Below are 144,179 nucleotides of genomic sequence, written 5' to 3'. Positions count from 1 at the left end.
GTCTAGGCCCATATTTTTAGCTACCTTTGACATATCTACCTGGATGTTGCAAACAGGCACCTCAAACCAAACACGACTGAAAGATAAAGCAGACAGTGCTTATTTTTGCTACAAGAAAACCCCATCTCCAATTCCCTTCTGAAATCATTTTTCTGTATTCTTCAATTTGGTTGAGATAATCATCTACCAAGTCACATAAGCTAGAAATTTTTAAAAATAATCTTTACTCCTCCCTCTCTTACACCTCCCCAGGAGTGAGTCTTACTCACACATTTTTAAATCAGTCCTTTGCATTTCCAGTATCCTCATTCAGATACTTACCCTGCTTGCGCGATCACCAAAAAACTCCTAACTTATTTGTTCATGCTCCAATTCATCCACCAATCTGCCACTTTAATTTTGTTTTGAAAACCCAGATCTGACTGTTTCAATCCTTTGCTTTCAGGGACTGCCCAACTGCATAAAAATGGCACTGAAAATCTTTAACAATATGGTCCAACTTCCCCATCTGGACTTCTCTGCTCTTTGCCACATTTTCATTCCACTGTGCTTTTCATCAGATATGATTCTGAAATGTGCCTCCTCCTCCACCTGAAAACTCCTGCTTAGCTTTCAGAGCCCCATTTATATGACTTTTCTTCATGAAACCTTCCCAGACCGCTCCAGATAAAAATAGTCTCTCTCTTTTACACTTGACCTCCCATACCATGTTGCACATGCATTTATCACACTGAATAGACCGAGTGGTGAAATAGAAGAGAGCTGAGTCAGAAGATCTGAGTCTGACTTAAAAATCTCATTCATTGCTTGCTGTGTTATGCAAAGCAAATGACATAACTTCTCTGAGCCTCAATGATTTTATCTGTGAAATGGTAATAACAACTAGAATAATATCCTACTTCATAGGACTCTTGTGATCAAATCATCATAAATGTGAACACGATTTGCAGTAATCAGATAATAGATATTAAAATTACAAAGCTGTATCTTCTCATGGGTTTTGTACTTCTTGAGTACCAAACCAACATCTGGTCATCCACCTGACACAGTGCATGGCCTTCTCGTTGCCTAGATTGGTTTATGATAATTTATCTTTTTTGGGAGGATCATATTCTCTCAATTAACTATCAATTCTACTTTCTACAGTGTTTCTTCCAAAGCCAATCAGGACATCCTTATTTCTTTCTATAATTGTTCATTGCTTTTTCAATTAAATAAAAGCTCATTAAAAGGTCTTTAAGGAAATGAAATAAATATTGTATCCACGATTAATGTTAAATGCCTTCATTTATTTAACAGAAACTTTTAAGAGCCATTATGTGCCCAACCCTGTTCTAAGCCCTTGTTATAGATGGAAAATAAGAAACTTCGCAGAACTTACATTATAGTGGGGACAATAAGCACAAACCAACAAGTAAGATGTTAATCTATACAGTTAAAGGTGCCACAAATAGAAGAGCATTGAGGGTGCAGCTGATGTAACTGGAATGGTCAGAGAAGGCCTCTCTGAGAAAGTGGTGTAGAGTATCAGTGATGACAAGGAGGCAGCCATACAAAAAGAAGGGGAAATAGCCTTCCAGGTGAAGGAAAGAGCACAGACAGAGGCCCTGAGGCGGGAGCAAAGTAGATGAAAGGATAAAAGGCGGCCTGTGTGGAGTAGAGGAAGTGAGGGGCAGTGGTAGGAGGCTAAGTCAAAGAAGCAGACGGGCCAGATCATTGTAGGCCTTGGAAGGTCAGGTAAAGAGTTAAATTTTTATTCTAATTGTGATAGGAAACCACTGAAGGGTTGTAAGTAGGAGTGTGATGTGATGTGATTTAGTTTTTAAAAGGTAACCCTAACTGTGAATGGAGAATACATTCTGGGGGTGGTAGGAGAGCAGATTAGAGGGTAGACAAATTGTTTTAGTCCAGAGCAGAGCTGTTGGTGGTCTGGATTAGGGTGGTAGTGCTAAGGATGGTAAAGAGTAGTAAGTTTGGGAGTATGTTTGGCAGTAGGACTGACAAGTCTTACTGATGGATTTAATGACACCAATTGGGGGAAAAACATTAAAGATGGTTCAGGAGTATAATCTAAGCCAAGCCATTAGGTGGATGAAAGCTCAGTTTACTGAGTCCACAGGGCACCTGTGGAGACTCCGTGCTAGGCTCTGAGAATACAAAGCTCAGTGAATAAGACAAAGTCCTTGGCCTCAAAAAGCTCACAGTCTAGTGGAGAGGACTGCCTCCCACCCCAGGAGGACGTCTGTAGGAGGTTTTAAGCACAATTACAGAGCCATGGAGAGGTTATGAAAGCATCAAGAAGGACTGCCCTAGCCCAGTCTAGCCAAGTGAGCCAGGAGTCCTGTCTTCTTGGGAAAATTACCAGGGGACTTTCTCAACACTTGTGAATATGTGCAGTAATCCTCACTCCAGTTTAGCTGAGCTTTTTATGAATGAAGTATAATAGCTGTCCACAGCATCTTCCAGGATCTCTGATTTGTTACTTCTTTTAAGAGGAGAGGAAAGAGATACAGAAAAAGAGTAAGGATGCTAAAGATTGGGCCGAGAGGCAAGATGTTTAGCTAACAAGTATGAGAGTCCATACGGTCTAGGCTTCTGCTGTGCAGCCCCCTACTCAAATCTACCAACAGTATGCCCTTGGTTGAGGATAGATTCAGGATGTTTTGTTTGGTTTTGTTTTAATTGCAACTGCAGCTTTTATGAAATGACCGTATGACTCCCGAATGACTTTTCTCAAGCTTGTTTTCATTTTGGTATTTAGTTAATAACTTCTGTTTGACCAACTGACACATTCACATTTCAAAAATCCAAAGAAGAAGGTATGTAATGAATAGTCTTCTCTTTTCCTGCGTGCCCCCAGTTCACTACCCCCACCCACCCTGGTAGGTACAGATGACTATCCTGATTTTTCTACGTATCCTTCTAGTGTTTCTTCATGCAGATACAAGCAATTCTTACATTTCTTCTCTTCCTGCTTCTTACACAAGAGGTGGCCTACTTTAGCCTCTGATCTGGATCTTGTTTTTCCCTCTAACAATGTATCTTGGAGATCGTTCCTATCAGTACTAGGAGAGCTTCCTCATTCCTTTAAACAGCTGCATGGCATTACACTGCAAGATCTGTCATAGTTGATTTAACTATTCCCCTATTGATGAATCCTTGGGCTGTGCCCAATCTTTGCTATATATTACAAACAGTGCTATAATGGATAACCCGGCACACATGTCTACAGGTATAGCCTTAGGATAAATCCTCAGGAGTCTTACAAATACTTTAATAAAATGTTCTAAAAGAATGTTCTGAGATAGTGTGACTGGGTTGCCAAATTAGAACCTCAGCTTTCCAGGCATTAATTCTCACATTCCATCAAGAGTAGTTCCTCATTCTTCAGCCTGTAAATTGTATCTTTGTATTTTTCCCAATAAGGAATTTAAAAAATATGTAATCGGCCTCTCCTACAACCAACAATAGTTGGCATGATATTTTAAAAAAGAAGAAAAAAGACTAAAATTTGGTTGGATTGTGCTCCAGTTAGTGAATTGCAAGCTCTAGAAAATGCTTGAGTTTTCTTAAATTTTTAATGTTTATTTTTGAGACAGAGAGTGCAAGCAAGGGAGGGGCAGAGAGAAAGATGGAGACCCAGAATCCAAAGCAGGCTCCAGACTCTAGGCTGTCAGCACAGAGCCCCATGTGGGGTTCGAACACACAAACTGTGAGATCATGACTTGAGCTGAAGTCAGATGCTTAACTGACTGGGCCACCCAGGTGAATTTTCTTAATTCAATACACAGAAGCATCTGTAGAATGAGGTCTCAGATGGGGATGATAGGTTTGGAGTTGAGAACTTGCAAGATGTACCCTGCTTCAACCAGCTCTTAGTGCTATCCCAGCTTTAGGGCCAAATACTCCTTGGCCATTTTTTTTTTTTCAACGTTTATTTATTTTTGGGACAGAGAGAGACAGAGCATGAACGGGGGAGGGGCAGAGAGAGAGGGAGACACAGAATCGGAAACAGGCTCCAGGCCCCGAGCCATCAGCCCAGAGCCTGACGCGGGGCTCGAACTCATGGACCACGAGATCGTGACCTGGCTGAAGTCAGACGCTTAACCGACTGCGCCACCCAGGCGCCCCTCCTTGGCCATTTTTTATTGGCATCTTTTTCTTTTCTTTTCTTTTTAAATTAATCTTTATTTTTGTGCAGAGAGAGAGAGAGAGAGAGAGAGAGAGAGAGAGAGTGAGCAGGGAGGGGCAGAAAGAGAGGGAGACAGAATCTGAAGCAGACTCCAGGGTCTGAGCTGAAAGCACAGATCCTGATACAGGCTCGAACTCATGAACCATGAGATCATGACCTGAGCTGATGTTGGACGCTTAACTGACTGAGCCACCCAGGCTCCCCTACCATCTCTTTTCATTTCTCTTAGTAATTCTTCATTTTTCCATAGTTGCTTTTAGAAAATAGGTTTAAGGTCTTGGTGAAACATATAGGCTTTGGTAAATGTGCTTTATAACTAGGCCATCTAAAGTAAGTATGCTATTTTTATAATACCCCCCCCCAAGACTTTTTTCTTATTTATCATATTCCAGGTATATGGGACCAGGATGGAAAAATCCTAGGGCACTTAATCTACCTGAAATCTTTGGGAGAACATATATAGATGCAGAAATATGCACAAGTGATGTGGGCCTTAAAAAAAACAACAACCCATATATATATCTGAAGAAATTAGACTACCGTATTACTATCATTATTAGAAAATAAAATTATCTTTCCACGTAGTGCTTCTCTTTAGTTTGGTTCCATGTATGTGGAGGTGTTTTGTTTTTGTATAATATAGCATGAGAGAGAGTGTTAAAAATAAACCATGAAGCTGACAAGTTACAGCAAATAGCCATCCAGAAAGCTTTTCTTAACTCTAAAGCTCTTTCCCTTAGGAATGACAAAACCTACAAATTGTAGAACTGTCTAGTCTCTGTGAAGAGCACCTAGCTCCAGGTCTAGTTGAAATTATCTTACATTTTTAAAATGTCTCACATAAAAATTCTACAGTCTTCCTTTTGGCCATTACTTTTTCCCCTTAGCTGGTAAGACGTGGGGTCTCTCTCTTAGATGTAATCAGAACTATTCCTCCCTCCCCATCCTGCCACTGCTGTAGCCTCTTCTTCTTCTTCCTTTCCTCCTCCTCCTTCTTTTTTCTTCTTTTCACATTTATTCTTCCATAAAAAAGTTATGACAGTTGTCAACTTTTAAAAACTTCTGTTTGGATTTTGGTTGGCGTTGAGTTTTCCAGGTAGACAATTGTATCATCTGTAAATAATAGTAAATCTCATTCATATTTTTGTTCCTTTTGTATCAGCAGAATTCCTTCTTAAGTGAAAAATAATACTTGCTGACATTATTTGTGCATCTGATCCCTGAGTATCTGTACAGAACATCCATTCAACTAACCACCCTCTCATTTTGTTCTGGGGACTATGGTCCTCCCTTACTCTTAGTCCCTGGGCTTGGGGAAAAGAATGATGTCTCCACCCCCCTGCTTCAGAAGTGTAACATATGACCTTAGTCTAGGTCATCTAGTATATCCTATTCCTCTGACCACAGTAATCCATTCTAGACTTACTAGAAAGTTGGTTCTGAATTTGAACCTAGAGGCAAGTACTCCATGGAGTGGCTTGCATCCATATTGGCTACATGAAGAGACACCTTGCCCAAGAATGAAGCCAATATTGAATATGCTGAATTGAGAAATGGAGAGAGAGAAATGAAGTCCTAGGTCACCCTGTTTGAACCTTAGAGCAAGCTTTACCTGAACCAGAACTTCTAAATTATTCAGTTACGTGAACCAATAAATTTACTTTTTAAATTAAGTTAGTTTGGATTACATTTTTCATCTTTGGCATGCAAAGGATTTTTAGTTGATGCAATATCTTCTAACAAAATTAGGCAAATTAAACTCCTGTTGTTTCCATGGTTTGACAGATTACATGATTTCCCCAGCTAATTCTCAGATTCCTGAGAATCTCGCACTTGGAGTGACTCTACCGTTGCAGCATACCCTTCTAAATTCCAAGCCAGAGTCCTCCTCCCCTTCCCCCAAGGACTCCTCCAGTTCTGTGCTTAAACCCAGCCCACTGGTGAAGTTAAAGAAGGAAGGGAACAGATGGCAACCTGATTCATACTGCTTTTATAGGGAATTAAGCCAATTTATTTGGGGGGTCAATTTCAGTTCAGTTCAGCAATGAATGAAGTTGTTTGAATCCATTTTTGGTTCAGGTCTATAATCATCAGCAGTAATCCCAAGTTCTTCACATGGGAAAAATACTTGCGGAGGGGGGGCGGTTAATGTTTGTTCCAGTTTGAGAGAACTATGTAACACGGAATCAAGTTGCACCTGTCTTATTAGGCCTTCTGTGCTAAAAGAGGTAGCATATGGGCAGGACAGGGAGGCGATTAATAGTATACTTAATACTAAAATAATCAGCCTAGACTGTATCCATAATAAGCAGTGTTATAAAATCTACTCTTTGGATTTGCTTTTAATATTTCCAGTCCACATCATAGCACACTTTGAAATATCATATCACATAGTATTGGCCAAATTATTAGAATATAGTTTGAAACATTTTGCCTCTTTTAGAGGAACATGCATTTTATAGGTAAAACATTTATGGTCTCTGTTTGAAAATTATTTCTGATTAGACTGTATTCTGTCAGTATCTTGAGGTGCTAAAACTCAGTGAGCAGTTTTCTGGAAAAATGTTATTGAAAACCTAGGCTCAGCATAGGGAATGTAGTCAATGTATAGTAATAGCGGTGTATGGTGACAGATGGTAGCTACACTTGTGGGGAGCACAGCATAATGTATAAACTTGTCAAATCACTGTGTTGCACACCTGAAACTAATATAACATTGTGTATCAACTATACTTCAATTAAAAAAAAATCTAGGCTCAGAATAGCCACAGGACCATTTTTCAATTGCTTCAGGTAATCTAATGGATATGTTCTGATAGGAAACATTTTTTGTTTCATTGCTTCCATAATAAATACATATATATTTATATATAATACATAAAAATAACTAAATAAGTGCGATTTCACAACACAAAATGTTCAGCTTGTTCCAAAATATTTTTTTGTTAGTTGATTGTATGCAAACAAAAAGAATGACAGATGCCATCCGTATACAATTTATGAAGACACCTCTTGCTTCTGCATGTGTAAGGAGGACATCGGATTTGACAAGGTGCAAAGAGATGTCTTACAGATGGTACACACGAGGCCCATGAGGACAGGTCTTCCCAAACGAATGGAGCTGTGAAAGCAGTTGTCATGTGCACGTCTGTCACACCTGTTCTACAGAGAAATTCCCACTTGTAAATATGGTCTTCAAAATCAGAGCCCAAGGCTGGCTGAGCTTAGTTTAGTTTTCGATTAGTTTGAGAGAGACTACAACTACTAAAATGGATTTCATATCTTTCTGTGACTCTTCTTTGACTTATGCATTTCACTGACATTGTGTTTTTTAACGTTAAAGCTTAAGATTAAAATTCTTTTACTTGGTCCTCAAAGAAATAGCCGTAATTTATCTTATAACATTAAATTCATTGGCAATGTGCTTTGGAGGGAATAATTTGTGTTCTGCAAAAGGGCTTGGATATACAGAATTTCAATGGTTCAAATGATGTAATTTTCTATAATATTTAGCCTGCCATTTTTAGTTTGGTATTTGTATAATAGGAGATTTCGAAGAAAAAGCTAAAGAGAGGCTAATTTGCTTGGTTAGTGCTTCTGTTCTTTTGTTCTTTTAGAATCTAAAATTAACCAACATCTGCAGTGTCAACAAGGACTCCATATGGCATTCAAGTTTGTACTTTTCCTAAATAATGCATTTGAGGCAATATAATCTGAGAGGAATTCTGAGGTGATAATGAGTAGAATTGTATATACCACTTTACGGTTTCAAAGTGATTTAACAACTAGGACCTTGTTTGGTCCTCACAATGATGTTAAGAGGCAAGGAGATCAGGTGTTTCTTATTTTTGTTGAACAGATGAGAAGATCGAGGTCCAAAGTATTGAGGAGAAATGGCCGTAATCACAAACCTGGTGAGTAGCAACATGAGAAGGAAACCCAAGCCATCTGGTATCTAATCCAGTGCCCTCTCTACCATATTACTAGGACCACATTATTGACACCCCATGTTAAAATAGCACATTTCCAACATAATAGACCCCATAACTCTGTAGGAAAATAAAAAGAACTTAATACTAGAAAGTAAATAACAAACATGCGTATTTGGTTTTCCAGAGTTTAATGGATTTCGTTTGTTCAGTTAACAGATGATTTCCACAGAAGTTCTTGTACTTACTCTTGTGATTTCTTATTTTACCTACAAAAAAAAAAAGTTTCTGCCAAAATGCTTTTTCCTTGCAAAATCATACCTCATAAATCTTTGTCATATCTAGAAAATCTAAAAACTTCTCCTGTAAGAGGTATTGCAGCTGAGAGTGTTTTCTTCACAGTAATACATTATAATTTAAGTCTACCTGAGTTTTGAAACATTTCATTTCATCTCAAACTTCTGTGAATTTCTGCAGCGTAGCAATCATTCAGAATTTCTGGGATAAGAAAAAAAGTAGGTTGAAGTAAAAGAATGTATTAGAAACATAGCTTGTGACTGATACACAGGCATAAATTTAGCAGGAACCCATTTTTGAAAGTGTAAATAATGTTGTTGCCAATCCATATTTTATAGAAATTTCTAGCTATGTAATATTACCATTTCTACTAAAAAATGCAGAGAAATTCAGTTGCTTCCACTTCTTGAAAGTTTGAGGCTTAAAAATTATGAATGCCGGCATTCTTGAAGAGGAACACTGTGAGTTTGTAATATCGAAAAGGTACTGGCGTTCTTTTACATTGACAGGCAGATATATTTCCAACAAGTGGAAACACAGGCCTATACTGGCATAAGGAGAAGCCAGCAAGAATTTTAATCAGGATTTGGCTCAGTCTGCGCTGGTTCTGACTTCACAAAAGTGCATCTTTAGGAAGCACCTTCCACCAAGTGGAAAGCTGGCAAGACACAGCATTAGAGGTTGCTGACACCAAAGCAAGCAAAGCTCACTGAAAACTTAAAATTTTTCCTCCCCGTTAGTTGTTTGGATATGTCTCAAAGAACTACAGACAAAAAAGCAATATTTAAAATTGATATTGTCCAAAACTCTAATATCCTACTACTCTGTGTCCAGGATTAGTGGAAATACACCAAACATTTTTGAAAAGGTCATCTAACCTAAGTAGAAGAATATTGTCTTTCCATGCATGAGCATACTTGGACATGGGAGCTGTGAAAACGAGATACAGGGAGAAAAGGACAAGGAAAACACTATGCAATGTACTTTGCTGGGAACGAGTAATTGGGAGGATTGGGGGGAGTTAAGGAATTTGGGTAGGAAAGCCTTAGAGATGGGAGGGTTAAATCATTGGAGTTGGCAATAACTCCATCTGACTAGATAGGGGAGTTTAGAGGGAGGGGCCCAAGGGTGCTAGAAGACCGTACTTGTGATGGTAGTGCTCAGAGTTAATCTGACTGCGGAGAAATGGCATTGCAGAGGCAGGGAGAGAAGGCAACAACATGAGGAAGGGAAGTGCCCGAGGGACCATGAGACACCCAACTGCAGTTCTTTTTGTTTATTCAGTCAGATCCAGTTTTTCCTACTTCCTCGTCTCCACACCTCTGCCCCTCCCCACCCCCACCCCGCAAGAAAAATCTGTGTTCACTGGCCCAAGTTTCTTTAACTTAGTCCTCCTTCATCCCCTGAATGATTTGTGGAGCCTGGGGCTGGTAATCATTATTTAGCAGTGACTTCAGCATTAATCAATTAGAACTGGGATGATATAACTTTGTTCCCACTCAGCCCACTCACAACCACAACCTTTTTGTGCTACAGAGAAGTAACGTGGTCCCTTGGCTATCTTGCTGCTGATTAATGGACTGTTGGAAGGGCCAGTACAACTCCCACAATAGTCTAATGCTTTCCTGCCAGATTGGCTTAAAAAAAAAAAAGGCAGCTGATCATGTCAAACCACGTTAGCCAATACCTGTATTGTCTGTCTGAATTATAAAGCACAACAGTACATCTCGTTCTCTGCAATTCATTATTAGAAGAAAGAACATGAGGAAGTATTAGACCATGCCTGTATCATATGAGATAGCTGGACAATCTTGCTCACTCCCGCACTGCCCACTGGAACATGTCATCTGCACACTGATACAGTGATGATGACTCTTAAAATTACATACAATAGCACTCTCTCCTCTCCTCCTTGCCTGGATGCAGCTGAACAATGACTCTCAGAGACGGTGGGAGGATATGGCCTTGCCAGCTGATGCCAAGGACCCAAGATTTAAGTACATAAAAATAACTCATTAACCTGCCCCTCCCAAGTCACCCGCTCCACATACATCATTGCCCTAAGAGGAATCAGGTTCCCTAAGGTCATCCTAAGGGTGTCTGTGGAATTTTTGACTTCCTCCCTCCACAGACACCCTTACGCTGGTCTTTTGAGGCCTGCGCACTCCCAGGAAACAAAAGCAAATTTCTCCTGTGTGAAAACATCAAGAGCCAGAAAGAATGGAACACTGCATGATTTATCTCTGAATCCCTCATCCTGCTGGATAATGCCCCAGGGTGGAGTTATTCTTGCTGTCACAAATAATTCAACCCTGAGTGGATCAACATGTTTAAAAGAAGTTTCCAAATATGTCTAAGACTCTAGGTGCAGAAACTCAAAGTGCCAATTAGCAAGGGCAATTTCAAATAGAAGAGAAATTGGAAATTAGAAAAGCAAAGAGGCATGGGCTACAGCAGAAGGAGCCAGCTCTGTCGGTAACTGGTTGTAGGCTGTCAGTCATGATGCCCATGTCTCGGTTTCCTTGACTCCAAAATAGACACTAAGATGAAAGGAATTTGGTGAGAGAAACTTTTGAGAGATGTTGATTTATGTTCTGTCTCTGTATTTTTCCTTTTCTCTCTCTCCCATTATGGCTGGCTTACATGCCTTTACCTCAGGAGAGACTTGGGGGTTGGACTTATAAGCTTTAGTTCCAGATAAACCCATGAGGAGAGTAGGGTTTGAGGAAAGTTGGATTTTCCAGACTAAAAGGATCTGTTCTCCCAGAAGCAGCAAGGATGTTGCCCTATGTGAGGGGCAGTCCCCTCACTATGTATCCCTCGGGGAGGCTGTGTCTTTGCCGAAGAGCCCTCCTTTTCTAGAAATGCATTTTGGGACTTATCCATGTGGGGGTAAGGGCCACCAGATATTCTTGCTTCTAAAGATGCCTGGTCCCTGCCAGAGCCCTTAGTGTGTGCGTGAAAGATACTTCTCACTGACCTGAGGTGGATTTCCTGTCTGCCCTACAGCACAGATGCACCAAGTTTAAATTGAATTATCATACTCTCAAGACTCTAGGGAATCATCAGTGGTAAGGTGACCATTAGTTTATTATCTATTAAAGCTAAGTACTAACAACTCTTCTACACTATAGGGAATCCACTTTCTTGGGGCTGAATTCATGGAGGGTTTACTTTTGCCAGCCCTGCTTATCATTCCCTTTTCCACACCAGCCCTTTCTGGTCTCCATGTTTTCTCATTTGGGGTGCTTGAGAATGGCTGGCAGCACCTTGAAAAACAGCATGTGCCTCCTCCCAGATCCCTGCATGTTTTCTTTAAAGCTGGAAAGGAGTGTCTTTCATCCCCAAGTATACATATCTGACGTCTGTGTTGCCCTGAGGAGCAGCTCCAAGTAACACCACGTAGCTAGAAGACCAGGTCTTCAGTAGGATTCTCTGGGGGCTATGTGCCTTTTTGAAGTTGCTAACAAAACAAACAAAACAGAACAAAATAAACATTGAAAGATCTTTTATGCAATTGTCTTTGTTGTTACTACTGCTGTTTGGTGAAAAGTACATTTATTGCTTCAGGACTGTGCCATAATTAGAAAGGGGCAAAATATTAGTGCAAGTGAAAACCTTCCAGAACAAGCTGCCAGCTTTTGGGATCTCTGAAAGCACTTATTGGACATGATCTCATGTGTGTTTTTCTTGGTAGCAGCCATAAATTGCCATGTTCTTTCTGCTATGGCTTGCTTTTCTCTTTAAATATTTTAGGAGGAGAAAATGTATTTTCTGTTTGTTTTGTTATGATGATAATGATGGTTTGTAATTTAGAGAGTCTATATTCTTGATTCAGTAAAATAATCTTTGGGTCTCTTCATATTTCATGCCTAATAGTCTTTCTCAGAACTTGGAAAACAAAGTAAAATGGTATCCCAAATGTTCCCTTTCCTCTTATCTTTGTAAATCCTCTCATATCTCCAAGGAATCAACATTCTCGGAGGGTGAGGGGAGGAAGCCTCCCTCTAAGTTAAGACCTCCTAAATCTGAATTACCTATGTTGTTCAAAGAACTAAGTATTCTGAAAATTCTAGAAACCATAACTCAAATATTCTTCTCCCAATAGAAACTACTAAAAGTAGTCATGTGGTCTATCTCTAAAAGTAGAATTTATTCGTTCTTTCTTAATTAAATAAGAAATAAAAGGAAGTCATGCACCAGCTTTCAGAGCAATGACTATAAAATAAGAAATGTAGTTCCAGCCAAGAAAGAAAAGAAAAGGATGTTGCAATATAGGAGCAATATGAGGTCTTACTCAAGTGGATTCTTATGCTTCAACCAAAAGCTGGAAGAATTAACAAAAGCTCTAAATAAAGAAAGGTAGAAGAATGCAGACAGTGGAGAAAAGCAGAGGGGTACAGAAAATAACAAGTGTATAAAGTAATAAATTGGAGTCTGGGATGATTCTTAACTAAATTACTTGCAAATTGCAGTTTCAAAATAAAATACGAAGCTGAAAAAATTCATTTCCAGAACAGATAACAAAAATCAATGTGTAACAAAAGCCATTTTGCATGAAGAGCCTTCAGAGACAAGGTCAGCTCCCTGGAGAGAAGCTGAGACGAAGCAAAGTGGCACAGTGGTATGCATTCGCTAAAAACCATCGTGGCATGACTCTGTCCACCCTATGTGACAGACAGTGCTCTCAAAGGCAACTGTCTTGCCTCATGTGGTCCACTTCCAAAGGGAGATGGGGCTTAGTCAACCGTATTAGTTACTTATTGTCGTGTAACTAATATCTCAAAACTTAGAACTCAAAACAACAACACTATTATCTCACAGGTTCTTTCTGTGAGGGATCCAGCTGCACGCAGCTTACAGCTGCACGCAGCTTAGCTGGGTTCTCCTGCTGAGGGTCTCTGTCTTTTACAAGACTGCAATCAAAGCATCCACCAGCAGGGCTGAAGATCCGTCTCCCAGCTCACTCAGTGCTGTGGGAGTGAGGACCTCGGCTCCTCACTGTATATTAGCCAAATACTGTCAGTTTGGTGCCTTGTGCCACGTGAGCCTCTCCACAGCTCCCAACACATTGCAGTTGGCTTCCCTCAGAGCCAGTGCGTGACAGAATGCCAAGAGAATGTACAAGATGGAAGTTAATCTTTTGTAATCTAATCTTAGTACTGACTTTTGCAGTATTTTATTTATTAGAATCAAATCACTAAGACTAGTTCACACTCAAGGGCAGGGGATTAAATAAGGGTGTGCGGGGCGCCTGGGTGGCTTAGTCGGTTAAGCATCTATCTCTTGACTTCGGCTCAGGTCATGATCTCATGGTTCTTGAGTTCAGTACCCACGTAGGGCTCCACAGTGCAGAGCCTGGTTGGGATTCTCTCTGCCTGTCTCACTGCCCCTCCCCCATTCTCTCTCACTCACTCTCTCTCAAAATAAATAAGTAAACATAAAAAACTAAGGGCGTGAAACCAAGACGTAGTATCATTGGGAGCCATCTTAAGAGCTGCCACGTACTTCAACTTATTTTATTCTTCCCTGAATTTTATAGCATAGAAATAATAGGCTGTCATCTTCAAGACCAAAAATACTTTCTTTGGAGAAAAATGCTCCAGAAATCTTTATTTCCATTGTCTCTTTCATTGACCAGCAAATGGCTTTATTTGTTTACATCATTTATATGGCAATGAGTAGCCCAGATCATCTTAGCCAACAGGCAAAATGTTTGAATAAATGAAGGAAATATTCTTTCACACATTTCATTGGGATGTAAGCACTATGAGGGCAGAGATGTTATCTGTCTTGTTCTCTATTGTATTCCCAGTGTGTACCATAGAGCTTAACAAATAGTTGTTAAATGAAAGGCTTAAACTTACTGGATTGTTATGATATGCCAGCCACTTGATTTCACTCCTTTAGAAATTGAGCATTAGAAATACTTGCATTTCAGGGCACCTGGATGGCTCAGTTGGCTTAGCGTTTAACTCTTGATTTCAGCTCAGGTCATGTTTTCAAGGTGGTGAGATCAAGCCCTGTATCAGGCTCTGTATCATCAGGGAGCCTGCTTAAGATTCTCTTTCTCTCTCTCTGCCCCTACCCCGTTCATGCTCTTTCTTTCTCTCTCTTTCTAAAAAAAAAAAAAAAAAAGAAATACTTGCATTTGTACCCAAGAGTGGAGGGAAGAGATTTTTATCACTTGGGATTTCCAAAAGCAACCCCCATTGGTGACCATCTTTGTTAACAATTCAGAGAGTCTACTGAAAAAAAGGCCAATTCCATTTTCTCCTGAAGGGAGAGTGTGGCCTCTTCTCCTTTAACACATCTTCCTTTCTGTGGCCTATTACTCATTGTTTGAGAGGAGTGTAAAGGACCACAATGAAAAAAAACTTAAACTAGGTTTTAAAAAATCATGAAAATAAAATATACACATCATTTTAAAAAGTATAAAAGCATATAAAATGGTGAGTAAATTCTCACCCTTTGATTCCATCTCCAGTCCCACCTCAACTTCAAAGGTAAGGCATTTAACTGTTTCTTAGATATGATTACAAGTATTTTCAATGCAAATATAGTGTGTGTGTGTGTGTGTGTGTGTGTGTGTGTGTGTGTGTTTATACATATGGTTTCATCATAATATTGTTCTACACCTTCCCTTTTTTTCACTTAATGATATGTCTGGGAACCCACACAGACCTATCTTAATTTTTATTGGCTACATAATATTCCACTGTAGGGATGTGCCATAATTTATTCAGTTAGTCCCCACCTATAGATACTCATTTCCACCACCTCCACTCCAATGTTTTAGCTATTAAAAACAGTGCTGCAGTGGACACATCTATACAGATATCTTTGCATATTTTGGTGAGTTTATCTTAAATTTTTTTCTTAGTGTTTATTTATTTTTGAGACAGAGAGAGACAGAGAATGAGCAGGGGAGGGGCAGAGAGTGAGGGAGACACAGAATCCGAAGCAGGCTCCAGGCTCTGAGCTGTCAGCACAGAGCTGGATGTGGGGCTCAAACCCACGAGCCGAAGTCAGAAACTTAACCGACTGAGCCACACAGGAGCCCCATTTGGTGAGGTTATCTTAAAGACAAACCCCTAACAGTGGAATTACTAGGCCAAAGAATGTGTGCATTTAATTTTTTGAAAGCCTTTTTTATTATAAAATAAAATACAAATACAGAAAACCAAACCAAACAGTTGCAGAGCTTAATGGATTGTTATAAGACAAGCACCCTTTTAACCATCACCCAGATCAAGAAACAGACTGTCAGCCACGTCATAAGCCCTCCATGTGCTCTATGATCACAACTGCCTCCCCCTCTGAAACTAATCACAGTACTGACCTCTGTAGAAGTCACTTTCTTCTATTTTTTTAAATGACTTTACCACCCAAGTGGCATCCATAAACCTGATAGTTTAGTTTTGTCTATTTGAAAAAAAAATCTGATCTTTTATACCTCTTTAAACTTACAGTTTTCCCCTCCAAACTTTTCTTTTCCATTCAATTTCTCTGTTGAACAACTCAGGGCATTTGACCAGTGGAGTTTCCTACAGTCTGGATGTTGCCAACTATGTACTCTTGAGGCAGTTCAGCGTGTTCCTCTGTCCTCCAATTTCCTGCAAACTGATGGCTGCATTTGGAGGATTGATGAGGCTCAGGTTTGATTCCTTTGGCAAGATGATGAGTGGTACATCAGGAGCTACATAATGTCTAGTTGCCTCTCTTTGTGACTTCAGCAATTACTGATGTTCAATGCTTAGAACCATGCATTTATTATGGGCTGCAGAATATTCTAACTATGTTCTTTCTTTTTCACTTATTAGTTGGAATATTTCTGTAAGACACTTCCTCTCATCTATGAGTTGTTTAAACCTAATGGTACCATTCAGATAGGAGGGCAAAGTAAATGCTTAATTCTTTGCTTTACTTACCAGTTTCCAAGATAAGGAATGTTCTCTACCATCACCCTGCAAAGGTGACTTTTTATTTTACTCATCATGAACTCATGTATTCATACATGTATTCAGCATATCTTATGAGTTTCAAGTCATTGCAATCATTATCTTTTCTGCAGATCAATTTGTCCCATCTTTGGCCTCTTCCATTGGTACTTGAATCTCTTTGACATGACCCTAGTTAGTGATCTGATAGTTTCCTTGCTATCTGATATGACAACATACTCCAGCCTCACTCTGTATGTCTCATGCCCCAGACCTGAAATCTGCCACTTCTCCAATAGGCCCTGGGTTTTTGTTCAAATTTAAAGTAGGAAGTGGTATTTCAAAATGACAGTCTAGGCACAAACTGTTTCTAAGACTTTTCAATGGACAGAGCTGGGAAATAGCTGTATGTTTGTAAAGAGAAAATACTTCATGAGTTCATTTAAATACTTCCAACATGAATTTAGTACCGTAGGTTTTTATAACTACGACAGGTTCAGAACAATAGTACTAGTGCTACCACCACAAATATGATTTTGCTAAAAGTTACATTTAAAAAAAAAAGTCAATATTTATTTTTATTTATTTATTTATTTTTCAGAGTAAGCTCTACTCTCAAGGTGGGGTTCAAATTCATGACCCTGAGATCAAGAGCCACATGCTCCACCCACTGAGCCAGTCAGGTGCCCCAAAAGTTACATTTCTTTCATTTGCTCTCTGCATTTGCCTCTATTGGTCAGAAGTAATTTTTACTATATCCACATTGTCAGAGGATAGCCATTGCACACAGGAATCACTCTCATTTACCCCTCACTTAATCCTAATGCTTCAAGTAGCTCTGTGTTTAACACTCACCATTATTTTTGGTATTGATGTGTCTCTAGTCACTCTGGAGCTTGTTTTCTAGGAGATACACAGGAAGTGTTCACAGGAACTGTATCTCCTGAGTCCTTACATGTTGACAAAACTTTGTGTCCTTTGTGCCTGAAAGTCAGTTTTTCTAGATGTAAAATTATCAGCTTATGTTTCATTATGAATCTTAAATGTATTTGTTACTCCATTTTCTTTGGACGTAAGTATTGTTGAAACATTTGATGTTAACCTAATTGTCTTTAAAAAAATAAAAACAAAAACTAATTCACTGCCTTTTAAAAACTATATGCCCAAAGGAATTTTTCTCTTTCTTTAAAATTCAGTAATTTTATTAGACTATGTCTTGGTTCATCATTCTGAATCAATATTCTCAGGGACACAGTATGCTTTTCTATATGTAGTTCCCTCTCTCTCTCTCTCTCTTTCTCTCCCCCCCTACCCCTATGGACTTCCTATGGGTATTTGCTTTAAATAAATAAATAAATATATATATATATATTATTTAATATATATTTAATGTTTATTTATATTTAATATATTATAGTTATTTAATACATAATTAAATATATATTAATTTATTTCAAGGAAGTTTCTTAAAGATTTTTAAAAGAAATATTTGTTCTTGTTTCTTGCCTTGGGCCTCTTCTTCAGGAACTCCCATTATTGTTTGTTGGGTCTTCTTTGCCCACTGTCACTACTGGTCACTATCTCTTGAACCTTTTTACTTCTTCCTTCATTTCATATAGATTTGAAAGATTTTCCCCTCATTTTTACCTTACACTTAGTTTAAGGAATTATTTTTTATATTCCTTTGCTATTGTGTTCCTTCCTTATAATTTCATTTTTACTTCTGAAATAATTTTTTCTTTTATTTCTTAAAAAAAATTTTTTAACGTTTATTCAGTTTTGAGAGAGACAGAGAGACAGAGCGTGAGTGGGTGAGAGACAGAGAGAGAGGGAGAAACAGAATCCAAAGTAGGCCCCAGGCTCTGAACTCTCAGCACAGAGCCCAACACAGGGCTCAAACTCCCAAACCGTGAGATCATGACCTGAGCCGAAGTCAGCTGCTTAACTGACTGAGCCACCCGGGCACCCTTTTTTCTTTTATTTCTAATTCTCTTCTGAGTTCTGTCTCCTCATTTCTGATTTTTTCCTAATTTTGATTTATGTTATCCCTTCATGTATAACTTTCCTGATATCTTTCACTTCATTTTGAAATGATAGGTTACTTGTTCTGATCCTGTTTAAGGACTTGCCTTTCTGAAGTGACTTCATTGTTTGTAGAAATATCATTCTGCCCCTTAGTTTCTTTTTTCTCACAATGTTTGTATGAAATTTGAACTTCATTCTTTTCTGTTGCTCATTTCTATGTAAAATTAGATTTCCTAACCTTTTAGAAAGAGGCATGGTTTAGTTCAAAGGCATGACTGAGAAGTTAGGAAAGCTGACTTCATGGAAGTCCCTTTTGTTTTTGTGAAGTGTTCAAAAACAAGGTGGCTGGCTTTCTGGGATTTCCTGGCTGTGTTCTTCTCTCCTTTTTTATCTGAAATTTCTCTTCCTTTGTCTTTCTTGTCCTAGTCCAGCTCAATTTTGGTTCTGTTCCCAAAAGTTCCTCCTCCGTGGAGGCATCTTGAAAAGATGCCCTGGCTAGTCTAAAGAGTTCATAGGGTTTACACAACTTCAGCCTCTTCAGTCCTTCTTACTGAAGGCTCCATGCAGTCACCAACTATAGAGCACAAAATTCTCCTAGATTTAGCTGTTTTTATCACATTGACCTACCATGCTTTCCAGTGAATACCTGTTGGCCATTTTTGAGCTTCCCTGGATACACAGTGCCTTCCCTTTGCTTCTTCTTGCACAGACCATCTGTGCAAGATGCTGATAATGTGCCGGTCTTGCGGCTACCCGCTTCTGCTTGTGTTTTGAAGTTCATGGGGATACTTTGTCACTTAGCTTTAATGCAAACATTTTCGAGGGGTTTTGGATTTTCTGTGGAGTTATTCTGTTTTTGTGAAGGGACCTGGAGAGAGTCAAAGCTATGCTGCTACCTGCTCCATCTTCCCAAAATTTCTTCCCCACTTGAAAATGTGGTTGGTGTTACCAAATTACCTGAAGGGCGATGTACTTCCTGTGGACATCTGCTTTAAATTAACGCTCTTCCCATTTCTAATCAGCAGAAGGAAAACAGTGAACATTCTGGGAGGAGACCGTACGTCCTAAGCATTTTCATTCTGAGCCATAAGTCTGCAAATGGTGTCAGAGGACTTTGTAAATAAGAGCTGGTGGGATCTTAAATTCTGCAGAATATTTATAGAACCTGTGTGGGCCACTCTGAGATGATCAGTGCCCCTGGAGGACGGACTACCTTTCAGTGGCCCAGTCAGGAGGAAGGTGCATATGCCACAGCATCTTTGGAGCAGAAACTTAAGATCATTGCAGGATCGAGCTTGAATATAAATATGTTGGAGGAATTCATTTGGGCATTTCTCAAGCCACAGATCACATGTCTGTGTTTTTTCAGGTCTCTTCAAAAATTAAGTCAGCTGGGAAGGACAGTTGGTTTGTATTATATTCCCCTATTCCAACAGGCTTCTCATTAACAACAGGCAGCTTCTGACAGGGACTTTTAGTTATGTTCTAAAAACACTAGCTTTTTTGGACCTCATATTTAGTTTATGTCTATACTGTAAAAATGAGTCCAAGGCCCCTAAAATTAGCAATGGGCATGGTATTGTCTAGTCAGCTAGTGCAGATATTTAAGGTGGAAAAAGAAAACATTCTGTGTTTGACTTATCTTTCCAGACTGATGTGTGGATGTGTTCCTAGCCATTGACTAATTTCCGTATTTTAGAATATTAGACTTGGCCATCTTCTTCCTTGTACTTGGGTTGACATTTGTCCCTGTGAATTTTGTGTTCACTCCCAATTCAGTGAAATATGAGGCCACCTGCTTAGTGTCCGGATCATGTAAAGGCATCTCCATGCAGCCCAACTGGCACTGAACCTGCTACTAGAAAATTCAAGATGAAAACCCAGTAGAGGCTTTCTCTGGGGAGTTTCAAGGCCAGTGATGGTTCTCTAAACTAGGCAAAATGTGTTTAGAGTGGACAACAGTTTGGCGAAAGATTGAAGAAAACCTGACGCACCTGTACTACTGATTCTCATTTACTTTTTTGTTAAAGCTTTTCCTGAGTGATTGGGTACACTGCTGCCTTCTTTCAAGATAGACTACAGAAACACTTAAAAGCATCTACTTCTAGAACTAATTAATGTATTTAAATGTGTGTTGCTATCATATTCATATGAATTCTACTGACTGCTAGACCACAGGCTATCCGGAAGGTCCCAAAGGGAATATTACCCCTGAAAACTTGAAACCTATACACTCCATCCATTTCTCATCAATCCACCACATGATTTCCATTCATCCATCAAAAACACTCACAGAGTTAACTAAACTTCCACCAGATGTCTGCATTAAGAAATATAACCGACAGCATAGTACAGTATTTCTCATGTAGTTATTAGAGTAAAGCCTCATCAATTATTTACTATCCATTTCCTACACACAAGGTGCCATGCTAAATCATACCCAACCTTATGGGGTCTAGTTTTAAAGCAGTCAACTATGTAAATGCAACTTTTACAATTGACATATGTTAAGTAAGAAACGTCAAAAACTGTATTTTTAAGTTCCATGCACAGAAGGTATGGTTAATTGCTAAAATTTATTTGGCTTATGAGACCTATTTTCTCCTCACTGCACTGGCCACACGTTAGCCAGAGAATGAGAAGTCTTTTCTTTTTGTTGTGTTTTTTAACATAGACTCTGTGAAAAAAAGATGAGAAAGAACCCCTACAGTGCAGAAGAGAAAATGGAGTTTAGTGAGGGAGTAGAAATGCATTAAAGAGAAAATGGAAGTGTATGGGGAATTAGGAGAGGGTTTGTTGTTTGGTATCATTCAGGAGACAGGAGGGATATGTTGTTTTTTGTTTTGCTTTGCTTGTTTATTTGCTTTGAACACACAGATGAATGCTTAAGTGTAGATAGAAAACCAAAATCAGAGAAGAGATTGCAGCAGCAGACAAGGAGTTTTGAAGGAACATTCTAGACAAGTGTTTGCTGCAGTAGAGCTATTTTGTTCATTTGTTTTTGCAGTAGGGAAGTTCATACAGTGAGGAAATGTCTGGATAGAAAACATGGATTGATGACAAATGGTTGTGTGACTTAACTGGCTTGTTTATTATTAAAGAAGTAGGTAGGCATCAACCTGGATATATATAGAACAGAGTAGCCTACAGCTCACCTGCTTATTGCCTACTCTTGGAAACCATACACATCGATACAAACATGAAGAACTAGAAAAGGTCCAGAGGACTAGTGAGCTACTGCATGGGGTAAAGACTGAACAGGAACATTATTAAATTATTGAAAGTATGAAGTTCATATACTGTATAATCAGGAATGACTCACCAGATGATCCAGTGCTAAAACTAAAGGAGAGAAGAAGCCCTTAAACTTTGAGAGATGTAATTTTAGAACATGTAAGAGAAATTGTACTTTACTCTTGGAGTTATAAATTGGTCACACAAAGAAGTGATACAGACATGGACAAAGTAAATGCAATAGAAATTTAGGTAACTGCATGGAGAAAGAACTCATCATGGGTTTTTTAAAGGGAGCTTGAGCTGTTTAGGATATGGCTATAATTTTGTAAAGATGATATCCTGCAGATTAGTTTTATCTTTCCACAAAAACATCTCTTGACTTGTCTATCAGAGTAGTCTTCTAAATGAATGATACTCGGTCTTACCAGCTGGGACATCCAGTACTTAGCACAGTGCCTGGTAGGAAGTAGGCTGTTGGTCTTTGATTTGTTGAATCTCTTTTATACCTCGAAGAAGTATGGCCCTCAGAAACTGATGTTGTTTACCTAATATCTGGATGTTTAATTTGGATAAGGAAGTTATTTGAGCAGTGCAGATAATGATTTATTATTAATAAATAAACGGAATTGATTGCTATTAGTAATGGGATGTTAATGCACAGGATGAAAGACTGGGTTCCACTGTGGTTTCTACTACTGCCCAAGGATTGGTCCAGTCCCCTAGATAAGTGAAATGACACAGATAAACGAGGTTAGACGAAGACAAACAGCTGCCTTAATAGCAATCTGGTATTGCTTCAAACCCATATTCTTTAAATACGTGCTTCATATTTAGTTAAAGGCAGCCTGACAACCACAGGTGAAAGAGGATAGGATCAGTCTCTTTTCCATTGGCTTGAATAATTTAGTTCTGACCCAAACTTGTACCCTGTGCTCAGCAGAAGAGCTCTGCTGTTAACCCCACCCCAAACCCCTTTGATGGCAGGTGAGTGAACTTCTGTTGTTCTGAGCAGCCCCCTTGGGGGCCTCAGCAGCGCCTTGGAAATTTCCCACCCCAAACAGCTTCCTGAGGTGTTCTGAGTAAGCATAAGTGTCTCTATTTTATTACATTTCAGTATACAGATTGGGCTTCCATTTCATTTATAGAATGATGCCTGGAGTCCTACCCTTAATTCAGCTCTTCAGATAAAAGAAAGGGTGAGAAACAAAGTCTAGTAAATTTAAGATTTTTACTTAAGTTATTTACAGTAGCCATAGATGGTTACTGGATTGGCATCCCATGAGGGTAGAGATTTTGTGTTATTTTTGCACCCTCATCATCTAGCCCTGCATGGACAGACAGAATGTTTTTAGTCAGTGCTGATGGAGATAGCACAGGGATGACTGACAGACAACAATGCTGGATCACTCTCTCATCCTCCACTTCGTGTGGTTCATGGAGGCACCCTAAAGACCGCCGTACTTTATTCTCAAATTGACTTAAGGTGATAATCAGTTCAAGCTGATGAAAGGAGGAAGCATCTTTGGGAGAGGGCTACTCATTTTATGCTAGAAACAGCATAGGAAGTTGAGTTTTTCAAGCCCAACCATTTAAACTGTTCTGTTCTTTCTGAACAGCTCAATGCGCATTGTGTTAGATTGAGCCGTATGAAATAGCCTGTTTTCAACCTTTTTTGACCTATAGAGAAGCTCATCACAGTGGAAACAGTGTTACTTTCAGCATGACCTCGTAGACAGAACATGAGGATCAGATTCTGAGTTTTGAATTCAAGTCCCAATACTGTGAAACCTTAGAGAATCCACTTAACCTCCCCGTGTCTCACTTACTCATTCAGTAAATACTGAGCTGCTACTATAGGCAAGAAACTGTGGGGATCAGAGTTTCTGCCTCCTCTGGGCCCACAGTTGACTTGGGGAGATAAAATTCACTTGCAAAAAATTATAATCCAGAGCAGTATATGATAGCATCGAAATTGCATTTTTTAAATTAACTGCATCCCATCAAGAGAAATTATTTCCTGCTGCAATAATCAGGAGGACAATGGAGAATAGAGGACAGTACAGTTGAGCTTGGGTTTAAAGGATGCTTAAGTTTTGTTACACAGAGGATTGGGGGAGGGCATTTGAAGCAAGTGACATGGCAGGAGCAAAGGTGCAGAGGCAGAAAACACGATGCTGTTTTGGTGTGGCTGGACAGATGGTTTGTGTGGGCGGGCTGTGGGAGAGAAGACTAGAAACCTGTTTCTTCCATGGCACGTGGTAGGAACTTTTTCGTTTTCATTGCTACACTGAATAAGTAAATTAAGGAAGATTGGTAGAAAGAAACCCCAGAGTGAAAAGCGGGAGACCAGACATCGGCTTTGTCACCAATTCTCTGAACTCCTTTAAGCGACTCACAATGGGGCTGTGTTGTCCTCAGCTGTGGAATGAAGGTAATTGGACTATGTGGCCCTGAGGGTTACAAGGGTGAAATGAACAATCAGAAAGAAAACTCTTGGAAGAGTAAAACTGCTTTTCCCCCTAACGGGAGTCATTACAGATTAAATTTAGATACTCCTGGTAACAAATGTGTGTACTTTCTACCTAGAGTACTTTTCAGGATAATCTCATTTCTCATTTACAATTGAAAGAAGCTGTGTGAGTGGGGGAGCAGGGAGCTCAGCCTGTGATCATTCGGGTCAGCTAACAATACAATAAAGTCTCCTGGATGGAGGCATGGACGGAGGGGATGTGGAAATAGCTGCTCCATATCAAACGAGAAGCCCATCGTTGCACCTGGAATGAAGCCAGGGAAGCAAGCCTCCTGGAAGTAGGAGACTGGATGGAAGATTCTTTGAGCCCAGGAATCTCATCAGATTGCAAAAAGCCTCCTGGTGTCCTTCCAGTTCTACACCATGCCCTTGCTCCAGCAGCTTATGACCCGTGCACAGGTTGCTGATGCAGAACAGGAAGAAGTGCTCTTTGCCAGTGACTCACCTGGAGCCAATCTACTTTGGCGGCCAGCCACCAGGGCAGGATGGGTGTGCCTCCATCACAGCTTCTTGGATGAGCCTTGCTATTTTCAGCCAACTTTCCTCAGCTCTTAGGTTCCAGGATGGACTCTCTACCAGGTCAAAGTCTAAGAACAGCCACACATTTCCCAAATAAGATTTGGTTTGACAGATTCTTCACTGACTCAAATCAGGTCAGACACCCATGGAGACATCCCCTCTGCAGATCCCAGGGAGTGTGGCTTCTTTTGATGTTTACACTCTGTGGATATGAGAAGGTTACTGGCGGACAGACCCATCCATGTGGCACTGCCACCAAAGCCACAAAGGAGTAGCAGTCTTCTGGGGAGTTTTTCTTGGCACTCCTGGCCAAAGTCATTGCCATCTGTCAGGTCAGTGATGAGATGAGCTCATTTCCACCAGTGCGGTGAGTTATCCTAGAAAATCTAGACCAAACCCCTATGAGGCAGAGCCTTAGGGGCTCCAGTTTTCATCATGGAGTATTTCCACAGGCATCTTCTTCCTAAGCAAACACTGGAGCCACCATCTCAAGTAACGCTCACAGGCGGTTCCAGGAAAGGAAGTGAGGACTTGGTGGCCAAGACTTTGGGGCTGGGCAGAGAGGCACTGCACTGATTGCTTCTGTTCCCCAGGTAAGCTGAGTTGGGGCCAGTATCAGGTGCCTCTGATTGGGAGAATCCTGGGCTCTCTCATTCAACTTGAGCCATGCCACGGAGAAGGTCCAAACATAGTGGGAAAGAAGCGTGCAGAAGAGCAATGTGGCCAGTTGCCAGGTATGGACAAGATGAGAACAATTAACATCGCTCCATGTAGAGAATTAGAGCAACACTTCTCTGGACCCTTTGAGAAACTTTCTCTTTCAAATTCGAGTGAGCAAGAAACATACAGGCCAGGAAAGTTCTCCACCATGCCAGTCTCCTGATCTGGGAAATGATATCAAAATACCTCCATGTAAATCTGGAGGTAAAAATGCCTGTCATTTTTGTGTGTGCCTGTCACTCGTATCAATATTGTTTCCGAAGGATTAGCTGGTGCATGTGACACGTCTCCACTATCATGAGGTGGAGGAGTTTCAGAAGAGTATTGTTTATGGCATTTGGAAGTCTGTCAAAGTCCCAGTACCATAAACGAAGTTAAAGTTTAGACCTTAGGTTCAACTCCAAGAAGACAAGCACAGAGCCCGATGGTGAGCTATTAACAGGACTGGCATTTCACAGAAGAGCTGCCTTAAGCGAGATCAACCTTAACTAATTACACCTTGGCATACAGTGGGGTGTTGCTTGGCAGCCCAGAAAAGTTCTGTCAAGACAGGCAAGGGTCTGAGCTTCAAGGTTGTGTATTTGCATGCTGAGCCATCCAGGAGGACAAGGGTCAAATGAGGTCTCGGAGTTATGGGAGTAGCCATACTCTCACCTGAGGACCTGGCAAGGGTGAGCCATTAGGAACGTGTATGGGTATGTCACCACAAGTCTGCATATAGATTTATGGTTTTGATTACTCATGGATTATTTTTATATAATGACTTATATTTATAGTAGATATTTATGTCCTAAATGTCATTATTCTCTCCCAACATAGACTAGGCTGAAAATTTTAGAAAACCTATTTTTACCATCATAGGTAGTTCACAGAGTTGGGACATATATATCGAAGATGTTTCCACTCCTCAAACAAAGAGGCTTTGGGGGAGTCATCAGATGTGTAAGATTTTCATTCTCTGATACCTACCTTCTGAAAGTGTGTCCAGAATAGTCTCACTAAAGCATAGTTCCAAAAGCAGTGGAATGGACTTTGGAATGCTTGGGGATCTGTGCCTGGGCTTCCTCTATGTGTGACTATTGCATCAGAAAGGTTTTCTTTCCTTTATCTTAATTTTTTTGAGTATTCTCTCTGAGCAACTCTTCTCCTTCTGAATAACCCCAACCTGTTCTGCTCACTCCTTCAGTGTCCCCTCATTATTTAGGGACTCTTTTCCCTTGGAATTGTTTACTGCATGCTGCTCTGTGATAATTCTTGTCTGCTAAGCCAGAAGCTCCCCAGCACTGGGAACTGCTGCCTCATTAGCCAGGACTTCCCCAGAGCAGGGCCCAGTTCTCATGCACAGGCACAGGGCAGAAGCCTGTCTTGTCTCTTGTCTCTTCCCCAGGGCCTTTTTGTTGGCTCTTGACCTCAGGTTGCTGTTCAGCCACGTGGCTGCAACAGGACCACAGGAGAATAGGCCTCCTCTTCACAGTAAAACTTGCAATCATGGCCACAGCTGATTCACAGATCCTGGAGCCTGGGAATTTCTGGGAATTCTCAGGTGTCTTGTGGAGTCTGTTCCTTCTCTCCATTCTCATGTGCTCTCCCTTTTCCTTCCCTTCTCTTTGTCTCACGCTTAGTTTCTGTAACCTTATCTGAAAGCCTTGTACACGCAAGAAAATCTGCATCTGCCTGTACGTTTTGCATAGGTTAAAAAAAAAAAAAAAAAAAACAACTGGGGCACCTGAGTGGCTCAGTCAGTTAAATGTGTGACTCTTGATTTTAGCTCAGGTCATGATCTCACGGTGGTGAGATCGAGCCCTGAGTTGGGCTCCTTACTGGCCATGGAGCTTGCTTGGGATTCTCTCTCCCCCTTTTTCTGCCTCTCCCCTGCTCGCACATGCTCTCTTTCTCTCTCTCTCAAGAAAAAAAAAAAGACACCAAACTAAAAAGCAAAAACAAAACCAAAAAATAAAATATATTGCAAAGCCTTGGCATTGCCCTTAAGTATTTGCAGTTGGTGGCATCAATGCTCATGAACTGGTGAAAGTTGGGAGGTGGGAGTGGGGGTGGCTGGATGCCTACTAGAGAGTTTTGGAACTCTCTGAGCTTCACCATATCATATAGCCCCAGGTTATTTGGATCCATTTTGGGGCAACTGCTTGGTCTGGAATTGTCCTCTGAGTTCATTTGTTCATTCTTTTTCTTTCTTTCTTTCTTTCTTTCTTTCTTTCTTTCTTTCTTTCTTTCTTTCTTTTTCTTTCATTTCATGAATTGGCTGCATTTAGCAGAGTAGAGTTAGTGTTTTTAATGGCCTGAAAAATGATATCCAGATGCTCCACACAAAGGAGGGGCCCTTCCCTCTAATTGCAAGCCTGCCACAGTGATCCTGAGCCTGGTCCCTCCCAGCTGGACAGTTGCCCTGAGCTCCCTGGGGGTCTACCTTGGGAGACCGCCCGGGAGCTCCAACTGGCCCCAAACCCAAGGAAGGAAGGCGAACCATCTGGAATGCATCGTCCAGATCGGCTCCACACTGCCCAGGCACCCTGACAGCTTTTTGGGACTGCTCAGGGCTTGGAATTAATCCATCAGGCTCTCTAGTCGGAGGCCTCCAGACCTCTCTGTCTCCTTGCAGAATTTGGATCCCGTAGAGGCACAATTAGGCCTGCCAGCCACTTCCAAGTTTGGCTTACTCAGGAAAAGGACCAAGGTGTGCTCTGAGAGACACCTTGCAGCAGCTCTTGGACCAGGAACAAATAAAAGAAAGGGAATGGTTTCAGCAAGAGCCTTTCCCTTTCCTCCCCTTCTATTCCCACTGCCATATCCTGACCATCCACTCCAGCCCTGGTGATTGACACTTATTTGGAGAGAAGAAAGAAACCTTGTTCATTCTAGGATGCTTTGGGGAGCCTTTAAAAAGGACAACCTGGCGTTTCATAGCTTCTCTTCACCATGCAAGATCTGCTTGAGAGAAATAAAGGGATAAACTCTTAAGGGGGAGGGAGTGGTTAGAAAGAGGTTTGGAACTATCCTCAAACTAAATTGTAGAAAAAGGATTGAGGGTTTAAAATTTTTTTCTCTGAAACCATAAAGCCCTACAAGCTATCAATGCACTTATTGCAAATTATTTTTTCCTAGAGCAATAAACATTTTGTTAGAGTGCAAGAATGAATTGTTCCTTTACAAAGACTAAACCTCCTTCCTACCATCTTTTCTCTACTTTGGATTTGTTTCTTCATAGACAAGAAAAAGATAATTTAAATCCCTGACCACAGGAGCACAGATTCCAAGTTAATTGGATCCAAATTTAACAGAATCTAGTATGGCTCACATCAGGCTAGTTCTCGCAAATGGTTAGAGTGAAACAACAGTGAATCCCAGAATAACCCAGCACTGCACCTAAGAGTTGCCTTCGAAGCCTCCAGTACATTTGGCAACTGGGTATGTTTCATGTTCCTGCCTGAGTCGTCCACCTGGCAGTTGTTTCTGTGTCTAGTACTCCTCCCTTCTTCTTCCAGCCCCACTTTTAGCCTCTGCTCACCCCTCTGGTGTTGGCCACCTGGAACCAGCAGATTACAACCTAGTATCAAGACAGAATGCTGCTAGCTACACATGAATCTCAGCAGAAGTGAGTGGAGTGGGCCACACTTCTGGATATTGTCCCACTCTCTCCCCGTGTCACCCCCACAAACGTTGTGCAGGGGTATTAAAATTTGGACGAGGGAGGAAGTCTTATTGTCCCACGGAAGACAACTTAGAGTTGAGTAGCAGAAGTCCTCTGGCCACTCCACATAGGGAGTCTCTAACTGGCTACTTCTCCCTAGGTTCCAGCTTCCTGCCGTGTCACTCAAACTACATCAGCCTTTTCTAGCATCTTCTTTTGTATTCGCTCCCTCTCCTCCAGTATCTTTATGCAGTTATATATTGGTATATATACCAATTCTTTATGCAGAATAATGTAACCAACTCTTACCTCCTTGCAGACAATGCCTTTGGAGCATCACTTCCAAATGAAAAGAGGCCTCAATGTACCATTGTGGATGGGTCACTGTATCCCTTCCCCATGCCGAGGGAAAACTACTTAAGCACTTGCCCTCTTTGGGGCATCTTTGTGCTGGGTCTCACAGGGCAGATGAAGAAATGTGGCTAGGGAGAGATGGGCTGAGGAACTAATCCAGTGTAGAAGCTGGCCCTGAGAGTGCCAATAATAGGTAGCAAGCATCGCAAGGCCATGAAAATCATACCAAGTCAAGCCTCGGGTTTCCAATCTAGCAGACAGAGCACAGCCTCAGGGAATTCAAGAGGCAATCAATACTCAGAAGATCTCTGGATGGGCAGAGACCACGTAGGAGATTTGCCCGTGGGCTACAGAACCCAGCCACCAGCTTTGGGTATAGACCAACACTCCAGCCCAGGAATAAGATCAACAGAAAGCACAGTCCCCCACCATTGGATGGTCAGTCAGATGAAGCTCTAGCCTCATCAGGGCACTTAGGTACTAGGCAGGTTAAGGGGATTAGATATTAGAGACCGCAGTCAAAGCTCTGGTGAACATGGAGGACATAAGAAGAGCTGTAACTCAGGGCCAGTAGGCATGACCAGTCGTTGCCACAGAGGCCTCAGATCTGTGGCATATTTACCAGCAAAGATATGAGGAGAGTAAAATAGGCACTAGCACTGCAGGAGTGGGCACCTGGCTGTGGGCACAGGACTGAATTCTAAGTCCCACGGGATAGTTGGGTGAGCGGGCTGGGCTGGGCTATTTATGTACTGAGACAGCAGAGCCAGTGATGTTGGGCTGGAGAAGGCAAGAGAAAACAATGTGGAGACTGGTAATCTTCAGCCGTAAAGGATAACGTGTTTATTATTAGAATAGCACCTCCCTGGCGCTCTGGCCATGTGCCAGCCTGCAGAGGTAGGGAAAGCACCAGATTAGGAGTCAGGAGGAGTCCGTTCTAGTCTGGTTCTAGCCAATAATCAGTTGTGGGCCCTTGGACATGTACTTTCATTAACTGCTGGGCTTCAGTTTCCTCATATGTGACATCAGGAGAAATCAGCGGTCCTCAGAGCACAATCCTCACACTGGCAACATCACAGCCACTTGGCAGCTTATAAAAAATGCAAATTCTCAGGCCCCACCCCAGAACTACTGAGTCAGAAACTCTGGGAGTGGGACCTAGTAATCTGTGCTTAGCAAGCCTCCAGGTGATTCTGACATACAAGAAAGCTCAAAATGCACTAAGCTAAATAATTTCTAATCCCCTGTATGCTCATATGCTTTTGGATGTTTTAGGATAGATGAAGTCAATATCTCTCCCCGCCCCCCTTTCACACACACACACACACACACACACACACACACACACACACACTACATGCACACACCACAAGCCACATATAACTTGGCCTGTAAAGTACCAGTCTTCTGATCTTGTACTTAAAAGCTCTGTGAGCAGGTCTTCACTACATGTCCCAGAAACCCAGCCCACATCCTCTTTCTCATTAGCCTGTCACTAAAATCAGAGCCTGCCTCTAAAATGGATACATTACAGTTCTAGTCAGCAGGTGGCAAATTGTACAATAAATTCTAGTCTCCTCTCCCTCCTGCCCAATTAGCCTGAGATATGATAGGAAGATTTACTCTTTTCCACAAGCAAGGTCACAACCTGAAGTCGAAATAGAAGCCAGTTTCCACCCTGGCTCTCCTGAGGCTGCTGCAGCGGATTGGCTAGGAGGCGGGTAGATCTGCCTGGTAGCAGGGATGTAATAGGCAAAGCGGTGCAGGGAGGAGAACCAAAAGGGAAGAATAGCTGTGCTAAGCCTGTTGCCTTCTAGTTTAAAAAAAAAAAAATTATAGATCTATTTATAACCTGTCTTGCTCCACAAAGGATTTGAGGCACTGCCTTCTTGTTGGAAAACCCTTGATGCCAATACTTGGCATCTGATACCATGGACTTTCTGAGCTGAAGCAAGGGGCCAAGTCTTGTTCACACAACCTCTGTCAAGGGTGTAATGGCTACTCCAGGCATTCTGTTCTAGAATACCCTTTTCCTGTTCATCCCCTTCCTTCCTTCCTTCGGCCTCCACAGAGAAAATGGGGTCACCATAATCCTGTTCCTTTTTGTTTTTAAACTGCATAACCTGACTCCTGGCATTACATTTCCCCCGGGTAGGTCCAATAAACAAGATTCACTAAGAAATGTTCAAAAGACCAGTTTGAGGAGTGGTTGTCAAAGGTCTGTACACAAAGGGAACTCTTCAACTTCCCTCAATGTTCTGTTCCTTGTGGGAATGTGCCAACTGATCAATCATCAGTTGGCTACTTCTCTGAGTTGATTTGGGTCACGGCAGGGGGTAGGGAAGATTTAAATCAACTAATACCTGGTAAATGCCTAGAAGAGAGCTAGGCCCATAGTAAAGTACTCAATAAGTGTTACTTAAAAAACCAACCAACCAACCAACCAACCAACCAAACAACCCAGTAATGGGCACAGATTTGTACTGGAACCATCTACATCCTCTTTGGGAGAAAACGAGCAGGGCCATGCTTTCAGTTAGGTTTATTTCTTTGTGACAATAATTGATTCCTGTGAATCTGAGTCCCCAATTCTGGCCTCTTTTTCCATTTTCCCTGATCTCCTTATCCTGGAAGAGTGATGAACAGCTAAGTCATTTCTAGTTTTTCTTTTTCATAATAAATAATTCCAGTTCCTTAAAAACCCCCTCAAAGGAGGCTTACAGGAGAGGTTTAGTACCTTTATGACATCCCGGGACCATTGGACTGATAAAAATAAGCAAGACAGCCTCATCATTTTTTGACGTTGGCTGAGCTTCCCCACACCAGGTGGTCTTGCTCTGGTCCCCAGAGGCCTTGGCCCCTGCACTTCAGACATTGTCTGGTCACTGGCACCACCTTGCGTGGTTCAGACCCTACTGTACCCCAAGTGGCCCTCATTGCTTTGAATGTAGATGCTCCTTCCTGCTCCTTCTGTTTACCCATGACACTGCCTACTAGGCTTCTTTCTGAAACATGACAAGCCATTTAAACATTTTTATAGGGAAGAGATAAGAGCAAGGAATAGATAAGATATTTCTAAGAAAGAAAAGATACCTTACCAGATATCAAGACAGTATTAAGCTATAGACATTAGAACTTTGTTATTGGGGCAAGTATATAAAAATAGGCCAGTAGAATGGAAGAGCCTAGAAACAGACCCACATGCACACACAAATATGACAGAGAAGATACAACAGATAGGCAAGAGTGATGGTGGCCTATTTCATAAATGGTACTGAAAAATTGGTTTCCATTCATACAGAAAAAGAAGAATATGGACTTTTACTACAAACACAGATTAATTCATGATAGAAGGAAATTTGAAATGTAAAAGGCACAATTTATTTGTTTAAGTTTACTTATTTATTTTAAGAGAGAGCTCACTTGTGCACACCCATGCGTGAACAGGGGAGAGACAAAGAGAGAGAATCCCAAGGTAAGAGCACAGAGCCTGATGTGGGGCTCAATCCCACAAACTGTGAAATCCTGACCTGAGCTGAAACCAAGAGTTGGATGCTTAATCAACTGAGCCACCCAGATACCCCTATAAAGGGCACGATTTAAAAAATCTTTTAGGAGAAACTACACAGTAAATTTATGAACTCAGGATAAGGAAGAATATTTCCAATAAGCCACAGAAGGCAGAAACATAAAGGAAATTATTAATGCACATTTCTACATTATAATGTTAAATTTCTGTCCATCAGAATTCACCTTCAAGAGAGTGAAAGGGCAAGTCACAGTCTGGGAAAAATATTTGCAACATATGTTAACTGGCAGAGGATTCGTGTCTGGAATATATGAAGGTCACAAATGGATCAAGAAGAGAAACACCCAAAAGTAAAGGAGACAAAAGACATAAACAGGAATTCACAAGAAAGACAACACAAATGGGCAACAAACAAGTGAAAAGTTTTGATTTACAAAATGCGAATCAAATCTATAGTGAGATACCTAATTCATATCCAGGAGATAGGCAAACATTAAAAAGTCCAACAATAACAAATGCTGGAAAGAATGTGGAACAACCAGAACTCTCATACCTTATCAGTATGAGTGTAACTTGGTCCTGGTATAGGAAAACAATTTGGTATTTCCTGGTAAGGGGCAAGGTAAGCACACCTGTACACCCAGCAATTGTACACCCAGGAATATACCCTAGAGTCAGTCAGGGTATCTTCCCCTCTCTCTTTCCCCCTCTCACTTTTCCTCCTGTCTCTCCCCCTTTCTCTCCCCATATCTATATCCCTATTCACATCTATGTCTCTACCTATACCTGGAGACATGTACAAGAATTTTGGGGCCACATATTCAGAATAACCAACCCAAATATCCACCAACATGAACAGAACATGTAAGTTATGTTATGTTCATTCAGCGCACTGCTACATGGCGGTGAAGATGAACTACTTACATCAGTATGGATGAATCTCACAGGTGGCAGGTGGCCCGGCTGAAGCCCCCGCCCCTCCAGGATGTGCTCCCTTTGGCCCCAGCAGAGTGTCTCCCTAGCCCCTTACACGTTGTAGATGTTAATAAAAATAGGAATTGAGATACTATCACAGAAGCTCCAAGAAATTCAGTTTGGACTATTACTGATCAGTCACTTGAAAAAATTGGTTAGAGGAGTTAAGACATTGAAATACTCCAGCCTTAAACATCTTATTTTATTTTAATAATGTTTATTTATTTTGAGAGGGGGTAGGGTCGGGGCGGGGGGTAGAGAGAATTGACATGGGGCTCAATCTCATGAACTGTGAGATCATGACCTGAGCCAAAATCAGAGTCGAATACATAACCAACTGAGCCACACAGGCGCCCCTTAAACATCTTATTTTAACTCAAAACATACAAATATAAGTTTATTTGCCAGTGTTTTGATGAGAAGACTAGACTTTTCATTTGGGCATGAGTTCCTCATCATCTTTCTTGCATTGTTCCAGTTTCTCCAAGGTGGGGCAAGAACACAGTCACTCGAGAAGCCCAAGGTCACAGGGCTTGCAACAGACCTAGTACCACAGTGACTTTGTGTTTCTCAGCACAGTGTGGAGCAGAGGAGTGTCCTATAAATTTAGTTGAACTGCACAGAGCTGCTTGGAAGGGTGCCTGAGGAGGGCTGGGATGGGAACAAAGAGGATAAGCTGTGAGATGCAGGAGGGTGCCAAAGAAAACTTGACTTAAATGATAACACTGCCTCTCCTGGTCATCCCCAGATCAAGTGCTGGGCACAGCTACATGCACACACACAAAGCTTCGACCAGTATCTGTCTCTTTTACCCAATTGCTCACTCTGGGACTTAGTGCTCTGTTGGTTTGTGAGTGTTGGGGGGGATGGGTTTGGGAGGCTGGGCAGGAGAGGAGGACATGGATGGTAAGAGGAGCAGGCTTTGGCTTTCCTCCTAAACTCAGCTTCCCCGGCATCCCTGGATCCTTCTGTATCTAGTTTGTGCTCCGAGGTCAGAATGTAGTCCACAGCTATTTAAAGGTTTGCACTTGACCCTGGAATACTGGCAAGCTCCAGAGGTATTAGGGTTCGTAAGTACAGTTTCCTAGGACTGTTGATGCTTCATGTGAGAGCTTAGCAAATGCCAAGGAGACAGTCAACGTGTGTGAGTGTGTGTGTGTGTGTGTGTGTGTGTGTGTGTGTGTGTATGTGCCCTCACACATGATCTTCCCTTCACCTAGGCCAAGCAAGTTCACATTGCAAAGGGAGTCAGGAAGTGCTCTTCCAGTTCATGGCTCCTAGAATTTCAAGGTGTGCATGCTACTGTAGATTTTATTGTTTCTCATAAATATTATCTTGTTTCCCCCCTACATGGGCAGTGCTCTCCCAGGGTGCAGGGGGAGGCCATGCAAGTCCTGCCTGTTTGTTTATCTTGGCTGGGCCTGCCCAGGGATAAAACATGGCCAGTATTGGCCCTTCGTGGGGTGCTGGCAGCCAGCTGTGGGGGAGCACGCAGCTGCACAGGGAAAGACATCAGGGTCCAGCCACACCAGCTACAGTGGCTGGCGCAGGAGAGCAGGGGAGTGGTAAGGTAGAAACCCTTTAGCACTGTGTTTCTCATCCTCCTGCCCCCTCAGAGATCCTGATTTAGGAGAGCTGGAGCATGGCTGTGCAATTGCTGCCTGGCAGGAAAAAGGATGGAAATTCCTGAAGTACTCCTGATTAATACTCTATGAGTATTAATCAGTTATTTCCTGGTAGTATGATTTACGTTTCTGAGAGATTTGGGGTAGGCAGGAGGATGTCCTTTTAGAACAAGGATAATTAAAGCCTGGGTCAGAAGCTCAGGTCCCTCTAGAACAGCCTCCTGATTTTATAGATGTTCAAACTATAGTCCAGAGAGGTTTGCTGACTTGCCCCAGCTCATTTGTGTGAGGTACATTTCATGAAGCCTTTTTTTTTTAAGTTTTTATTTTAATTCCAGTTACTTAACTTACAGTGTTATTTTAGTTTCAGGTGTACAATATAGTAATTCAACACTTCCATACATCACCCAGTGCTCATCATAACAAGTGCATTCCTTAATCCTCAACACCTATTTAACCTGTCCCCCCCACCTACCTCCCCTCTGGTAACCATCAGTTTGTTCTCTATAATTAAGAGTCTGTTTCTCTCTCTCTCTCTCTCTCTCTCTCTCTCTCTCTCTCTCTCATTTTTCCTCTTTGTTTTGTTTCTTAAATTCCCCATGAGTGAAATCATATGGTGTTTGTCTTTCTCTGACTGACTTGTTTCGCTAGGTATTATACTCTCTAGCTCAGCCATGTGTTTCAAATAGCAAGATTTCATCCTTTTTTATGGATGAATAATATTCCATCGTGTATATATACACCACATCTTCTTTTTCCATTCACCAATTGATGGATGCTTGAGCTGTTTCCATATCCTGGCTATTGTAAATAATGCTGCTATAAATATAGGGTGTGTGTGTATCCCTTTCAATTAGTGTTCTTGTATTCTTCGGGTAAATACCCAATAGTGTGATTGTGGGATCATAGGGTAGTTATATATATATTTTTTTAGGGTAGTTCTATTTTTAATGTTTCAAAAAATATTTTATTTATTTTTGAGAGAGAGACAGAGAGGGCAGGGAGAGGCAGAGAGAGAGGGGGACAGGGGATCCGAAGCTCTGTGCTGACAGCAAAGAACCTGATGTGGCGCTGGAAGTCACTAATGGTGAGATCATGACCTGAGCTGAAGTTGGACACTAAACTGACTAAGGCACCCAGGAGCCCCTATTTTTAATATTTTGAGGAACCTCCATTCTGTTTTCCACAGTGGCTACACCAGTTTGCATTCCCGCCAACAGTGCATGAAGGTTCCTTTTTCTCCACATCCTCACCAACACCTGTTATTTCCTGTGTTGTTGATTTTAGCCATTCTGACAGGTATGAGATGGTATCTCACTGTAGTCTTGATTGCATATTCCTGATGCTAAGCAGTTATGAGCATCTTTTCATGTGTCTGTTGGCCATCTGGATGTCTTCTTTGGAGAAATGTCTGTTGGTGTATTCTGCCCATTTTTCAATTGGATTATTTGTTTTTTGGGTGTTGGGTTTTAGAAGTTCCTTATATATTTTGGATGCTAACCCTTTATCAGATATGTCATTTGCAAATACCTTCTCCCATTCTGTAGATTGCCTTTTAGTTTTGTTGACTGTTTCCTTTGCTGTGCAGAAGCTTTTTATTTTGATGTAGTCCCAATAGTTTATTTTTGCTGTTGTTTCTCTTGCCTCAGGAGACATATTTAGAAAGAAGTTGCTACAACCAATGTCAAAGAAGTTATTGCCTGTGCTCTCTTCTAGGATTTTTATGGTTTCAGGTCTCACATTAGGTCTTTAATCCATTTTGAATTAATTTTTGTGTGTGGTGTTTCAAAAAGTGGTCCAGTTTCATTATTTTGCATGTAGCTGTCCAGCTTTCCCAACACCATTTGTTGAAGAGACTTTTTTACCATTGGATATTCTTTTCTGCTTTGTCAAAGATTAATTCACCATATAATTGTGGGTTTATTTCTGGATTTTCTATTCTGTTCTTTTGATCTATGTGTCTATTTTTATGCCAGTACCATGCTGTTTTGATTACTACAGCTTTGTAATATAACTTGAAGTCTGGAATTGTGATGCCTCCAGCTTTGGTTTTCTTTTTCAAGATTACTTTGGCTATTTGGGGTCTTTTGTGGTTGCATACAAATTTTAGGATTGTTTATTCTACTTCTGTGAAAAATGCTGTTGGTATTTTGGCAGGCGTTACATTAAATGTGTAGATTGCTTTGGGTAGGATAGACAATATTTGTTCTTCCAATCTGTGAGCATGGAATGTCTTTCCATTTCTTTGTGCCGCCTTCAATTTTTTTCATCAGTGTTTTATAGTTTTCAGAGTTCTTTCACTTCTTTGGTTAAGTTTTTTTCCTAGGTATCTTATTTTTGGTGTAATTGTAAATGGGATTATTTTCTTAATTTCTCTTTCTGCTGCTTCATTGTTAGCGTGTAGAAATGCAGCAGATTTGGGGCGCCTGGGTGGCTCCATCGGTTAAGCGTCCGACTTCGGCTCAGGTCATGATCTCGTGGTTTGTGAGTTCCAGCCCTGTGTGGGGGCTCTGTGCTGACAGCTCGGAGCCTGGAGCCTGCTTTGGATTCTGTGTCTCCCTCTCTCTCTGCCCCATCCCCACTCGTGCTCTGTCTCCCTCTCTCAATAATAAATAAATGTTTAAAAAAAAAAAAAGAAATGCAGCATATTTCTGTACATTGATTTTGTATCCTGTCACTTTACTGAATTTGTTTATCAGTTCCAGCAGGTTTTTTGGTGGGGTATTTAGGGTTTTCTATATATAGTATCATGTCATCTACAAATAATGAAAGTTTTACTTCTTCTTTACTGATATGGAATCCTTTTATTTCTTTTTATTGTCTGATTGTTGTGGCTAGGACTTCTAGCATTGTGTTGAATGAAAGTGGTGAGAATGGACATCCCTGGCTTGTTCCTGACCTTAGGGGAAAAGCTCTCAGTTTTTCCCCATTAAGGATGATGTTAGCTGTGGGCTTTTCATAAATAGCCTTTATTCTGTTGAGGTATGTTCCCTCTAAACCTACTTTGTTAAGAGTTTTTTTTATCATGGATGGATGTTGTACTTTGTGAAATGCTTTTTCTGATCATGGTCTCTCGTGGTGTCTTTTTCTGGTTTTGGTGTGGGTAATTCTGGCCTCATAGAATGAATTTGGAAGTTTTCCTTCCTTTTCTATTTTTTTGGAATACTTAAAAATAAATATTCATTCTTCTTTATATATTTGGTAGAATTTGCCCGTAAAGCCACCTGGTCCTGGACTTTTTTTTTCTTGGGAGTTTTTTGATTACTGACTCAATTTCTTTGCTGGTTATTGGTCTGTAAACATTTTCTATTTCTTCCTGTTTTGGTACTTTATATGTTTCTAGGAATTCATCCATTTCTTCTGGGTTGTCCTATTTGTTGACATATGGTTTTTTATAATATTCTCTTATTGTTTGTAGAAGTCTTTTTGTTTTAAAGGACTGAATCATTCAGAAAAATTTCATTAATTTTTACACTAAATAAAAAGCAAATTGGCAACTGGCTTCTCTGTTTACTAGCTCTGGTACTTTGTGCAAATTATTTAGCTTCTATGTTCTCCTCTGTAAAATGGGATAAATAACGCTTTCCAAGACCACTGTTAGGATGAATAAATTGACGTTTGTTTGGCATCAATCTAAAAGCTCTCTAAGGTCTCAATAAATGCTAGGGCCCTTTCCCTTCCCTCAGTATTCATTTTTTTCCCCTCTCTGCCCTTTATATCTTTTAAACAAAAATGAAAGACATTCATACCTTATTTCATGGACAGTCTCAGCTCAAATCCATATGGTAAGGAAATGTAAACAGGAATGTCCCAGGCAGCCTAGATAAGTCAATAGCATTGTGAATGGTATCCTGGGAGGAGCCAGGGCTGACAGGGGGTGGGGAGAGTGGACGTACTGAGGAGAAAAGGCCTCCAGATGGAAGGTCAGAAGAGACCCTCTTCTCAGTTAAAAAAAGAAATTTGCTAAAGGAGGAGAGGCGTTAAGGAGATGGCAGTGACCACAGGAGAAAAGTAAGATGCTCTCTTCCCTGGCGAGGACTGGAATGCCATCTGTGGGCGCTGGATTAAGAAAGGAGGCCAGTGAGACTGAGCAGCCCACAGATCCCAGCAGGGCGGCAAGCAGCACACTCCCCAGTGCCCCAGGGCAAGAATGGGAGCATCAGAAAGGTGGGGGCTGCCTGGGGATGAAGTCCAAGAAGAGACCCCCCCCCCCTCCTCTGCAGCACTGTGCGCTAAGGAAGGAGTGCCCAACCCAGGCAGTCTTTGGCAGCACTGTGGCAGAGAGGGGCTTGCCAGCTTCATATACCAGCCACCAAATTAGGGATTCTAAAAACTGTTTTACATTCATTACACTTCTTACAGCTCCTGTGCCAGAGATGCTTGGCAATGGGAAGCAGACTACTTGATTTGCATAATAGATATTTTCACATACAGCATACATAAAAAACAAAAACAAAAGTGTCATAAAATTTTAATCTGGTCTTTTTGTAGCAGTAGTGGGAAGCACAGAGGTTTCATCACCATGATTATCTCCTGTCAGATCTGAAGAACAAAACAGAGCATTTGTGGAAAAGAGTGTGTTACTTTTAAGCAAAACTGGACCTGGGGACCACTGAACATAGGCACGAATGCACAGTGTGGGTGGCCCACCCCTCAAGCCCAGTTGGAGCCCAATTCCAGTCTTGGAAGCTTTCCTAGTAGAATCCTAGAGGCACATGGTGACTTTAGCTAAGTCTCCCCAGGCCACATGAATTTGTGGGAGAGGACACAATGGCCTATGACCAGCAGGGTTGCCAGACGCTCATTTCCTCCCACAGATCATCCTTGGCTAGTCTCCCCATTGTTGTGCACCCCTCTGCCACGGGGTGGCTCCACTCTCCAGCTTCCTCCCCACGACCCCAGACTCCTGAAGCCAGAGTTGAAATGCCAGACACCAAGGTTGCACAGCCATCACTCAAATCCCCCTGCACTGACCAGGGGCCCCAAGATGCCGGCCCAGGGCAGGGGGTAGCAGCCACACAAAGGGGAGAGGCAGAATTTGCCAATCTTGGCTGCCAATGATTTGAGAAGGGCAGCATCCGGGGGAGAGATGGAAATGCAAACCAGGTACTGTCCAATCCAGTTGTCTAAGTGAAAGGGCTCAGGGGAGACAGAGGATCCATCTGGGGGCAAAGCAGTGCAGCTGGGGAGAATTCCCTGAGCATGAGAGCACAGCTTTTTAAGAGGTAGGAGAAGGAGAGATGAATGTGGCTTGGCTGGACAACTGTGTCCATTCAATGTTTACTGCCCTTGGAACTCACCCTGGACAAGAGTTCTTGTTTTCGCACTGATAACCACATACAACTCTTACTAGGTTTCCAAAATGAAGTTTAACACCCCTCTGATGAAGAATGTGGGTGAGTTCCTAAGACTTTGCCAGGAGTCTAGAGCTATTTGTGAGTAACATTGCCACATCTCTTATCAGAGATATTCTTCTTTGCTTGGGTTCCCTTGCTTGGGCCAGATGGGCATGTATCTTCCCTGGGATCAGGGGGACAAATCAAAAACAGAGCAGGCAAAGGGACAGGGTTGGGTTCTGTGAGCCAAAAGATGAGAGTCAAGAAGGATGAAGCCAGGGAGGGAATTCTAGGACAACAGTGGTTTCAAGCGAGCAAGCAGGAGGATGATCACTAGAGAAATCTGGAACATGGGCTGGAGCCATTACCCCACCCAGGCTTTCCACAGCAGGAGGCAAGAAAAGGCTGCATTTATAGGCCCAACTCACCATCCGAGCCCCACACCTGGGCCTCTCCAGATGCCTCAGCTTCCCTGTCTGGGGCTTCTAGAGCTTCTTCCCAGAGGTGAAGACTTTTTTGTTGTCCCTCTTAGATCAGGAAAGTAAGGCGTGGCATTTGGGGACCAATCATCAATCCTTTTACTTTTTTTTTTTTTAATTTTTTTAACGTTTATTTATTATTGAGACACAGAGAGAGACAGATCATGAGCATGGGAGGGGCAGAGAGAGGAGGAGACACAGAATACGAAGCAGGCTCCAGGCTCTGAGCTGTCAGCACAGAGCCTGACACGGGGTTCGAACCCACAAATGGTGAGATCATGACCTGAGTTGAAGTCAGATGCTTGACCGACTGAGCCACCCAGGCGCCCCACCAATCGTCAATCCTTAAAGTCCTTTTTGCCACTTCTCCCCAAAGGTCTATGAGGTCTATCGTGCAAATAGGATCTTTGGTCTTGTCCTCCCGTTCAGGATATTGTATATACCTTGCCCCACCCCAGACTTCTCCAACTTTACCATTTGGTCATTTTCTTAAACTGCCAGTTATATCTTTGATAATTACAGCATGTAATAATAGGTATTGTCACTCCAATTAAGCAGTAAGTATGTTATGTTTAAGTATTGAGTGCTTACAATGTTCTAAATGCTTTGGTAAGTGCTTTATATAGTTTATCTCATCGAATCTACATAACAACCCTATGAGGTAGGTACCGTAATTTATTACCTCCACTTTTCTGGGAGAACAAGGTGAACAGAGATGTCAATAAACTAGCCCAAGGTTCTGGCCTGTGGGTGAATTGAGCAAATCATAATCTCTCTGTGCTTCAGTCTCCTCATCTGTAAAATGGGATGCACATCAGTTCCTACCTGCTAAGAAGTGCCAAGAACAATGTCTGGCCCTTATGTGTTTGTGAAATAATGAATTAACATCTAAATGGCAGAGCTGGATGTAACACAGGTGATTTGATTTCAGAGCACACGTTCCTAACCGCTGTCCATGTTCTTGTTGATTGTATCTTGTTCTGTTTCTTCTGAAAGGTCTGACAGGGCTTTTGGTTTTCACTTTACAAAGAAAGAGAAACTGAACTATATAGTTCAGGGCTACACACGAGCTTCTCCTTCTCATTCCAGGGTGACAGGTCACATACTCTCATAGGCCAGGCACGGCTCTGAGCACTTCACATATATTTAAGTCTTGTAGTTCACATATGGTCTTAGGAGATAGGTACGGTCATCCGTTCCATTTTACAGATGAGGAAACTAAGGCACAGACCAGCCTGACTCTGCTGTCATATCTGTCCTCTACATGAGGCCAACTACTTCTGCTCCCAGGTCCTGAAGTGGGAGTTCTGGGCTCCCTGGCAATCCAGGGACTCAGCACACAGGTATCCTGCTGAGGGATCTACACCACCCCTTGTCCCACCTTTCCTGCCTTGGACTATGACCAAGCCTTCCACCAGACACCAGGTTTCAATAACTGTCCTGGCCTAACTTCCATGGGTATATCAAACTCTCGTGGTCTGGCCCATTTCTCAGGTGACCAGAAATGCTCCAGCTTTTTTCCTTTAAAAAACAAAATTTAATGTTTATTTATTTTTGAGAGAGAGAGAGAGGTGGGGCAGAGAGAGAGGGAGACACAGAATCTGAAGCAGGTTCCAGGCTCCAAGCTGGGCACAAACTCACGAACTGTGAGATCATGACCTGAGCTGAAGTCGGATGTGCAACCGACAGTCACCCAGGCGCCCCCAGAAATGCCCCAGTTTTAAAGCTGAGAGTCCTGTGTTATGGGAAACCTCTCAGTCCTGGGCAAACCAGGATGGTTGGTCACCCTACACACTGCACAAGAGTTTTACTCTTGGTGCTTGTAATCTGTGCAGCTTCCTATAGATCTCCAGAAAATAACTTCTCTCCAAATGATTCCTCAAGTCATCTTAATTTAGCAACAGCTGCATCACATTTTGAATCAAAAGAGCATAAGGAACGTTATTAGGGAATGTTCTTTCTGAATGGAGGAGATACCTCAGGTTTACTTTTCTAAAACACACCAACAGAACGTAAGCCAGCAGTTTCCTCTCTGCCTTCACACATGACCCACCAAATTATCATTTTATTTTCCCTTTGCGTTTTCATTCTCCCCAAACATTTCTTCTAATGATTTCCATTCAGCCCAAAGCAAACAGCAGAATAAAAAGACCTGGGGTTGGCATTAGGGAGACAGCATGAATAGAATAAAGGACGTGGGCTTTGGAGGCAGAATGACTGAGTGTGGGTCCTGTCTCTGACATGTCATTTTATATCTGTGTGGAACTTACTTAACCCTCTTAAATATCATCTGTATAAGGATAACACGAGAAGATCAGTGATGACACCTGCACCAGTGACTCACAGGGAGTGGGAATGATGGATGCTGAATGGTTGATGGAAGATGTCAGAGCTCAAGAATGGAGCTCCCCACAGACTGGCAGGATCCTGGTCTGAGTTGAGGCACCTAGAGAGATGCTGCTGGGTGACTGATACGTGCCTGATGTAGTCTCTTGGCCAGCTTCCTCCCTTTTTACCTTCAATGGCAGTTCCATAGGGAAGTCATATTACAAACTCACAGGATCCTGTACTCTTTCTTCATACTGCTTTTCACAATCTTCATTCAAAATTTAATTTCAGTCTTCCCCATCTGACCACAAACTCCCTAAAGGAAGAGACCATGTCTGTCTTGTTCACTGTTGCACATTCAGCAGCCAAATCAGTGCTTGGCACACAGTGGCCGTTCGTTCAATAAATGCTTGTTGAAGGGAATGACCATCAAAGGTAATAGAGGGAGAGACCGAATTCTGTAAGGCGGCCTAGGCAGAAATACGCCACCAGGTGGCGCTATTACCCCGCGTGTAAACTATCCATCAGGCTTTCTCACGCCGCTGAGTATGGATGGCTGACTCAATTTCCAATTTGAATTGGAAGTGATTATGCCAGAGTGTAACGTCTGTCTTTTATTGAGCATCATAGTAGGCAATTTACAATACATTTTCTACGGTTCTGACAACAACCACAGGAGAGGGCATCCCATCTTACTGACGAAGAGATAAATTCCCAATGAATTTTAAGAAACTTTTCTAAAGATACATAACCCATGGGTGACAGAATAAGGCTCTGAGCCAGGGTGTGTTTGGCCTCCAAGCCTGTATTCTTTCCAGTATACCCCACTGCTTCCCCCTCCAGTGGTCTAATACAACCAGTGAACAGGCTTCCCACTGTGATAGGTGTCCAACCCCCCTTTTTTCCTCACAGCTGCTTGCTGTTTTATCACATATCCAATCAGACTCTCCACATAGCCTTTGGTTTCTAAAAGGTCAGCTTACATGACAGGCAGAATAAACTCACTGTTTCTTAGACCAGACGTTTAAGTCTTAAGCTCATTGATGGGTTAGGTACAGCATTCTAAGGAAGAAATAATCTTCAATTTATCAACCAGTCATCAATAGTTCTTCATTCAGCATCTGTGTTGCACACACAGGGCTGAGCAAACACAGGCTTACAGTCTGGTTAGGGATATAAGACACGCACATACAGGACAGAATACACTGCCATACGCAAGGGCATCATGGAGATACATAACAATAAGAACACTAGGCATTCAGAAGCCAGGATTCCTGTGACTGGGGCAAACCAGGATGGTTGGTCACCCTACACACTGCACAAGAGTTTTACTCTTGGTGTTTGTAATCTGTGCAGCTTCCTATATATCTCCAGAAAATAACTTCTCTCCAAATGATTCCTCATCTTAATTTAGCAACAGCTGCATCACATTTTAAATCAAAAGAGCATAAGGAACATTATTAGGGGATTTGCTTTCTGAATGGAGGAGATCCCTTCACATCACAGATGTGAAAGCCAGGGCTTCGTTTCACAGCAAATGCATTTCAAGAGATAGGCGGCAAGTAAACTGGCCTGTTTCTACCAAAGGTGTGCACCAAGGACCAGCAAGTTTCACACTACTCGAGAGTTTGTTAGAAATACAGAATCTCCAGGGGCGCCTGGGTGGCTCAGTTGGTCGAGTGGCTGACTTCAGCTCAGGTCATAATCTCATAGCTTGTAAGTTTGAGCCCTGCTTTGGGCTCTGTGCTGACAGCTCAGAGCCTGGATCCTGCCTCAGATCTGTGTCTCCCTCTCTCTCTGCCCCTAACCCACTTGCATTCTGTCTCTGTCTCTCTCAAAAGTAAATAAACATTTTTTAAAAAAAAATAATAAAAAAATAATTAAAAAAAAGAAACACAGAATCTCTGGTCTGGCTTCAGACCTCATGAACTAGAATCTGCATTTCAATGAGGTCTCCAGATTGGGGGAGTAAGTATTTGTATTTACATGTCCCTTTAAAATGAAGTAACACTTTGGGGTGCCTGGGTGGCTCAGTCAGTTGGGTGTCCGACTTCGGCTCAGGTCATGATCTCATGGTTTGTGAGTTCGAGCCCTGTGTCGGGCTCTGTGCTGACAGCTCAGAACCTGGAGCCTGCTTCGGATTCTGTGTCTCCTTCTCTTCCCCTCCCTGCTCATGTTCTGTCTCTCTCTGTCTCAAAAATAAATAAGACATTTTTAAAAACTAAAACAAAATGAAGTAATACTCTAAAGCACTCTTTAATTTCACTGTTTAGTTTTAATTTTGGACTTTGATTTGCTTTTAAAATAATGGTACTAAATATTCTTAAACTTCTGCCATTCCTCTCTACAAGAACCTATGGAGATTCCTAATAGCTCAATTTTCTGTGGCCTGGTGATTTACTGACTGGAAAGAAAGTTCTTATCCAAAGCACCTTTGCATGTATTTGTGCAATGAGAATTGTTCAGGAAACGAGGCCTTGAAAAATCCTAAAGGGTATTTTTTGAATCACATCACTAAAGGAAGTTTGCCTTATGTTCAGTGTAATATTGGTACATTCTAATTCTTTGCAGATGGCTAACCTGTGTATGGTATATGATGGAACCATAATACTGGCTCGAGTCTCATCAGGTCACCCCCTGTCCCTGCCTTCCCACTGTCCTTCCACCTATCATTTGGGGTTAATGAAAGCTGATAGAATGTGGAATCCGTGATAACTCTAATGGAGACACTAGCATATTGACAATACTTGATTCACATCTCAAGAAGTGATGATACCCTGTGTCTAAATATGGTCCCATTTCTCTTATTCACTTGTGGAAGTTGGGTGAGTCCATTCAGAAAGGCAGCCTGGTATAAAGAAAAGCGCACTAGACAACTACATGAGGAAACATGGACTCTGGTCTGATATATGTTAGCTGTGTAGTGTCACTTCTCTGGGTCCCGCTTCCCCATCTCTAAACCTGGGAGGTGGAACCAGGTCATTGCCAAGATTCCTTCCTGGTTTCGCATTATATGAGCCTAGTTAACTAGGAGTCAGGGCATGGGTAGTTATTCATTAAACTCAGATTATATACTCCCAAATAGAATTGTCCCATGCCGTCTTTACTTGCAGATATAATAAAAGTTGAGCAGGCTGGTTACCATAGCAATTCACCTTCATGGAGTCATTTTATAAATTCAGTTCTGTAAAGTGACAATATTATGTACTGGCACCTGCAAAACTCCCTAATGTTTGCTTTGCTTCCATTCTTGCTCCGGGCTAGGGTGCCAAGAGCTGTCCTAATCTGGAGAAGCAATCAGAGTTCTCCAGCTGCCTTTCGGTCTGCTGGAACAGAAGGTGCTGACAGGGTGGGAGGAAAGGCAGGCCCCCTTTCAGTTTACTAATTCTGCAGCCGCCCCTTCAAAATGCCGGCAAATATTTTGCGATGTTGCAAGGTGTTACGAGAAGTGAAAAGCAAGCTGTGATTCAGCTGGTGTGAAGACTTTGCAAATAAAGAAGAGTGATCTGTTTTGCAGCAAACTATTATTTCTGCCAGAGCCCACAGACTGGAATACTGAAAGAGGTATTTCTACAAGGCACTGCCATCATACATATTGGGTTTTCCAGATAAGACCAATTTCAAATGTATTGGTTCAGCAGGTCCCAACCTGGGGACTGCAGACCCCTGGGAGCCGAGGAATTACCTCAAAGGATCTGCACACCCATGTGCATGTTTTGTCTGTAGATGAATGAAAAATCTGCCCATCCACATGGATTACCATCTCAAATATGCATAAATATTATAATTAATAAATTACATTAGTAAATATATCTTTGCCTTTTGTTATGTAGTTTCTTAATCAACTGACACTGAAAGTAGTTTCATGCTTAACTTTAAGAAAAAAAATTTTTCTTGGTGTTGCCATACAGCCTTCACACTAGTCCGATTATTTGATTTGAATCTGAACATACCTTCTCTATTCCCAGACCCCATAAAGCCGTCTGTGATTGCACCATCTCCCGGAGGTGAGCCCGCGGAGTAGCTGCACAGGATCCAGCCACATCTCTCTGCTCCTGGTATTTGCCCAGGAATTTACTTCATCCCCCAGGCGCAGGGAACTCATTTCTAATCTCCTTAGCTTTTCTTCCAAATATTTTGTCTATGCTGCTAGGTCTTTCTTCTTTCTCCTAAGCAGCTTCTGGAACCAAAATCCAGGAAGACACTCTTCTTTCTCTGCCTCTTGCTATCACTCCCTGCTCTACGATAAGAAGCTTGAACTAGGCCAGTGGCCTGAATGAGGGGAAGGAAGGAGGAGAGTAAATATGGGGGACAGGGATCCACTGATATTATGCTGCCACATTAATATGGCTTTCATGGGTCCAGGGCTTGCAAGAGAGTAAGTCAGCCCCAAATGAAACCAGACACCGAGCAAAAAGTGAACTTTGATAGAACAGTTAAACTAAAACCTCCAGCACCAGAGCAGTTTTCCTATATGCTCTTCACATTTTCTGCAGTGTGGTATCCAGAGCTAAGCAACTTTTAGACACGACACTGAGAATAAAGGGATCTTCTCAAGGATGGGGTGAACAATGAGCTCCACAGTGGAACATGGAGGCCTTTTGGCCAGACTGGGGTGTCGGGAGAGGTGATGGGAAGAAAGGGGCAGTAGCTGCACACCTTGAGGCTCTCTCACTCACAGTCTCTCTAGAACCTTCCTGCCTCTAACTTGGTGTTCCTGCTCCAAGCAGATCTGAAGTCCCCTCATCCACTCAAAACCATTGACTTCCTATTCTGGGCTGCATATTGGGGAACAGGTAATCCTATTTCGGTCTTGGCAAGTGTATCTAAGTCTCCTGTTGAATAAGCTTCTTTGGACTTAAGGATTTTACAGTTTAGATGGGGGAGGGAGTTGCCCTTGGGAAGACATGTGAAAGGGTGGTCTCCTGCTGAGGTGTCCAAGGCTTCTGAGTTGGGCAGGAAGGGATAAGGTGGGAGGAGTGCCCAGGGCTCTGGGGACAGGGCAAGCTCTGACAGGACTGGCCGCAGGCTAGCTGCCACTTACTTGGTTGGAGGCTGATCTGGCCCAGAAACAGCCCCAAATTTCCAGAAGCAGTGATGGCTATACATTTCTAATTTGATCATTATGAACACACATTTTGCTCATTCGAAAGAGCTAACTGCTGCATGATTCGGCAGGGAGATTGTATTTCTCTGTTTCTCAACTTGCGCTGTTTGAATCAGGAGCCTAGGGGAGGAACATGGGGGTGGAGGATCCTTCACAATGTGAAAGCAACAAACTCTCTCCCCCTCTCCTCTTGGAGAGAGAGTGGCAGCTGACTTTAAAGAGCCTGTATTGCAGGCAAAGAAGAGTTTGTTGGCAAACCATGTAGGAGGCACCGGAGTGATAAATCAGAGCTTTTGCGGCAATGTATTTTTATCACTGACTGCTTGGCTAAGGCTCATTTGTTCCAAGTGGGCTGCCTTAGCTAAGTATGCTCAGTATGGAGCGAGCTCCTTGAGAACACAGGTTTGTTCAAGCAATCCACAAAGATCCCAGGTTAACATTTATTTTACTAAAGGAGGATAGTGTGAGAAGGTAGGAGGCTCTTTGGCCCACTAACTCATGAAATAGGATTATGTTTCTCCAGCTGTGAAGAGTGAAAGTTAATATCCTGTTTGAGGAACCTCAACCATGTCATCTAAAGGCCAATTCCATGTTATGGAAACAAATGAAAAGACTCATTTGGAGAAAGTCCTCAACATTCCAGGGCACACAGGAAATAATTACAGAGTATTATTTTTGAGTGAATGTAGCAAGAAAATATAATCCTTGGGTAAATAACCAGAACGGACTAAAGACATATCCATTAAACTGTAAACAATGATCTAGATCAAATTACTTGTTTAGCTCATAAACGTACAATAATAGGTGATTTTGCTTATGTCAATAAGATAATCTTTAGAGATGTATGAGTGACTTCTGGCCTGAAATGTAGTTCATAAAGTGACTATGGAATTAAGAAACAATAAAAATGGCCTGGGAAAACATGCTAGGACTACTTTGCAGCCACTAATCTTTTACATTGACCCAAGGTTTTTTTTTAAAAAAAATGCCAGTCATTTCTAGAACTATCTAGAACTGGGCTCAGCAGACTTTTTCTTAAAGGGCCAGGCAGTAAATATTTTAGGCTTTGCCACTCTGCCATTGTACACAAAAGTGACCCCAGACAATCTGTTAATGAATGGCTATGCTGTTCCAATAAAACTTTCTATACAAAAATAGGTGACTGGCCTGTGGGCCATAGTTTGTTGACCCTTGATCCTGAACAACTACAGAACATCACTGAACATCACTGTGTAACCACTCTGTCCCCTACCTAGCCTCTGTCACAGTTGGCCACTTGGGTATGTACAACTTGTGCCTTGAGTCGTGCCCTAATTCTCTTTCATGCATTTGAACTGAGACTAGAGGGAAGGTGCAGTTGGTGGCAGAGATGTAACCAGAAAGGTTATATGGGCCTCAGGGGTTGGAAGGGCCCCATGTGGGCCTTGTATAGGACGTGTTCACTGAAAAAGCAGAAGTAAAACAGAGAAAGGGTTTCAGTTTCTTTTCAGTTCCATGATCTATGAAGACTGACTGTTCATTAGGAATCCTTATATTCTAGTGAGACCACTTTGTGGACTTATAATAGCCTCTCTTACCCTTTTCTTGAGTTGTGTTCATCGGTCTTTTCTCAGTAACTAAATCACATGGTGCTGTAGGAGGTACGTTTCTTGCCACAACCAAAACTGTATTTAATGCATTTTAGATCTGCCATCCATGAATGTAAGATCTGTGATCTACTTAATTTCTATACCAGCTGCCAGTAACAAATCCAATCAAATTCTCCTGATCAATGACTTTTCAATCTATCCTTTCTGTTCCCATCCCTCCACTATGGCCTAGTACCTTATCACTCCAATCTGGATTTTAGCCACAGTCTCCTAGAAAGCTCCTTTGCCTCTGTTCATTCCCTATTCTTAGCCATCTGTTGTCAGAGCTGTTAGAGTAATTTTTACAAACCTACTTTCATCAATCACTTAGACTAAAAGTCTATAACCCTTCCCTACTGCCTCCTGGATACAGTCTGATCTCTTCAAATCAGTACCGTAGGTTTCATAATCTGGTCCCACCTTATCTATTTATTAGATTCATGTCTCCCATGACTCTTCAACGTGAATGTCAATTTCAGCCAGGTTCACCTCCCACATCCTCCATTAATCTCACTCTTCATTCCCACTTCTTTGTCTTTGTTTATTTTTGTCCCCACCACTTCTCCTATAAATTAGAATATCTCCTCCATGTATCAAAATCTAATTATATTAAAGAGAAGGGGTGGGAAGGAAATGAAGGCTGTATCTGTCCTCTTCTACCTGACAGCCCACATTCCAAAGTAATAGTTAATGTCTGGTGACCATGAGAAACATGATGAAACTATCAAAAGTGTATGAAATTGAAGCTTTTGGATAAGGATGACATAAACACACATCTAAATTTTATCGTTTTGAACCTCCCCACATAAAACTACATTAAAGGTATTTTGGGGGGTGGCATAAATCCCAGGAATAAAGAGTGAAAGAAGATACCAAAGGAACTAAATTTGAGAGGGTAGAAAGTGGACAAATGGTAATGGATTTGGCAGACTTGAAAGACCACACTGTAAACTGACAGTAAGTAAAGATAAAAACAAATTTCAATATGCACTCCAGAATACTCAAGACTCAAGGATGAATGTCACCTCTGAAAGTGGAGTGAATTGGGATGTTGAACTAAGGAAGACTAGTTGAATGAAGGCTGAGGATCAGGACAGTTCTTGGATCTCCCAGCCCCCTACTCCATAACACTGGCTGATTGCCCCTCCCACGATCTGGCCAAAGTCTAGTGGTTTAGGTTCCAGAGATGGGAAAACAGATGGTTTCTAAATGAAGGAACACCAGGCACAGCTGAGGGTGGGTGGAGAGTATTTAAAACAGGAGAGTAAGTGAATGCGTGTATATTGACGGCTCCCAGCTCTCTCCTTCCACTTTATCCTTCAGGCAAGGGAAACTGAAGGACAATTCTGTGGAGAATATGACCATCTCAAGAGGAAATATCTAAAGATACTGACTTTAAGAGTCCCCTCACAAACAGCCCAGAGAGGTCACCTTACATTAGTGATTCTCAACTAGAGACATATGGCAATGTCTGGAAACATTTTTGATTGTCACAAACCTTGTGGCGGGGGTGCTATGGCATCTAGTGGGTGGAGGCCAGGGATGTTGCTAAGGATCCTACAATTCACAATAAAGCCTCCCACAACAAAAAATTATCCAGTACAAAATGTCAATGGTGTCACTGTTGATAAACTGTACCTTACATGGAATTCAGAGTCAACTTGCCCACCAACACAAGCAATGTTTCCAAAAAGTCTCCTACTTTATTAAGAGTGAGCAGAAAACAAAAAATGACCAGACAACTGAGGAAAACTTCTAACAAGGAAGACAGAAATCTAAATGAACAGATAAAAGCAACTGGAAAAAGGAAAAAGAAACTGCAGGAAGAAAACTCTAAAAAACAACATCTGACTTTCACTTACAACCATGATTAGTGGGGACCAGATTTACCTTCCTGGTCTAAACAACTAGAAAACTGGACAAGAATTAGAAAACTGTTTTCTGATGTTGGAAACAGGCAGCTCAGGACTTCCTGGATTTGACTTTTTTTTTTTTTTAAGTTTTTTATTTTAATTCAAGTAGAGTTAACATACAGTGTTATATTAGCTTTAGGTGTACAATACAGTGATTTAACAATTCTGTACATTACTCAGTGTTCGTCATGATAAGCGTACTCTTTTTGGATTTGACTTGAGTATAGGGATCCAGGTTGAATTTAATGAAGAATTTCCCCCACTGATTTATAATATTACCTTTTACACATATGGATTCATCTATTCCTGGTCTCTCTGTTTGTCTTTGTGCTGGTGCCATACTGTATTAATTCTTCACAATGTTGTTGGAAACTCAAATCCATCTGTTTGATCTTTAAATTGCTAAAACTGCCAATCTTTTAGCAAAAAAGATTTAAAAAAATTAAAAAACCAAGAACACTATTGCCATCTGGTGGAGAGACCTACTATTTACCACATCTAAATGAGACCCTTTGTGACTCACCTCCTCATTCCCCCATACAGTTAACAAGTCTTGAAAAATCTTCCTTTATCAGGTTTTCAAATCTTTCCCTTCACTTCCATTCTCCTAGTACCACCTAGTCTACTTCCTAATTGGTTAGAGTTGTTGCTTTTGAACCATCCCCTCTCTTTAGTTGCTATTCTTTCAAGATTTTCCTTGTTCCTATTGTCACACCTCACAATTTCACATTAATTTGATGGGTTATCATGTTCTTGCTAATGAGAAAACATTTTGGAACCAATAACAGCAGTCTGCCTACAGACAAACAGAGAGAACAAAGTAGAGGCTCAATAAACTTCAGCTGAACTTAAAAAGTTATTTAGTACTATTTGCTCATTTGCCAAATTTATCTGGGAGGCAGTGTATGCACATAAGTTTCCAACCTTTTTTTCTTCTGTAATACCAGACTCATGAATGACGTTCACATGTGTAAATTTTCTGAGGGCTTGCTAAAAAATTATTTTATTTATAAAATATATGACCAATATAAAAAAAATTCAGAGCTCTGCAAATGAATGACTCTATGGATGATGTTGGAAGCCAGGGTTCTCACTGTGGAAGAATATACAAATACAGACTGAAGAAAGACAAAAAAGAACCCTGTAGGGCTGAACTGGAATTGGAGGTATCAGTAAAACTTGTGGTTTCTAATATTTGTATTTCTTAGCTTTTTCTGTTGAAGGGGCTGAGGTGCAATGGCAACCCAGCAGGTATCTTAGTATTCAAACACCATTCTCCACTAAAAGAAACTAGGGATCTTTGGAGAAGTGGCTGATTCCAGGGCTGGGTAGGAAAAATATAAAGTAAACTTGAAACATCTTATGCTAGAAAGTAAGGAATTCTTCAAAAAATGATGAGAACATGTCTAAAAGACCCAGGAACCACCTTGAAAGGTCTCCCACTGGCCAAATCTGAGACCTCTTGACATCAAAACAAGTGAGAGCAACAGACCTGAATAAAATAGCAATCCATGAATTCCTCCTAAGCTGGAAAAAGAGAAAGCTTTTCCTTACAGCAGAATACCAACTAATGAATGTAAAAAGAATGATAGAATTGGAAAGCCATTTGGCAACTCTCAGGGTAACAATTAATACAGCCAAAAAACAACACGGGATGCTAACATTAGTGGAAGTTTGCTGAGAAACAGAATATTTACATTCTCAAAGTATCTCCCAACAAAAATGCTTAACATAGTAGAAAAAACAGGAACTTTACAGTGAAGAAATCTAACAGAGACCACCTAAAACAAGTCATTCAAATTAACTCCTTGTAAGGGACAAATGACACCATAAAATATACTGAAAAGGATGTAGCATCACTTCTATGATATTCTTGCTAACAATGCAGAAGCTCAATCTACTTGTGAAAAAACATCAGAAATACTCAGATTAAGGGAGGTTTTATAAAATAACTGACTTACTTGTTTTATGACCTTGAGGTCTTTGAAAGACAAATTCAAGAATTGTTCTAGATTAAAGGAGACTAGAAACATGGCAACTAAATATAAAATGTTATCCTGATTTGGACCCTGAACTAGTTTTTTGTTTTAACAAAGGCCGTTACTGGAACAACTAGTGAAATACGGAAAAATATTAGATAACAGTATTAATGTTAATTTTCTGGTTTTGATCATTATGATATGGTTATGTAAGAAAATATCCTCATTCTTAGAAAATACACACAAGTATTTGTGGTAAAAAGGCATCATATCTGTAATTAACACTCCAATGGTCAGAAAAAAAGCATTTATTCTATACAAATATCTATACTGATAAAGGGAAATCTTTTCTTTAGTGTAGAATGATTAGTTAATACAGAAAGAATGATGTAGTTAGATAAATCAGTTTTGGGGGCGCCTGGGTGGCACAGTCAGTTGAGTATCCAACTCTTGGTTCTGGCTCAGGTCATGACCCCACATCAGGCTCCACACTCAGTATAAAATTCTCTCTCTTCCCCTCTGCCACTCTCCCCCATTCACTCTCTTAAAAAAAATAGAAAAATCACAGTTTTATACACATCACAGTAAAAAATGTTTTCAGATAAGAATCATCAAAGGATGCTAAATCTACAAGAGGCAGGTTTGATGAGAAATAGAATATCAACATGGTCTCAAAAGTTTCTTGGGGTGCCTGCATGGCTCAGTCGGTTAAACATCTGACTCTCGATTTCAGCTCAGGTCATGATCTCACGGTTCATGAGATTGAACCCCAGTAAGGCAGAGCGTGCTTGGGATTCTCTCTCCCTTTCTCTCTGCCCCTCCCCCTGCTCAAAATAAATAAATAAACTTAAAAAAAAATTTCTCCTCACAAATTATCAACTAAGTGCAAAAGGAAAAATAGTAACTATACAGTGGAGAAAATGGGTGACATCTTACCCAAGTGATCAAAATGGACACCAATATGGGCAAAGGGATATTTTGTGAGTCTGGATGTGACACTGGGAGGACACATCACTCATAGTATTTCAGCTCACACTGCATAACCCACATTTAACACAAGGAAACATCAAAAAAAAATCCAAACTGAAGGATAATCTATACTTTAACTGTCCTGTATTCTTCAATGTATTGACACTTGTAGTATCAAAGACAAAAGCTACCAAACTGTTCCAGATGACAGAATCATGATAATCTAACATATGATCCTGAACTAGATTCTGAAGCTGCAAAAAAAATATCAGTGGAGCAACTGAAAGTGAGATAGGGGCTGTAGATTAAATGAAAGCATCCTATCAATGTTAAATTCCTGAATTTGATAACTGTACTTATTAGTATGTTTGTTCTTACGAAGTGCATATGTAACATTAAAGGTGAAAAGATATGTCTGCAATGTATTCTCGAATTGGCCAAGAAAAAAAATATAACGAGATAGAAAATGGTAAACCAAACATGAGAAACATTAAAAATGAAGTCAAATGGAGAAGAACATATGCTTCTTCTTAAAATTCTCAGAACATATACCTATATGTGCATGTAAATATATATACTTCTAGGATATATAACTATAAGTCTCCTGTTCCCCCATGTAAGGGAAGTAGAAACTAAAATGTGTTAGGTAGTTGCCATTAGGGTAAAAGGGTTAAGTCTCTCTTTTCTCAACCTTCTGTTCCACTCCACAGAGAAAACAGTACTAATTGCTCTCAGATGTTTTTGGTATGTGCACACAAGCTTATGGACATGTGTAATTCTTCACATCACTTTTTCATTTCACATTCATATTCTATGAATGAATGTACATAAAGGTATTCTATTGGTATTTAAGCTATTTCTACTATGCATATTTTAAATACAATCTGAGATTTAAGAAATACATTATCTCATCATTTTTACATTTACTTTGATAAAACCTGTTTGGCCTTAATTCTGTCATCTTATAGTTTTTTTAATGTTTATTTATTTTTGACAGAGAGAGAGAGAGAGATAGACCGGGAGCGGGGGAGGGGCAGAGAGAGAGGGAGACACAGAATCCAAAGCAAACTCCAGGCTCCAAGCTGTCAGCATAGAGCCTGACGCGGGGCTCAAACTCACAGACCATGAGATGGGGACCTGAGCCAAAATCAGATGTTCAACCACTGAGCCACCCAGGCGCCTCTTTTTATGCCTTATTTAAAAAAAATATTTTAAAATATTTTTATTTATTTTAAATTATTTTTTAAATGTTTTATTTTTGAGAAAGAGAATGCAAGTGGGGCAGGGGCAGAGAGAGAGGAAGACAGAGGATCTGAAGAAGGCTCTGTGCTGACAGCAGGAAGCCTTATATGGGGCTCGAACTCACGGACTGTGAGATCATGACCTGAGCCTTAGTCAGACACTCAATGGACTGAGCCACCCAGTCTCCTCTAAAAAATAGTTTATGCTCATGTTTTGTTTTGGGATTTTCCTTCTCACTTAAAACTTTTATTCAATTAAAAATATATATATATATATTTACTTTGAGGGTAGGGAGGGACAGAGAGAGGAGAGAGAGAATCCCAAGCAGGCTTCATGCTCTCAGGACAGAGGCTGATGTGGGGCTCAATCTTATGAATCCTGAGATCATGACCTGAGCTGAAACCAAGTTAGGACACTTAACCAACTGAGCCATCCAGGCGCCCCAACATTTATTCAACTTATGGCAGTCATATTATTATTTCAACAATATGAAGACTTATAATACTTATAATCTATTCTGAGGTGTAACATTAACAAAAATCTTCATAGAAGAACCTGAGTCTGGCCAGTAGGTCATTTAGGGAAGGAAGTTATGCAAGACACGAATGTGAAATGTGAGTTGTGGAAGTCAAGATCCCAGCTGATACCTGAGAAATGTACTTTCCCAAAGTCGACCAACCCAACTTTTAACGGATTTGGGCTGCTCTTTAACTTGATCCTATTATGGGCCCCTTGTGTTGATTTAATGAAAAATCCCTAATTGATTAAAAGTGAGAAGATACTTCTTGCTCTCAGAGCTTTTTTATTATATTTTGTATCACCTTTGTGATCTTTCGGGATAACAACGTATCCTAGAAAAACACTGTGTTAAAAACCTTACAGATAAATTAAATGGTTAAAATTTTAAATATTTTCCGTAATAATTTTTAAGCAAATAGAAATGTAGTATCTACACCATGTGTATCATGTTCTCTCTCCTACATATTTTATAGTGATATGTATGTTCACATAGTGCACTTGGCGATAGGAAGTATGATTTTGGTTTCCCACAGAAGGCTGCAGGCTTCAAAAGCAGAAGTCCAAAACCTTTGAAGGCAGCATAAGAAAAATCTTTGTCTGAACCTCAACGTAGTCTTTTAGCAGTCTATGTTATATATAAAAAAAGAGTCAAAATGTTGGTTTTGTACTATTTATTTTGGGGGGTGGGGAGAGACGGAAAAAAATTGGTTTTTGCTTCAAGGAGCCTTCCTAAAGAGTAGTAACTCATTTGTTACACACTACCATGGACAAACACTGTTGTTTTGGCTTTCGTGACTGTTCCAATTCAAGGTAATGTGCATAACCCGTATTTTTCTGAAATCCAGTGTGTTCATTTGGACATACATGGGCTGACCCTTATATTCTCATAGGAAAGGACTGGCACTTTGGCATCAAGAACAAATAAAAAGTATCATCACTACAACTTATGACTGGGGTCTGGGCTAATTACTAAGGAACAATTCAGCAATAATGGTCTCAGATGTTTCAATGCCCTGTGAACTTACAATTAATAAAGAGACTGCTCATTCTAAGAACCATACAACAGGAAGGGAGTGAGGGAAGAGTTACAAGTCTGATGCAAAATTCAGAGCAAAATATCAATCAGTAATCTCCTTCTCACTTCTGTAATATCTATAAATAAAGTAGAGGGTGAAGAAAAGAATTATATGAATAATGATAAATAAAAAGCATATAGAGAACTGGGAAAATATTTTTCATTAAATTTTCCACTTATGCTAATTCAACAAGACGCTTGTGAGAAAAAGAACTAAGGCAGAAAACTAGTTACACTGTTGTTTAGAAATTCTTGAAAGCAAAATAAAAAAGAATACTGATCAGGTAATCAACGGTTTAATATTAACTGTCTTAAAATGTGTTATTTTTAACTTGAACATCTATGTTATGCCTTGGAAATTCAAAGCAAAAAGTAAAATCACATAGAAAGCCAGAAACGTCACTGACACATCTACACAGACGTTTGCTTGTAGTTTTTGGTATCCAAAACCTTTTTTCCACACATTGCACAGATGCCTAAAATAAACAAACAAACAAAACATGTAAGCAATCAAATCATAATACCAACTCATAATACCAATCAAATACCTACTATTAACACTTTGGTTTATTTAAGTCACTCCTGAGGCTTAAAACATAATTTAACAGCATCAGAGAAGAGAAAAAAGCAAGCACGGACTTGCAGCTATGAACCAGGTTCTAAGTGTCATCTTGCCTTAGAAAAAAGAGCACTTGACTAACAGGATCGATCTCTGAAACTATGAAAGGCTACTCCTTTTCTATGCTATCTAAGTCAGTGCCAAATGTAGGCTGGATATGAACAGAAAAACAGTATTGAAAGAAACTTACCCTTTTTGTAGGCACAGCCCTGGCAGTAATGGGAACCCGGCTGATGTACCGAACTTTTACAAATTCTGCAAGTAGAGAACTTATTCTTTCCATATGGATCGAATCTGGAGTTGTTTTTTTTTTTAAAGAAAGAAAAATGCAAAATAGAAAAGAAAACAGTTAAATGACTTCCTTTAGGCAACAAATGGGATTAATCCATGCTTTGTTCCCTCTGTCAAACTTTACAGTTGATAGCCACAGCACGCTTGCAGCCAGCTACCCTCTCTCACTGCTCCTGCACAACCCTACCCCTTCCATGTGAGTTGTATGCTTATAAATGACTTATCAGTTGTACTTAATCCCAAGCCTGTTTCTACGAGTTGTATTTGCCAATCTATTTGTATGATATAGTTAAATATTATGGAAACTGATGAAATGTGGGTGCAAAAAGTGACCAATTCTATGAAAGACTATGAGAATGCTTTAGGATGGCTAGATAAATGTGAATCACTGAACTGCCATTGAATTAGGTGAGACAACTTCAAAATACAGACAAAATCATAAGTGGAAGGACTTGGCACTTTACAAGTTGTCAGTTCTTGCTCTACTTTAAGATACCGGAAATACGCATTCTGGTTATGATTTATGTGAGGAAAATGATGAAGAACTCTTATCAGTAGACTCATACTCAAAAGGCCTGTCTCAGTGCCAAATGACTGATGAATGCATGTACACGTCATGTGCCATGACTTACAATAAGGTATGTGTATCTTTTAATGATTGCCTATTTTAGCTGACATTTTCAACTAATTGATCCAATCCCTTTGCATAGAAGAGTTTCCGCTATATAAAAATGCCATTTTACAGCAGCTGGAGTAGAAAATAATTCCCCCTAAACTGGCTGTAACTTTTGTAACAATACTCATGTACTGAATACCAACACTGTCCTAGACCTGGTTTCTTCTCTTGGGGCACAACAGCTTATTTTCAAAGGTTAATTTTTCCAAACCCAAAAGAATGTCACCTTACTCTGCACAAAGGAAGATAGCACAGACACTATTCCTCTTTTTAATAAGGCTCGATTTGTTTGCATCCGTATGTCTAGAGATTACTTTTGTTTAAAACCGTATTTAATCCTAAAATGCACATTTTAATGTCTGACATCTTACAATTCATGGTAGAGCTTTTTCTTTATTAAAGTAATGATACCTCTTCTAAATGTTGGTATCTTAGATTCAATGCAATATAATGGTACACTTTCCAAAGTGAGATATTTAGAGTATCCAAAAATAATAGCTATTTATTAATGATATTGGAGTAAGGCTGGGAGCAAAAAGTAACTGGAGGTATCTAAAACTGTATAGTCTGGGGCACCTGGGTGCCTCAGTCGGTTAAGCGGCTGACTTCAGTTCAGGTCACGATCTCGCGGTCCGTGAGTTCGAGCCCCGCGTCGGGCTCTGGGCTGATGGCTCAGAGCCTGGAGCCTGCTTCCGATTCTGTGTCTCCCTCTCTCTCTGCCCCTCCCCCGTTCATGCTCTGTCTCTCTCTGTCTCAAAAATAAATAAAACGTTAAAAAAAATTAAAAATAAATAAAACTGTATAGTCTGTAAAAATTACAACTTAGTTAATAATAACTGAACTGTCTTAGAAGACATCAATAAGTCAGAGCAATACTTAGTGAGATGCTCTACTGAAGATTAAATCTATTATGCTGTTTTATATCCATTACTTAATAAGCACCATTATGTGCCAGGCACTGCAGGTAGTAAAAGCTTCATTATTATTATTATCATTATCATTATTATTTCTAATCCTTGGGACAATGTCATGAAATAGGTATTAATTCTTTCAGCAAATATACATGAGTGCCTACTATGTGCCTGTTACTGTTTTACATACCAAAAATGAGCTTGACAGACAAAGCCTCTACCCTCTCAAGCTGACATTGTAGTGAGGAGACAGACAATAAGTAAAGGAACAAACATGGTTTTCAGACAGTGATACACACTGTAGAGAAAATTCAAACAGGACACTGTGGCAGACATGAGGAGAAGGAGGGGAAGACCTTAATTCAGATGCTGGTTAGGGACCCACCCTTAGGAGGTGACATTTCAGCTAGATCCTGGCAACAACAAGGTGCCAGCTATGTGAACTCTGCAGGATGAGCTCTAGGAGGAGGGAGCAACAAACATAAACCTCTGCCAATGGGAGTGGGCTTGGCCTGTCTGATGCAGGAGTAGTCCAACTGGAAGTCAGAGAGGTGGGAAGGGCCAGATCATGGAGAACCTTGTAAGAAAGTGGAAGGGGGCCTAGATTATATTCTACCTGAAAAGAAAAGCAATGCAGGAGAAAAGCACTTATGTGCCTTTTAAAGGACTGCTCTGGTTACTATGAGACTGAATTATAGGGAACTAGAGAGGAAGCAGAAAGATACAAAGTTACTATTGCATCTACCAAGTAACAGTGGTTTGGAACAGGGTAACAGCAGTGAAGCAAGTGTACTCAGGTTATATTTTGCTGGTAGAGCTAAAGAATTTACTGATGAAAGGAAAGTGAGGAAAATGTGCAGAATTCTCGCTTTTTGGTTTGCACAACTGGACCGGACAGTGGTGCAGTAAGACTCTGATTAGAAGACAAGGACCAAGAGGTTGCCTGTTAGACATCAAAATGGTAAGACAAGTAGGCAGTTGGATATACGTTTGGAGCTCAAAGAAGTCAGGACAGGAGATGTAAATCTGGGTTATTAACATACAGTATGAATTTCAAGTCATTGGACTAAAGTCACTTGAGGAAAGATTATATATTTGTAAATAGAAAAAAAAAGAGAAAGGTCTAGGATTGAGTCCAGAGGCACTTGACTGAGAAGGAACAGTGAGTTGGGAGGAGAAAAGAGGGTGGTACCCCAGAGCCAAGAGAATACAAGGTTGCAGGGGTGCCTGGCTGGCTCAGTCAGTGGAGCATGCGAGTCTTGATCCTGGGGCTGTGAGTTTAGACCCACACTGGAGGTAGAGCTTATGAAAAGAAAAGAAGAGAAAAGAGAAGAGAAGAGAAGAAAAAAAGAGAGAGAATAGCAGGTTGCAAAAATGAGAGTTGTTAAAAGGTTAATCAAGATAAGAATAGAGAAGTGGGGGGCACCTGGGTGGCTCAGTCGGTTGGGCGGCCGACTTTGGCTCAGGTCATGATCTTGCGGTCCGTGAGTTCGAGCCCCGCATCGGGCTCTGTGCTGATAGCTCAGAGCCTGGACCCTGTTACAGATTCTGTGTCTCCGTCTCTCTGACCCTCCCCCATTCATTCTCTGTCTCTCTCTGTCTCAAAAATAAATAAACGTTAAAAAAAAAAAAATTAAAAAAAAAAATAGAGAAGTGGCCATTAGGTGTGATCCTGCTGCCATTAGGTGAGAGCAGCTGCAGGGATTGATGGGGCTGAAGACCCGACCGGAGTGGCAGAAGCTGAGAATGGAACTTATAGACATTGAGAAAGCCTAAGGCTTTTGAAAACTTTTGCTGTGAAGGGAAGCAAGGAAATGGGATGGCAGCTGGAAGAGTTCATGGAATTTTTAAGACTGGGAATAATAAATAAGGCATGATGTCAAAAAGTGGTTTTTAGGGTAGGAGACATTTTTATCTCCACTCTTAGATGAAAAAATAAAGTTCAGAGAAGTCAAGAAACTGGCTTAACTTCCTTAAGGTCTCAGAGCAAGAGAGTGACAGAGTCTAAATACAAATTTAGGTCTGACTCCAGAGCTTCTGATCTGTCCACATCTCTCTATTGCCTCCAATTTGTACAATAATGAAGATCTAGATGAAATAATGTACAGTAAACAAAACCAGGCAGTATTATTGCATACCACACTGAAGCACTTGAATGAAACTGCAAAGTAGTTTTAGGGGGGGTAAGGCCAGAAACCATCGTTTTGAAAAGAAAAGAAAAGAGCAGAAAAGAGAAAGAATGAGATGAAATAAAAGTCATGTTTTCTGGTAAAAAAGAGCAGTAATATCTTCACAAATTGATAGAGTGGGGAGGATCAGGGTGAAACTGGCAGGTTATAACAAATAGCTTGGCTTTGCATGCTGGTACCTGACTGTTTAAATCACGACAGAATGATACACACCAAGTTCAGTATGCTTAAGACTAAAAAGAATGGAAAGTTATGTCTCCACGATGTAGCTGCTCCTTTACCTACCTTGCTTTTTTTGAAGTTAAAGCTTTATTTTCATTCAGCTTTCTTCCACCACTTTCTATATCAAAATATACACATATTTTAGTGGGTTATTTCTGCACATTTCACCATAACATGTACATTTACCACTTAACAATTTGTTAAAGAGTTCATTCTTAGACCTCCTACCAATAGACTAGCCAATATCAACATTTTCAAAATCTTCATTTCATAGCTATGTTTTTAAGACACCACTTAAAAAGGAAACATTTATGATGAAACAATAAAATTCTGGATCATCATTTTATTTCTCAGACTCAAAACAGGACTTTAGGAACGGGTCTGCATTTAATTTATCTATTGTAAAATCTAGAAGCCATTACTTTGGTGCCACCGACCCTGAATACAGTATAAGTGCTTCTTTTCTTTCCCTTTGAAAACATCTTAACTGTATATAATGATATGAAAGTGAAAACAGTGTAAATGATTTAAGAATATAAAAGTCAGGTGAAGAAAGGGGGAATTAAATATATACTCTAATAAAACTGAATCAAATCAATTATTATGATATAGTCATTGGTTGAAAATCATTTAATGATTTTGCTATCTCTTACCTCATAGATTAGGAACCTCTAACATGTAACCAAGAAAACTAAATAGAAGAAGATATTAAATTGTTGGGAGGGATCTAGAGTTCTTTAATATTTAACAGATGAAATACTTTGTGCACAAAACATTTCCTTTTACAAATAGTGTAAAGGCTAAAACTTCAGTCACGGGAAATATTTGATTCAACTTCTATTTTCTAAAAAGGAAAAAATACCTGTGGTATTCCTTGCACCATCTTTCCATGTGTCTGGAGTGATAACAGTACCAAGTTTCTTTTCACCTGTTATAACAAGATAGTACAATAAGGGGAATTAAGATTTACTGTCTAATAAATACACTACTTTGTGCCTAAAGTTCACAATGGTATCAACTATCTTATTACAGTCGGAGACTTTTCATGCTGGGGTAGGGGCTATGAACTGAGACTGAAGTTACTAGCTGTGGATAATGGATAACTGACTCTCAGTAAAATCTGTACAGCACAATGGCTTATGATAGTCTTTCCCTGTACCTGTATACTTTAAACAAATCTGATAGATCTATTTATTCCATAAACATACTAAGCACTTAAGATACATAAACCACTATGCAAAGTTTAGAGAAAAATAAAATGGTAATTTAGATAAAGCTCTACTTTCAAGGAACCTACAACATGCTATTTTCCTCAATAGTAATCCTTAACCTGGGCTCCAGGGGTAGACCTCAGAAGACAAATGAACAAGGTGAAGTTGTACACCAAACTACTGTATATCCATTTTTCTTCTTGTAAGAGTCCATAGCTTTTCCAGGTTCTTAAAGGGGGTAAATACCCCTGAAAAAGAACCATTCAAACCAAAATGTAAGCTAGAAAACAAAAAGCATAGTAATTGACAACTTAAGCACCAGAAGAAATACCATGAAGGAAGAAATAACCTTGGCTAGGGAAGTCCAGGGGTTTCTGGAGAAGGCAGTAGAGAGAGTGTCTGCATGTTACAGTGGGCTTGGGAAGAAAAAGAAGAGAGGATGAAGGCAAACTAGAAAAAGGACGTATCCCAAGGAAAGGCATGGGAAGCTCATGGGCATGCAAAGTACTTTGGTCTGGATAAAGAGTAATGAAGGTAAGTGAAAATGTAATTGGAAAGATAAGCTGGGACCTCATTGTGGAGGGTCATCCTGAATGCCAGGCTCCAAACACAGAAAGCCAGAATTATTCTCTGCTCACTGAGAATGTATTAAAGGTTTTAAATTCGGGAAATGATACAGTACACTTATATCAGGTTCAATTCAAATATCTGTTGTGATTACTCTAAGCCATGTCCTGGCATACTGATGAAGGATAGTAAGACAAAATACTTACCCTTTGGTCCTACTATCTAGCATTTGGTAGGAATATAATACTGTTGCATGAATGAAAAGAAAAGGTGACAAAATGCAAGAATGGAAGGTGGAGTTAGGATTTAATTGAGCATTTTTATATAGAAGGGGAGCTGATTAAAAGATTCCAAAAGATAGAGAGACAAATAAAGGACCTGAAAAAGGTAGGGAGGGATGGCAACAAGAACACAAATAGGATTTTCCTCGAAAAAATAAAGGGAAAGAAGTAAATGGGTATGGATGCAGAACTGATTATGGGCATAGTAAAAGTAAGATGAAATGTTGGGAATGTTCCCATTTAATTACCTCGCTTTTCTTATACCTGTAAGGAGCTATTTGTCAACACAGGATGGGGTAGATGAAGGTGGGGGAAGTTTAAGGCACTGAAGAGTTTGGAATAGTCACTAGAGACAAAGGGCGAGGGGCTGACTAAAGAGAAGTAAAAAAAAGATTGATGCATAGTGTTAAAGATCTTGGAGATCAGGAAATATACTCTTTTAGTGGTACCAACTGGTTCATTTGTGCAGTTTTTCCTACTGGTCTTCACATGCATGCAGGACACTTTTGAGAAGAGCCAAAGGCTGGAAGAGCACGGTGTGAGGAGAAAGGGGCTGGTAGGGGATAATATTAGTCTAACTCAGAGTGATGGAGACCTCAGCTAGGTATTTGAAAGGCTAGGGAAAGTCGGAGCTGTTGAATGAGAGTAAAATAAGCAGGGCATACACGTGTTTGGATGCAGGTTCACAAAGGGATAGGAGAATGAATGAGAGATGATCGAGGCTTCGTCAATAGGTGACTGGGAGGATTGTGATGCCATTAAATGATGGGAGAGAAGGTACCGGTTTGTGAAGCAGGACGACACATTCAGTCTTGGAAGTACTAAACCATTAGGTAACAACCAGATGGAGGGTCCCAGTATTGTTTAGAGAAAATTTTTCTATTGGTGCTTAGTTTAGAGAGAAGTCAGCTGGAGATGTGGATTAGACATTCATTGGCATGGATCTGCTACTTGAAGCCAGATATTTCTAAAACTAGAGTCAACTGTTCTTTAAAACTGCAAAAAGAGTCAAAAGAAGGTCAGATATAGATCACTGGGAAACATCTACTTTAAGGGGATAAGGAAAATAAGAAAACTTGGAGATTATAAAAGTAAAGAAGCACTGGGAGAAGTAAATTCAAAGAGAATCTACACCAAGTTTCAAAGTCAGAGGCATAGACAAGCACTGAGAGAAAGGTCTTTCGATTTGGTGTTTAGGAGACCTCCAGTGAACTTCTGAAAGTTCTTTCAGTAGTGGGGCATAGCGAAAGTTTGGAAAGCACTAAGAAGTAACAAAATATGAAGGCAACAAAAATAACCAAGCCTTTCAAAAAATTTACCGTGAAGGCAAAGAGAGAGCTAGGTAGTTGCTTGAGAGTCTACCTTTATGTATAGGAGAGATATGAGCTTACTTATAGGGTGAGTGGAATGAGTTGATAGATGGGGGATAAGAAATATGTAATAAAAAGAGTATACTTAAAAATTTTTTTTAAATGTTTATTTATTTTTGAGAGACAGAGCATGAGCCAGGGAAGGGAAGGGAGAGAGGGAGACACAGAATCCAAAGCAGGTTCCAGGTTCTGAGCTGTCAGCACAGAGCCGGACGTGAGGCTCGACTCCACAAGCCAATGTTGCATGCTTAACCGACTGAGCCACCCAAGCGCCCCAAAAAGAGTATAATTTTATTTGAGGAGTAAGATGGTATAGAAGGTAGAAAGGCAGTAGACCAAAGAAATAATAGAGTTGGACTCTCAGACATGCAGGGAAGTAGAAAAGCAAATGGCCTTTTATAACACATAGCATGTCCCAGAACCAACTATGTGTATTTATTTTAATACCACATCAGGTCCTGAGTCCTCAAAATTTTTATGTACCTTAGGAAATTAACTCTCACAATTTGCTTAGTATCCTTAGTTTCCCTGGGAAAAAGCACTTATGGTGTAAAGCATATCACACAAATTAAACCAGGCAGAATACCTGTCCTCTAAAGCTAAAATGTACAGAATTAACACAAGTTACATAGAAAGACAAATTTATATGTTTAGAACTACACTACATGAGAGAAAAGGTATCACGGAAGGTGCATAATCTAAATGTGTAAGCCATATTTACTCAAACAAGCAAAACCAAAAAACTGCTTAAGTACAGGATAGAATAGAATTAAAGGACATCAATGTCAAAAAGCTTAATGTACTTTTCAGAGTGATGAAAATATTCTAAAATCGATAGTGGTGATGGTTGCATAGCCCTCTGGACATACTAAAAATAACAAAATGATACATTTTAAATGGGTGAATTGTACCTATGTCAATTACATTGCAATAACTTTTTATTTTATTTTTTTAATTAAAAAAATTTTTTTAAGTTTATTTATTTTGAGAAAGAGAGAACAAGCAGGGTAGGGGCAGAGAGAGAGGGGAGAGAGAGAATCCCAAGCAGGCTCTTCACTGTTAGCGCAGAGCCCAATGTGGGGCTCAAACTCACAAACAGTGAGATCATGACCCAAGCTGAAATCAAGAGCCAGACACTTCACTGACTGAGCCACCCAGGCACCCATCAACAATTTTTTTAAAGCTTAATGTGAGATGATGATATAAAGCATAGAAAAATGGATACATTATTTCCACTTTACCCCTCATAAAATGAAGGAGAGTTTAATTCTCAGTGCCACATACTGGGGGTTATGATAGAAATAACCAGTTTTTGAGTATATGCGAAGGCACTTTTATATCAGGCTTTACCTACATTATCTGAACCCCATAAATTATGTATTATTCTCATTTTTCAGATGAGGAAACTGGGGCCAAGATATATTAGGTAACTTGCCCATGGTTATTCTTTTACCTAATATAAGAACTGTGATTCAAAATTATGGGTGCCTGTGTTCAAAGTTTTATCTACTAGGGGGGATATAAACAAAATTGATCATGTTAATGTTAACACAGATAAGAGGACTTGAAACCTTGCCTAGAAGAGCCAGAGAGGCTGAGGAATAAAAAGACTTAGGGATATGACAGCCGTTTTAAAACGTATAGACAGTCTAGGATATCAAAAAATCGTAAGAAACTTTCTAGAAACCTTAAGGGTTTGCATTAGAATCACCAGATGGCGACTACAGGGTGGAAAGCCTTTTCTAAAAGTTAGTGACATTTACACAGACTGCTTTGAAGGTGGTGAGACTTTCTGAACCCTGCCTCAATACCACAGGTATGCATGCAAAGAGTATCTAAGCCATTGGATAGGATGCTAACTTAGTGTAGCTAGTTAAAATATAGGATGCCCTGTGAATTTTTAATTTCAAAACAACGAATGTTTTAATTTCAAAACAACAGTACTGTCATGTCCTAAAAGTCAGTCAAAAGTACTTTCAGTAGTGAGGAAGAGCACGCAAAGACATGTCTCAAATATTGCATGGGACATACTTCTAGAAAAAAGGTATTCCTCTTTTTAAATGTCTGTTAACTGTGGCAACTCTAGGACTTTTAAGATCCAGTCCAACCCTGAGGGTCTGTAAGGCGAAGGAGCCAGTCAAGAACTGTATGGGATAAGATCCCGGGTTGGAGGGGAAGGCAAAGGAAATACGCAAATACCTACAAAACTGAGACCACTCTGAACGCAAAACGACTATACGATCGTTGGGGAGGGACAGGAATGGTCAAAAAGGGTAAGAGGACAGAGGCTGGAACACGAGAACTGAGGCTGAAAGAAAAATAAACAAAAGACAAGGACCCGAAGAAGCCCAGTTAGTTCCTCCTAGCCTCCTTCTCACAAAGATGCGGCCTCTTAACTCACATTTTTCGCACACCATCCTTCCCCGACGGTTCCCTTGGCCACAGAAACTGCAGCAGCTCGAAAATATCAACACAATAGCCAGAAAAACATTCCCCTTCCGGGTTACGAAAAGCCACTTCCGGCCCCTCCGCCCCCCGCCCCGCCTATCCCACACCTGAAAAGCCGCGGGAAGAATTAAACGCCAGCGGGAAGCGAGGCTGCTCCCATTGCCCGCCCCTCCACTTCTGCAATTGGCTGTGCAATCTTGGGTCTCCGCCCCCACAGGCCTGCGCATGCGCGAAGGTCAGGGCGGCGGGTCGTACCTGATGGTGGCAGGTAGTAACCCCCGCTTCTCTTCCGCGGGCGGGAGAGTAGGTAAGCCAAGCCGAACCCTCCCGGCACGCGAGCCTCCGGGGGGTGCAAGCAGCCCCCACCAACTGCCCATGTGGCCGTCAGCGTCTGTGCCCCGTCCCTTCGAACGCCACCCTTCCGGAGTGACCCAGGGGCTGCCCTGATGGACTGGCCCTCTTTTGGAGTCGACTTTCTGTGTGTGACCCTCCATTTCTCCTGGTCTCCCCGCCGGTGCTCTTTGATTATGCCTCTCAACTTGTTCCTCGTTCCTCACGCTCGCGCCGACTGAGGCTTGGGCAGAGTCCCCAGCGACCGAGTTTGGGGTGGGGCTGTAGAGACCAGTCCCGCGATTTCCGGGAAGGCTCTTATGCGAGCCGCCCAGAAAGGCCTTCTCTCCAGCCTCAATACTTGCGGACCCGGGCCAGGTCAGACGCCGGAGGCCAGGGCCGTGGCCTCCCGAGGGGCGCACTATGGGCGTCCTCGCGTGCTCGCCAAGGTCCACCCCCCGGGCTTCTTTCTCAGGAGGGGCACTTAATCCATCCTCTTCCTTTTTTGTTCGTTCGTTGATTCAGTAAGCATTTGAGTTTGGGTACTTGCTCACTGTATTAGATCCAAATCTGCTCATGTCATTTGGGATTCTGAGAGTGGCCCAGAAAAATGCCCGAGGAAGTGAGATAGCTCTTAAGACCCTGTATTCCAGATCCTCTGCCCCGCCCCTCAGCCGGCAGAGGGTAGGAGCTATGCAAAACTTCCCCTTTTCACCTTCTTTGTATATCTTTATATTAAAGAGGTGAGACTGACATGGCTGTAGCGCTTGAGAGCTTGGGACCTTGGACGTGCCTCCTAAAGTGTCCTAGCCTGTTTCTTTATCAGTAGACTATTTGCCTTTGAAAATTACAGTGCGAATTAGCTCAGAGCTGTTAGTATAAGGCCTGCACTTGCCCTTTTGTTTTTCTGGAATATTCACCACAATGTAACATGTGGACTATTACCTTTAATAAAGCCCTTGCTTAACATTTGCCAATGTTATGTATAAACTCTGTTATATATATATGACATATAATGTGTATTTTATAAAAAGAGAAAGTAGACTCTTTTTTCCTTCCATTTATGCTCTAGTTTTGATTGGAACCTAGCACCTGTAACAGACATTGTCATTTTGGTATTTCTGGAGCATTGGGCTGTCTTAGTTTAGCATAACGTTCTTTGAACTTTCTTGATTACACTGGCCACCATTTGAGTATTCAAGTGTGCACTTGGCGTCACTTGTCATTTGCCAGAAGGTGTGAACTACTGGCAGGGGTTAGACAGGGGTCCACAATGGTTAAAAAAGGAATACCTACAGTTTAGCCAGAGTGTATTCATGGGGTTTTTAGAACACATAGCTTATATTTCCAATAAGAGCAAATCATTAATCCATGCATGTTGTTTTCACCTCTGTGATTTTGGGGAAAAAACAAAACAAAACAACAACCAAACAACCAGACCCCTTAATTGGGCCTAGGACATGACCCTTTGACAGAAACCAGTTACAAATGTTTAAGATATTCGTAAATTTGTCCTTTTTAGCCTCTGAGAGCTTTTTTGAACCATATTACTCTACATGTGAATTTATACATACGCATCTTCTCATACTCTGAAACTAATACATTATTGCACATAGAAAATTGGTACATACTTACTTTTAGGCGTTGGAGCATTTAAACAATGGAAAAGGTCATTATTGCATATGCTCTTTTCTTAATTTGTTTTTCATTAGATAGCCACTCAAGAAAACACCATGAAAGATACTGATATCAAGAGACTACTGTATACTCATCTTTTATGCATATTTTCAATTATCCTAAGCATCTTCATTCCATCATTCTTCTTGGAGAACTTCTCAATATTGGAAACACACTTGACATGGTTGTGCATCTGTTCTGTTTTTGTAACTGCCGTCAATCTAGTATTATATTTAGTAGTGAAACCAAATGCATCCTCTAAAAGAAGTTCATTATCATATAAGGTAAGGCTTATTTCTTGATAACTGATTTTTAGATAGAGATGGTGTTTCTTTTAATGAAAGAATGAAGTATTAGTCATGTCATTATGGGGTTATTTACAGTGAGTAGAGGACATGTTTCCCCCTGCCCCCCTGCCAAAATCAGTGGCCTATTATTGCTGGAATGCTGCCTACAATGTTTGATAGATCCTAGCCATGCATCAGCTGTGGAATTAGAGTGTCTTCAGTGGATACTATAGCATTGTGAACCTATATAGTCATGTTTTAAGTCACCATTGAAGATAAATATGTGATGCAGTAGTCCTATCTTTAAACTTTAGAAGACATTTTAGTTTATTTTCATTTATTTTTTTGCATTTCTGAAAGAAACTTAATGGGTTTCTCAGAAATTACAAAAAAAGCCTCTCTGGTAGCTTTGTTTTAAGCATGGCCTTCCTTGACCATATTTTGGTCAAGAAAGTGACACTTCCTTGACCAGTGTTAGAATTTTCAGATGTTAGAATCTACTTTCTGAAATGTTTACTAGAGGATAACACTTAACTATTACTTTAATAAAGTCCTCACTTAACGTTATCCAATACTATATGTAAGCTGTCCTAGGTAATTTAAAACACATTTACTGCTCTGTGATTAAAAAACTCAACATGTGTTTTATAATTAGATCTTTTTAAGCTTCAAATCAAGTAGGTCCCACTCTGATTTGCGGACACGCAGGTCTTTTTTCAAATGGATCATATAATAACATGAATATGATTTAGGGATTAATTTAGTATTGGTACAGTTTTATTAGGAATTTTGTTTTTAAATGAAAAGAATTGTTATTATTTTCTGCAAATATTTCATGTATCACATAATTAGGACTGTGTGGGTTTTTTTGTGTTCTAGCATCCTGATGTCGGTAAATATTTTATAAATACGATTAATAACATAGCTCGATACCCTAGGGACAGAAATGCTTTTTGATTCTAGTGCTGATTGGGTGGGTGGAATATGAGGGTCGGTTTGTAACTTGTAGGCTGTTGTGTGGAGCTATATAGAGGGCCATGCACCTGAATGTGTGCCAGACATGGGATCTGACTTCAGGCTACTCAAAGGAAAGAATATTCAGCTGTTTCACCCATGGGAAGAAGTTGTGTTTGTAGATAAATTGGAAGCATTTGCTGTCCTCTAGGCATTGTCTTGAGTCTTTAAATCATTCTTATTTCTTTTTTAGGTAACCAGGTTTTTGAAATGCTGTATCTACTTTCTTATGTCATGTTTCTTCTTTCATGTAATTTTTGTTCTGTATGGAGCACCACTCATAGAGTAAGTGTGAAATTTTTACCTTCAGGCAATTATGTTTTGGTTTTAATTTTTTGTAATGTTTATTTTTGAGAGAGAGACAGAGCGTGAGTGGGGGAGGGGCAGAGAGAGGGAGACACAGAATCCGAAGCAGGCTTCAGGCTCTGAGCTGTCAGCACAGAGCCCGAAATGGGGCTCAAACTCACGAACCATAAGATCATGACCTGAGCCAAAGTCGGACGCTCAACCGAATGAGCCACCCAGACGCCCCAAGGCAATTATGTTTTAAAATGCTCGCTTACTAATACTAAACAAAGACTAAATCTGTTGGTGATTAGAGAAGAAATGTCGTGTGTTTAATTACTGGATCACAGAAGGATACTGACATCATTGCCTTTCCTTAGTAGTGTTATTCTTTTAAAAAATGGTAGAATGACATAATTCATTAAATGCTTCTATCAACTAGCCTTCTATTACTGCATTGCATGTGGGGGGTGGGGAGGTAGATGAGAAACTATACTATACCAATAAATGTGTGGCCCTTAGGACTTGTGAGTGAATTTACTATAATGACATGTCTAAATTAGTTACAGTTAGCATATCAATTCTTAGGAAATGTGATTCTGAAGTGCTTGAAAAGAGTTTGTTTTCTCAAGAAAAGTCAATAAATCCCTGCATTTAATTATTTAATAAGCTAATGTTTGTAGTTTAAAGGCAAAATTTAACTCAAAACTTTTTCAGAGCTGACCAGTTTTTTAAAAAAACTCAATTCATGAATATTTCCTATATATGTTCATCATGGATTGGGAAACTTCATTTAGCAGTGATTAATGATTACGGTGAAACCAGTGATGTGATACATAAGCACGCACACATAGTTATATGTATAGTTTTATATACACACTAAATTCACAGGTAATTCCTAGAGAGAGGAGGATAAGACCTTTGTAATGAGAAATGGTAGTTTCTTTATAATCCATTTTAGAGTAGGATGAATGTCTTGAGCAGTGGTTCTAAAACCAGCAGCATCTGCATTTTATCAAAGGCAAATTATCAGGTCTCAGAAACTCTAGGGGTGCAGCCCCCTAAGTTTAGTTTATCTAGCTTTCCGTGTGGTTCCAATACAAGCTAGAGTTGAACCAGTGGTTGCAAAAGAAAGTTCCAGAGCCTATTCAGGAAGAAAGTTAATTATCTAGAAAAGGGGTTTCTCGTAGTGGAGTGTCGTATGGATTACAGGGCATTTAACACTTCTGAATTCTATCTTTAAAGCCAGATACTTGCTAGATTGTTTTTTAGAGCTTGCATTTCAATACATTTTTTATAGTTATCATTTTGGTAGGACTTGTGTTATCTTTCAAAGTAAAGTGTAAGAAAATGTTTTTATATTAAATGTATTTAAGAAACAAAGATTATGTGTGTATATGAATCTTTAATGCTTTTTAAAAAATTAATGATTTTTTTTTTCCTAGGCTGGTGTTGGAAACATTTTTATTTGCAGTTATTTTGTCTACTTTTACTACTGTACCTTGTTTGTGTTTGTTAGGACCAAACATCAAAGCATGGCTGAGAGTTTTCAGTAGAAATGGGTAAGTTTTAACTTTACATTTTAGTGATTAGTAAACTTTACATTTTAAAAATTAGTGTTTTTCTATTTATGGCAGCTTGCTGATTGTTTTATGAGTGTTTTTCAGCACTGTATGTTCTCAGGGATGCCTTAAGGGCCCACTGCATTTGGGGACTGGAGACAGGCAAGAGGTGGTATGCATTTGAGGAGAACTACAGGTTCCTCCTTCCACTTTCGCAAGTTCAGCTCTCCTTTTCTTCTGTGTGGTAGGATTCCACGTAGCCTTTTGTTTGAAAAAAGGTTTCTGCTACCAAAAGAAGGCTTTGAGAATCACTCCTCAGGGATGATTTGTCACTGTGATAAAATTGCTACAGATAAAACTGCTTCCGTACATCTTATAGTGTAGAATTGGGGTCTACAATCTAAAAACGCTTAGTGAAACAGCTATAATTTCTTGTTTAGCTTCTTTGTGGTAAGACACCTGAGGTTTTACAGGATTTTGTTTTCTTAGCAGCCATACACACACACACACACACACACACACACACACACACACACACACGTGTGTATATATGTATATATATTCAACACAGCTAAGTTAAAATTTTAGCTTCTTGAAACGCATTCAAATCATTCCTAACAAAAATGGTTACATTGTAACTAAAAAACCTGTGAAGTTATTTGGTGCCCATTATTTTGTCCTGTTTATCACCCAGTAGCAAAAACTTGAGCTCTTACTCTGTATTCCATGCTGTGCAAGCTTTGTGTGGATTCTGAAATATTAGCCATGATTCTCTCCCTGAGGAGCTGTGCGTTCAAGGGACATGAATGAAATGAGCAAACAATATGAGATTAAAATTGTGTAAATCATATAGTAAGTGCTGTTGGAACTCAGAGAGGTAGGAAACCAATGAAGAATGAGCTGGAAGGGGGGAATGACCTATAAAGGATTTCGATCAGAAGTGTGAGATTTGGTGAGATGAAGGGAAAAGGGAATGACTCCCATGTTAGGGAAATGAATGAAGCCATAGAAACTGAAATAAAAGTGGTATTTTTTTGTGATTTGGAAAGGAACAGCCCAAGTAGTGCAGAGGAAGCATCTTGGGTCGCTAAATTACTGACTTTTTCCTTTTGCAATGAATATTGTTTGTTCCCCTTCAGAACCATCTTCTGGTGTTGATAAGGTCTCTAGAAAATAGGAATGTAAACATTGAAAACTTTTTCCCAGGGGAGCCTGGATGGCTCAGTTAAGCGCCCAACTCTGGATTTCAGCTCAGGTTATGGTCTCATGGTTTGTGGAATTGAGCCCGTGTTGGGCTCCACACTGACAGCAAGGAGCCTACTTGAGATTCTCTGTCTCCCTCTCTCTCTGCCCCTCACCCTGCTCGTGCACGTGTGTGCATTCGCTCTCCCTCTCTCAAAATAAACTTAAAAAAAAAAAAAAAAAAAGAGGAGCGCCTGAGTGGCACAGTCGGTTAAGCGTCCGACTTCAGCCAGGTCACGATCTCGCGGTCCGGGAGTTCCAGCCCCGCGTCAGGCTCTGGGCTGATGGCTCAGAGCCTGGAGCCTGTTTCGGATTCTGCGTCTCCCTCTCTCTCTGCCCCTCCCCCGTTCATGCTCTGTCTCTCTCTGTCCCAAAAATAAAAAACGTTGAAAAAAAATTAAAAAAAAAAAAAAAAGAAAACTTCCCCACGTCATTACTATAGTATCCCTAATGGCATTTCTTTCTTTTAGCATTTTAGTTTGAAATTTTTAAAAATTTTGTAGCTTATTTTTTGAGAGAAAGAGAATGTGTGCATGCAAGTAGGGGAGGGGCAGAGAGAGAGAGGGAGGGAGAAATCTTAAGCAGGCTCCACGCTCAGCATGGAGCCCCTCTCAGGGCTGGATCTCACTAGTGTGAGATCATGACCTGAGCGGAAATCAAGAGTTGGGACACTTAACCAACTGAGCCACTGAGGTGCCCCTTCAGTTGAAATTTTTAAATAGTGAAGACCAGTTGAAACATTGTAAGTTTGGATTGGTGTTTCTGGTAATGGTATATTTGGGGGAGATGTTGTCATCTCATTCTGCAGTAAGTTCTGCTATAATGTGGCGTATGCATTCCTTGAAATCCCCGCACTATGCAAAATTGGGCAATAAAAAACACAGAGCCTAGAGGAAAGACAGGCTTGAGGCATAACACTCAAAAACTTTGACAGTAACACATAAAAAAAGATAGGAACTTAATAAAAATGATAGTTCAGTTTTATATATGTTAAATAGTTAAGAAATTTATAAGCATTATAATGAATATGGTACTTTTGCTTCGAAAAAACCCTGAAATTTGGTTTTGGAAGTAGGTGTGGGAAGAGTTGCCACTTGTAAATTATTATGAAGTGGTAAAGGAGGTTTGTTGGAAATCTGACAGGAAGTTAAAGACCAGATATGGAAGATGTGACTCATACACATGAGGGAAACTAAGAGAGATGAGAGATGGGATTTTGTTTTGTTTGTTTTTGTTTTTGCTTTTTTATGTTTCAAGTTTTTATATATATTCTAGTTAGTTAACATGTAGTGTAATTTTAGTTTCAGGAGTGAATTTAGTGATTCATCGCTTATACGGAACACCCAGCGCTCATCCTAACAGTTGCCCTCCTTAATACACATCACCTATTTAGCCCATCCCCCATCCACCCCTCCTCCAGCAAGCCAGGGAGGGATTGAGATGTAATTCAAATACCATACACTTTACCTATTTAAAGTGTGCAATTCAATAGTTTTTAATATACTCCCAGAATTGTGCAGCAATCACTGCAGTCAAATTTAGAACCTTTTCATCACGTCAGAAAAGAAACTCCATACCCTTTAGCTATCAATTCCTTATCTCCCCTCCCCTAGCCCTAAGCAACTACTAATTCTCATTACTGGTTCTATAGATTTGCCTCTTCTGGACATTTCATAAGAGTGTAATCATATAATATGTGATCTTTTGTGATTGGCTTCTTTCACATACCATAATATTTCCAAAGCTCATCTATGCAGTACTTCATTCCTTTTTATGGCTGAGTAACATTCCCTTGTGTGGCTGTATACCACATGTTGTCTGTCCACTCATCAAGATGGACATCTGGTGGTTTCTACTTTTTGCCGTTATGGCTAAGCTCCTGCAAACATTTGTACACAGGTTTTTGTATGGACATAGGTTTTTATTTTTATTTATTTATTTTTTTGAGTACATACCTAGCAGTGGAATTGCTGGGTTTTATGGTAACTCCCTATTTAGTTGTTGAAGAAACTGCTAGACTGTTTTCCAGAGTGGCTACACCATTTTACATTCACACAGCAATGTATGAGGGCTCCAATTCCCCCACATCCTTGCCAACAGTTGTTATTATCTGGTCTTTTGATGATCACACCAACATCTTAGTGGGTGTGAAGCGTTAACCTCCTTGTGTTTTTTATTTGCATTTCCCTACTGACCAGTGATGTCAAGCATCTTTTCTTTTTTTAAAAAAATTTTTTTTTTAATGTTTATTTATTTTTGAGAGAGACAGAGACAGAATGCAAGTGGGTTAGGGGCAGAGAGAGAGGGAGACACAGGATCCGAAGCAGGCTCTAGGCTCCAAGCTGTCAGCACAGAGCCCGACATAGGGCTCGAACTCACGAGCTGTGAGATCATGACCTGAGCCGAAGTCGGACGCTCAACCGACTGAGCCACCCAGTCACCCCTCAAGCATCCTTTCATGTGCCTATTGGCAATTATATATTTTCCTTGGAGAAATATCTCTTCAGATCGTTTCCTCATTTTTTATTTGGATTATTTGCCGTGTTTATTATTATTAAGTTCTTTATATATTCTACGTACAAGTCCTTTATCATATACATGATTTGCACATTCTTTCTTTTTGTGGGGTGTCTTTTCACTTTCTTCATTGTGTCTTTTGAAGCACAAAAGTTTTTAATCTTGATGAAATCTAATTCATCTGTTTTTTTCTTTTGTTGCTTGTGCGTTTAGGGTCATTTCTAAGAATCCGTGGCCAAATCCAAGGTCATAAAGATTAACTCCTCTGTCTTCTTCTAAGAGTTAAATAATTTTAGGTTTTACATTCGAGTCGTTGGTCCATTTTGTGTTAGTTTTTGTGTACCATGGGGATAAGGGTCTAACTTCATTCTTCTGCACCTGGCTTGCCAGTTGTCCTAGCACCATTTGCTACTAACCAAGGCTATTTTCCCCCCTTTGAGTGATTTTGGCACTCTTGTCAAAAATCAGTTGATCGTAAATTCATGATCTTTAGTTTTTTTTCCATTGACCTATATGTGTATCCTTATCTCAGTACCACACTATCTTGATTATCTGGTAGATGTTTGAGGGATGTGCATGTTTTGTGTATTCACATACTGCTTAGTGCAATTGGGTGTAGTTTTTTTGTGTTCACTTAAATTTTTCTCACAGACTAAATTGCTCATATTGTTCCCTAATGTATCAGTCAAATTGGAACAAATTTCAATGTTCAAAACAAGCATTTTAGCAGAACTTATTATATAGAAATTCCTAATATTTTTGAATTGAAAAAAAATCAAACTTTAAAACTCAAGGGAAACAGAGAAACTATCCTTAATTTCTCTTAGTAACTTACCATGAATTTAATATGCATATATTTTCTGATCCTGCTTTAACCTGTTTCTCTGTTTACCCTGAACTATGTCTTAGAGCAATGCCTATTATTGCTGGGTTCTGCTGGGTTCTGCTGGGTTAAAAAGAGCTTTGTAAAAATTTATTATAAAATTTGCCTTTTGAATTCTTTGAGATTTGCAGAATAAATTTATTGTTACCTTGTTTTTGCACCTGTCAGCACTTTATCCCTTCTCAGAAGGATCTGTAACAAAGTAAAACTAAAAATTATAGGAAGGGAAATACCATTTTCCAGCTAGCAGACTGAAAAAAATATATGTTTCATAATACATAGTGATAAGGGTTTGGGGAAGTAAGCGCCAATGGGAATATAAATTGGTTCAAATTCTTGTTTAGTAATACCTATAAAGATTAAAAGTATCCATCTTTGGCCTAGCAGTTCCACTTCTGAGATTTTATGTACTAGATATATTTTCATACCTAAAAAATATTAAATGTGTTAGATTACTCATTGTAGCTTTGAAAATAGCTTAAATGTCCTTTAATAAGGAGAGGATTAGGGGCGCCTGGGTGGCTCAGTCGGTTAAGCGGCCGACTTCGGCTCAGGTCACGATCTCATGGTCCGTGAGTTCGAGCCCCGCGTCAGGCTCTGTGCTGACAGCTCAGAGCCTGGAGCCTGTTGCAGATTCTGTGTCTCCCTCTCTCTGACCCTCCCCCATTCATGCTCTGTCTCTCTCTCTGTCTCAAAAATAAATAAACGTTAAAAAAAAAATTTTTTTTTAAAGAAATCTTTAAAAAAAATGAGAGGATTAAATTAAATTTAATGCAGCTATAAAAAAAAAAAAAACAACCAGCCATTTATTTACTGATATGCTGTTAGTGGAAAAAAGCAAGGTGAAGAAATGTGTGTAAGATACTACCATTTGTGTAAAAAGTGAACAGGAGAGGATAGATATACCTGTATAACTTTGGAAGAATACATAAGAAACTGATAAAAACATTGGTTATCTCTGGGGGGGAGAATCTGAGAAGCTCGGAGCCCATCTCAGAAGACTTTCCACCAACTACCCTTTGGTGTCTTTTGAAATTTGAACCAAATTAATACACTATCTAGTCAAAATGAAAATTATAGTGGTTCAGGTTTTGCCAATACTTAGCTTATTTGGGGGGACATTGAAAGTTAGTCCTGTATCAAGAAGTTGTTAGATTTGGGGGCGCCTGGGTGGCTCAGTTGGTTGAGCATCCCAACTTCAGCTCAGGTCATGATCTCACAGTTTTTGAGTTCAAGCCCCGCCTCGGGCTATGTGCTGATTTAAAAAAAAAAAAAAAAAAAGTTAGATTTCTCTGATGCCACTTAAACTTCAGTAGGCTGCAAAAAAGGTGCTGAGGGGCTATAGCTAAAAATAATCAACTTATGGGGCGCCTGGGTGGCGCAGTCGGTTAAGCGGCCGACTTCAGCCAGGTCACAATCTGGGGGTCCGGGAGTTCGAGCCCCGCGTCAGGCTCTGGGCTGATGGCTCAGAGCCTGGAGCCTGTTTCCGATTCTGTGTCTCCCTCTCTCTCTGCCCCTCCCCCGTTCATGCTCTGTCTCTCTCTGTCCCAAAAATAAATAAACGTTCAAAAAAAAAAATTTTTTTTTAAAAATAAAATAAAGAAAATAATCAACTTATAATACGAAACATTTTATTTAGCATCACATAGGGGTATGAAATAGTAATATGCAAAAGTAATAACTTTTAAAGCATTTTCATGTGTCTTAAAGCATTTAATTCTCACAGCAGTCTGATGACATACTCCTGTTTTCACCATCTTCTAGGTGAAGGTACTAGAAAGCTGACAGATTAAGTGATTTGCCTAAGCCCTCGAATAGCCAGTAAGAGGTAACTTGAATGCAGATCATCAGATGGTTTTAGAAGGCTACAGAAACTGAGGGTCAGAAAATGAGTTCCTGCCCTCTCCTTACTGCTTAGTAGCCAAGTGATCTTAGATAAGCTATTTAACTTCAGAGATCCTCATATGTGATATTGTTAGAACAATACTAATATGCACTTTGCAGGGTTATTGTCAGAACTGAGTGAGATGATGAGTGAAATCAAATAGCAAATGCTTCAGAAATGTTTGTCAAATGGATTAACAAATGTCAGGGAGCATTTGTATATTTCACACTCCCAATGCTGACTGCTGTTTGCCCTAGTACCTCTTTCTGGTTTAGGTAGCAGACCCAGGAGTGCAGGGCATAGGCAGCTATGGAGAAGGGAATTCTTTCAGTCGATGTAGTATAAAACTAATTTGAACTTTGTCGTGAGAGGGCAACTGCAACTTAAGTTTTCATTCCTCCACCATAACTTAGTGATAGTGGTTTCTTCCCTAGCACTTTTATCATACTTTAAGAATTTAGCATAGGGGTGCCTGGGTGGCGCAGTCGGTTAAGCGTCTGACTTCAGCCAGGTCACGATCTCGCGGTCCGTGAGTTCGAGCCCCGCGTCGGGCTCTGGGCTGGTGGCTCAGAGCCTGGAGCCTGTTTCCGATTCTGTGTCTCCCTCTCTCTCTGCCCCTCCCCCGTTCATGCTCTGTCTCTCTCTGTCGCAAAAATAAATAAACGTTGAAAAAAAAAAAAAAAGAATTTAGCATAAAAAGCATGTCAAATTTTAAATGAGTTAGGGAATAGTTAATTCGATAGATTAATTTGTTTGATGTTAGAGTTGGCCTTCTCAAACATTCACAGTTATACAAAAATATTTATCGTGTTTATTTCAAAAGAATATGTAAGAGTTTGAATAGTAGAAAAATATAGGAAGTTCAAGATCCTAGTAATCCTATCAAAGAAGCAGCCATTACTGACAGATTTTAGTCTAATTTTGTCCACACATATCCCTTATTTGCAATTTAAAAGCAAAAAATGGTTATACTATCACTGCTTTATAACTTACTTTTTTTTTCTTTACTTATTAGGAACATCTTTAATTGTATAATCTAATTTTTCCTACATAATGTCTTTAGTATATCTTCATCCTTAATTAAGAATACTTCTGTTTATATTGGTTTGAACAATCATCATCCTTAATTAAGAATACTTCTGTTTATATTGGTTTGAACAATCAGGAAGCTGATTATCTCACATAGCAGAGATTGTATGGTTCTAGATACAGATAGATAGTCAAGGTGTAGCTGTGCTTCTCACTGATTTTCCTGGTTCTTATCCTCAGGCTGTTAGTGAGATGGCAGCAGTCCTTTCCCTTGAGTCTTCCTAAGCTAAACACTGGGAGAGAGAATGGGATCACCATGATTTAATTAGTCTGGTCATCAGGGATGGGACGAATGTTGGGCAAGCATTCCACGTACCATAGTTTATTTAATTTCCTATTGAAGATTATATCAAATTTTCAGGATTATAAATAATGTTATTATGAACATTTTTGTACTATATAACTATATATGTGTATAACAGTTCCTGTAGACTAGATTCCTGGAGTAGAATTCCTACGTCAAAAGAAGTTGACAGACACTGCCAAACTAAAGTTCTAATTGGAAGAATATGTATATACCTACCAATAGAATGCTAGTTTCCCTGCATCCCAATCAGGACTTTTTACTTTTTTATAGTTTATGAGGGCTGTTGCCTACTGGGCTTTGCCAAGGGGGCTGACTGTTACCATCATCGCGTCGTCTTATTTCTAATGAGATACATAAGCCCTGGCCAGAAATTTTTGAAAGTTGGATCTATTGAACCATGTATTAAATTTCAGCTGAATATTATTGATTAAATTACAGGGATAGTATATCCCTTACCCTGCGTCCCTTCTTTTCTTCTGCCTCATGTTACAGAAAACTGAGTAGAAGATAACATCCAGCACTCAAAATTCAGCTTCAAGACGGGAAAAATTGTAGTTAAGATGAGAAGACAGCTTCCTAGATAGTTCACTCATGGTAACTGAGCAAATATGTAGTGTGGGCAGCCTGCCCTTGTGAAGTGTGAGCAAGATGAAAAGAAATGGCATGGCAACTCTAAAAACATGTTATAGAATAAGAAGAAGAAAAAGGCATGTGAAAGACAAAAGAATCCAGCCTGGAAGAAAGTAGTACTCAAGGAACAAAAACAAACTACCCAATTTATCATAGAAAAATATTATTAAGGGCATAAATTCAATAAAATAAGAGCTCAAAGATAAGATGATGGGAAAAAAATGAGGTGGAGAAGGAGATTACGGAATTAATTAAAATGAGAATCCAAACCACACCATCACATGTCATATATTAGAAACATAGACAAGTTAGAAAATTAAGTTCTAGCATGGAGGAAAGGTTTGAGCTAATCAAAACAAATGAGGGGTAGGGAAGAGTAAAGTAGTTAGAAAAGAAATGATAAATGCAGAGAACAAAGGAGATGAGCTTAAGACTAGCTAGTAGTGTCCCTAAAATAACAAAACAAATTAATTCAAAATATGACAGAAGACAGTTTCCCCAAATGGAGGAATCATTCAGTTTGTACATTAGGGGGACCCACTACATTAGAAAAACAGTTGAAAATTAGGGTTACAGAACAATATATAAACACTACAAAAATAATATGAGCATTAGAGGTTATGTAGTGGGGGAGAGAAGATGGAGAAAATATAACTGTACCCCCCAACTACTCCGGCTGTCCCCACAACCTGAGCCTGTTTGATAAAACCTCTGGAGGGAATAAGGATTAAGTGAAATTCTATGTATTGAATAATGATTCCTCATCTTTTGCCTCGTCCTTTTCACTTGCTTGGTCCAAAACACTGACAACCAGGCTTACGCAATCTAGGTAGAGTACGGAAATACTTCTTTCAGTGAAAAATGGTATAAGAGAAGAACCTGCAGATACTGATATTTGGGGGTTCTCTAAAAGCCAAGGTCCCTAATCAGTCCCTGGGACAGTGAAGCCGGCTTGTACTCAGTGGACATCTAGTCATCTGTTTAGTGTTCACTTTTTTGTTGTTTTTTAAAACATACATTTATTGAGATACAACTTCAGACCATAAAACCCACCCATTTAAAGTATACAACTTAGTAGTTTTTAAGTATAGGCTCAGCTTTATAACCATCACCACAATCTAATTTTAGAACATCTTGCCACGCCAAGAAGAAACTCTGCCCATTAGCAGTCCCTCTCCTGCCCACCCTTACATACCCGCTTCCGCCCTTCCCAGGCAACTGCTAAAATACTTCCAGTCTCTCTGGATTTGCCTATTCTGGACATTTCATATGTAGTGTTTTTTTGTTTTTGTTTTTTTATTTTTTATTTTAAAAAAAAATTTTTTTTCAACGTTTATTTATTTTTGGGACAGAGAGAGACAAAGCATGAATGGGGGAGGGGCAGAGAGAGAGGGAGACACAGAATCGGAAACAGGCTCCAGGCTCTGAGCCATCAGCCCAGAGCCTGACGCGGGGCTCGAACTCCCGGACCCCGAGATCGTGACCTGGCTGAAGTCGGCCGCTTGACCGACTGCGCCACCCAGGCGCCCCTCATATGTAGTGTTTTAAGTAGAATGAGAAATGAACAATCATTGGACATTTCAGGAACACCTCTAAAGTGAAAGGCAGAAATGAAAACAAAAGGAAACTCAGAAACAAAGGCGATATAAAGACCAGAAGATAACTTTAAAAATGTCCATTGTTTTCACATCTAGAAAACACAAACAGGAGGCAGTCAAAAGGAATATTCTGAGAACAAGAAAGCTCCTGGAAATTAAAAAATAAGAAAAAAAAAATCAACAGAAGTAGAGACAGTAGAGAAGTAGAGAAGAAAGATCCCTTAGCCAAACAGAAAAGGCAAAAATATGGGAAATGGGTTAAAAGATTTAAAAAAAATCAGAGGGTTAATTCCACATGGTAGTATTCCCAGCAAAAGAGTAAGAAAAACAGAAAATTTTTAGGGGATCTGGGTAGAAAAAGCAAGACTTTATAAGTCTTTAAAGAGAAAATGTCAAGAACCAAAAGACTTGTGACTGTAGATTAAGAAAGCCCATGAGTGGGGTGCCTGGGTGGCTCAGTCAGTTAAGCATCCTGCTTCCTCAGGTCATGATCTCACAGTTTGTGGGTTTGAGCCCCAGGTCGGGCTCTGTGCTAACAGCTCAGAGCCTGGAGCCTGCTTCCAATTCTGTGTCTCCCTCTCTCTCTGCCCCTCCCCACTCACACTCTGTCTCTCAAAAATAAACATTAAAAAAATTGTTTTAAAAAAAGGCTCATTGGTTTCCAGCATTATGGCTGAAAAGACACCCACTCCAAGACACAGGCTTGTGAAATTTTAGATAACCACCAGGAAAAAGATGATTCTGAAGGCTACCAGAGAGGGCAGTGTGTGTTGTAGGGGGGTTGGGGAAGGGGGGGGGCACATGTTACCTAGAGAGGACTGGGAGCCAGAATGTCTGAACTTTTCAGGTGGGAAACAGAAAATAATGGAGCAATGTCTTCAAACTTCTAAGGCAAAATGATTTCCAACAACTACAATAAAGTCATTTTCAGACTTTAAACGATCTTTAAAATCTGGGGCGCCTGGGTGGCGCAGTCGGTTAAGCGTCCGACTTCAGCCAGGTCACGATCTCGCGGTCCGGGAGTTCGAGCCCCGCGTCAGGCTCTGGGCTGATGGCTCAGAACCTGGAGCCTGTTTCCGATTTTGTGTCTCCCTCTCTCTCTGCCCCTCCCCCGTTCATGCTTTGTCTCTCTCTGTCCCAAAAATAAATAAACGTTGAAAAAAAAAATTAAAATCTATTTTACCCTTTCTCAGGAATCTACTGAAGGAGGTGCTTTAAAAAAAAAAAAAGGAAAATAGGAGAAAGTCTTGGAATTTGGGAAGCAGGAGACCTAAAAGCATTGAGAGAGGCAAAGGGAATTCATAGGATGATGGTGTAGGGAGCTTAGAGGACAGTGGCTGTGCCTCAGGCTTAGAGGGCAACCAGTCCCACTCGCAGCAGGTGAGGTGCCCTCCACAAGAGAAAGAGGGAGAACAAAGAACACAAACAAGAATTTAGAGGTGATGTTTAGTTTCTTTAGAATATTTGAGGATGGTTTAGTAACAAGTACCTAAGCAAATAGAGATTGGAAAAGAGGCAGTTCTTAACATCCAAAGAAAATTTAAAATCTATAAGAAAGGAAATGTGACTGTGGTTTATTGTGTGGTTCAGCTATGACAAACATTTTCATAGTCATATTAATGTAGATGCTGTGCTGTGGATTCAGCCAGGAGGAGAGGATGTTACCATCAAGGAGGGGATGGTGAATCAGAGAGAATGAGCACATGGTGATGGGAGGCTTGTGGGAAGAGTGCTAAGTCCTCTTCTTCCATTGTAGAAAGCAGGGAGTAACTAAGTCTTACAAACTCTATACATAGTGTATGTTCGTTACATTCGAGAAACACTGACGAGTTCATAATGTTTCTGCCTTGGGAGTGGATTTCAGGAGTAGGGAGGGATGCAGGGAGGGATTGTTAGTAGGTGTGCTCATCTAATACGATGTGGGACCTTAAAGGTGCTTATACATACTATGGTTTTGATAAATGCAAAATTTTAATTTTACAAAGATAGGCTACACAGTTTTTCTATTTTTAAAACCAGCTCCTGGTTCCTTTTTTTCCTATATTATATGTAAGATCATAAACTCCCTTGGGTGCATCAAATAAAATAGAGGACAACCTCTTGCATGTTTGCACTTTTTGTAACAAATATCAAATGGCCTCAGTGTGCTATAAAAGTGAAAAATGTGCAGACATGGATCTTGCCCCTCAAGCCCAAGGAACTTGGAACTTAGAGGTTAGATAAGACATGTACATAACCCTTGTTGAGACATAGCTTTGATCATCTCTGCCTTGATTTAAAACCTTCAGTGGCTTCTTCAGTTTGACTTTTCAGGCTTTCCTAAAATCCTAACCCTAATTCTACCACAATGAGATACTGCTTCACACCCACTGAGATGACTGTAATCAAATAATAACAAGTATTAGAGGGGTGCTTGGGTGATTCAGCCAGTTAAGCGTCTTGACTTCAGCTCAGGCTATGATCTCTCAGTTCACGAGTTCGAGCCCCGCATCAGGCTGTCTTGCTGTCAGCATGGAGCCCACTTTGGATCCCCTGCCTCCCTCTCTTTCTGCCCCTTCCCTGCTTGTGCTCTCTCTCTGTCTCTCTCTCAAAAATAAATAAACATTAAAAAAATTAAAAAAAACAAACATTAGCAAAGATGGGGAGAAATTGGAACTCTCGTACACTGCGAGTGGCAATATAAGATGGCTCAGATGCTTTGGGAAACAGTCTGGCAGTTCCTTTACAAGATTAAACACCGTTACCATATGACCCAGGAATTCCATTTCTTCGTATATCCCAAAGAAAAATGAGAACACAAAACATGCACATGAATGTTTATAGTGGCATTATGCATAGTAGCCAAAAACTCAAAACTCAGATGTCCAGCTGATGCATAGAGAGAATAAATGTGGTATATCCATACAGCAAAATGTTATTTGACAATAAAAAAGAAGTATTTTCAGGTGCTACAAAATGGATGGATCTTGGGACGCCTGGGTGGCGCAGTCAGTTAAGCGTCCGACTTCAGCCAGGTCACGATCTCGCGGTCCGTGAGTTCGAGCCCCGTGTCAGGCTCTGGGCTGATGGCTCAGAGCCTGGAGCCTGTTTCCGATTCTGTGTCTCCCTCTCTCTTTGCCCCTCCCCCGTTCATGCTCTGTCTCTCTCTGTCCCCCCAAAAAATAAATAAACATTGAAAAAAAAATTTAAAAAAAATGGATGGATCTTGAAAATATTACACTAAGTGAAAGAAGCCAATCACAAATTCCATTTATATGAAATGTTCAGAATAGGCAAATCCCTAGAGACAGAAAGTGGTTGCCTGGGGCTGGAGGAAAGGGGAATTGGGGAGTGAGTGCTAATGGGTAAAAGGGTGTCATTTTGGGATGATGGTTGCACAACTCTAAATGCACTAAAGACCATTGAATTGTGTGCTTTAAGTGAGTAAATTGTATGGCTGAGAAAGGGCTATCCGGGGCAGGTTTTCACTGTACTCAGTAAAGGTGCTATTTTTAAAAATCCTAACTCTAACCTACTTACCCAGCCTTATTTCCCATTCTTCCACTCAGCCTCAACCACTTTTACTTGAGTTCTTTCTGTCTGCAGTACAGCTCTGTCTCCAGTTTGTCAAGCCCAGATGCCACTCATTCTCCCAATTCTGATGGAACTTCCTCTTCCATAAAATGGGAGAAGTAAATTCTTCCCAGCAGAAAGTAAACCTTACTCGCAGCCTCTCCCAGACTTTATGTCTCTAGGCACATCACTTTATGTATTGCAACATAGAGGACTTATGTGTTAAGTGAAAGCTAGTCAACATTTGTCAGCCACAAATAGTCAAAAATTAACCCTAGAAAATCCTTTAAATTGCCTGAACAGTAGAGTTCCTCTTTACGTTCAACTCCCCAGTTTTTTTTTCCTCCAGGATTGGGACAGATCTCTGTTTTGTTGAATGCTTCAGCATGTTGAATGCTGAAGAAATTGACTTGCATTTTTAGGTGTTATATAAAATAAAAAGAACAGTGAAGCCCAGCAAATAACACAGATTGGGATCCAACCTTCCCAATTGGATCCACCAATTGGTGATTGGTTCCAACCTTCTTCCAGTCCTGATTTTCAGTACAGACAAGCTGAAGCTCTTATCTTGTGTAAGTGGACCAAGGGGGAGTAATGAGAGAGACAGGTGACAGAGGGATTGGCTTAGGAACTGACTTGTCATTTGGGGCTACTTTAACTCAGTGTATATTTTGTATGTAATGGCCCATTTCTTTTTTTTCTTTTTCTTTTTTCTTTTTTTTCAACGTTTTTTTTTTTAATTTATTTTTGGGACAGAGAGAGACAGAGCATGAACGGGGGAGGGGCAGAGAGAGAGGGAGACACAGAATCGGAAACAGGCTCCAGGCTCTGAGCCATCAGCCCAGAGCCTGACACGGGGCTCGAACTCACGGACCGCGAGATCGTGACCTGGCTGAAGTCGGACGCTTAACCGACTACACCACCCAGGCGCCCTGTAATGGCCCATTTCTACTGAAAGAAGTCCCCTAACAGAGGAAATGTTTTCCTTTTTTCCCACACCGGCTGGAAAAAACTGCTTTTCATAAACTTTATGTATCACAACCTTTCATTTTGAACAAGTGAATATTTGGACCCTACTTACTGCACTGTGGTGGGATTTTACTCTCCTGTAACCAGACTCATGCTCCACATGGCTAAGTGGTCACACTGTGAGAGGCTGAAACCCAGACCGATTCAGAATGGCAGAATTCTGTCTTTTCACCTTTACCCCCTAGGATACACACTTAATAAGGATTGTAGGCGAAATCACTGGATATTTTGAAATCTGTTGTTCTTGTTCTCTACTCCTGCCCCATCAAATAAATAGTGTTGATTTGTTTACATGAAATGTGCAATCAGAAGAACTAGTTGAATAAGTGATGTTCCTTCCATGCAGTGGAATACTAGTATAGCTAGTATAATTAACAAGGGAAAACAAAACAGCAAAATTGGGTTTATAAATATGCATTTGAGTTTTGATAAAGGATGTATACATAAATGCATACCATTCCAAACAAAATTGTGTATATATTTGTGCATGCATAAAATATTTCCAGGAGGATATGTACTACATTGGTGGTAGCAGCTACTGCTAGGAAGGGACCCAGAGTTGATAAGGGTGGGAAGAAGTCAGCTTTCACTGCAAATTCTCTTCTATATTGTTTGACTTTCACCATGTGCTGCACGTAGTACCTTTCCCACTGAAAAACATTTATATTCTCTTACTGATTACTTGTTAATAGTTCATGGTAAATATACGCCAATTCGAGATGATCGTTAAATGAACAGAGCATATGTGTGTAGTGTCAGTTTGCACCACTGTTTGATTCTCTAGCAGCTAAGGTATATACCACCAATGATTTACGTATTTGTGTTTTACAGAGTTACATCCATTTGGGAGAACAGTCTTCAGATCACTACAATTTCTAGTTTCATAGGAACATGGCTTGGCGCCTTCCCTATTCCACTCGATTGGGAAAGACCATGGCAGGTTGGTTTCAGCTACTTAAAGCAACAAAATAAATGTTTGTACAGTGATGGTAAAACTGAGGAAGCTAGCCAGTATGCCTGTATAAATGATGTTGTTCAGTTAAGTAAGGATGCCACTTCCCTGTCACTGTAATCTCAGATACCTCTTATTGGCCACAGGGCCCATTGGCATCCAGATCAGCCTGGTTCTGTCTTCCAGCACTATTTTTTTCTACATGTATAAGTGAATAAATAAGCTTAGTTTATGAATATTTATAGGAATTTTTTAAAAACAAGGTAGAGATGCAGAAATTGCCTATTTTCAACTTAGATGTTCATTGCCTTTGTGCTCTTAGATTCGTATTTTCTTAACTTGATTTATGGCCAAGTTGAATGTTAATTTTGAGAGATTTTTTAAAAGCATATAGCAAAGTATGTTTTGAAGTAGGGGTACATGATATCGAGGGGAAACTCATAAACCTCAGGTTTTTGTTTCTGATCACAATAGGAAATAGCTAATAAGCTAGGTTAAAACACTATGAGTAAGTGTTCTTTTTAGTCCCATTTTACAGATGAGGAAACATACAATATTTCAAAGTGCACCAAGCTAGTAATGAATATATCTTTGTCTTCGTTTTTAATGACTTCATAGTATGCCATTATATAGTTATCCCTACATTTATTTAGCAAATTCACTAGTGATCCTTTAGGTTATTGCCAATATTTCACTATCATAGACAGTGCTGTGATTAACACCTTGAATCCATATTTTCATGGATTTTCCAGTTATTTTCTCAAGATAATTTTTCCCAAATGGAACTGTAGTATTAAAAACCATACTTTCTTTTTTTCAACACGAAGAGAATTGTTTTCGTATTACAAAGATAGTACATATTTATTTGGAAAATTTAAACAATATTAATAATTATAAAGGAGAAAGGAAAAATTATCAAATATCCAACCACCCAGAGGCAACCCTCATTTCATTTGTATTTTGGTGATAATTTGTGCAGTTCTCTCTGTGTATAACTATAATGTATATGTCATTTTTTTTTTTTTTTTTTAATGCCCTGTCCTTAGTCACTTTATTGCTAAATTAAAGAAAGACTTTTTAGACCTTACTGTCAGGGCTTCTCTGAGCATTAACTCACTGGAAACACACTCTTTTCCTTCTTGAAACTCTTATCTTGACTTTCTGCAACAACAGTGTCCACAGCTTTTCTTTCTACTTCTCTAGTTTCTCCTTCTCAGCCTCCCGGAGAGCTTCTTCCAGACTACCTGTTCTTAAAACACCAGCATTCCCTTGATTTCTAACATCTTTTTTTCTCTCTCTCTGCATGACATTATTCATTGGCCATGACTGCAACTAAAATATGGCCAATGAATCCCGAATCTTTATCTCCTGCCCGTGGCCTCTGAACTTCAGACTCATAAATGCAACAGTGTGTTCCTCTTGAGGTTCCATAGCTACCTTGAACTCAATGTACTTAAAATTCAACTTTTTCTTTCTCCCCCGTGATGTAAGTAGCACTGTCATCCACCCATTTGCTCCAGTCATCAACCTGAGAGTCATCCCTGATACTGCCTTCCCTTCACAGCTCAGATTGAACAGGTCACTGGCCCTTTTGATTCTAGTGTTTTGTTTTGTTTTGTTTTTGTTTTTTTTTACTTTTTTTTTTTTTTTAATGTTTATTTATTTGGAGAGAGAGACAGCGGGAGCAAGGGAGGGGCACAGAGAGAGGGAAACACAGAATCTGAAGCAGGCTCCAGGCTCTGAGCTGTCAGCACAGATCCTGACCCAGGGCTTGAACCCACGAACCGTGAGATTATGACCTGAGCTGAGGTTGGATGCTCAACTGACTGAGCCACCCAGGTGCCCTGTTGATTCTAGTTTTTTAACATTTCTTGGATCTATCTTCTCTCCATTTACATTTAATTCTATAACTTGTACAGGCGTCTCTCATCTTGCTTTATGTCCTCCCTGCCAAACCATTCTTTACCTAGCAAACTGCAGACCTGATCCTGTCATTTCTCCTGCTTAAAATCTTCCAGTGGCTTCCTCACTGCTTGCCTTGAATAAAGTCCAAGCCCTTTCGCATAGCTTATAAGGCCTCTATGCTCTTGTTTCTGCTTAGATGTGTAGGGCTGTTATTCAGATCTCAGCTCTTCCATTTACTGTGTTATTGAACAGGTTCACTGTAACACGGAGGCAATAGTTGTGAGGACTAAATGAGATTATGTGTAAGAAACGTTAGCTGTTATCTTAATTCATAATTAACATCCTTATTTATTAAGTCTTTGGAAAATAGTACTATCATTTCCTTAGATAAATTCTTAAAGTGGAATTGCTGGGTATGGATTTTTTAAATCATTTTATTTTTTCCATCATGGTAAGTGTACTCTTTAATCCCCACCCCCTATTTTCCTCATCCCCGCCCCCCCCACCTCCCCTCTGGTAACCCATCAGTTTGTTCTCTATAGTTAAGAGTCTCTTTCTTGGTTTGTCTCTCTTTTTCCTTTGCCTGTTTGTTTTGTTTCTTAAATTTCACATATCCATGAGATCACATGGTATTTGTCTTTCTTTGACTTATTTCACTTAGCATTATACTCTGTATATCCATCTGGGTCATTGCAAATGGCAAGATTTCATTCTTTTTTATGGCTGAATAATGTAACAGTGTATATATGTGCCATATCTTCATCCATTCATCAATCAGTGCACACTGGGCTGCTTCCATAATTTGGCTGTTGTAAATAATGCTGCTATAAACATAGGGGTGCAAGTATCCCTTTGAATTATTGTTTTTATGTTTTTTGGATAAATACCCAGTAGTGTGATTCCTGGATCGTAGGGTAGTTCTGTTTTTAATTTTGGAGGGAATGTCTGTACTGTTTTCCACAGTGGATGGACCAGTTTGTGTTCCCACCAATAATACACAAGTGTTCCTTTTTCTCTACATCCTTGCTGACACCTGTTATTTCTTGTGTCTTTGATTTTAGCCATTCTGATAGGTGTGAGGTGGTATCTCGTTGTAGTTTTGATTTGCATTTCCCTGATGATGAGTGGTGTATATATGTCATTTTTAATCTTTTTTTTTCCTTCAGTAGTATGTTATGGAGCTCATTCCTTGTCAGTGAACATTTACATATATATATATATAATATTCCATTATTTGGGTGAAGTCATATATCAGTTTCTTATGAATGAACATTTAGATTGTTTATAGTTTCACAATTACTGTTTTACTGTTACTAATTATGGTGATTATTATCATTTTTAAGCATACATCTTTGCATATTTGTCAATTTTCTCTAGTATAATTCCTAGATAATAGCTGAGTTAAATTTTTCATATGTATCTCACTTTCCAAGGGCTTTAAAGGGATTTGGATTATATGTCTTGCACTTAAATGCCTATGTTGAGTCCATTCTTTGTTTTCTAGTAGATGTCTCCTAGACAGACAAGTTGTTCTTTTATGTTCAGTAAGTCTGGTGGGTTTTTCCTTCCCTATTCTATTCATCTATTATGTGTTATAGACATCCCTGGAGGTTTGTGTCACTGATACCCTTTTCAAGGTTTTAGTACTGATAAAGGTTTTTGTTTACATTTCCTTGGCCATCTCAGTGATCACTAGGAGATGGAGACTCATTTGTACTCAAGTTACCATCTATGGAACTTAATTTCATTCAACAGGGTCAGTGATTTCTAAATTGGAGCAGGACAATCAAAATCATTGAAAAGTATACATAGCAAGTTGTGTTTTAATCTGTAGTAGATTCATTACTTTCAGATACATGCAATTAAATCTAAATACAAATTATTGATATATAAAACACTATGGACTATCAGCTTTAATGAGTTGGTAAGGTAGTGTGTGATTAACATGTCAGTTTGCATGTAGATGGAATGTTTCAGCGTGTAAGTGTTTGATATTTTATACCTAAATCATAAGTAGAAGTAGAAACTGATTTGTGGGGAGTAGATGTGCCTTTGTAAAATCTGGGTTTAGGTTTGCATAGAAAATATATATGTTGATGATTTTCAATCCATTTATCTATTTTGGATTGTCCAGGCTTTTAGCTACCTACTCTCATTTTTCTACCTCAGTGCTTATTTACAATAAGAGGTAAGCTAGATCCAAATCGATAGTTTACTTTTTAAATTAATGTAAAGTTTCCGTTTGAATTATTGACTTTTAAAAAAGATTTTCCAGCTTGTTAATTTCTGTAAAAAGTGTTGGTCTTCATTAAGAATGTTTGATTCAACTGGAATATTACTGGTTCTTTTTTCTTTTTTTAATGTTTATTTTTCAGAGAGAGAGAGAGAGAGAGAGAGGGAGAACTGGGAAGGGGCAGAGAGAGAGGAAGAGAGAGAGGATTCCAAGCAGGCTCTGAGCTGTCAACACAGAGCCCGATGCAGGGCTTGAACTCACAAACCGGGAGATCATGACTTGAGCCAAAGTCAGACGTTCACCCAACTGAGCCACCCAGGCGCCCCTATTACTGGGTCTTTAATTGTCTTTACTGTTGGGTTGTTTTCAGAGTGTTCCAGGTTAATGACCTACATATTCACTATAATCTTTTTAAAATTATGAAACCTACTGTTGGTGAAATGATAATGTATAATTAATCATCTTTATTCATATAATAATCACCTGCTCCTCTCTCTTTTAGCAGTTACTTGCTGACAAACTAGAGAAATGATGAGGCTTCATTTTTTTCTTTCACTTTTTAGTTTCAGCAAACAAGTTGTTTTGTTCTGTTCTTCATAAGTAACTACATAGAGTAAGTACTCAGTGTGGCTCTTGATACTGACAGAATCTGCCAGAGTAACAAATAAACCTGATAAAGAAATATGGCATTACCTCAAAATGGAGATTTTTTTCTAGAGCAAAATTTCATAAGAAGAGACTACTGTATATACTTAATACTATCTAAAGCATAACATGTATAAAGAAGACATTTTAGTTCTCTGTTCCTTTTATTTATATTCTAGTCAGAGGAACAAGAGTATCTTGTCAAGTGAGTATTTCTTCTTTAAAAACACACATACAAACAACCCCACAAGAAAACGTTTACATGTATTAGTTCAATTTTCTATACTTTGAACTGAAATCTGACTTTGTATAAAGTTCCAGAGGCCAAACATAAGGTTATAATGATATGAGTTCTGTATTGAGCAATTTCAAGCATATTTGTATTTCTAAAATCATTTCATCACCAAATGACTAAGAAAGGCTATTGAAAATATGTAATCTTGGGGCACCTGGGTGGCTCAGTCGGTTAAGCGTCCAGCTTTTGGTTGAGTGTCCAACTTCTGCTCAGGTCATGGTCTCATGATTCATGGCTTTGAGCCCTGCATTGGGCTGTGTGCTGACAGCTTGGGAGCCTGGAGCCTTCTTTGGATTCTGTGTCTCCCTCTCTCTCTGCCCCTCTCCCACTTGTGCTTTGTGTCTCTCTCTTTCTCTCTCTCTCAAAAATAAAAATTTTTTAAAACATATGTAATCTCAGTGAAAAAAGTTTTTTTCATTTACTAGTATGAATTTTAAATAATGACAAGTGACAAAAGAGAGTAGACATCTTTAAAGTTGGAGGGGAGCCTTCTCTTGCAGGTGGCAGGAAGAGGATTTTATTAAAGAGAATATGGTATGGTGACTACCCACAACCATGTTGGTCATTTTTATTGTTTTTAAAAAAAATATTTGCAAGATATCTTCTCTTCCCTGCTTTAATTACTTGCCTTTAAATATCAGCAAGAAAATAAACATTTAAATTGCCTGTAACCCAGGCAGCCCCCTTTACTCCCAGAGAATGCTCATGGTTTTATAGTTACTGACAAAATAAACATTCTGACTGTGGAAAACCTTTGTACCTTATAATTATTTGCTGTAGCTAAATAGCTACATAAGTTCCTACTGTGTACAAAGCATATATTCAATGTAAGTATAACAGGTAAATATTACACAAGACTGGATTTAACTGATAACAATAATTTAGATTCAGATTTAATATGCTCTAAATGTTTTATAGAATAGTTATGAGATTTTTATCTTGAAAATGTCTTCTTTCTTTTATCAAAAATGCCAGTGTTTCATGTTATTAAAAAAAAAATGAATGTGAGGTTAAGAAATGTTGGTTATTCTGAGCAAAGGAAATTTGCCATAAAGTTTTTAAACCCACTTGTTTTATTAATAGGTAGATAATGTGATGATTAAGAGCTATTGCTAGGTTCAAATCCTGGCTCTGCCACTTACTAGTGAGGATTAAATTATATGATCCTTCTAAAGTACTTAGTTCAGAACCTGACACATAGTTACTGCTTAATTAATGTTATAGGCATTTGTGACCTATAAAAGGACTAGTTTAATGACTGTATTTTTAGCATTACCATAAAATACAAATTCCATTATTTGGGTTTTCAAAGTATTGGAGAGCGCATTGATTGCCTCCTTGTGTTATTTGTACTGCCCAGGTTTAGGATCTAACCCTGATTCTCTTTATTGCTGGGGACTCAGAAACAGCTTTTGTCCACCCCTTCCTCCCCTTCCTTCCCTTCTTCTACCATTCCTTCCTTCTCTCCTTCCTTCCTTTTTTCCTTCCTCTTTCTTCCTTCCTCCCTCTCTCTTTCTTCCTTCCTTCCTCTCTTTCACTCTCTCTCCCCCTTTCTTTCTCTTTCTTTCCCTTCTTCCTTTCTAAAAGGCCATAGTTTAGATCTCCTTGGAAAAGCTTGAGTAGTTATTATATTGCATTTCTTTCCACAAAAGAATTTCATATAAGTGCCATGACCACTGGTGGTGTATGTATTTTAAACCATAAAATTTAATACACTTGCAGGAGAGAATTTGAAGTTAATATTCAGAGCTTTTGTGCCTAGAGAACCTACAACTGCCTTTAAACTCCACACTTGAGTGCTGCTATCTCTAAAATGGAATTGAACCAGATAATCACATCTCTTCTGAGTATACGTATTTCCTATAAAGTTAAAAAGCAAAATTGAGCATTTTTTAAAAACAATTTAAAATTGTTTAAAAATATTTGTACTTATTCCCATAATCTATATAAGGCATTGTTATATTTAAAAACACTTTTTTGTTTTCTCTAGTTTTAGGTTAAAAATTTTGTGAAAAATATATATTCATTTTCTAAAGTCACAGATGCTACAGATAATGCATAAATTGAAGCTAGGGATAAGGATTACTGGAAATACTGCTAGAGTGAGGGATAAAACTAAGATCATGGATTTAATTATTAAAGGGTGGCATGTTTTTAGGTCAATTGGTGTTTCTGTTATCAAAGGTATTATACAGTGTTGTAGGCAGGCCAAAATAAAATACTAACATATGAATAGGATTTATGTTTCAAGCATGAGGGGGAAAAAAAACCTATATAATATTTAACTGACAGAAAGTGTTTTATATTTTTTATTTTTTTAATATGAAATTTATTGTCAAATTGGTTTCCATATAACACCCAGTGCTCATCCCAACAGGGGCCCTCCTCAATGCAATGGTTTTGTATTTAAAAGGTGGGTTCATTGTATGGTAATCATGATGATAATACTCTGCTGGCAGGACTTCCACATGAGAAAGACTGTTGCTAGCCAGGTTAATTTATTTGCACAATCTTGGCAAGGAGCACTATAGGTTAGCATCACTTCAACAAAAAGTTGCAGGTTGGAGACTACACACCTCTCCACAAATAGCTCTTCTAAATGTGTGCTTGGTCATAGGAAAGTGGTAGGGTATGCCTGGACCGGTGCAGACTTAAACCATAGAAATGCATTCGGGTGAGTAGATTCATCTATAATGTATTTCTACATCAGACAAGAAATAGCATTTGCTTTAAGAACATCTGGAAAAACGCATCACTAACAATCAAATATACAGGAAAATACAAATGATCATTTAAAGCTAGTGGAAGTGTCACCAGGCTTTGAAAGATGAATTGTGTCATGCCAGTGGACATTTGTGGTAAATGAGCACAATAAACTAAACATTAAACTGTAGCTTGTGGGAAATTTAGAACTAGCTCCCTAGGTTTTATCTTACTTTGTTATCTGGAGGAGCCAGTCATCCTAGTGATTGTGAGTTGTTCTGTTTCTAGGTTTTCTGATCTGTAGAAAGATCAGTTTCCCTAGGATATCCATGATATCCTATACCTTTCCAAAGATTACAGTTCCGTTGCAACACGTATTTTTAAGAATTTATTGTTAAAATTAAATATCCAAAATCAAATCATCTTAGTTTCAACTTAACTGCTTGGTTTATAGTAGGGGCTCAGTAGTTTTGAATGAATGGAGTCATTTGAATGAGACTATTACAAATGACACACACGTCTACCAGTGGTTGGTTTAAAATCAGTTTTTGTACTTATGCTTCTTAAAGTTTACAAAAACTGACAGCCAGGAGCAAAAAGTGCCCTTCTATTTCTGAGATGAGGCTACATATGGTTAATATAATGCAGTGTGTTGTATGGCTTTTAGAGTTGTCCTGTAAGCTTTTACTCCCCAGACATTTCATGTGAAGATTGGCATGTATTAAAGAGGATTACCAAGGCAAGGGAATAATTCCTATAGCACAGTATAACATTGCTCATGAACTATTTTATTTGTTCTAAACTGCCACTTCTAATTATCACCTAGCAGTGTCAGTTACCTAAGAAATACTTAGTGACCATATAAGGTTTTTTTTAATAAAGTTTATTTATTTTGAGAGAGAAATAGAGTGTGCGCACGTGAGTGGGGGAGAGGCAGAGGCAGAGACAGAGGGAGAGAGAATCCTAAGCAGGCTCTGTGCTGTCAGTGCAGAGCCCAGCGTAGGGCTCTATCCCACAAACTGTGAGATCATGACCTGAGCCGAGATCAAGAGTCAGATGCTTTACCGACTGAGCCACCCAGGCGTCCCAATGATCATAGAAGTTTAATTTTTTCAAATTAAAACATATAATATACAAAGTGATACCAATGCATGGTGCTTCACAGTTTTCATGACAGATTCTAAAATAGTACAATTGCCCCATGTTTTAAGTACAAGAGGTACTATTATCCCTGTTTTGTACATTGGGAAACTCAGGCTCCAATGGTAAGCGACCTGGCCAAGGCCACGCAGCTAGAAGTGGTTCCACAGCATAGCCCGTTCCTGCCCCACTGACTGTGCTGCTTACTCCCCAGAAGAGCCAAAGAAAGCTCCTAAGGAAAATATTAAGGATTTTTTTTAAGTGGCCTAATGTTTTTATACAGTTATTTTAAAACTTCTGTTGAATATCTGAAACTAATTTCAGAAAAAAATCCTCCTCTAATTTCAAATACCTGATCATCACTTTAGGACACCTGCGGTAGCTCATAAACTGCCATAGTCAGTGACTTACCCGACTAGCTGTCACGTGGCATCAAAACCTGTGGACGCCATTTTGGCAACAGGAAAAGGGTGAAAATCTACTTGCATTTAATATGTATTAAATGAACCTAAGTACTGTTGTGCAGATTATAATAAAATATATATAAGTTACTCTCAAATCACATAACAAATGCCATCTACATTACTGAAATTGATCCTTAAAATGCTGAACCAAAATGTAGAGGGTCACTGTATTACTTTGGCTGACTAGAACAGTTAATAATACTTGTGAGGCTCGAGTACAGTGATTCTTCACCAGGAGTCCATAGGTGGGGGGTCTGTGAGCCCCTGATATTATATGACATATACATACAAAACCTGTGGATCATGTTTGACAAGAAGGAAACATGAGTTCAGTTCGATGTAGTTTTTAAAAAATATTTTTAAAGTACTTAAAAAATTTTGGGAAGCATTTTTTTAATAGGATCAGCTTCAGAGATTGTGTATTTGGGGAAATGATGGTGTTCTAGATTATAATGGCAACTTAGATGTGCCTACTGGGAATATGAACTAAAAGATTATTAGCAATTTATAGCTTACATGTACTATGTGCCAGATACTGTTTTAGGCATGGTGCTAAGTACCACATAGTGCATTCTGTCGTTTACTCATTACAGCAATCCCCGTGAGGTGGGTTTTATGATGAGGTACGTTCCTCACTTCACAGGTGAGAAACCAAGGTACCAAGGTAAGGTGACTTTCACAGGGTTCCATATTTAATAAATGGCAGAGCCAAGATTCAAATTCAGTCTAATACAAAAATTTCTTAAATTCTTAAATCATTCTGTACCACTTAGAACTACTTTGGAAAGTCCCAAGACTATATAGATACATCAGTAATGTCTGATCAGAAGAGAGCAGTGTGGTCTTCAGGTGGAAATAAGCTTGTGTAATTTTGAAATGTCGTTCAACCAGCAAGAATATTGATTTAACTGAGAAAACATACAAAGTTAAATATGTACTTACTGAGAAATTGTTTTTTAGCTTATTAGGGTGGAATTGTTTTATTTCTGAGGTTAACACAACTTATTGCTGATATCATGTACCCAGACCCTGTAATATAGGCCTTTCTTAATGTTGAGTATTTTAAGGGAACACTGACCTTTTTTGGTTTAAGTGATGGAAAAACAGTAAAAAGTCATTTGGTTCAGAGAAAGGATAATAGTAGTACTCTAAGCAAGATGCTTTGTTCATGTGATGTAGCTACTCATTTTTAAAAATAGGTTTTCTAACAGTTAATTGTAATAATTTTACCCACTTGCATTAAATTTTGTCATGCAACAGGATTTTTTTCTTCCATTTAGTGGTTAAAACATTTTGTTACTTTATAAAAAACTGGATAAAAAGAAGGTGGTCATTTTCATGGCAAACACTTGTGAATGACTTTCTTTACATGAATGTCTTTGAGTTTTCTATTTTCCTTAAACAAAACAAGATAATTATATATAGCTATCCCAGATGACCATAATTTGGAGAAATGTCTGTAACATTGTGGTTGGATTGTTCAGTAGATGATACCACAGTTGTTTTAAGCCTGCTTGTAGCATGAATGTTAAACTTCAGAAGCATCTCTGTGTGTGAGACAAGTACAGTTTTAAATGGAAGACCCCAAGATCAAAGTACGAAAATGCGTGATGAAGCTGGGATAGTTTGATAAGTCATTATGAAATCTGTTGCCATTGTGTAGTTTTAAATTTTTTAAAGAAGTTGTAAGAAGCTTAGTAGGAAATTCAATCATGAGGACTTTAGAGGAAAGGTTATTTAGTGGGCAGCCTCCCACTCAGCTGCTCTTTTTTGCCATTCCCTATCCTGGGGATAAAAAATCAGGAAGGTTGCCCTTAAATGAAGAAATTCTCCTTTAAAAAAAATGTGTTAGAGTTAAGGGCTACTTATTTCAGGAAAGTCAAGCAGGACAACCTGATCCATCACTAGCAAACAGTCTTCAAAGCCAGTCCAACATTTTAACTTGCTGATGGCTTGGATTTCTTGAGAACTGAATAAATAGCAAGTGTTCTCAGCCTTCGCCCCTCATTAGACAAAACTTTTAAGCTAATATTTCATCTTTGGCATACCACCGGAGGTGCGGTAGGCAGCTGTTTAAAGAATGTGCGTGTGACTGTGTATGTACATGTTTGGAAACAAAGAGCCATACTGAAATTAGGGTGATTCAAGCAGAAGTGACCCAAATTGGAATCTGGCTGGGATTCACGAGGGATTATTATTCTGTCTACACTTTGACAATGCGCTTTTTAACAAAGTGCAGGTGCTCACACTTGGCTGGTGATTAGACTCACAGCATGAGAAACAGAGGAATGAGTATTATCCCAAATGTTTACATTGGGTGTTAAATAAAAACTAAGGTAAGAAGTTCAGTGCTTTACATAGATAGTAAACTATGCATATTATTTTATTTATAACCCCATGTGTTAAAATGGGACACTGTTAAAGTAACAATCACTTAAAAAGCAACAACCAACAAACCAGTATTTAATTTGGTACTTAAAAGTAATAATTAGAAATCAAATGGAAGCAATGCCTAAAGTAACTAATTCACAATAAAAACCATTAATTCAGGCTCTACTTATTAGAAATAAGATAATTCAACATGGGCTAACCTAAAATGTATCTGTAGAGACAAAAAAAAGGTACAAGTTAGCAAAGTATTAAATAAGATTTCAGGGAGCCCCTAAAATTACTCTTGAGAACTTTAGAATTGATTATATGCAAAAAAAAATTAACGGTACGTTTCTTTTAAATTCATTCACACATGACCTTATTTGAAGCAATGCATTTGCATTAACTAGCAAAATTCATGTCAGTCAGATGTTTTTGAAGTATTTTATTTCCCAGATATTTGACTACTTTGAACTAGTTGTTCCAGTGATTAGTCTCAATTTCTACTGAAACTTAAGTCTTTAATGAAGACATGCTTCTGAAAATAAGGCAATTTTTCTATAATCTGCTTATGAATAGAAAACAAATCTTTGGTTTTTAGTTAAAGTGACAGGAAGGATTGAGTGCAAAAAGAAATCCTAAAGAACCAAAGCAATGAAAAGGCTCTTAATAAGCAATGGGAAACTCCAAACCCCATCAAGGTCAATAGAGTACCTAAGGCACCTCAGGTTCAGATGATACAATCATCTTTGCTTAGAGTTCTAATAATCTATGTACAGGATTTTTACCATCTTAAGAATGTGCAGCTGAAAAGGTAAGGTCCAAAAAAAGAAGAGAATCAGAAGAGTTGATAAATGGGAGAGATGTTGGAGATCCTCTCGTTCTACCTCCCATGTTTACAGATGAGGAAACTGAGGCCCAGGCAGGAAACAGAGGTGACATCAGAGTTTGTGTTTCCAGATTCCTAGTCCATTTCTCTTGGGGCAGGACAAATTCTAGCTTTTAATTTTAACTGGCTAGTAAACCCAGGTGTGGAAAGTTTCAGAGGTGAATTTGAGAAAAAAAAAATCCCCATCAAACCCCCAAAGTCAAGTTGGAAATGTATAATACTTTACTGTCTTAATTCCTTTATACCATGTGTTGGACAACTTAACTCATATGCTAATTGATTTATGCAATTCTTTTCAGTTCTAAAAATAGCTAATAATTAATAGACCCAAATTAAGTGAGAAAGTACATAAGGATTCCATTTGAGCATACATAAGGCCATGGTACTTAATGTGAACCATCACTTCTTGGGAGAAGGAAGACATCCACTGTCCAGTTCAGAAAGAAAGTTCCTGACTAGTTATCCAGTAGACTCTCCACTCTTCAATGGGGAAGATGATGCTTATATTTTTAAAAATCTCTACAAAGCTCACATACAAGACAGTACATCCTAGATTTGTGACTGATATGAGCATTTAAGGCTGTCATTTTCAAGTATAAAAGTTTAGTGTTCCATTACCCAATCTGCAATAGACACAGCTATTAGCTCAAGTCATGGAAATTAACAGAAGCTCACCAAAGACATAAATAAATCATAATTTAGTCAACAGCAAGTTTAAATGTAGGAAAGACTGGAGAAAATTTTATGGGTTAGATTATGCTTCTCTGAACCGCATTAATTTGTTCACACGGAAACTTTTTGTCTAACACTATTGTCTGTTGCATGGCACTTGGAACAAGGCGGATCCACAGCAGACCAAACAAGAAAGCTTAATTAAGTTATAGAACTAGTAATTAAGATGGTTCACCTCTAACACAGTTCTATGGCCTGATCCCCCAGAGAAAGATTAGAAATGGCTCCAGTATACCAAGTAAGCTTCTCAGATGAACATAATTTTTTTTAAAGCAGGGCCTTTCACCTAGGGACTGGCATGCACTGCTTGCGGATGAAAGAAATCAACATTATTTACACTTCTGGCTTGCTTGATGTAATAGTGCGAAACATAACATGGCTGGAGAAGATAGGTATTTAGAAGCCAGTATTTAACTGACGCTCTAGGTGTGTACTGAAGTTGTGGCTCTAGAACTCCTGCTATGGTTCCAATACCTGTGTCTGAAAGGTGACATCAGTTTTATTATGGAAGCAGTTGCTTTGTTATAAATTCCATGTAACATGCTTGAATTCTAGGTCTGTTCTCTTTAGCACAGATTCAACTTTCTTGTACTTTGGTCAACATACACTTCTCGTTTCATTGTATATATAAGCCAAGGTGGAAATTAAAGAACAAAATTGCCAACTACTTCAGACAGCTATATCGAGTCCAGGATTATGACAAAGTCTGACCCAGAATTTTAATTTGTAATTTTAGGATGTATCTCATGCAGTTTGGGGAGCATCAAACTAAATCTACAGTCGCCAGATGCCTTGTTACAGCTGAATGCACATAAAAATGTGTACATTTTTAGTGTTCGTGATAAATGCAGTTATGACCTTATTACACTTTTGGCATTCTTTAAGAAAGCACATTAAGCTTTAATATAGAAATATTTAGGTTACACTTGTGCTCAAGTAATAATAAAACAGTTGTTCTTTTTTGATCTCATACATTCTCTCCTCAGGTATGGCCCATCTCCTGTACGCTTGGAGCGACCTTTGGCTACGTGGCTGGCCTTGTGATTTCACCACTCTGGATATACTGGAATAGAAAGCAACTTACATACAAGAACAATTAATTGGAGCAAAGGGAGAAGATATTTCTTTGTGCAGATTCCATAAAGACTGTGCAGAAATGTATATGGTCTAAGCCAGGCAGTTCCATTTACAGCACTGTTGTGTTTTTTTGTTTTTGTTTTTTTTTGTTTTGTTTTTATGTAGTTACAACATGATGTGATTGTAGGTTTTTAAACTATGAAACCCCTGAGAGATTGTACCTTCTAGTTGAAATAAAGTATTTATAATAGATTGTGGCTTCAGATGCTGTTTGCTGCTTCTTGGACCTTATTTAAGAAACATTCTTAATGAATTTTATAGAATTCTGAGGACAGGGTTTTTTGGGTTTTTTTTTTTCTTTCAAGTTTTAAACCGCTTCATTATCAGATGTCTGGGTATAGCTGTAGCATTTCATATGCTTTTTGAGAGAAATGGACAGTTTCCTTGGCCACCGAAGATGTTTCTCACGTAATCAAACAACAGTTTATACATCTTGATCCTATTCTTTTTTTTACTGTGTGTTTCTTTGGAGTTAAAATGGCTATGATAGCCTCATCAAAAACAGTCTTCAGTCCCTTCTGGGTTAAAGCCGAACATTCCACATAACAGCATGCTCCTATCTGGGAAAGAGGAAAAAACACCACAAACATATAAAATCTTTCTTACACATTTGGTATGCAACACACCATTATAAGGAAAATGATATAAAACACAGCCGTGCAGAAAGAATGAAATCATTCATAGTCGTAAAACCCAGCAATAGCTAACTTCAAAAGTAAGCATATATCCTTCCACACTTATTCTATGAAAATTTATTGCATCAAGTATTTACTGGTTACCTACCATATGCCAAGCACTGAATGTCTAAACCAATTTGTCAGTGAAGCTATCTGTCTTTTTGTTTTAGGAAAAACTGTCCTCCAAAAAGTTTTCTTGCTTTCTTCTGCCTCCTGATAGTACATTTAAAAAGACTTTATTAGATTCTGTTTCCACAAAAGACCTATTAAAGTCACATCTGAAAAATAGAATCCAATAATGTTAGGGCCAAACAGAGAAAAAAGTAAGCCTAGCTTCGGGGAGAGGAAGAATAGAAGTTAAAAGTTATTGTGCACAACACAGTTGTATATTTTTTAGAATGCGAATGTTCTCTATCTTTCATAAAAGGGTGGAAGAAAATTCAACACGCTTCTTTTCAAACCTAGTCATACATTTTTGCTTTAAACTGCAGATTTAAACTCATCCTGTGCCACACCACACGCACTTACTCCATGCGTCTTAACCAAAGACAGAGCCTGCATTGGCACAGTACAAATGTTTAAGTGATTAAAAAGGGCTTTTTTTGATGCCTCTTTCTACATGTGACTTACTAGGAAAATACTGCTGGCAGCGTCGTGCAGGTGTAAGAGCCTGGGCTCTGCAAGCAGGCCTTCCCCGCACTCCAGCTCCGCCATTTATTAGCTATGGGACTGGACAAGTTATCTGACATCGCCACGCCCGTTTTCCCTTCTGTAAATAGGGAACTGGTCAGACCTACCCGAGGAGGTGCAAGGATTATATGAGATAATGCATGTAAAGCACTCAGCACAGTGCCTGGCATACAGCAAACGCACAATGTTAGCTTCTATCATTACCGAAGCTTGTCTTACATTCACTTTTATTTTTATTTTTTTGTTTTTGTTTTTATTTTTGAGAGAGACAGAGACAGAGCAAGTGGGGCAGGGGCAGAGAGAGAGGGAGACACAGACTCTGAAGCAGGCTCCAGGCTCTGAGCTGTCAGCACAGAGCCCGACGTGGGACTTGAACTCACAAGCTGTGAGATCGTGACCTGAGCCGAATTCAGACGCTCAACTCACTGAGACACCCGGGCGCCCCTTACATTCATTTTTAAATTCCGTGAAGGTTCTATTACCTCTTTTGCTAGTTTCTGTCCTTGTTCCACACAAATGGGCTTTTCTTTCATATCATTCAGTCTTGCTAAAGTTTTGGGGTCATCTCGGAGATCAATCTAATCAAGAAAGTTCAATATGTCCCATAATGTTACAAGTCTTTAAAGATAAAGCCTGTAGTCCCATTTAATCCCCACATATCAAGAAGAGAGTAAAAAAAGAGAACTTCACTTCTAAAACCCCAACTAGTATGATTGCTTTCCTTTGGCACTACTTTTCCCAAATTCTTATTTTTCTACAATAAATAGAATGTATTATAACTTGCAGCTGAGATGCAGTTATCTGTGCATTATCATTGGCTAAACTTTAGTACCATTTGAGAGCAACCCCACAAGATATGCCAGAGACTCTTCTTCAATGGGTAAAATCAAAGCAGACATACCTGAGTTCCTATTAATAAAAAGGGTACGTTTGGTGCGTATTCCTTAAGTTCGGGTACCCACTCCTCTTTCACATTTTGAAACGAGGCTGGATTTACCACAGAGAAGCATATAAGGAAGACATCGGTCATTGGATAAGATAAAGGCCTCAGACGATCATAGTCTTCCTAAGGAAGAGAGAAAAACCTCATTAGTCCCATTTCTTTAGTTTATTATGTATGTAAGACTACACGGTCAAGGAAGCAAAGTCCGGAGAATTCCACAAACAGGAGGTATGACACTCCACATAAAACAAGAAAATTCCATTTGTTTTTTCACTATTCCTCTTGAGGTTACCGGTGGGCTAAGGATGTGACAGTATCATTAACTACTACAACCAAACTTGGAAAAAATATATTGTGATTAGTTAATCTGTCACTAGAAACATTGTAAACAAAGTTTGCACAAAGAATTGATTAAAGCTAGAAGTTGTCGGAGTATTTTGGTTTAAAATGACTAACATATGCCGAATATGTACTGCACGTCAGGACGTGATCCATACGCTCTCCCCTGCGTTACTCATCTCATCCTTGTAACCACCATATGACAGAAGTACGATTAAACCTGTTCTCCAGTGTAAAAGGAGGCACAGAAGTGAAATATTCTGTGGAAGGAGCTACAACCAGAGGAACGGACACGGGATTCAAACCCTGGCAGTTTTACTCCAGAAGCTATGCCTTAACCACTACATATCTTCACCGAGACCTTAAATCTTTGCTTTCCCTCTTTATATAGTTCTCTTAATTACATGTGAGCACGTGTGTGTAAATTTAAAGATAGAAAACACATAAAGTCAATGCACAAAAATCCCCCTTTCCTCTTCAATTTCCATTCCCTTCTCCCACTGTAGGTGTTTTCATGTGTACCTTTCCGGTTCTCTTTCCATGCATGTATAAACCCACAACTGTCCATATTCAAACATCTGTACACAGAAGAGATCAGTCTGTGTTGTTCCACATCCTTCAAGTATTTCTTGGAGATCTTTCCAAACAAGAATACCTTAGACTGCGATATAATTTTATTTACTATTTTTTTAATTAAAAAAAATTTTTAATGGTTTTTTTTGAGAGAGAGGGGCAGGGCATGAGGAGTGGAGGGGCAGAGAGAGGGAGACACAGACTCTGAAGCGGGCTCCAGGCTCTGAGCTGTCAGCACAGAGCCCGACACAGGGCTCGAACTCACAAACTCCTGATCTGAAGTTGGATGCTTAACCGACTGAGACACCCAGGCGCCCCTCCCTTATTCATTTAATTTTAGAGAGAGAGAGTGAGTGAGCATGTGCATGAGCACAGATGTGGGGGAGGGGCAGAAGGAGAGAGGGAGAGAGAGAGAATCTCAAGCAGGCATGGAGCCCAATGCAGAGCTCAATCCCACGGCCCTGGGATCATGACCTGAGCCGAAATCAAGAGTCTGGACGCTCAACCGATCGAGCCACCCAGGCGCCGCTAGACTGCTATAAAATTTTAACCTGCTCCTTTGACTTCCACAGAAGGAAGGGCTGTCCTATCGATGGCTGTTTTAGCATCTCTCTATCACAAAAGGCAGAGGATCCTGTTTTGCTTACACTACTCTCTATGACACAAATATTCTGCTTATTTACATTCTGGAGAGCGAGCTGTCAGGACTCTATTTTTGTCGTGGTTAGATTCTCATCTGGTTTCAGGGAAGCTTTATTCTTCGTCTTGGCCACCACCCTTCACAACTAAAACTGCACAAACACAAAACTGAAGTTGTATTAAAAACACTTTCCACTCAGAGTTCAGCAGTACATTTCCCTTGCGGGACAATTTTCTTTCCATGTCACCTTCCAATGTTTTTCTTAATACAATGTCCACACAAGCATGTTAATGTTTCCAATTCTTGACTTTGCATGTTAACCCTTCAGTTTTCCTGTAATCCTTTCAAAAAGCACACTGCCAGTCTGGAGCCAGGGAGCAGTGGAAGATTTCTCAGGTATTGGCTATTATAGGACAAGAGGAGAAATGCCCTCCCCCATCTTCTTTACCCTTCATTTTTACAACAGCGGGCCTCTAACTGGTTTTGAATAGAGCAGTGCTCTGGTGTTAATGAATGATGTTAATTAATGACGATATCAGGCAGAGTGGGTGTGAAACACATTGTACCACACAGAGCAAGTTACTTAAAGAGGGCTACTATGGGGGCGCCTGGGTGGCTCAGTTGGTTAAGCATCCAACTTCGGCTCAGGTCATGATCTCGCGGTCCGTGAGTTCGAGCCTCAGGTCGGGCTCTGTGCTGACAGCTCAGAGCCTGGAGCCTGCTTCAGATTCTGCTTCCTTCTGTCTCTGCCCCTCCTCTGCTCGTGCTCTGTCTGTCTCTCTCAAAAATAAATAATAAAAACATTAAGAAAATTAAAAAAAAAAGAGGCTACTGTGAAAAATGCAACACGTTTTTACAAATCAGTTTGAGTGTTCAACAGTAGACGAGGGGCATCAAATAAATACACTTTCTGCTCTGCTGCCTATACAACTGCATGTCCATAGGGGAAGTAGGACAGCATTAATGTTAGCATTCTACCTGGCACTCTAGGATGCTGAGCAAACATGGGCTCAGCATGGTCAGGGAGTGAATGTGTGGGTGCTCTTGTTAAAAATCTCTCCTCAGGGCGCCTGGGTGGTTCAGTTGGTTAAGGGTCCGACTCTTGATTTCTGCTCAGGTCATGATCTCACGGTTCATGAGATAGAGCCCCACATCAGGCTCTGCCTGCTTGGGATTCTCTCTCTCTCTGCCCCTCCCCTGATCATGCTCATGTACACACTCTTTCTCTCTCAAAGTAAGTAAACATTAAAAAAATCTCTCCTCATACATATCCATTTTTCCCAGAACGAGAAATGAGGAGCCTATCTCATAGGATTCTGAGGAATCAATGAAATAATGCAACTAAAGCATTCAGCATGGTGCCAGGCACATGCAAGAATTCTTCCAAGGCTGCACCATAAATCCTTCGTCCCACGGGAAACCAAGGCTCCTTTTCCTCTGCAATTCCAGGCCGGGTCCCCTCCGTCTCACACCGGGGCTGGTTTCACATCACAGAGAAGAGACTCGTTTGTGAGAAAGAACATTTTCTCCACTGGCATCAAAATACACAAATCAAACTGAGGTCTCCTGAGGACAGTATAATTTTCAGATCAATGAAAGAGAATGCTATATTATCATTGTACTAATTAGTCATTTTGGAACTCAAGAGACAGGGCTGCTTTAAATGTAACCAAAAGAAAGAAAGGAAGAAAATCAAATTAGATTTTTTAATGAAAATTTTTTATTTTTCAAGCAAATTTACCTCATCGGGGAAACAGAATGGGCACCCTTTCTCCAGAAGGGGATTACCAGAAATCAAGAATGCAAAGTGAATGCAAAGTTCTTTAGAAATGCTTAATAACATTAATGCAAACATTCTACAGAACATAGGTCTGCTGTACAGATTCCTTTTGTAACTACAACGAATACTGACTTTCCTCAAGGAGAGACACGCAGACATATAGGAAGGAAATTGGCCTAATCATTTCTAGATACCTGTTAAATTGCAGATTTTGTTGGAATAATTAAAATGTGATAGATTGAGATTATTAAAAGAAAAACAAAGACAAGTATCTTTAGAATTTCTTGGAAGCCAATGTTACTTCTTATGTGTGAACTATCGAAAATGAACTTCTGCCTCTAATCTGCTGCTAAGTAACTGGCAGTTATTATAAGAAGACCTTTCTGCTTCCATTCAGCATGAGTAATTGGAAGCCCAATAATAGAGAGCAAATTAAAAAAATAAATTATCCCCTGTGCATGCTGCACCCTGCATCACCGTATGAAATTGTTTGTGCCCACTGAGCAGTATCTTTTTGTTTTTAAGTAGGCTCCACACCCAGCACTGAGCCCAGTACGGAACTCGAACTCACAACCCTGAGATCAAGACTCAAGCTGAGATCGAGGGTTGGAAGCTTAACCGACTGGGTCACCCAAGCATCCCCACTACTGTGCAGTATCTTGAGTGAACTTAATAATGTGCAACGAAGATTTGGATTCGGGGATAAATAAGCTGAAGCACACAGAACTTTTCATCTCCAGTTGTACATATGAAATCGGCGAAACAAAGAAAGTGGGATGTGGAGCAACAGTCCTTACTTTTAATTTTTTTTTAATCTTTATCTTTGAGAGAGGTGGAGAGAGAGAGAGCAGGGGAGGGGCAGAGAGAGAGGGAGACACAGAATCTGAAGCAGGCTCCAGGCTCTGAGCTGTCAGCACAGAGCCCAACGCAGGGCCCAAACTCAAGAAACGCAAGATCATGACCTGAGCAGCAGTTGGACGCTTAAGGGACTGATTGAGCCACCCAGGCACCCCACAGCCCTTACTCTTAAACAGCCACTTAACCAAAGTCAGAACTCCTCAAAGCTGGTTCTCTAGTGTCCTCCTAATTAACCAATCGATTGTATTTAAACCAATCAATTTAAAAAGGCAGATATTTAAATATCTCCTCATGGTAACTGGAACATTCTCAGGAATAAAGAAAAGCGTATTAAAAACGAGTACCTTAACATCAAAACCATGAAAAACAACAGTGAGTTCGGTCAACAGGATTGTTGGATTACTTAGTGAAATCCTTAGCTTCCTACCCAACTGGCAAGGTACCAGAACTATCAGTTTTTTAAAACTGTGTCCTGATAGCTTCATGGATAGGCTCTCTCCATTCCTGTCAAGAGTCATTGATCTGTGATGATGACAACCTTAACCCTTGAAAACTATCATACTTTTACAACCTGACCGGAATCTGCAACAAGAAGAGACAAGAAACGGGCTCCGAGAGGAAACAGGTCTTTACGTGTGACAGAGAACTGCGGCAAACGCCCATCGGTCGGGAGACCTCTCTTTACGTACAGGACAGCCGACGGTGCCCTGAGCGCCCCTACTCCTGCACCACCTCTGTCCCTTTCCTGTGGACCTGGGTGCTCCCTCCCACTTTTGTGAATCCTGTGTAAAATGCACGTTTTTAGGCCGCGTATGCCTATTAGAAATACATATCCAAAACATACACCTTAAGCAAAACCACTCACAGTGGACAGCGCGGTCCTTGCCACGTTTTGTTAGCTGGCATGCGACCACACGTTGGTCACTTAAAATCAATCAGCAGAGATTCACTGAGCCCATACGCCATGCGAGCTATTCCCAAGATACGCACACACAAAGAAAGGAAATAACTGTCCCCTCTGGAGCTTGTGGTTTAGTTGGGAATTCAGGATGTATGCATATAAAAGATAGTCATGGGGCGCCTGGCTGGCTCAGTAGGTAGAACGTGCGACTCTTGATCTCGGGGTTGTGAGTTCGAGCCCCATGTTGAGTGTAGAAATTACTTAAAAATAAAATCATTTTTTAAATGTTGTTTTAAAATTTATTTTTGAGAGAGAGAGCATGAGTGGGGTAGAGGGAGAGAGAGAGAGAGAGGGACAGAGGATCTGAAGCAGGCTTCTGCTCTAACAGCAGCAAACCTCTGCTCTAACAGCAGCAAACCCTATGTGGGGCTCCAACTAATGAATTGTGAAATCATGATGTGAGCCGAAGTCGGACGCTCAACTGACTGAGCCACCCAGATGCCCCTAAAATCAAAATCTTAAAAAAAAAAAAAGATAGTCATACACAATGAAAGAAAGAAAAGTGTAAACTAGAGTAGGCTGAATATATAAGTGCTTCATCCAAGGAACATTAATAAGTACCTACTATGTGCCCAGAATGGTGCAATCATCAGGGAAATTAAGGAAGGAGAAGATTCAGACCATATCTGATTTGTAAAACACCTTATAAATGTGTGGAAAGCTCTCTCATAAGATATCTGTATATCCAAACAAAGGCAATGAGCTCACATGGGCGATGTTGGCCGTGCACCTTACCAGTGCTTCGCAGACCTCAAGGCCACAGCCTAGAAGACGACACTGCAATGCTGGTGTGGCCACACGCAGAAGTTTAGCTCTGAGGAGGAAGAATTGAAAGGTGTGGAGAGACACAAACATTTCTAACAGCTTCTGCTCAGAGGCATTTCCTGGTAAGGGAGACAAACGTATGCAAACACTTTTAGGACAAATCAGAATGGGGTAAATGCCAAGGGTTACGGTCATTAGGCAATGCTAAGAAAAGACTTAGAAGAGGCAGCATCTGAGAAGTGCCTTACCAAATGGAAAGGACTGGCACATGTATGACCTACTGGCCACGTGGCCTTGGTCAACTCATTTCTTGGAGGCTTAGTTTCTCTGCCCATAAAATGGGAGAATGTCAGTGACAAATGCTTAGAAGGCAGGAGGTTACTTCGATTTAGGAAACAAGTCATTTATCAAAACCTGTAAGAGTTTTCCTCTGTAACAACCTACGATGAGAAAAAGTGAGACCACAGCAGAAGAATTCTTTAACAGACAGGCCCCAGGCATCTAAAGTCTAGAACAGCTTCCGACTACTTTAAGAGATAGATAAAACGTAAGACAAGCAAGCAAGAATGCCCCTCACAACTGGTGGCTTGTGAAATATGCAGGAGCAACTTGGTCGCTTCCCAAGTGCACAGTAGCAATCTCCATTCAAACATCTGTTTCTAGTAAGAAGCCCAAAATAGGTATCAGGCATGGCTCTTAAACCCTCCACCCCCCAAAGGGTGCTTTACCAAAGCCAAGAGGCCACCTGCACTCCAGCTAGCTTCTGAAGATGGAAAGTGTTGTGTCGTCCATCCAACTTATAAACACTTCTGCAGTAATTCTTGGTGATAGCAGTCTGGGAAGCCTCGGCCTCTCTGTATAGTGTTTTTGGTCACCTTTGAGTTCATTTTGCATTTAACTCTGTGAAATGAAAGTATCACTTTGCACCCTGTTAAAAATAACTTTGCTTTTCAAGGAAGCTGGGTTGGGTCCCTTTGGGGAGCGTTTGGTTCAACAAGCATCAGTGAGGAGTTTATTGAATTTGCCCATCCCCTCCTTGAACTAAAGAGAATTGGAGGAGGAGAAAGAATTCTGTCCAAGGGCTATACATTCCTTGGCTATACATTCCAGATCACTGTTTTTCAAAATCTTTCCAAATATTTGGCTTTATTATTATTATATATTTTTAATCTTCAGTTCGGTTGGGATACGCTATTTCTAGATCACTGGCCTGAGTAGCTGTGGGCAAAAAAAAAATTCTTAAAACTGAAGGTTTAGCTTCTAACTTTTGGCGACTGTCGTCTTCATGTATTTGGATTCAAAATAAGTCAGTCTTCCAATTAATTTAACAATTATTTGAGAGCTAGTGAGCCAGCTCTTTGGCTTCTGTTCCATCACTATCTTCCTTGTGACCACCTGACTGATCACTTAGGATCAGCTGGAGAAAAAGGAGAGAAATGAGACGTGGGGCAGCAGAAAGCACCCTAAGGGACTGGCCAGTTATGAACTAGCACTTCCTCGTCTCCAAAAGGAGAGGCCTGAACAAGACGGCCGTATCACACGGTTAAAAATGCTCAAACTCACACTCTTCACCCTTGTGAGAAGCCCTAGTAACAGATTTCATGTGGGAAGAGGTTTCAACTACTGGCTAAAAATCAAGCCTTGGGATTCTATTTTATCGGAGCTGACCCCACAAGGCAGAGAGGATCAAGACTTAGCTAAATATGGCCCTTAGGCAAGCTTCATTTCCCCATCTGTGAAGGGAGAGTAAATATAGCATACACATGTTAAGATAAATGAGAGAGCTGGTCAAGTGTTTTGAGCTCTTCAACAGACAAGCCTGACTTTCCAAAAAAAGACAAACCACAACCTCAGAGGCAGTGCGATTTCTTATGTGCACCGTGAGATGACTTCCCTTGTTGTAAAGGATTTGGAGCCGAAATTCTACATTGTTTGCAGCTCTAATTACAAGTCTCTTTCACTAATACGGAAGTCAGCTGGCCTAAGGCATACAGAAAGAAGGTAAATGTTGGGTCACACTTCCATGAAGTATCCTCCTTTTCTAATCTTTTCGGTACAAAGTTCATATTGGGGGCCTATTTGTTCATTCATTTATTCCACCAAGTATCTGCCAGGGAGGTGCCAAGCACCGTGAGCGCTACAATGAAAGACAGACATGGATGCTGCCCTCGCGAATTCACAGTATAATAGAGGAAAGGCGCCTCTCCACTCGGGCAGTACTGTCCATGTTGGGGGGTATTTTGGAGATGTGGGGGGTGTTTCTGATCGTCAACATGAATAGGGGAACTCTACGGGGACCTAGGGACGGAGGTCTGCGTGCTACATAACTTGTATTAGGAGAAACGCTCCCAGGTCCCACACGATTGGTGAGCATACTGCCAGGCATTGATGAATATGAAAAACCCTTTTATAATAACCTGAATCCGGGACCTAACTCTGTTGTATATAAAGAGCATAAAGTATTTGTTGCACGGTTTTAATGAATTTTCTAGGAAGGTAATTTCAGGGCAAATTGAAGGAGAAAGGTAGACTGTACTTTATTTTGTTCAAGACATTACAGGAGTTGCTTATCATTGTAGAAAACTGCAAGCCACTCGCACTATCGCTCTTAGCCTGGAACACCAATAAAACACAACTACGCTAGTCAACATCTATGGCTGTGCATTGGTGGCAATTCCACCTACAGGTGTAGGCTTCTGACTACTTCACTGTGATCTGTGGAGTACTCAGCCCTCGGAACTTAGGTTTTAATACTGAAATAAACATTTTTATTGTTGAGTTACTTCCCTTTTACTCTCCTACATAGCATAAGATGTTACACTGACTTAAAATTATATGCAGAGAGAGGTTATACCTCCTGTAGATTTCATTTGAGGATAAGGAAAGGAGACACATTCGTTATAAAAAGGGGAGATGGGTCTGATATAGTTAAGGCACTGAGCCAGGCATTTAACAAAATGACAGAAGTGACATGACATGCAAATTGGGATAGTTGCTATGAGGGACAAGAGCCAGGTACTAGGAGAGAGAGCAGCCAGGAAGACCAGAGTCAGTTGGAAAAACCTCTTGGAAGAATCAACACCTAACGTGAGCTCTGTGGGACACTTTAAGGAGCCAGATACAGGCCAGTGTGTGCAAAAGCCCTGAGGCAGAAACGCCAGGGTAGATGCTGAGAGCCCGGAGGAAAAGGCCAGAGTGACAGACAAGGGGGGTAGGAGGGGTAGCCATCCTGGATCCTTAGAGCCTGCTGCAGTGGAAAGTCATTTAAAAGTTCAGAAAACAAAGTCACAGAAATTTGTTTTTTTAAAAAGGCAATTCAGGCTGCTCTGTGGAGAGTGAATTAGAGGTAGACAAGAGTAGCAGAGAAAGGCCATTACAGTAACGCAGGTGAGAGAAGATGGTGGTGATGGCACAGGCTAAGTGATAGCCGCTGACAACTAGAGAAATGGTGGATTCTAGATCTACTCTGGAAGTGGACTCAGCCTTGGGTGGATGGGCTGGGTGTGGGGTTGAATGTCAGAGAGGTCTCTGGATGAATCCAGGGTTCACTCGTGCAGCTGGATGGATGGATAATGTCTTTTACAGGAAGGAAGCCTGTGGGTGGAGAAGCACACCACAGAGAAAACTCAAGAGACCAATGTTGGATGTGTTATGCTTGAGAGGTCAAGTACATGGTCAGGAAAGTGTATCTGAAGGAGCTCTCTGCCTTCTGAATTCCTGGCCCGGCTCTAGATGTTTCCTTTTGGCGCAATCAGAAGCATCTCAAATGCGACATTTCTGCACTGTACTTATTTCTTCCACTTCAAATCTGCAACTCCTCCTGTGTTCACCATCTCAGTAAAAGATATCACCACCCAATCGGACCCAAGCCGGTCCCCAATACCTGGCAAGACAGCCCCTTGCCCAGCTACTCACTGTCCTTCCCCTCCCGGATTTCCTTACCTGGGCGGCTTCTACTCATCTTCCAGGCTTTGGTCACAAAATCTCTGTATCCAGCAAACCTTCTCTGAACCCGCGATTCAGGTTTAGCGTCCACCGCTCTGTGTTTCCACAGCACCCTGGGCCTCGCCTGCCATCTCATTTCTTACAACGTAATAGCACTGCCTCTCTTCTTATCTGTATCCTCCACAGACTCCCTGAGGCAGGGACAATTCAATGCCTGGCTTATAGTAGTTGCTTATTAAATTCTTGTTGAATTGAACGAGGGCAGTGCATGGAAAGGTGAAGTCCGAAAGGTACACTGCAGCCGGCTCACGGCTGGCCTGTGCTGGGCTTGCTACAAAGCTGGAAAAGGTGGATCAGGTGTCTCAATTCTCCAGGCTAACTTCTCATATTGCTGTCACTGCCGTCAGCCAAGGATCAAACTGTCTCCTGCGAACAGGGCTCTTTTTCTAATGTTGCACCAATGGGTCCAACCCATCCACCTGAATAATGGAAGCTAAAGAGTAGAGCCTCAGACTGAGGCACTTTCAGCATTTTTAGTTCCTGCTACTGTTCTTCACCGTCTTTTTTCATTGTCTTGACATTTATTTTACCTAGGTAAGGAGGATACTGTTGACTGTCTATCCAGCATCCTTCTACTTCCTCCTTTCCAAAACTGATGGAGTTCAGACCCATCTCTCCTCTACCCAGACACATGCCTCCAGTGATTCTGACTCCACACTAAGCTAAAAGAATTCCTAGTTGGGCTAAACCGATCATGGAGTTTCATTTGGCACGGTCTGGTCAAAGCCAATGGTTCCTGGGTGGGCACCTGACCTAAGTAGTCCAATCAGAATGAAGTAGGTCTGGATTTTCTAAGGGGCTTGTTGCCTGCCCCTGGGCTATAGTCATTGGTTCTGGGATGGGCACAGGACCTAAGCAGTCCAATCAGAATGAAGTATTCCCCAGATTATCCAAGGTGGCTACCTTCTTACTCTTCTCCTGCTGTTCCTCCTCTTCTCTATCTCTCCCTCCTCCCATCCACTCCCACTCAATATGTAAGGATTTGCCACTCACTGGCCCCATCTCTGCAGCTCATGGAGACTATATGGAGATGGCCCCCTACATCAGCCAGTGCTGTGGTCCCTGCATCACACTGGAGTAGGTGTCACCCCAAGACTAGCTACACAGAGGGAGGCGTATATGAGTACCAGGACTGACACTTCCATGGAGCAGCCCTCAACATCTGGGCTACAGGTATCCTGGGCTTCTCACAGGAGGGGCTGTGGGGGACCACACATGGAACACAGACAGCCAACACAGAACTGGGATTATGGATGGGCCAAAGCCAGAGGAAACACCATTTGTGGACTAACGCCTGCCTTTCTCTGCCTTTGAGGCCAGGGAATACCTTTAGGGAGTCTGAAGACTTTCACTGACGTATATGCTTACTCCTGGGCTTTTAATATACTAGGAAGCCAAGCAGTCAAGCAGCAAGAGAAGACCCTGGGAACTGCACTCTGATTAAGCCTGAAACGCTGGTTTCCTTCATGCCCGGATGAGGCAGCCAAACTGCGTGGAGGGGTTAAACCGTGACTAACAGGCCCATTTGGAATCTGAGTACTTGAACCACACTCCTTGGCCAAACATACAGTGCAATCTGCCATCGGAGGACGAGGAAGATCTCTGGGCAGGCGGTTAAGATCAGGACAACCGAATGTAGTTTGCAAACACACTTTCATGGAACAGACCCTTTAAAAAAGACACACGCTTTATGTTGGGGTGATGAACAGTTCTGCAGCCAGGCAGAGGTGGTGGTTGCGTGACACTGTGAATGTACTAAATGCCACTGAACTGCACACTTTAAAATGAGGAATTTTATGCTGTGTGAGTTGCACCTTAATTTCCAAAAAACACACACAGGTCCACAAGTATGCAAGACCGGGACCCTGTGGGTATGCACACGTACACACACACACACACACACACACACACACACATACTCTCTCTCTCTCTCTCTCTCTCATGGAGATTTCTCCGAAATTCAGGGAGGTATTGCACATGGCAGAAACATCCGGGGTTAGGTCACCATGACACTCCCCCAGGGTGCTGAGCAGGCTTATCCTCCTTTGTGCGTGTTCTAGACCCCTGACACTACCCCTTCTGCTTTACTTCCCTCATCCTCTCCCCCCGCCCCGCCCCCAGCTCTGTATGACAGAAGGCTCCCAGCAAAGCCCTTCCAAGCCTGCAGCATGTAACTGCACCACCTTATTCCAGCCTTATTTCACTTCCCAGCTCTGAGAAAAGCAGCTTGCTTCTGCTTTCATGAGAACGCCAGCTCTCCCACTGAACCAGCACCATTAGCCTATGAGATAGGGCAGCTCCCACTTTACAGATGAGGAAGCTGAGGCTTGAAAAAGCCCATCACGTGTCCAGAGGCACAAGAGAGTGGGGCAGAAGTGAGGCAGGAATGCATTCGTAAGAACGAGTTTAGGCCCTCTTAGCCCCTTTATTTTAACCAGGCAGCAGATCATGGGTTTGGTCCATAGACCTTTTGCATCTTTGACTCACAGGCTTACTAGCTGTGTGGCCTTGGGCAAGTTACTTACCATCTCTGTTTCCTTTATCTATAAAATGGACTAAGCTTTGGGAAGACTGAGTACGATGGCACTTAGTGTACGTGGTAGCCGCTAGCTTAGGATCATGCCCAGTAGTGCTCCTTCACCATTTATTTCAGCTGATTTGGGGCAGAGGAATAAACAGGTGGCAAATGAGGGTTGAGGGTAAAATCGACTTTGTGAAAAGCACACTGAGTGGTTTTGCTGGTTTAATAAATGCGTATGTTTACATGGCAGACAAGGACTGAATACAGCTGCACCAATACACCTGAAGTGTGTTTTTTATTTTTATTTTTCTAAGTTTATTTATTTATTTGGGGGGGGGCAGAGAGAGAAGGAGGGAGAGAATCCCAAACAGGCTCCACGCTGTCAGGGTGGAGCCTGATGCAGGGCTCGATCTCAGAGCTGTGAGATCATGACCTGAGCCGAAACCAAGAGTGGGACGCTTAACCAACTGAGCCAGCCAGGCGCCCCTCAAGTATGTTTTCTAAAACAAAGGCTAATGAGACCTGAGCAGTGAAAAAGTGTCACACACACGTGGACTATGACATGGCCACCACAGTGCACACAGCCAAAGGCAGTTTTCGGTGGCTGGCTGTAAAACGGTAATTGGACACACACGTTTGCACCAGCAATTTTGTGTGTTCCAAGAAGCTCAGCCAATCCAGAAGCAGGACTTCCCACTATAAAGAACCTGACTAGGGAGATGGGACATGTACTGAAGCAAACAGAGGCAGAGAAACAAAATCAAAGAGAAATAACACTACAGGCAGACGAGGAAACTGGCAACAATAAAACTTGGTGAGAAAAGCACCAGATAAATGCCATTCTCTTTGGCGTATCCTCACAAAACCCTTGGAGGCAGCACTGGGACAGGTGCAGTGATCCCGCCCTCCAGGGCACTGAGGACAGCAGCTGAGCCCAGGGCACTAGGTGAAGTGGTGTCGAAAGTCCCCCGGGAGCAGCTGGGCCGGTCAGTAGGTGGGGGGGAGGGGGGGAAGGGGGAGGAGGTAGCGTAGCTTTCAAACTTAGCGGTGTGGGCCCTACAGTCCAGTCAAACTGCACAGGAACCTGTGTGGTTCCAGCTCTGAGCCCACCCCGTGCACCCCACTGAGGGGAGTCCTGTTGGAGCCCATGGACCAGCATGTCAACTCCTTTACTGAGTGTGTTATGTGCTGCCTGGAAAATCCAACAGCGCACATCTCCCTTAAGGGAAGTCAAGCGATTGAATAAGACACTGGCAGCAAGGGGAAGGCCCTGGAATAGTGAATTACACGTGGGGAACCAGAGGGCCTGGTCTGAGGTCCAGCTTCGCCTCTTGTGGGCAGTGCGGGTAAACTGTAGAGGTTATTTCAGTGTCTCTGAATGTGTTTTCTCATTTATTTTAAAAAAAAAAAAAGGCAGAGGATGGGTAGATTAATATCACCTACCTCCGAAGGTCGTTGTTATGGTTAAATGGGATGAACGAGTTCAAAGAAGGCCTCAAATATAGGCACAAAATTAATGACTGGAGATACAAATGCTAAGTGGCACAGGAGTTCAGAGAGGAGATAACTGGTCCACCCCTGAGTACTAGAAAAGGCTGCATGGAAAAATCCATATTACCTAATGCATCTGTAGAAGTGTCGCAAGCATGGCACAGATCTTCAGACGACTTCCCTGGCCTTCACAGTACCCCTTAGAAACTCCAAACCCTTTTTAGCCTGGTGTTGAAGGCCAGCCTCAGCTGACATCAGATTCCCTTCCTAACTTATGTTTATGGGCTTTTCTGGGGACCACCCAGTGGAAGCAGCCTGCTCCTCTCCTTCCTCTCCTGTGCACCTCCTTCTGGGCTTTTCTCTTGACCCGGAATACCTTGTCTCCTGTGTCCTCTCCTCATCCTAACCCACACACACACGCCATCTCCTCACCTAAGAAAACCGTCCAGATCCTCTCCCTACCATCTCCTGAGCTGGGAGTGTTCCTTCCCACCTCCCACTGTCATTAATACCTGTACGTGTAGTTAACAAATCAAGGGGAACTATGGTAGGACACCCCAAGAATCTGACATGAGGCTACATTTTGAGAATTAGATAAATGAAAATCAAACCGTAGTCGTTTTAGTCATCTGCAGTGTGGGTCACACTGGAAAACACCCAAATCTAATCAAGGGGACTAAAATGTAACTAAGGAAAGCCTGTAACCTAATACGGTATGTTTTAAAACTGGCCTGGCTGAAACATAGGTTAAGTGAAAAGTCGCAGTCTATACAGACTCTACCCAGAGTCTAGCAAAGGAGAAATTGCATAATTAGAGTATCAGTGTCCACTCGGCTCGGCCTGGCGGTAAGATGCTGGATGTGGCGGACACACAAATCCTGGTCACTAGAAGGCCACACTCTCACGTGGAAGGAAAAGTTCATCACGGGGATCCAGGACCCAGATAAAATACAAATTCCCTCTAAGACTTCTAACTCTGTGTGCTCCAAAGCTCCATCCCAAGCAACCCTCTTCTGAATTCATTTTCCCAAGTAGCTCGATGCTAAGGAAAGGTACACTGGATAGCAGGCACTGGAAAGAATACCCATCGCTGTAACTCAGTTCTTCGTATTCATGTTTTCTAATTATATAAAAAAATGGGGATGACTTCAGTTAAATCAGTTAAGGCCAACTGAACACATGCATTTATCTCAGATCACTCCAAAATCCTCTAACATTATAGTAATTAAAAAAAAAAAAAAGAAAAAGAAAAGAAAAGGCAGAAAGCCACAGGGACAAAGCAAACGGAAAAGGAGACGAGAACCACCCAATTTTAGAAGCTGGGATGCAAAAGACTGAGTGGGAATGGACTTAACAGATTCAGGGGACCAGCAATGAGGGGAAAGCCAGGAAGCACCCATCCTGCATGACAGAAGCCCCTGAAGGTGCAGGGACAGTGGCGGCATGTTCTTCTGACATGGGTTGAAGCTGGAGCCACAAACAAGAGGATGAAGTGAGTCTGCTTGAGAAGCAGTTAAATCCCAGATTCCACTCCCCTATCACAGTGAGCACGTTCCCCAACCCTGACAAAAGGCAGAGGTATTGAGCGTCTGGGAAGGGTAGAACAGAGGGCTCCCCGGATGGGAGGACAAGGTCCAGTTGAACATACTGAACACAAGTCCAGAGCACGTGCTACAAATTAAGCCTCCTACTCTGCTTCCTGCACTCGCCTCCCAGAACAGTGGCAGCCCAAGAGGAAAGGCCAAAATCTGATGTTAAAGTTTCCCCAATGAAAAGGCCCCGACAGATCACCCCTAGCAGTGGTTCTCAACTGGGGGTGCCAGGAATGGTGAGGAGTGATGTTGCCCCAAGGGAACATTTGGCAATGTCTGGAGACACTTTTGATTGTCATGACTGGGGTGGGGTGCTACAGGAACCTAGAGGGAAGAGGCCAGGGATGCTGCTAAATGTCCTACAATACACAGGACAGTTCCCCACAACAAAGAATTTTCCAGTGAAAATATCAATAGTGCTGAGGTGGGGAAACCCTGAACTTCAGTAAAGGCCAGAGTCAGCCAGCTGGACTCACACACAGAGCTTCCCACATGTCCCAGTGCCACTCTCACAAACATGAATGGACCTCTGAGGAACGACCATGGAAGACGGAGACCAAAATGTGATACTCTGCAGGGAGACAAAAACTTTGAATAACTATCATTAATATCCTCAGAAAAATTAAAGAAGATGCTCAATCAAAAAAGTAAGACAAACCAGACTTAGAAGATGCCAAAGGGGGGGTGGGTGGGAAGGAACATCTAAAGAACAGGAAAAGGCTCTTAAAAATTAAAAATAGAATCACATTTAAAGAAACAACTGAAGGGGTGGATGATAAAATTGAGGAACTCTCCCCAAAATAGAATAAAAAGACACAGAGGGAGCAAATAAAAAAAAATAGAGGACCAGCCCAAGAACTCCAACATCTAAATACTAGGAGTTCTAGTATAACAGAAAAGATTAACTGGAAACGAAGAGATCAAAGAAATAAACCAAGAAAGTTTCTCAGAACTGAAGGACATGAGTTTCCAGATTGAAAGGGTCCATGAAAGCCAGCTGGATCCTACCCCAAAGCCCATGTTTATGAAATTTCAGGAAGGCAAAATGGCAGATCCTAAAAGTTTCCAGAGAGGAAAACCAGGTTCTGGACAACAAATCAACTATCAGACTGGCATCAGATCTTTCAATAGCATACATTGAGGCTAGAAGACAATGGAGCAATGCCTTCAAGACTCAGAAAGGAAAAAAAAAAAAAATTCCAATCTATTTTCAAACTGTCAGTCAGGTATAAAGGAAATAAAAAACATTTTGAAAAATACCAGGTGTTAAAAGTTTTGCCTACAGTGCACCTTTTCTCAGAAAATTAATAAAAGATATACTCCAGCAGAATGAGGGAATAAACCAAGAGGACATGAAAACTACAAAAAGAGGGGCACCTGGGTGGCTCAGTCAATTAAGCATCCGACTCTTGGTTTCAGCTCAGGTCATGATCACACGATTTGTGGGTTTGACCCTTGCATCAGGCTCTGCACTGACGGTGCAGGGCCTGCTTGGGATTCTCTCTCTCCCCTCTCTCTGCTCCTACCCAAATCTTTCTCTCTCGTTCTCAAAATAAATAAACTTTAAAAAGAGAAAGAAAAGAAAAAGAAAAAAAAGAGATCCAATCCAAGACATAGATCCCAAGAGAATCCCACTAATAATGAAGGGAAATCCCAAGCTGTGCAGCAGGCTAGAGGTAACCAGTCCAGATTGGAGCACATCAGAAGTCTCACAAAGGATGTCTCCAAGAAGAAACTGATAGAATATATGATATGTTTGATTGCATGGAAAGGCAAGTTTGGAGTGAAGCGGGGAAACATGCAGTGAAAAAAGCAAGGGAAGAAGCAAGACAATTATTAATTCCAGGGAACAAAAAGTGGTACAGAAGGGAAGAATAATTATAGTACACTACATGGCTAAGACAACACAGCGATAAAAATACAAATACTGATTAGTGATCAAACACAAATTACACTCTAGCTACTGTGAAAGGGTGGATGGCAGGTGGAAGGCATGTGTGAAAGAGCTAAAGCCTCATCATTCATGTTGTGAAGTCAAAAGAGGGTATTTTTTTACCAAAATAAACAGCCAAGAGTTAATGTTTATTTATTTTTGAGAGAGAGAGAGAGAGAGAGAGCGCGAGCAGGAGAGGGGCAGAGAGAGAAGAAGACACAGGATCCGAAGCAGGCTCCAGGTTCTTAGCTGTCAGCACAGAGCCCAACGCGGGGCTTGAACTCACAAACTGCGAGATCATGACCTGAGCTGAAGTTGGACGCTTAACTAACTGAGCCACCCGAGCACCCCAACAGCTAAGAGTTAAATTGGAGTAAGAAATGGCTTCTCTGTAAGGGAAGTGGAGAGGGATCTTTTGTTTCTCCATAATAAATCTCACAGAATTGTTGGGTCTTTAAACTGTGTGCTTATACAATCTTAATAAAAATGAAATGACTTTTTAAAAAACTGGAGAAAACCAGCATACAGTACAAAGAAGTAAATTTCTAAAAATATTCAATATCACCATATAGAGCCAAACACTAACATTTTGACAATTTTGTTCCAATTTTTTCTTCACATATTACATATATGCATATTTTTCAAAGTTGTAATCATGCCATATATAATTTTGATTCCTGCTTTTCACACTTAACACACCATTAGCCTTTTCACATATCTTTAAATATTTGTTGAAAGCCGTCTTTAATGGCTGTGATTATTCTAATACACATCATGCTGTCATTTAACAAATCCCTTTTTACTCCACATTGATGCATTTATAATTTATCACTATTATAAAAATCGCTGTGAAATATATAGTTTCATGTAAATCTCTGTGTACTCTGAATGCTTCCTTGGCGTAAATTCATAGGAATGGGTCACTGAAATGGTCTTTGCCAAATTAATCCCCAAACAATTTGGGTCCAGTTTTACTCTCAACAATGGTGCGCAGAGCATCAGCTTCTCTGACTCCTGGGTATCGAAGTTTCCAACTTGTCCAATTTGATAGGTAAAATCAAAAGTCTGTATTTGCATATCTTTGCTTACTAGTTTTTATTTGCATATCTCTGCGTATTGGATGTTCACTGGCTATAGCAGTCCCCATTTATCCATGGGGATACATCCCAAGACTCCCAGGGGATGCCTGAAACTGCAGATAGTACTGAACCCAGCACTAGACCTGTACACACATACCTATGATACAGTTTAAGTCATAAATAAGGTACAGTGAGAGATTCACGGCGAAATAAAATAAAACGATATACTATAATGACATTTATGTGAAGTGGTCTCTCCCTCCCTCAGAATATCTTACTGTACTATCCTTCCCCTTCTTGTGATGATATGAGATGATAAAATGCCTACCCGACGAGACAGAGTTAGGTGAAAGACGTAGGCATTGTGAGGCTACTACTGACCTTCTGACGATATGTTAGAAGGAGGATGTTTCCAGACCACAGTTTCCTGACCATGGGTAACCAAAGCTGTGGAAAGCAAAACTACGGATAAGGGGTAAGGGGTGGGGGGGAGGGGGGGGGGACTTTGGTATGCTTTTCTTCTTTTTGTGAGCTTTTGGTTTATGTCTTCCGTCTATGTTACCGCCGAGACCACATGGTAAATTAATCCTTTGGCAACCTCATTTATATCTGGATCTCTTATGAGTTAACACAAATTGGACCCATGGACCCAATGATCCGTGAGTACCTGGATCGTGTTTCTGAATCTCAACGCCCCCGCTTATCTGTGAGGCTCTGGGCAAGTGGCCAACCAAAAAGACAATTGATGTCCGCCCTCATGCTTTGCCATTTCCACCTTCTCATGGCACATCCCATTTCTACTCGCATTTTGGTCATCTGTATACATCTTCTCTTCCCACTTGACTCTAAATTCCTATCTAATGGGTCTTTATTCTGCACCTCACCTGTATTTAACAGGTACTCTGATATCTGGTGAGTAAAAACATAAAGGTGGGGAGTAGGCAGGAGACGATGATCAGAAGTACTGACAGAACCAGAACACTGGAAGGGGAGAGGGGAGATCAGCCCCACCACTCCAAGAGGCAGGGGTGAAAACAGTACCAGGAGCACACAGGCGGTAGACCTTTACTTTCTGCCTCAGAACCCAAAAGCTGGTTCCCAGAGCCTTGGATAGTGTCCACGTAATAAAGACTGACAAAAAGGAATAGAAAGGAAAGAAAGACAAAGATTATTCAGCCATAAAAAGGAATGAACTACTGATCCATTCTATAACATGGATGACCTTTGAAAACATTACATCGAGTGAAAGAAGCCTGACACAAAAGGCCGAATATTGTAGGATTCCATTTATAGGAAATGTCTCGAACAGGCAAATCCATAGAGACAGAAAGTAGATTAGTGGTTGCCAGGGGCTGAGGGGAGAGGAGAACGGATAGTATCTGCTAATGCGTATAGGGTTTCTTCGGGGGATGATGAGAATGTTCTGGCATTAAATAGTGGTGATGATTGCACGACTTTGCAAATATATAAAACCCTGAATGTGAACTGAATCCCGATTTTTAAAAAGGAAGGAGAAGTAAATGCATACACTGAACAGTCTGGTCCACCAGGAATTTCTAAAGAATCACTTTCTTCCCAACACCAGCTTGCCCAGACTGTGATGCTTCCACACTGCCCTGTTAGGTGGGGGCAGCAAGATGTCACAGCTCCCCACAGGGGAACAGGCAGCATTGGTGTCTCCTTTCCTAGTGAGGCTGAGCTGAACAAGTCAGTCCACTCGCTCTCCCCCTCCCCTACTTTTAACAGAGTGCCACAGAACACTCTGGAGGGACGCCTGACATAAAACACACTCGAGGACTCCTATAGATCCACACTTGCCAGAGTACCCGTTCACATCCTGGTCAATATCTTAACCAAATAGACCCAGCAGCTTTTCTGCTAATGAACACTATGAGTTAAGAAATGAGTTCTGTTATGCTTAAATGGGCGATGCTTTAAAATGACCACCTATAATCTGATTTTAAAGACCTTCAATGATGTCCAGACAGATCAGAATCCCCTTTAAAACAAGCTGATAAGAAAGCTAACGTGGAGGGGACGTCAACTCATCAGAAAGGTTCTTTCCACAATAATCTTTCCGACAGATTCCCCTAAATCCCACACTCACCTGGCTCCTATGGGATCCCCCAACCTTGTGCTAAATGCTAGGCACCACATGCAGTCCCCTTCTGGGGGCTTACAATCTGGGTGCTGAGTGAAGATTTATTCATGAGTAAGACCAAACGCTAGACTGTGGCCAATACACAATTTCTCAGTTGAAATTCAAAGAAGAGGTTCAACTGCAAGATGGCTGGAGTCACAGAGGAAGAGGTCACAGGATGCCTCAGTCTCAGAAGGACCCTCTCACTTTCTGCAGGCTTGACAAAGACCTGAACCCCCACCTCCCACCCCACTCTGAAGGAAGAAGGGATCCTGCCACCTCTCTCCTCTGTTCCCCCTCACATCAGCCCCTTCTCCATCCCTCCAGAGCCAGAGCCTGCTAAAGACACCTTAAGGTAATAAATGCGAGCCCTGAACCAGCTCACTGGGGAGGACAGCCCTTTGAAAAGTAAGCTGGGATAAATGGAATTTTAATTGAACCAGACAATCAGGAGTAAATGTTCTCTCTCACTGGCAGCTCTTAGAGGGGGCATGCTTTGAGCCAACACATTTATAATCCCAATCATTATGCCACTTGACAGAGGATGTTTTTTCTATATTGGAACAAGTTTGGAAAAAAAGAGAGGGAGGGAGGGAGGGGAAGGAGGGAAAGAAGGAAGGAAGGAAGGAAGGAAGGAAGGAAGGAAGGAAGGAAGGAAGGAAGTGGGAAGGGCCAGTCAGGAGAATGGAAGAGGACACTAGCACAGAAAGCTTTGGTCAGCCAGAGTAATTACTGCCGACATGCATGTTTGAGTAACAGCCCTTCCTCCAACCGCTCCTGGTGACCTGCCTGGGGAGTTTTGATACATAAGGACGTCATAGCTCATCTGTTGCTCTGGAACTAATTTAGCACAAACCAAACTGGCATGGTCCTCAGGGGCAGGTCTGTCACCACCCAGACTGCTAACCTCAGCCACAGTGAACAGAGCAAGGCTCAGGCCCCAATCTGTCTAGCTGCTTAAAATAGAGGAGAAAAGAATGCCTTGGCACTTAGACCTCATCAAAGAATACCAATGGAGTCTACTATGTGCACAGCCCTGGGCCAGAAAGCACATCAATGCAGCCAAGGGCAGCTTAGGAAGTTCTGCTTCAATTTTCTCCTGATAGTGCCCTTGGTCCCACCTCCACCAGATGAGCTAAGTAGGGAGCTTCCAAATATGGAGAGTCCCAACCATGTGTAAAGAACTAGAAACAGGGTGTATGGAGGTGGGTTTGCTGGGGTGGGGGGGTTAAAAAGTGAATAAATTATGTTCCCTGCACCCCAGGGACAGTGTATAAGGTATAAGGTAGAGGTGCACATGTGTGGTATCTGTGTGCACCTGTTATGTGTGTGCAGTGTGTATGCGTATAGTATGTGTGTACATACGTAGGGGGTGTGTGCATGTGTCTGGTGTGTGCGTGGTGTGCGTATGTGTATGGTATATGTGTGGTGTGAGGGGGAGTGTGGGGGGCAGCAGAATGAGGGGGAGTGTGCGGGAGGATGGAGGGAAGGGGAGGGTGGAGGGGAGTGACTTGGTATGAGGAGATAGTACACAAATACTCATTAACTCAGTGGTTCTGACCTCTCAGTCCATGTCAGAATCACCTGGAGGGTCTGTTTTAACAGAGATGTCCCTGAATTTCTGATTCGGGAGGTCTGGGTTGGAGCCCAAGAACCTGGATTTCTAACACGTTCCTAGGAGACGTCTTTTGGTTCGAGGAGCACATTTGAGAACCAGTGCGGTAATTCAAACTTTTGCTGAGCATCTAGTACACGTAAGAATCCAGTCTGAGCACTTTCTCCACCTATAATTTGACCTGGAGAACCCCTACTGAGCTTAGCTCTTAGGAGCCGTTCATCTCCTATGGACAGAACCTGGCCCCCTCTGGCCCCCAATGAACGGGCACCGGTTCCCCTCCCATCAGGCAGTGTTGGCCCTACCCCTTGGCTGAACTGCTCGGCCTCTCCGGTAAGGCCTGCCCTTACCACAGGACCCTGCCCAGATGTGATACTCGGGGAAAGTTTGCCGACTGACTGCATGAATGTTGTCATTGCATCCTGACAGCCACAGCGGCTGCAGCACTGGCTGGAGGATCCGGGGGTTCGGGCAGATGTGCTGTCAATGGGGACAGCTCAGGAAGGTGAGCAAAATGAGCAGCAGGTGGGAGAGGCAGTCTTAGGTTGTAAACAGGGAATATTCAGTTGTAAATGGGACACACAGATTTGAAACTGTTTCAGTTGGAGAGTTTCCACCTACAGGGAGAAAAGAAAGGCCTAGGGCAGCCCCTATGGGACAGAAAAAGCACCTTTGCAGGTCACAGTTGCCCTGCCCAGCAGTCCAGCCCACAAACACCAAGTTCCTGCCAAGTCAAGGCTAGCAGGCAGAACAGGACACGAGGAGGGGGGGGGGGGGGGAGGTTCTGAGTCCTCCTGGAGGAGAGTCAACTTAAGTCAGCAGAGAACTTTCCCAGCCCCACTTCCGGGGCAGAGGCTACACCCGTATGCAAATAGCACCAAGGTCCTTTCACACCCTCACCTGTACCACCTAGGAGGAGGCTCTTTTTTAAAAAATAAAAATTTTTTAATGTTTTTATTTATTTTTGAAGGAGAGACAGAGCATGAGCGAGGGAAGGGCAGAGAGAGAAAGAGAGGGAGACACGGAATTCGAAGCAGGCTCCAGGCTCTGAGCTGTCAGCACAGAGCCCAACGCGGGACTGGAACTCCCGAAATGTGATATCATGACCTGAGCAGAGGCTGGACGCTAAACCGGCAGAGCCACCCAGGCACCCCGAGGGATGGGGGGGCTCTTTTTAAGCTAGAGTGTAGGTAAATGAACAAATTAACAAAACACCCTAACCTTCTAGGGGGCAGTATTTACAAGAGCCATTTTAGCGGCAACCCTCCTCTTCCACTTATAGCCACACATTTTACCAGCTCTTCTAGCGAAAAGCAACACACCCCAGGGGCACCTGGGTGGCTCAGTGGGTCAAGCATCTGACTTCAGGTCAGGATCCCACAGCTCATGAATTCAAGCCCTACGTCCAGCTCCTCGCTGACTGTGCGGAGCCTGCTTGGGATTCTCCCTCTCCCTCTCCCACTCTCTGCCCCTCCCACATGCAGAAGCACAGGCGCGCACTCTCTCAAAATAAATAAACAAACTTTGGAAAAAATAGAAAAGCGACTGCACGCAGAATGTACTTTTCACATGAAACATTCAACAACAGAATATATGCAATGTAAAAGAGACATTTCACACCATCATGCTGATTAGCATGGGTAATTTAATGTAAAGAACCCAAGGCTTGGAGTGGGACAGCTTGCCCTGGAATCTTGCTGTTGCCTGTCACCAGCTTTGTGGCCTGGAACAAGCCATCATCTCTCTGAACCCACAAAATGAGGCACACGCCACTTACTTCCTTAATTCACAGAGCAGGTGAGAGGCCTCTGGGAGGTACCAAATGCAACATGCTTTGTGCTCTGTAAAAATGTCACTCAGTGAAGAGTGTGTCGTTATTAAACCCCAAATTCTATCCTGAGTCTGGGCGGGGCTGGCAAGTCTGCTGATTGGGAGAGAGGCGGCTGGTTCCCTACTCCCACCAGTCACTTGAAAAGAAACCGTGACAACAATAAAGTCCCTTCCCCCTACTCTGGTGTTCTTTCTATTAAAATCAACAAGCAACACAGCACCAGATTAATTATCTCTCTAATTACTGAGTTGTCGGTTACCCAGTGAAAAACTCCATAATTTAGTTATCAGCCCTGCTCTACAAGTTGACAATGATACCAGGGATCTGGGGTCCACAGAGACACATTTGGGACATCCCCCCACGCCTGTGCTCCCCATGCTCTTCCTCCTCACTCAGAATATGAGCTCCCCATGACCCTCTGCCTGCATGACCTCATTTAATCCAAGGCTCCCCAAGCTTTCATTCATGGGACAGAGAAGAGATTATGTGTTCTGCACACGGTGGGGTGGAAGGGCCTTGAGTGAAGTGACTGAGGTTGAACAGCCCAAGCCCAGGGCTGCCTGTTGGCCTTACCCCAATGCCTTGAGCCTAGGAGCGGGGAAGCTCGGATTTGATCCAAAGACTCCACAAGGAGATGCAACTATAGTCCCCATTTTACAGATGAGGAAAACTGAGGTTCCGACAGGTCAAGACCCTTGCTTGGAAGGGGCCCTAGCAGAGTAACATGGGGGCCCACAGAAGTCACCAGTAGAATACTCTACTCTCTCTCACTTCCTCCTGCAAGCCTACATCTTCCACAGAGCTTATCCCCATCACCTCTTCTCAGCTGGGACCATGCAACACTCAGTTTCACAGGATGACTTTTCCCAGCTGCATAGGCAGACCTTTCAGAGATCTGACCCCTCCTTTCTTCCCCCACAGAAGAGCAGAACACAGAGCAGGCACTGCACCAACTCCACTGAACCGAACCGGTGTGGAGCCCCCAAAGCTGGTCTGGACCGTCATTCCCAGCAGGGGTCTGGTACTCAGTCCATGGTGGCTGAGAGTGACCAGGGTGATCCCATACACCATCTCTAATCCTTACGGCAACCCTGTGAAGCAGACATTATCTCCCCAGTGGGCAGGGAGGGAAGAGCCAGCGGACCAGAGAAAAGGAGCTGGGATTCAGATTTGGTCTGGAGAATCCAAAACCCACCCTTTCACAGCCAAGCTGCCTTCTCCTCAGAAGCTCTAGCTGTGAAAGGCCTCAGGGAAGTTGCAAAGGCCTGAGACTGAGAGACAGTATTGGGAGACAGGCCCGCCGGTGACCACAAAGCCCCCAGGCTCTAGGTGGGGGTATAACTGATGCCTGCTGCACACCTCCATGCTATACCTCCTTTGAACTTTGGAGACTTCTGTATTAAATAAAACTTTTCTCCAAGAAACCGGTTGTGCCTGAAGCTATCATCTAAGGGCTATCGCCTTAGTCTTTGGTTAACCTTTTAGCGGAAAGGAGTTGAAGCCAAATTAAGGATCGACTCAACCTGAGAAGTATTTGTTGTACCCCTTCCATGCCCCAGGCACCAGACTAAGTGCTGGAAACGTGCTGGAGAAAAAGAAGGACAAGGCTCTAGGTCCTCAGGGAGCTCAGAGAAAGCAGGAACCGGCCCCAGAGGGGATCTACTCAGGGAACCCGGGAGAGCTCCCATGAACCGTCCACAGCTACCTAAGCTCCTCGGAGGGCCTCCCCCACTCGCTCCCACGTTTCCTTGCTTCCACTTCCTTGCTTCCTTGTACGAAGCAGCTGCCTGCCAGAAAGTAAAAGAGGAACAGCAAACTGCTGAGGGCAAGGAAAGAGGCTCCTGGATCGTGGCTTGCCAAATTAGGGCAAAACCAAGCCCCTCCGAGGGAAAGGAAATCCAGCTGAGACTCAAAAACTTTAGCTTTTAAAGACCTGTGTGGTCCTCGGTTTTCTTTCTTTGTAACTGCTTCCCTTCCCTCCAACTTGCAGTTTGCTATTCTGTATCTGAGACCTCTTGGTAGTAGTGCCCGCGGCTGCCAACATATGTGTCACTGCTAGAAACTGATACCCCCGTGGAAAGCTGCTTTGTTTTGTCCTATTTTAATGCCGTTAGGTCTCCTCTCCTGAAACCCCGAATTCCACAACAAAACCGCAAACACCCAGTTTGCCCTAAGGCCCCTGACCCATGAGCTGTAAAACAATGCTTCCTACCTTTTTCGTATCCTGGCACGCACAGAAATGACGACATATGCTCAGGCCCCTTGAGGCTGCACAAGGAGCCGCGAAGATGGGATCTGAACACACCTATGACACTCACTTCTGCTACACCTGCTGGGAAGCTTTGGTTCCCAGAGCGTAAATGGCAGTAAACCTCAAGAAAACCATGAGAGAAGTGGAGGAGCCAGCCAGATCAGATGGCCAGGAAGGGGACAGGGCTCACCTGCACACAGACAAACCATTCAGAACTGATGCAGACTGCCCCCGCCCTGAGGCTCCTGCTTGCGGGACCACGGTCGGAGCTAACATATCCCAAACCCACATCACAGTGAGAAGAAAGGGAGCACAGGACATTCAGTCACTGCAGAGGCTTTGGAGCCAAGAGAGGCCATCCACCTTCCCAATGCAGAGGAGGAAACCAGCATTCAGTGTAATGTGGTGCAGGCTGCAGATATAAATAGCTTCTGAAAAGGTTAGGAAAAACGCCCAGACGACAAATCTACAGTAGGTTACTAAGGGAAATCGGGATGTTTAGTGCCAGCAGCTCACCTGTTGAAGCTGGACTGGGGAGGAACTCCATGGCTTCTCCCAGACTCTGCTCCCCAGGCCCTTCAAGGACGCGGTGAGGGGCTGCTGACACCCGGAGCCTGCGGAATGCAGGCAGGTGTTTCCCGAGCCCTCCTGATGCTCCCCGCAGGCCCCCTCCAAAGTAAGGAAAACCTTTTTCCTAATTACATCTCTGTCCAGTTTCCATTCGCCTACTCACTCTCAATTTCCTCATCTGGCAAAAGTGTACCTCCGCAGGTACTGTGAGGATGCCTGCCTGAAGGTAGGAGGAGCCTGAGGTGGCAACACCCCCCCCAACCCCGCCCCGTGGCCCCTTCCCATTATATTAGGCCCTTAGGTGCTGCCCCATGAAACACACAGAAGTCAGGGCATTCCAAGGCTGCCTCCCCTGGAGATTCCCTTCTGGAGGGAAAGTACTTCCCTGGTTACCCAGAGGGCTTGGAGGTCAGCCACAGCTGCTGGGCTACGTCAAGTAAGAAACAGATCTCACTTGTCACTGAAAAGCCAACCCCAGGGACTAAGTTAAGGGTATTTATGGCTCTCATGTATGCATCCTTGAACCTGTGTGTGTTTCAGTGAACAGACATAGCAACAGCACACCCAAAAGCATGCATATGGACTTCCACATACTGAGGCAGTGTCTAAATCTGGAACTTTAGGGAGCCCAAAAGCACCCCCAACACACACCCTCCTGAGTGTGGGTATTCCGAGACCTGGGATAAACTGGGCGCCAGTCCTTCCCTCTTTAGGGTATCAAGTTCTGCCTTCCTGCCAAGGATTAAGAGATCAGCCAGGAGCCCACAGCTCAAGAGCAGCTTGCCAGGCAGCTCCCCACCAGCTCATCTGCACAGAGAGTGAGAGCTCTTGCCACCTCCCCTGTGCTCCAAACAGTACGGGGGCAGGAGGGAAAATACTGCCTCTCCAGTCCCACCCTGAGTGGACAAGAGGGCTGCTGCAGAGCCTACCCTGAAGTCCTGAAAGCTGGGCAAGAAAGGAGAAGCTGCAGAGACTCCCAGGCCGGAAGCCAGACCCCTCTACAAGGCCCCAGCGAGGAGGAAGGCACCACTGCCCTCAACTTCCACTCCAAAACGCTGGGCAGTCAAAGCATCAGGGATGCTCCTGGGCCACCCAGGGGCTTGGCCGAGAGAGGCGGCTTCCCCTCTGGTGTGGGGGACATTGAGGGATGTGCCCAGGCAGAGCCCATGATAGGGACTAAAGCTGCCCAAAACACTCACATTCCTACTCATTCATTCTCTCCCTCAACCTACGCTCCACCCCCCCAACCCCCCCTCCCCACCTCCACTCTCGACCAATAGTGGTAGAGGGCAAGGGGGAAGCAGACTCCTCCGGAAGGCAAAAGGTCATCTACTATGGTCATCTCTTCTGTTCCCTAGTATGTAAACTGGGTGAATGTTACCTATGGTTTTGAACTTGACTGGGGTCAAAGAGGAGACCAAGAATAAGCACATAAACTTTAAGTTCCAACCTAAGGGAGGCCCTTATTGCTGTTATTCAAATACAACGAGTGAACATTCTGGGAGAGCATTTTGGAGAGAAAGCGATGCTTTCCAGTCCCGTGCACTTCCTCCTCAACGCTTCTTACCTCCCAAAGTAGAATCAACTGAAACCTACATACCCCACTTGTCTCTCGAAGTGTGCACTGAACTCTTAGTTTTTCTAAGTTTCTCTTACATTACTGGGGATACAGGCTCTGAGAAAGAAAGGAAATCATCTGATACAACAGGGCATTTAGAGCAGGGAACACTGGACTGTGTCCATGGGTCCAGTGATGGGGACTGTGGGAATCAGGAAGTACAAAGCTGGCTCCACACCTCCAGTGAAAAGGTTCTAGGATCTGGAATCTAGTGGAATTTCTATCATCAACTCCAAACACAATACACTATCCTCTTCCACCTGTGACCCCCCTTGTCCCAACAAAACTGACCAGGGTGCAGTACAATAATTTCTTGTAATATTTATACTCATCTACTATGAGGGAAGAACAGTGTCAGCTGTTTTCACATACATTGAACAGTTTAAGCCAGTTTACAGCACTGCAGCATAGATTCTAATTGTCCACATATTTTACTACATCACAAAGGTTAAATACAGCTAGAATCGCACGACTAGTACAGTAAGACGGAGATATGAGCCCAGGTCTCCTTGGTTCGAAAGCCCGTGGGCTTTCCTCTGCTGTCTGTAAAGCTTAAACGCGGATGTATATGTGTGTATGCATGTCTATGTGTTTACTTATTGTAAACATGGCTTCATAGAGGCATCGCATCTTAATGACAACACAGGAATCTCCTATGTAACACACATGAACAGATATCTGGTTCAGACACTTCTACTTATCCTATCATCAGCCATGGCAGAGCCCTATCTTAAACTTATTCTTTTGTAGTCCCCAGGTGCTTGGCATAGTGCTAAGGTAGACAATGGGCACTCCTCACTTAATCTCATTGATAATTACATTGCTAAGATTGCTTATTAGTAATAAACCCTTAAATGCTGAAAGATGAATTATCACTAACTTTGATCTAAAAGGAAAAGTTCCAGACACTGGCAAAAACACCAAGGGGGCCTAAAACGCATCTTGGCCGATAGAGTAGGTGTCCGACCGCTGGGTAAAAACAGTAACATCTGAACCTTACTAATAGTTTGGTCCCACTTGGTATTGTATCTTACAATCTCCATAGGAAACAGCAATCACGATGACTTATGGGAAGCCCTGGTTTTGTGAGTGGGTCCAACTTCAGGTGATTCTTTGGATCTGGGTTCTCTCCTCTGCAGCGGTTGCATACGACCCCCACTCAGAGAATGGCCATCAAGATTCCAGGTGTGTCTATAGACACACAAGGAATCCAATCAACCCAGGTAGCATCTCAGCCTCTCCTGTTGCTCTCTGTGTGTATAACCACCTCAAACTGGGGCAAATTCAGACCCGTGCCCTAATCCCAGCAATACCCGTCAGTAGCTGTGCAACCTTAAGTCAGCTACCTAGCTTCTCGGAATCCCAGTTTCCTCATCTGCAAAGATAGAATATCACTTATCTCATGGGGTTGTTTTGTGGAGAAAATAAAAAGATATTTGCATGTGGCTGTCCCATGCCCAATATGTCGAAGGAACTCAGTAAATATTAGTTGGGTCTAAAGGTGCACAGAACAGGTCTGACATACATACATCCTGTTGAACAGGGCTTGTGGTCAAACAAATGGTCATGGTGACAAGTTAAATGAGAAAAGGGAAGAGGTGCTAGTGAGAGAAGTTAAAATTAGAGACGATGTTTAAAAACCTCTCTCCTTTCAACCAGTAATTTCAACCTGTTATTTATCTACTCTGTTGCTCAAAAGTTGGTCTTACTTAACTGACAGAGTTCTGCCTCTTGCCCTCCATACGTTCTGACAGAATAAGTAACAACTACAATACAATAGGGCAGGCATCCAAAAGGGGCCCTGGAAAGCTAAGAACTGGTTGTACTGACTTAGGACGGTCTGGTGAAAGGGGACAGCCTCTGGCACCTTGCACTGCCAACAGTTTCTCTATCCTCGGATGCTCCTCTAACTTAACAGTTTGGAAACCAGAAGCCACATCAAAACACTCTCAATAAAACATTTTTCAGACTCTAACCTGGTACCACAATTCTGAAATCCGAATCTAGAAAAGCTACAAAGAATAGCTCCCCTTTATTGAGCACCTGTGTGTGCCAGACTCAGTGCTAAGCATCTGGCATATATTACATGAACAGGAATTTTTTCTAACATTTTATAGAAAAGGAAACTGTACTACCAGACATCCTCCAAAGCACTCTCTAAGCCCCTCAGCTGTTCACATGGCCTCAACGACTCAAGTCTGGATGACACGTGGAAATTTCTGCCCAAGGCTTCATGTCTAATCACAGGGCTGGATTCTACAAAACTTCATTACACACAATCATCCCAGCCCCACAGCAAAAGTGGGTCTGGGAAGAGGGTGGCTGGGACAGAGACAGGGAGGAGACTTTAATCCTTTAGGAGCCACCTCTGATTTGCTAATGGTCAGAGGCTGCCAGGAGGAGTGTGCATTTTCTTTCTGCACAATAATCTCTCCCAAAGAAAACCTAAACAAAGTCACCTGGCCTTCCTAAGGAAGAAAAAAAAAGCTCTTCCTCCAAGATTCATACTGAACTCCTAACCCTTCCTCTTCCTCCTTACCCCAGGGAGTGGCTGAATGGTTGTTGTTTCTTTTCTTTTTTTTCCCTATGGTCCTCTGGTAACACCACAAATTACGTTTGCAGGGACTCGAGTCCCAGAGTGCAATGATGTTGTAATAAACATAACCAGGACCAAATGCCTTCCCATCATATTAGATGATGCCATTTCGCACCAATCAGGTTCCTCGGGCAGGCAGACCACTCTCCAATGAGGGACCAGACAGAGGCTGTGAGGGGGAGACCTGGTCATCTGCAACTAAAAATAAGGGCGCTTCATGATTGGCCGCTGCCACTTTGCAACAGGAGTTGGGACCCACACACCAGGCACCATACAGAAAGCACACACAGGCAAAAACTTTCACAGCACAGGGGTTCACATGGGGTGGGCTGGGCTAGGTTTGTTGTTGCGTTGTGTGTGCTTGCCTGTGTTTCTCCTTTTCCTAATTTGCTGACTTGAAAAAAGAAATAAAGATTTGATCCAGAGGGGCCCCTCGCAGACACACCCTCCCTCTTCAACACCTCAGTTTCCAAAGGCCATTTGCAGCCACCCTGAATTGAGGAAAGGCAAGGGGATGTCGGCCAGGGGCCAAGACACTCACCTGTCCCGCCGTGTCATAGAGTCCCAGGAGGTACTGCTTGCCCCCTACGGTGACGCTGACTGCAAGGGCAGAAACGGGGGTGGGGAGAGAAGTTCAATTATCTAGGGTCTGGGGCAACCTCGCACCCCACGTGGACTCTTTTATCTCAACCCAGCCGGAGGCATGCGGCGCTCTCGGGGAGATGTCACCCCTTTTCCCTTGTGCCCTGTTAAGTGGTGTGAGGCCAGCGTGTGATGTGATCCCCGCTGCCCACTCTCTTCTCCCAAGTCCCGTAGCCACGTCTCGCCCGGTGCCCTAAGTACTTCCCCCGGGGGTTTGGGGCAGTAGGGAGGAGGCTGTGGGAAGGTCATGGAGGTCGGCCCAGGGCGTCCGGGGATTGGGAAGTGCGGTGAGCTGGGACTGGGCCGGGGGTGGGGAGGAGTAGAAGAGGGGTCTACCGAGCCGGCGACTGGGAGCGCCGGAGGGGAGGTCTGGGGGTGGGGCCGGGCGCCCGGTAGAGGGCAAGGCGGGGGAGGGGTGGGGAGCGCGCTCGGGGGAGGCGGCGAGGGGGCTCCGCCAAAGTTGCTCCAAAGTTCCCGGCCCGGGGAGCGGCCCCTTAGTCAGCAGTTCCGAGGCTTACCTGCGTAGTGGTCGAAGACGGTGGGCACGTACTCCTCCGGGAAGGCGTCGTTGGCATAGCTCATGAGTAGGCACGTCTTGCCCACCGCCCCGTCGCCGACCACCACGCACTTGAGCATCAGCGCGCCGGGCCCGTGAGCCATGCTGCGGCCGGCCGGCCTCCGGGCATGGTCCCCCCGGAGCTCCCGCCCCGGCCCCGGGCTCAGCCCCAGCCCGCCTGGGGGGTCCGCCTCCGCCGCCGCTCCGCGCAGCAGGGCCGCCCCCCCGGCCCCATGCAGCGGCTCCCCCCGCCCGAGGGGAGGGGGCGGCGGGCACGGGGCTCTGCCGCCGCCTCGGTCGCTGCCCGGATCCCCGCCCGGGCCCCGGTCGCCGCGCCCGCCCGCTGCCCCCGCCGCTCGGCGCCCTCTCCCCGGCCCGGCCTCCCCAGGAGGATCCGCTGGATCATAAGACTGGCCGGCCCCAGGGGAGACGGTAACTTCGGGGAGGGCAGTGGAGGGGAGGGGCCAGGCGGCTCTCCCCGCCCCGCGCGGGTCCGGGCCCCCTCCCAGCTGGGCCCCGGAGGAGGGCGGGCCCAGGCGCCTCCCCGAGAGCCGGCCGCCAGCCCCGCGCCCCCGCCCGCCGGCTCCGCGCCCCGCGCCCGGGGCCCCGCCCGCGACCGCCGCTCAGCCCTGCCCGCTCACCCTAGCTTGACTCCCCGCGAGGGCTGGGGAGGGGGTGAGGGGGAGGAGCCGCGGAGCTGGGGCGGTGTGCGGTGGCGAGGGGGTGGGGGGAAGGTGAGGCTGGGGGAGGAGGCCGAGAAGGAAGCGCTCGGGAGGAGCCGAGGGCTCCTCGCGCAAGTGCCCGCAGCGCCCGGAAGCGTCCAAAGGCCCGGTGCTTGAAGAAGCCTAGGAGGCCTCTTGGGGAACCACGACGACTTCAACGATGACGCAATAGTCATGCAAAATTATACATGTATATTTAAACCCCACCCGAAGGTAGGATCCATCCTATCGGCCTCTAAGTGCACAACAGAACTAGAAATGGGGAAGGAAGAAAGGCCAAGAGGTTTAAAAAAAAATTTTTTTTAAGGCGCGCGAGGTGGTGGGGGAGGGGTTGTGGTGGACCACCACAGCTGGCTTATTGCTTGCCGCCCCCCCCCCCCCGCCCCAGTAACAACGCAGGCTGTTCACAGCACGAACTTGAATCATTTACTTTGAAACTGGTGCCTAAAGGAGTCACAGCATCTTGAACCTCTGAAGCAACCCTCCAACAGCCAGAAAAAGGAGACCCTGTGGGGTCTGGATGCGGCAAATGTACCCCTGCGTCCTCTGGAGGCAGCATTCTCTGAGGTCGCCTTGCAGTCCCGAGTGTCCTTCGAAGTGGTGGATTGTGATCCCTGAGGATACCCTTGCTCTAAGACTTGGCCTGTGATCCAGGGGGCAACCTCTGACCCCTGCCTGGGCAGAGCTTGGAAATACTGTCTGTCCGGGTCCTGTTCACTGACCTACAGTGCTGCTTTGACCATTAGGCACTGGAGGAGAGGGCAGGGGAGAGTGCCAGGGAACCACAACCTCCCATCCCCTGCTGAATGTGAGAAATGGCTTTCTTTCATTGATTCACAAGATTGGAAAATGCTATGTTGAAAAGCTGTGCAGAGGTCAACTGGACCATCTCCCTTAGCTCTCTTGAGGTTGTAGATGAGCAAACAGACCTAGAGAGGCAAAGTGGTTATCCCAAAGTCTTCCAGCTAATTCCAGCATTCAAAGACCTGGAGCGTACTTTGGAGAATGTCCCCATGCCTCACTTCCCAGGAGTCAACTCTCAAACCCCAAATCTGATTTCCACTGTCCCAGAAAGACTTCCTGGATTATTGGAAGGTCTTTGTGGAGTCACACTGAACATCTCACCAGACCCCTCCACATTTGGGTCTAAGTGTGGGTGTTGGCATTGCCCCACTACTTTAGATTATGCAGTGAATCTGGAAGATAGTTTTTGTATTCTGAATGACAGGTTAAGGAAGGCAGGACAGGGCCTTGAAATCAGGTCTTGGTTCAAGGCCAGTGTCTGCCACTTCCTGTGAGAGGGGAAGAAAGGAGGATTTGCCCCCTTTGCCTACAGGACCATTTCTTCAGGCAGCATTTGTAGAAACTAATGTTCTAAAAGGAAGGTCTATCAGAAGAGGTTAAGAAGCTACCAGAGTACCTCCAGCAGGGAGAGTGCATTTGGTCGCAGCTCTGATACTTGTTAGTGGTGTTACCATGAACATGTGACTTCTCTTCTTCCAGCCTCAGCTTTCTCATCTATAAATGTGAACTCATCTGTGGAATCAGGTCTCACCCTTGAGAACTCTGGAGGCTTTCAGAATGTGTCTGGAGAGATCCTGGTAAAAAGTTTGGGACAAGGAGAGAAGCAGTTGCTGGAGACAACGGGAAGGCCTTTATGAGGGATGACAAGGTCTGTCCTGGGACTGGAGGATAAAGGCTTCCCTGAGGCTTCCCCCATTCAGGACTCCAGCCTCTCGGTTCTTATAATACTTCTCAGAGGGGGCAGATATTCACTAAGGATCCAAGAAACTGGAGGATCAGCTCCGGAACCTTGAAGGATAGCAGGAACCCAGGTTCTGGATGCTCTGGGAGAAGCTCTGGGAATGTCAGAGCACCCCAAGTAGGGAGCTGATGTTGGATGAATCATGCAGTGGTGACTTCACTGGCAATGGTGACCTCATCCCTTTGGCCCATAGAAGAACCCAGACTGACTGCCAGGAATACTTAGAGTTCTGGTCTGATTCCACCAGTGCGTATGTGGACGGGTGGGGGCATTATCCTGGATCCCCAGGTCAGCATGTGGATGAACTGATGGGTTAGCCGGCAGGACCAAATAGATGTCAACAGAAAGCTTACTTTCCAACAAGCAAAGAAGATAATACAGTGGTAAAAACAACAACGACAACAACAACAACAACAACAAAAGCCAGCTTTCACATTTCAGGGATTGCAGGGACAGGAAGCAACTTTGTTTCTAAGCATCCGCAGACTCTGCTGTCTATTCTCCCTTTGAAACTGCTAATGTCGAAACACACAGGTCTGTGTGTGAACAGTGAAATCTCTACTTAGCCTTCTCCTTTCCCTCTACTTCCTCCTCTGCATTGATTCATCCTGTATTTCATTTAACAAGCATTTACTGAGGTCTACTAGATGCCAGGCTTTATTCCTGGACGCGGGATGAAGAGCTGGAAAGCCACAATCTCTGGAGAGAGAGGAGGAAAACAAACAGATGAGCAAACAGGTAATTACCGTATGATGTGGTCAGTGCTGTGCTGGAGGCTAAGAAGAGGCTTCTTGAAGTGCAGAGAAGGCTGTTGGGTCTGGGTGTGCTGAGGAAGGATTCGAAGAAGGGTATCACTGGCTTGGGTTTAAGGGGCTAATAGGAGTAAGTTGAGAAAGGCTGGGAAATACAGCCCTGCACCAGGATAGGAGGAAACAGTACACAACTTTTTGGGATTGGTGAGCCATCTAGGGTGAACAGGGTACAGGATTAGTGGTGCAGGGGAACTGGTTTGTATTAAATTGGGAACTTAATTGAGAATTTGCAGAGCTGTGTATTGTGCTCAGGTGCTATCCGGGTACTTGGTACTCATTTATATGAGCACATGAGATAAAATTTGTAAAGAGTATCTACTGGGTTGTCTTTCCAGAACAGCACCATTTGCTTCTGCTAAATGTTCTTTCTGATTTATTCTCTGTGATCATGTGGTTTAAATAGAAGCTGCCATCTTCTTATACATCCTGCCCCTGCCCCTGCCCCTGGTTGATTAGCCCTGGGTGGGTGCCTGATCCAACATAGGACAGTCAGAGCCATTCCTGAAAAGCTTGAATTTGGGATTCAAAATAGGAGTCTCCCTTGTTCTATGAACTAAACTAGAAGATGTGAGCCTGGAAGCTGTTGGCCATTCATGTTTCACATTCCAGCCATTCACAAAATATCCAATCCAAGAAAATAAAGCTAAAATGCAGAGAGAAACAAAAATGGAAATATAAACCCTCCCTTACCACCATCCCCTCCCCAGAAAGGCAGAGACAGTACAGGCTATTTGTGAATTCTGCTTCTCGTTATCCCTGAGACCCTGTTGTACTATTTTTCTTCAGTTGGTCACTTGAGTTAATGAGTTCCTCCTCCCCTTTTATCTAATGAGTATGGGGTCATTTTCTGTCACTGGTAATCAAAGGAATCCTGCCTGTTGTTGAAGTAGGTGATGTGTAGAGAAATGAAGAAATTTGCCCAAAGTCACACAGCTGGTAAGTGGCAGAGATGGATTTCAAAATGATCTGTCTTCAAAGCTCAGCTCTTTCCCATGTTCCACATGAGGGAGGCATCAAAAATTTTTCAGTAGGAAAATGTTTAGAGCTCTCTTTTGAGAAGATCACTCTGGCGGTGGTGTAGAAAATAAATTTGGAGGGGATGAGAGCAAAGGCAGAGACCATGAGAAGGAGAGAGATCATGAAGGTCTGAACCAAGCATCACTGTGAAAATAAAGAGGAGGCCATGGGGACTGGGGATATGTAGATGACAGAATCCACTGGGCTTGGTTAACACAGCATCCAGAAGAATAGGATAATTCTGAGGCTTCTGTGTTGTTTCCATTGACGTTCTGCCTCTCTTTTACTTTATAGTCTCCTGTTTTTATTTTTCTCTACCCTTTCTTTGGGCTTCTTGCTCACTTTTCAAACCTTTCCCATCTCCTATTCCTAACAATGTGGCCACCTGCCTAAACCAAGCTGAGAGTAGAACCCCAGAAGGCTTTAAAATATATTCATTTTTTTGGTCATTTTGTTTGTGTCCCTTCACATCTACCCAAGAAATGGAAAAATGGATTCCAATAGATCATTTGGTATCACGGCTAGGATGCTTTTGGTTGCAAAAAGTAGAAAAGTCAACCCAATTGGCTTCACTAGCGAAGGAAGTATATGGGCTTCCTTAGTCAAAACATTCAGAAGTTGCTTGAGCTTCAGGCATGGCTTGATGACAACTCTGGCTCTATTTTTTTCTACACTTCTCTCAGGTTTTCTCTTCTCTTTGGGTCAATTTCCTACTTAGGTTGGCTTCCTTCCTGAAGGATAAGTGGCTGTACCAGGTCCAGGCATTACACCACACTGCCCAGGAGAGAGAGCTTCTCTTGACTCACTCATCACACAAATGACTCTTGGATTTCCTCTGAGCAGATCAGCTTAGTTCATCCCTGACAGCACGGTGGCCAGCAGGATATCAGATGGTTGTTACCTTACACCTGGGCTACTGCCCATCCCTGAAACCATTGCTGTGACAAAGGGTTGGGACTACCCTGAT

The 144,179-nt window shown here is 41.7% G+C and overlaps 3 protein-coding genes across 8 annotated transcripts; 1 reads left to right on the top strand and 2 right to left on the bottom strand.

The window, feature by feature from the left end:
* Nucleotides 1-57,674: 57,674 nt before the first annotated feature.
* On the bottom strand, nt 57,675-68,928 carry CRIPT (CXXC repeat containing interactor of PDZ3 domain). Its single transcript, XM_043603317.1, has 5 exons — nt 68,832-68,928; nt 63,864-63,929; nt 63,065-63,119; nt 58,903-59,006; nt 57,675-58,569 (listed from the first exon to the last, which is right to left on the bottom strand). The coding sequence occupies exons 1-5, from the start codon at nt 68,845-68,847 to the stop codon at nt 58,505-58,507; spliced, it is 306 nt and encodes a 101-aa protein (XP_043459252.1). The 5' UTR covers nt 68,848-68,928; the 3' UTR covers nt 57,675-58,504.
* A 119-nt stretch (nt 68,929-69,047) lies between these two features.
* PIGF (phosphatidylinositol glycan anchor biosynthesis class F) lies at nt 69,048-104,433 on the top strand. 4 transcript variants are annotated; one of them, XM_043603313.1, is made up of 6 exons: nt 69,048-69,185; nt 70,921-71,169; nt 72,380-72,471; nt 73,917-74,033; nt 89,597-89,705; nt 96,518-96,644. In XM_043603313.1, exons 2-6 carry the CDS (start codon nt 70,942-70,944, stop codon nt 96,527-96,529), a joined length of 558 nt encoding a protein of 185 aa, XP_043459248.1. In that variant the 5' UTR covers nt 69,048-69,185; nt 70,921-70,941; the 3' UTR covers nt 96,530-96,644. The 4 variants fall into 4 exon arrangements, with proteins under 4 accessions (XP_043459248.1, XP_043459245.1, XP_043459247.1 ...); XM_043603310.1 differs by lacking the exon at nt 96,518-96,644 and adding an exon at nt 104,080-104,433 and having other exon boundaries at nt 69,071-69,185; XM_043603312.1 differs by lacking the exons at nt 69,048-69,185; nt 96,518-96,644 and adding exons at nt 69,227-69,356; nt 104,080-104,433.
* On the bottom strand, nt 101,468-139,431 carry RHOQ (ras homolog family member Q). Of its 3 annotated transcripts, XM_043603314.1 has the most exons (6): nt 138,859-139,060; nt 138,240-138,298; nt 106,499-106,663; nt 106,080-106,175; nt 105,014-105,120; nt 104,668-104,790 (listed from the first exon to the last, which is right to left on the bottom strand). In XM_043603314.1, coding segments are annotated over exons 1-6 (570 nt in total). In that variant the 5' UTR covers nt 139,001-139,060; the 3' UTR covers nt 104,668-104,789. The 3 variants fall into 3 exon arrangements, with proteins under 3 accessions (XP_043459250.1, XP_043459251.1, XP_043459249.1); XM_043603315.1 differs by lacking the exon at nt 105,014-105,120 and having other exon boundaries at nt 101,468-104,790; nt 138,859-139,431; XM_043603316.1 differs by lacking the exons at nt 105,014-105,120; nt 106,080-106,175 and having other exon boundaries at nt 101,468-104,790; nt 138,859-139,067.
* Between the last annotated feature and the right edge of the window lie 4,748 nt (nt 139,432-144,179).

Source organism: Prionailurus bengalensis, chromosome A3 (assembly GCF_016509475.1).
Source record: "Prionailurus bengalensis isolate Pbe53 chromosome A3, Fcat_Pben_1.1_paternal_pri, whole genome shotgun sequence".
NCBI classification, from domain to species: domain Eukaryota; kingdom Metazoa; phylum Chordata; class Mammalia; order Carnivora; family Felidae; genus Prionailurus; species Prionailurus bengalensis.
This window is presented reverse-complemented; position numbering and strand designations above follow the sequence as displayed.

Bases quoted from the DNA above. Each gene is read 5' to 3' on its own strand.
- CRIPT (XM_043603317.1), bottom strand. The intron at 63,120-63,863 runs GTATTTTTTCCT...ATTTTGATATAG, and splicing joins TGGTGCAAGGAATACCACAG to AAAGTGGTGGAAGAAAGCTG. The intron at 59,007-63,064 runs GTAGGTAAAGGA...AAACAACTCCAG, and splicing joins TTAACTTCAAAAAAAGCAAG to ATTCGATCCATATGGAAAGA.
- PIGF (XM_043603310.1), top strand. From the start codon at position 70,942: ATGAAAGATACTGATATCAAGAGACTACTGTATACTCATCTTTTATGC. The intron at 72,472-73,916 runs GTAAGTGTGAAA...TTTTTTTCCTAG, and splicing joins TATGGAGCACCACTCATAGA to GCTGGTGTTGGAAACATTTT. The intron at 89,706-104,079 runs GTTGGTTTCAGC...TTCTCTCCTCAG, and splicing joins ATTGGGAAAGACCATGGCAG to GTATGGCCCATCTCCTGTAC.
- RHOQ (XM_043603315.1), bottom strand. From the start codon at position 139,000: ATGGCTCACGGGCCCGGCGCGCTGATGCTCAAGTGCGTGGTGGTCGGC. The intron at 138,299-138,858 runs GTAAGCCTCGGA...CTGCCCTTGCAG, and splicing joins CGTCTTCGACCACTACGCAG to TCAGCGTCACCGTAGGGGGC. The intron at 106,664-138,239 runs GTGAGTGTCTTG...TCTCTTCCTTAG, and splicing joins TCTATGACACGGCGGGACAG to GAAGACTATGATCGTCTGAG.